At 41.7% G+C, this 144,179-nt stretch overlaps 1 protein-coding gene across 3 annotated transcripts; it reads left to right on the top strand.

Moving 5' to 3' along the window:
* Positions 1-39,105: 39,105 nt before the first annotated feature.
* Positions 39,106-117,766, top strand: LOC149436061 (semaphorin-4D-like). Of its 3 annotated transcripts, XM_089662171.1 has the most exons (19): positions 39,106-39,187; positions 55,431-55,703; positions 60,044-60,189; positions 61,600-61,662; positions 62,103-62,201; positions 62,412-62,505; positions 63,995-64,108; positions 68,386-68,537; positions 84,596-84,771; positions 86,611-86,767; positions 89,694-89,916; positions 91,014-91,129; positions 92,036-92,208; positions 94,390-94,433; positions 98,422-98,628; positions 103,251-103,273; positions 108,225-108,438; positions 115,613-115,707; positions 116,809-117,766. In XM_089662171.1, the coding sequence occupies exons 2-19, from the start codon at positions 55,610-55,612 to the stop codon at positions 116,845-116,847; spliced, it is 2,229 nt and encodes a 742-aa protein (XP_089518297.1). In that variant the 5' UTR covers positions 39,106-39,187; positions 55,431-55,609; the 3' UTR covers positions 116,848-117,766. The 3 variants fall into 3 exon arrangements, with proteins under 3 accessions (XP_089518297.1, XP_089518298.1, XP_089518296.1); XM_089662172.1 differs by lacking the exon at positions 103,251-103,273 and having other exon boundaries at positions 108,235-108,438; XM_089662170.1 differs by lacking the exons at positions 98,422-98,628; positions 103,251-103,273; positions 108,225-108,438; positions 115,613-115,707; positions 116,809-117,766 and adding an exon at positions 96,241-98,247.
* The last annotated feature ends 26,413 nt before the right edge of the window (positions 117,767-144,179 follow it).

Raw genomic sequence — 144,179 nt, 5'->3', positions numbered from 1 at the left:
CAAAAAAAAACCCAGCAAAGCGTGATCCAATTTGCTCCTGCAGAGAAAAAAATTCCTTCCTGATCCCCGAGAGGCAATGGGATATTCCCTGGATCAACTATTACCTATACAGTAAATGTTATATCCAGTTATATTCTGTGTATCTAAGAAGGAAATCTGTCGCAGCGGTCACATGATCGGAAAGCTCCCGATGGCCAGTATGAATTAGGAGCTTACCGATCCCCACTGGCTACCGTTCAAGGAGCGTGCAGGGAGCAGTAGGTTTAGACGCACGTCCAAATATATCCTAAACGCCTGTGCCAGTAGGCTTTTGTTTGTACTTCTGTCCTATGGAAATGCAAAAGCAGCTTGAAGGAAGGTAAATGCAGGTCAGATACCCCCATCAAAGAATTCTGAATGATCTCAGACATGTCTCAACTGATGTCCTTATCAAGCGCCAAAGACCCTTGACGTAGGCTCTTAATGGTCGGGCTGTGGTTGTACTAGCTAACCCAAATACAGAGGGAAATGGTACAGAGGAATCTGTGGTGCTTTTATGTTTATCAATAAAATTAAAACAAAAAAAAGTCTTTTTTTTTTGTCAGGTATATATGATTTATTCCATATTCTATGAATATTTTATATTTTCAATTTGCAGCCCACAAGCAATGTTAGTAGAATGTAATTGACCAAAATCCATTAGTTTCCCATTATATGGATTTGAGGAACTGTTTTAGTTGAAAGCATCTTCAGACATGACATCACTTTCTAGAAAATACATGACTATGCCTTTGTGTGGTCACCTGGTAATTGCACTGCAACTAGACTCAGCAACTTTGACATGTCAGCTGTGCAAAGTATCACAACATCCTGATAACCTGAAGATAGTGTGATTCATTTATTGTTCGAACTAGCATACAGAAAGGTTCTGATGAATAATCAGAGCCTGGGGGAGTCCCTCCTTATTCCAGAATGCACACCCCTCTACTGTCCATACTGGCGTCTGGTGACTGTGTGTCTGGCTGCAGTTGTTAAAGCTGCTTCCATGCAGAGATTGCTCAACTGATAGACGCTCTCCTTACAAGTAAGTCCTTCCCAGGAGCAGACTGACAACTCATGGGGCCCCTGTGTCCTTGCCCAAACGCAAAAAAGCCTATGAAAAAGGTACCAGGGGCATCTTATGGGGCCCCCTACTGACCCCGGGCCCTCGGGCAGAGCCTGAGTTTCCAAATGGTCAGTCCGCCCCTGGTCCTTCCCTAGTATAAAAGTGAGGATTGCACGATTAATTTTTGCTCTGCAACTTATAAAGGACTCATGCACACTGGGCATTAAAGACGCGGCTGTTAGAGGCGTTTGATTTTTTTTGCCTCTAAATGCCCCTCTATGTTAGCATATGTGTCCTTGTACACATAAGCATTTAAAAGCAGAAAAGAAAGCCATAATTTGTGTGTTCAGGAGAGGAGTGCGTGGGCCGAAAAAACGTCCAATGTGCCTACACTCTAGGCCAGTTTAGTACTTGCGTGTTCATTAATTTCAGTGGCCAGAATAAATAATTTTCTGGCCAATAAAATGAATAAATGTCAAACTGCTTGATGTGTCTAAACGCGTTTTGAAAAATGCGGCTTTAAGCATGTTTTAAGTGTTACTTAACCCACTACAGTAAAATCAGTCTGTATATGCAGTAAAGGATGCTTATTGAACTCACTGTGGAACCTAAGGGGTTAATCCTCATTGTGTAAAAACGCTGTTTGATCCTGACTTCTTTGATCCTCTCCCTCTTCCAGTGTCCCCCTCTTTTCTCCTGATAAGACATTATCGTATGGAGTCATTCTGCACATGCTCAGTTTGGTGTGTATTGCTAGAGAGGTTTTTTTTTTTTTTCTTGGGAGAGTGCATGCAGTCAGCACAGGGCTAATCAGCACTGTCCAGACAGAGGTAGGGAGTCCTGCATCTTCCTAGAGCAGACTGAAAACTCCTACAAGCTGTAACCAGTGCTCGGCTGGACACTGATAGAAGTCATAAGACTGCTGTAACTGCTGATGAGAAAAGGTATTTAGAAATTTATATTTACTAAAATAATTGCATTTCCATGTTGTGTGTACTGTGGGAGACCAGATATAGTGAATGCAGGAACCTGGGTTTAGTAACACTTTAATGCTCCTTGCCCTCTGCCAGGAGAAAGGCATTCAGAAGAGCTGGAAAATGCCCAGTGTGCATGAAGCCCTAACAACATGGTTAGATGAATTTTGAGTTCTTTATAAAGCCGAATTCCAGGTATGATTTTATAGCATTAGACTAATGTATATATGCATACGCCAAACCGGTGAGACACCTGTGGAAGCAGGGAATCACTGTGGTGAGCACCAGTATTACAGTGATCACCACTGTCTTCAGGATGCTGAGCAGCTGCCCTGCTTCATACTAAGAACGGGGTTACTTGCTCAGCACAGGCGTCACTCACTGAACGCCCTGCATTTTTATTATGGAGTGCAAGGTGTTCCCTGATTGGACAAGCGGGTGGTATTGTTTTGATGGGGGCAGCACAGTGGCTAAGTGGTTAGCACTTCACATCTGACAGCAGTAGGGTCATCGCTTTGAATCCCAACCACAACACTACTTGCCTGGAGTTTTCATGTTCTCTCTGTGACTTTGTGGGTTTCCTCCCACACTCCAAAGACATGCTGGTAGGTTAATTGGCTCCTGTCTAAATTGGCCCTAGTATGTGTATGTATGAATGTGAGTTAAGCACCTTAGATTGTAGCTCATTAAACGTAGAGAGTGCTGTGAATGTACAATATATATATATATATATATGTGTGTGTGCTGTAAAGTGGTGCGTAAATTAACGGCACTGTATAAGTACCTGTAATAATTAATAAATGATCGCCACTTTGTCCAAGCAGAGAATGCTTGGCACTCATTGAAAAAATGCAAAGCATTCTGTGAACAACACCCTTGCAGAGTGAACAATCCCAGTGGTTAAAATGCAGCATTCCATCTGCATGGCCCAGAACCCAAATAACAGTGAGGACCTATCTAACTAAACCAGTGTTACTAAACCAAAAGTAAAATCCATCAGTATATGCAGTAAAACATGCTTGTTATACTCACTGTGGAACCTAAAGCGGGGTTAACCATCTGCATTATGTAAAAAAGGCTGTTTGATCCTGCCTTCTCTGATCCTCTCCTTCTAATGTCACCAATGTGGTGATAGTACAGAGCTCTAGGGGTCACTCTGCACATGCTCATGCTTTAGTGTGTATTTGTTATTTTTCTTTGGGAGGGTGCATGTGATTGGCACTGTCCAGACAGAGGGTCACAGGTTATGCAGCCTTATAGGACAGATAGCGGTGAATGAAAACTCCTCCTACATTCTTTAACCAGTGCTCAGCTGGAAACTGATAAAAGTAACAAGACTGATATTTACTGCTAATGAGAAAAGATATTTAGCAGTTTACACCCTGTTCCAAATTATTATGCAAATTATATTTTTCTTATTTACCTAAATAATTGATGTAAATAACAGTCAGCATAATTCTCATGTTATCAACTATTAAGAGAACAATTCAAATTTTATTGAACAAACCTCCTAATGATAACAGTATTTGTTTTAAACATTAAATACTTCCAATGCACTGTTCCAAATTATTACGCACAGTAAGTTGCAAAACACTTTATAGGTTGTAAAGAACTGAAAATTGTCATTTGTTGTGTTTGCAGCATATTTACTTAAATCAAAAGCTATTTCAATCAAATTTTTAACAATATTTTAACTTTATAAACATTTTAACAGGCCACATTACGTTGTAACATAGGACCCCTTATTTGATAGCAGCTTCACAAGTCTTGCATCCATTGAACTTGTGAGTTTGTGGACAGTTTCTGCTCGAATTTGTTTGCAAGATGTCAGAATAGCCTCGCAGAGCTGCTGTTTGGATGTAAACTGCCTCCCACCCTCACAGATCTTTTGCTTGAGGATGCTCCAAAGGTTCTCAATAGGATTGAGGTCAGGGGAGTAAGGAGGCCACACCATGACTTTCTCTCCTTTTATCCCCATAACAGCCATTGATGCAGAGGTATTCTTTGCAGCATGAGATGGTGCATTGTCATGCATGAAGATGACTTTATTACGGAAAGCATAGTTCTTCCTTCTGTACCAGGGAAGAAAGTGGTCAGTCATAAACTCCACATACTTTGCAGAGGTCATCTTTACACCTTTACATCAGCTCTGTTCCCATGATTCCGGCCCAAAACATGACTCCACCACCGCCTTGCTGACGTCGCAGCCTTGTTGGAACAGGGTGGCCGTCCGCCAACCATCCACTACTCTATCCATCTGGACCATCCAGGGTTGCACGGCACTCATCAGTGAACAGGACTGTTTGAAAATTAGTCTTCATGTATTTTTCTGCCCAATGCAGCCGTTTCTGCTTGTGAGCATTGGTTAGTGGTGGCCAAATAGAAGGTTTATGCACAGTTGCAAGACTCTGGAGGACTCTACACCTTGATGTCCGTGGGACTCCAGAGGCACCAGCAGCTTCAAATATCTGTTTGTTGCTATGTAATGGTATTTTAGCAGCTGCTGTCTTGATCCGATGCATGGACCTGGCAGAAATCTTCCTCAATGTGCCTTTATCTGCATGAACCCGTCTGTGCTCTGAATCAGCCACAAATCTCTTAATAGTGCGATGATCACGCTTAAGTTTTCATGAAATATCTAATGTTTTCATACCTCGTCCAAGGCATTGAACTATTTCACTCTTTTCGGCAGCAGAGAGATCCTTTTTCTTCCCCATATTGCTTCAAAATAGTGCTCTGCTTAATAATGTGGAACACCCTCCTTTAGTAGTTTTTCCTTAAATTGGGCTCACCTGCCAATATAATTATCACAGGTGTCCGAGATTGTTTTCAGTGATCAAAAGAACCCTGACACACAATGCCATCCATGAGTTTAACTGAAAAACAGAATCTTTAATCTTTGTGACACTTAAATATAATTTGCATAATAATTTGGAACACAGTGTATATTTAATTCAATAACTGAGTTTCCATGTTCTGTGTACTGTGGGAGACCAGATGTAGTGAAAGTAGGGTCCTGGGTTTAGTAACACTTTAAGGCCTGATTAGCACTTTATAAATCAAGTGTTCCTTGCTTCTGTATAACTAACTGCTACAGATTGGCAATTGCTGTTGGAGCACCATAGAACTGAAACGTATTGCATTAATATCCCTTGCTTCAAATGCTGCCTGTAGCCCTCTTGCTAACTTTCTTACATGCACTAGTGAAATAAAATGCGATTGTTAACTTTGGCTGACACTTGTTTGTGTCTAGCAGATGCATTATATTGGTTCCCACATGGGGAGCTTGTGCTGGCAATTTACCCCCGTGTTGTTGTGTGCATGACAACAAAAGTGTAAATATTCTGAAAATATGAGTGCAATAATGAGGATGATCTAAAGCAATTCCTGAAATCTGAGCAGCTGATGACTGTGGCCGCTGTGTGTGGTCTGTGTAATTGTTTGTGTCATATATGGTTACACAGGTGTATAGATAGAATGAAAGTATGACATGTCAGCTCTGAATTCTCAAGTCGTCAAGGGTGTCAACAGCACTGATGAAACATTGATCACTATATACAGCCCCAATTCCAAAAAAAAGTTGGGACTCTATGTAAAATCTACATAAATACAGAATGCAATGATTTGCAAATCTCATAAATCCAAATTTTATTTAAAATAGAAAATTTCTCAAATGTTTATACTGAAAAAATGGACCATTTTAGGCATAAAATCAGGTCATTTTGAAATTGATGGCAGCAACATGTCTCCAAAAAGCTGGCAAAGTATGTGGTACTTGCAAGGAAGAGCTGGAAGAACATTTTGCAACTAATTAGGTTAATTGGCAACAGGTCAGTGACATGATTGAGTATAAAAAGAGCATCTTAGAGAGTTAGAGTGTCTCAGAAGTAAAGATGGGCAGATCCAGCGGTGGCTACAGGGAAAAGAAAAGCACGCCCGACAATGGTTGTGAAAGCCTGGAGTGGTGACATCACTCATAGGCTTCCATATCCCAGCCATTGTCTACATTCCCTCCTCTCCCCTACAGCAGCAGCAACAGCTGGCTGACACAAGGGAGACAGATCAAGTGACCGGACCAGAGCGGCCTGAAAATGGGTAAGTATACACATTTTTAACATGGGTTAATCAGCAGGTGGGAGGAGACATTTTTCAGACTAGTTGGTTAAGGCTAGAATTCTACATATTTGCGGCAGAGAAAATTCATTGGGCTGGCCGTGCTGTTCGGCAGGGCTGCGTAGGGCCTTTTCACACCTCCTTATCTACTTGATCTCTGGAAGGTTTTAGCCCTTTCATGAGCAGGCCATTTTTTGCAATTTACCACTGTGCTACTTTAACTGGTAACTGCGGTCATGCAGTGTTGTACCCAAATGAAATGTATACCATTTTTTCCAAAAATAGAGCTTTTATTTGGTGGTATTTTGATTTTTGTTATTGTATGAGCGAAAAAAGATCGGAAATTTAGAAAAAAAGTATTTTATACGTTCTGTTGTAAAACATATCCAATAAACAAAAGAATTTAGGTAAAAAAAAATATTCTGCTACATGTCTGATTAAAAACAAACCCAATACGTGTATATTGATTGGTTTATGTGAAAGTTATATCGTCTACAAACTAGGGTGTATATATAGTGGAATCTTTTTTTTTTTTCTATACCAGTAATGGCAGTGATCAGCAATTTATAGTGGGACTGTGATAATGCAGCGGGCAATCTGACACTAACTGATGATGGGTGAGAACTGACTAACTGACACTGTCATCACCAGTGACACTAGTACAGTACAGTGATCAGTGATAATACTATACACTGTCACTGTACTAATAACTAGGAAGGGGTTAATAACTTTGGGTGATAAGGGGTTAAAATGGTTCTAAAGGCTGAAGGTTTTTATTACCCTTCATGCATTCTATGCATGAAGGTAAAAAACCTTCAGTGTGCAGCTCAGCTCCCCCTAATACGTACCTGAGCCCGACCTTGGTTCAGCTGTGTGCATGGATCCCCGGGTCTCTTCCTCCTCATTGGCTGAGACTGTCACAGCCAGTAAGGAGAAAGCGGGGAGCGGGGCCAAGATACACCTTGCTGTGTCTTATGGACACAGCGAGTGGGGCTCAGGAGTGAGCATGCACCGGTGCTCTCATAGCAAGTGGCTTTCTATGGGGGCACTGCTCGGGGGAGGGGGGAGAGCCAGAAGTGCTGACGGGGGACCCAAGAAGAGAAGGATCACCATAACAAGTGTTTATGTATTATGTGCTGATTTTTACTAAAATTCTATATGATCCTTCCCCCTGTTGTGCAGAGAGAAGAAACACACAGATCTTTCCCTCTGTACAGAGATCTGTGTGTTTGTCACCACAAGGCTCTGGGCTGTGATTGGGCACAGCTGATCAGCAGGTCCTTGCCTTGAGTCATTGGTTAAAACCTGCTGACAAAATCCTGCTCTCTAATCACAACAGGAGTTGGCAGGGGATGACATACAGGTACGTTGCTGTAGGAGTGGTTAAAGAGGAGTTCCAATCTGCCCTAAAAAAAAAAATTAAAAGTCAGCAGCTAAAAATACTTTAACTGCTGACTGTTAGTATAAGGATACTTACTTGTCCAGGGGTCCAGCGCTGTCCTCGCCCGAGCTGATTTTTGAATTAGCTTTGGGTTCAGGTGCCGGCATCTTAACTAAGGGAAGCCAGCGGTGAAGCCTTCCAGCTTCATAATTGGTTTCCCACTGCGCATGTGCAAGCCGAGCTGAAGTGATCCCACCGGAAGTGGAAGCAGGTACCTGTTGAAAACAGGTAACCCCCTCAAAAGAAGAAAATGCCAGTAGTTAACCACTTACCCTCCAGAGGATTTACCCCCCTTCCCGACCAGGCCATTTTTTGCTATCAGGCGCTGTGTTACTTTAACTGACATTTGCGCAGTCATGCAATGCTGCACCGGAAATTAATTTATGTCCTTTTTCCCCACAAATAGCGCTTTCTTTCGGTGTTATTTGATCACCTCTGCAATTTCTATTTATTGCGTTATAAACAAAAAAAGACCGACAATTTTGAAAAAAAAAAACAACAATATTTTTGACTTTTTGCTATTAAACTTGTCTAGTAAAAAAATTAAATGCTACATGTTTTTGCAAAAAAACAAAAATCCCCATACATGTAAATTAATTGGTTTACGTGAAAGTTATAGCGTCTACAAATGACGGTATATATACTGGAGTTTTATTTGATTTGTTTCTTTTATACTAGTAATCTCGGCGATCAGCGACTTATAGTGGGACTGCGGCGGGCATTCTGACACTGGGGGGGGGGGAACTGTCACTGACATCCCCAGTGACACCAATACAGTGATCAGTGCTAATAAAAAGCACTGACACTGTACTAATGGCACTGGGCAGGAAGGGGTTAACATTTGGGACGATCAAAGGGTTAACTGTGTGCTGTGCGTGTTTTGCTTTACTGGGGAGGCATGCTGTTTTGTATTGCTCTGTTTACATACAGACCTCTCCCACATCAGTGATAGGTGATTGCCGGGTGCCGGCGGGGAATCTCCGGCAGGGACCTAGTGATTGACAGCTGTAGCCGCCAATGGCAGCGCAGGATTAGGGTGTGCGCGCCACCTACCCGGAAATACAAAATCACGTGTGTGTGTGTATATGTGTATATATATATAATATATACATTTATCTATATATATTTATCTATATATATGTGTGTGTGATTTTGCGCCGCCCTGCCACCCTGTAGCAGTATTTTTGCTATAGGGTGGCGGGGAAGCGGTTAAAGAGGAGGGGGGTAGGGGTGCAAACAAGTAGAACTTCCCTTTTTTGAGGTAAAGTTCTGCTTTAAATTTAGTTTTAGCCTGGGTTCACATATATGGCATGCGGTATGTCACATGTGATTCGCACAGGAATGTGATGCGATTTGTGTGCGGTGCGATTGGAGCCATACATTTTGTATGGCTGTAATCACACCGCACCCACGCCAAAAAGGTGCAGGACCCTTTTTTTGGTCCACACTAGAATCGGATCGCATGGGTTTTTACACCTATGTGATCTGATTCTGTACATCGCAATGCGTTTTGCTGACTGCTTTTGGGGTGTTGTTAACATACACACTTGCAGTGGTTTGCCTTTACGGGGTGCAATTCTGATGCGGTGCGGAATTTGCACAGAAAACGCTGCAAATTCCGCACCGCATCAGTGTGAACCAGGGCTGAAAGGGTTAGTTCACCTTTCTAATAAGATTCCTTGCATTCAAGCATCCCCAGTAGAGTAAAAAAGGAGTTTCTTTGAAATGTTATACAGTACCTGTAGTCATGAGCAGACCAGTCAAAAAAACCCCTCTAGTGTGAGCCTAGAAGATGAACGGAGATATTCCTAGATGGACAGGGAGGGTCATTGTTCCTCAGGAATCAGCTAAAATGTGTGTATGGCCAGCTTTAGTCATGTAGCGGTTAATAGGGAAGATCGGTGCATCCTGTATGTCAATGGAGAAACCTTTGTTGTTTTGTGAACAATGCCAGCCTGTTATAACAGAACAAAGACGAGGAGAAAGCTCTGTTATGCCATCTGAATTCCTTCGCTCTTCTGAGGTGCCTGTACATGACTCTGGTTGGCTGGAATTGAAGTAAAGCGAGCTGCATACATAGCATGCTACGGCAGGATTTAAAGGCAAGTGTGGGTGCTGAGAAATGCCACTGGTGCATTGTTGTGTTCGCTCACCTGTATGACTGTGTGCCAGCAAGGGGGAAAATGGGTTCCTGAAAAAGATGTGCTGTGGCTTGTCTCTTCCTGGAATCCATTATCACAGCTCTATTCAAGTCAGCCAGCCAGTGTAAAATGGTGACAAAGCATGTTCTCAGCTCACATCAGACACTGAGTCACCTGATTCAACATCCACGTACTCCACAAAAGCACATATCTGGGTTTTAAATGTGCTTGCATGGAGCTTTTCCTACTATCCACCAAACGTTTTACATTCAAAAATCATAGGAGGAAGCTTTATCACTTTCCCACTTTCCCTCCTTGATGCCGAGTGTACGCAAATATGCTTCCTCTCGGCGGCTGGGCCTTGACGCTGAGGGGCCGCATATTGGTGTACCCAATGTAAACTAAAGATACGGGCGCTCCCGGCACATTTACCGGCGCCTCACAGAAAGGTCCTGATTGCTACTTGCAGGAGCTTTCCGATCACGTGATAGCCAATCGTGGCGGTCACATGACCCTAAACCCCACATCCTGGTGTCACAAACCCCTTAAAGAGCTGGAACAGTGCCAAAAGGTTAAATACAGTTTCTCTGGGCCCGTTAGGCTGCACTCACACCTGAGCAAAGCAATTTTTTTTTTAATTTGCATTTTTGCGTGCATATATGAAAGTATTTTAAAGTGGTAGTAAACTTGTATTTTTTTTGTTTTTTATAATAAAGCTTACCTGTAGGTAAAATGAAACATGCATCGTTTAAGAGATATATCTCCTTTTTTTTTTTTTTTTTTTTTTTTTAAGCCAGCGCATCCGCTCTGAAGGAACAGCATAGCCGTGCTCTTCTTTCGGAGCATTGTGCTGTGGCCTGGGACTGGAGTGACATCATCGTGACCCGGCCTCTCAGATGGCCAGAGCCCCCTCTCGATATAGCGATGCATATTGGAGTCTCGTCTATCCCAGAACTCTCCTCATTGGCTGAGACAGAAGTCACAGCCAGTGAACCAATGAGAAGAGAGAGGGGGCAGGGCCAAGCCACGGCTCCGTGTGTGAAGGGACACGCAGAGCAGCGGGTGCCCCCACAGCAAGCTGCTTGCTGTGGGGGCACCTGACAGGCGGGAGGGGCCAGGAGCGTCGCAGGGGACCCAAAAAGAGGAGAATCTGGGCTGCTCTGTGCAAAAACCACTGAACAGAGCAGGTAAGTATAGACATGTTTGTTATTTTTTTTTTTAATAAGTCTTTAGATTACTTTAAGCTACAAACTATTATCAGCTTATTTTGTTTGGCTCCTAGAAGCTAAATAGTGTTATCCTATGTGTCCATGCACACTACTGTAGGCTATTTTCAGGTACTTCTATAGCGCCGTCAATTTACACAGCACTGTACATATATATTGTACATTCACATCAGTCCCTAACCCTCAAGGGGTGTACAATCTAAGGTCCCTAACTCACATTCATACATACACATATTATGGCCAATTTAGACAGGAGCTAATTTACCTCCCAGCATGTCTTTGGAGTGTGGGAGGAAACCATATTACCCGGAGGAAACCCACACAGGCACAGGGAGAACATGTAAACTCCAGGCAGGTGGTGCCGTGGTTGGGATTCAAACCAACAACCCTATTGCTGCCCATTATTATTATTGTTGTTAACCATATAGCCACTGTTAGCATTTTTTGAGCTTCAGAGTCTAGGAGCAGAAAAAAAATAGTTTTTTGGCGCATTTTCCTAGCAGAAAAAAATGCTAAACCATTCTAACAGCTTTTTTTTTTTTTCCTCTACATGTACCTAAAAATGCTAATGCTTCTGAATGCTACTAAAAGACACTATTACCAGCATTTTGTATTCAGCGTTTTTTGAGCTTAAAAAAATTGCTAGTGTGCATGGAGGCTAACACTTAGGCTACGTTCACACTAGCCTTGTTTGCTAGCGGCAGAAAGGCGTTTGGGAAGCGTTTTTACTGCTTCCCAAACGCCTCGGACAATTCTGCCCATTCTAACGGGAGCGGTAGCGTCGCGGCAAAACAGACGCCTCTGGTCGAGTCAGGAGGCATTGAACCCTCCTACTCTAGTCTATGATGCCGCTCCGCAAATGCCCGGCCGGCGTTTGCGGTGCGGTTGCGGGGCGTTTGCGGAGCGGTAACAACATTCAAACTTCATTATAGGCGTTTGTGGGGCATTTTTAACGCTCGGCAAACACCTAGCAACTGCCGCTTAACCGCGCATGCGGCGTTTGCCGAATGTTAAAAAACGCTCCGCAAACGCCGAACCAACGCTTGCCAAACGCTATAGGGGCATTTGGTAAGCGTTGGTAAAACAGTCAAGTGTGAACGAGCCCTTATAAACACGTGTAGGTACGTCAATTGTTTGGGTATTAATTCATTTCATTGGCCAGAATAGTAATTTATTCTGGCTATTAAAATGAATTAACACTCAAAAGATAAATGCGCCTAGCAATAACACGTACTTAGAGGCTTTTATATGCGTTTTGGCACGTCAAGCATTTGTTTTCTGCAAAAGTGCTGCCTCTAAATTCTAAATTTCTGCCTCTAAATTCCTTAAATTAAACTCCTATGTGTACATGAACACACAAACTCACATACAGGGGTGTTTAGAGGCAGGGAACCCCCCCCCCCAGATGCCCCTAGCAGTGTTAAATACATCATGTGTGCATGAGGCCTTATAGTTTGGTTAGGGACGCATAGATGATAACACCTATACAGTGTAGGCAAGACTTCCAGTGTATTTTTTTGTGTTTTTATTTATATACCGACGTAAAATAAACTAGCCATTTCTTAGAGGATATCTTTTTATAGAGGAAGCCAATGCTGTTTTTCTATCAGCTTTAGATGATTGGAAGGTATTTTCAATTTAAAGAGCAGATTAGCTGCTATCTGAAAGCTGTTAGCGAATTAGTGTCAGATCTCTGCTGTCAATGCGGATAATAACTAGTGTTATTATATCATTGTAAGACGCATCTAAGCCTTCCTTATGAAATACAGTGGCTCTTTGTGGCTCCATCTGCCTTCTTGCTTGTAAGACTTGCTTTCAGCCATGATTCACTCTCCATGTCAGAACAATCAGAAGACCAGCTCCAGGAATGAGATTAAACACTAAATCTGGCCAGATGATAATAGATTTTCAAACGCCTTATACTAGTAGATTTTTGAATGAACGCTCGTATGAACATTTGCATGAAAAGGCTCATCAGTACATTTGATGACTTGACGAATTTCATTCGAAAGTACTTACAAAACAAAGGAAATTTTAAACATTTCGTTTTTTAAAATGAATAATTTCCAGAACGAAAACCACATTCAATGTTAGAAGCTTACTCCAGAAAAATCTTGATTTGACCCCACTAATGATTAGAAAATTGAAAGAACATTTCATAAATAAAAATGTTTGAATGAAATTCTGCTAGTTTATGGCAAGCTTTAATTCTCATGCACACTGGACGTTTTTATAGCTGCTGTTTTTGGCTTCTGCCGTTTTATTCTACAGCCAGTAAACTCCCCAGCATGTTATTCTATGTGTCCATGCACACATAGACTGTAATCAGCGGTTTTTTGGCAGGGGTGTTTTTTGGCTGGAAAAAAACCCAAAACTAGTGGGCTTCTAGAGGAGTTTTTTAGCTGTAAAAACGCTTGAACGCTGAAAAACACAGTAAAGCAGCACAGTGGCTAAATGGTTAGCACTTCCACCTGGCAGTACTAGGGTTGTTGGTTCTAATCCCAGCCATGGCACCACCTGCCTGGAGTTTGCATGTTCTCCCTGTGCCTGCGTGGGTTTCCTCCGGGTACTCCAGTTTCCTCCCACACTCCAAAGACATGCTGGTAGGTTAATTGGATCCTGTCTAAATTGGCCCTAATATGTGTATGTATGAATGTAAGTTAGGGACCTTAGAGTGTACACCCCTTGAGGGTTAGGGACTGATGTGAATGTACAATATATATGTAAAGCGCTGCGTAAATTGACAGCTCTATATAAGTACCTGAAATAAATAATAAAAACGTGGCAAACCAGCGTTTTTGGATTTTTATTTTTTTTTTAGCAAAAAAAAACGCTAAAAAACTCAAACGCGGATAAACGCTAATGCAAAAACGCTGAACAAAATCACTTTTTAATGTGACTGTGACAGCTAATGTTACCAATGTTATTAAAAAGCCCAGTGTGCATGGAGCCTAGCTGGCTGTAGAATGCTGCAATAAAAAGATGAGTTTTTTTAGCTTTTTTGAATTCACTTTTTTCAGCTTTTTTTAAAGTGTTTTTCAGCATTTGCATTTTTTTAGCAAAGTTATACTCTCACAAAATCTTCAGGCTCAAAAACGCTCAAACGCCAGAGAGCCATGGTTTTTTTTAGCATTCTTCAGCTTTTAAATGCTTTTATCAGCGTTTTTCAGCTTTTATCACCCTAACATTCAGTGTGGATGAGGACTTAGGGTCCTGCCACACGGCAATCCGATCAGTTCTGACAAAACTGACAGGTAGGTGTAAACGGACTTTTGTCCATTTACACCCACCTGCCTCCAATCTGATCCAGTCCACTAAAAAAAACCTCAAAAGATGGGGATCAGTCCCCTTTCTGTCTAGGCTGATCAGAGGACAGTCGAGTGAAATGAGTGTAAACAGCAGAGTGGGCTCTGTTTATGCGGAGCGGACAAGGATGCGTTATCCACCTACTGTGCTCTGATCAGCAGGGGATCTGTGAGCAGATCCCCTATTGATTCAAACGGAATCTGCCCCGTGAGAAAGGGTGTTACTTTGGGCCAGCTTGGCTCAGACAAATTATCCAGATGCCACCTCCATGTGACCAATGATGAGGCTGTAATTCTCTGTTGTAGCCTCTGCTACATAAAGTAAGCAGTGTCCTGTCCTGGCAGGTGCTCAAGTGACTTTACTTCTGTACACTAAACATAGAAAGGTGCTCGCTCCCACAACTCCACCGTTCAGAAGAAGCCTTTTATTTTTTTTCCAGTGAATACAAGCTATTCTCTGATTGGTCTAGCAAGTGTGGAAGAGTGGATGACATTATGTTCTCCAATTCATATGACAAGTGTATTGTGCTTCACCGCTGTAAGTTACAGAATTTTGTCTTGTGAACCACAATGTATAAACCATTTTATAGGTATCTGGGCAGAAATTTAAAGTGTTACCAAACCCACAACAGTATACTCATTGTGGAACCTAAGGGGTTAATCCTCCACATTGGGTAAAAATGCTGTTTTGATCCTGTCTTCTCTGATCTTTACCCTTTTTCTGTGTTTTTTTTTTCTGTCCCCAATCCATCTGCTGATAGTACAGAGCCCTAGGAGGCACTCTGTATGTGATCGGCACAGGGCCAATCAGCACTGTCAGCGGAGGATTAAAACTCCTCCTACAAGCTTTAACCAGTGCTCTGCTGGACACTGATAGAAGTCACAAGACTGCAATCCACTGCTGATGAGAAAAGGTATTTAGCAGTATATATTTACTAAAATAATTGCATTTCCATGTTCTGTGTGCTGTGGGAGAGCAGATATAGTGAATGCAGGGTCCTGGGTTTAGTAACACTTTATGTAAGTTTGTACCACAGTAGGAGAATTTCCCATAACTTCTCTGTTCCAGTGATTGTGGTCACCAGAACAGAAGGTGTTACATCAGTGGTTCTCAACCTTTCTAATGCTGCGACCCCTTAATACAGTTCCTCATGTTGTGGTGACCCCCAACCATAAAATTATTTTCGTTGCTACTTCATAACTGTAATTTTGCAGTGGGAGGACTAGCGCCCCATCACTGATGTCAGTGGGATGAATAGTGTCCCATCGTTGGTATCAGTGGGAGGAATAGTGCCCCATTGTTGGTGTCAGTGGGAGGAATAGTGTCCCATCATTGGTGTCAGTGGGAGGAATAGTGCCCCATCATTGGTGTCAGTGGGAGGAATAGTGCTCCATCATTGGCGCCAGTGGGAGGAATAGTGCTCCATCATTGGCGTCAGTGGGAGGAATAGTGCCCAATCATTGGCGTCAGTGGGAGGAATAGTGCCCAATCATTGGCGTCAGTGGGAGGAATAGTGCCCAATCATTGGCGTCAGTGGGAGGAATAGTGCCTCATCATTAGCGTCAGTGGGAGGAATAGTGTCCCATCATTGGCGTCAGTGGGAGGAATAGTGTCCCATCATTGGCGTCAGTTGGAGGAATAGTGTCCCATCATTGGCGTCAGTGGGAGGAATAGTGTCCCATCATTGGCGTCAGTGGGGGGAGGAATAGTGTCCCATCATTGGCGTCAGTGGGAGGAATAGTGTCCCATCATTGGCGTCAGTAGGGGGAATAGTGTCCCATCATTGGTGTCAGTGGGGGGAATAGTGCCCCATCATTGGTATCAGTGGGGGGAATAGTGCCCCATCATTGGTATCAGTGGGAGGAATAGTGCCCCATCATTGGTATCAGTGGGAGGAATAGTGCCCCATCATTGGCGTCAGTTGGAGGAATAATGCCCCATCATTAGTATCAGTGGGAGGAATAGTGCCCCATCATTGGTGTCAGTGGAAGGAATAGTGCCCCATCATTGGTGTCAGTGGGAGGAATAGTGCCCCATCATTGGTATGAGTGGGAGGAATAGTGCCCCATCATTGGTATGAGTGGGAGGAATAGTGCCCCATCATTGGTGTCAGTGGAAGGAATAGTGCCCCATCGTTGGTATGAGTGGGAGGAATAGTGCCCCATCGTTGGTATGAGTGGGAGGAATAGTGCCCCATCGTTGGTATGAGTGGGAGGAATAGTGCCCCATCGTTGGTATGAGTGGGAGGAATAGTGCCCCATCGTTGGTATGAGTGGGAGGAATAGTGCCCCATCGTTGGTGTCAGTGGGAGGAATAGTGCCCCATCGTTGGTGTCAGTGGGAGGAATAGTGCCTTATCGTTGGCGTCAGTGGGGGGAGGAATAGTGCCCCATTGTTGGCGTCAGTGGGGGGAGGAATAGTGCCCCATCGTTGGCGTCAGTGGGGGGAGGAATAGTGCCCCATCGTTGGCGTCAGTGGGGGGAGGAATAGTGCCCCATCGTTGGCGTCAGTGGGGGGAGGAATAGTGCCCCATCGTTGGCGTCAGTGGGGGGAGGAATAGTGCCCCATCGTTGGCGTCAGTGGGGGGAGGAATAGTGCCCCATCGTTGGCGTCAGTGGGGGGAGGAATAGTGCCCCATCGTTGGCGTCAGTGGGGGGAGGAATAGTGCCCCATCGTTGGCGTCAGTGGGGGGAGGAATAGTGCCCCATCGTTGGCGTCAGTGGGGGGAGGAATAGTGCCCCATCGTTGGCGTCAGTGGGGGGAGGAATAGTGCCCCATCGTTGGTGTCAGTGAGGGGAGGAATAGTGCCCCATCGTTGGTGTCAGTGGGGGGAGGAATAGTGCCCCATCGTTGGTATTAGTGACACAAATGATGGGTCACTATTCCTCCCACTGACACCAATGATACTTACCTTGCTGACTCCTGCTCCAGCCTGGGCTCGCTCTCTCCCTCTCCCATCTACAGCCTGCATACCTGGCTGCAGCAGCAAAATTTGCACTTACCTGTCAGCTGTCTTCCTTCTCTGGCCTCTCTCTTCACTCGTTCCTGCAGCTCCCTCGATCTTCTTCGATCTCCGCGCGCTGCCGCTCGGCTCCTCCTCTCCAAGCTCCACCTTCTCGCCGGTGATTGGCCGCCCGTGTGCCTCTCCCGAGCTACAGTTCCGGTGGCCAATCAGCGGCGAGGAGGCGGTGACAGGGGCAGCATATCATCCCGCCCACACATCGCCGGAGACAGCAGCGGTGTCTCGGTTCCTAAGACCATCGGAAATATGTGTTTTCCGATGGTCTTAGGCGACCCCTGGGAAATGGTCGTTCGACCCCCAAAGGGGTCGCGACCCCCAGGTTGAGAACCGCTGTTCTAGAAGAAGCTTTAGAAAACCCCTGCACCTGCTCTAGCACCATCCCCCTCACTTCATGTGCTTGGTGTTTCCTCTCAGTAAAGTACACCACCACAGGTTTGTTGAGGTCAGTAAGGTCGCCTTTAGAGCTTTTGGTATAGTCTCCCTAATGCTCTTCCAATTTGTTTTTGAAATCCTCTCTTAAAGAATATTTAAACTCAATGTTTCTTATTCCTGATATGTCCCTGCTGTACCATGTTCTTGAATGCGAAAGTATCCTGTTCTTTTTGTATTGCTCCCTTTGTGTGAAATCCCTGGTGGTCCTACCAGTCCCTCTGCTTTTTTTTTAAAAACTGACCACACCAGGCAGGAGAGCACAAGGTGGTCAGTTCTCTAGCTGTGCTGAGAACTCCGCCTGCTCTCTTCCATTGATCAAACTTCTGCTGACACGCCCCCTTACACAGCCTATAACTGGGAAGATCAGTGTACTGCTGCTTCTCCTCCCACTTAGCTCTTATGTAGCTGAGAACAAAGGGAATGTGACTACTTATAAAAAAAAAAGTGGAAAAATGCATTCATGATGTTTTTATATGTATACACAAATACTTTGCCTTTCATTTCTATTTTGAACTGAATGGGTTCTTTTACAAGGTGAGGGTTTACATATTCTTTTAATCGACTGGTTGTTTTTCCAACATATATATATAGGGATATAAACCTAAAAATTGGTGTTACCATTGCAATAACTTTGTAATCTGGATCTGGTGCCGTGGTGAGGGTGCACAAAGTAATCACTGCTTATTAGTGCATTATATATATTGCAGTTGTGGCACCAGTAGCAACCCATTTTGATGTGTTTCTTTATTTTTTCATTTTATGGTTTCTGTAGCTGGAGGTAGCAGTGCTAAATTGCTGGACCTTTGTGGTGCTACCAGTTTTAATCTTCAAATCGAGCATTATGTCTAAAAATCACCCCCATATTTCTAACTACTTAAGTAATTACAGAACAGCAGACATTTTAACATATTACATACCGCACTGCTTTATATTATATTTTTACATCTCGAAAAAAAGGTGTTTCGTGATTTTCTTTGTATTTTTGTACAAATAATAGTGAGCAGCGTTCTGAACTAGTTTTGTATGTGGTGGCTGCAAAAGTAAAGGATAGGATGTTTAAATCAATTCTGAATAAAAATGCCTATAGCATATGGTTTCTTGAAAAGCACCTCCATGCTAGGCTGCACATTCCATGTAATGCAGAACTTTATTTTAGCGTTGGTAATGTATTGTAAATTAAAGAACCGTTCATGCGTACACTGCGCAGTTACTTGGGCAAGAAGGTTTTTTTTCGCTGCAGTGGAAAGCTATCCTCCTAGGCCTCTTAATGATAGATTAAGCTAACCTGATCCTACATCTGATCTCTCCTCTGGCATGTTTATTTCTCATCCTGGCAGGAAAATACCTTCTTACCTCTCTGGCAATTCCCTTTTAGATTGCTGATAATGCAATAAATTAATCTTTGAGTTAATCTTCTCTCGTTCAGAAAGCAGATCTCCTCAGGGGATTTTGCTCTTGTAGGTCTATTAGCCTGAAAATGTTCACCTAGTTAGCTTAATATGTGCAGATAATGCATGCCAACTAGAGTACAGACCTGGATGGGGAGAAGGTCAGGTCTCGCCAATTGTAGAGGTAGTCTAGAGTCTAAGGAAGGGAGCAACACTGCTCAATTACAGTATGGGCATCAGCTTGCTGTATCCTGGGGCATGGAACTGCTCATTTGCACTATGCTCTTGAGTTCTGACTTCAACTGCCTGCGCACTGGGATATTTTCATTCAGTTTTTCTGTTTTCAGAACGTTCATTCGATCTTCCAATGGTAATGGGTTCAAATGTATTATTATTTTATTACAGGTATTTATATAGCGCCGTCAATTTACGCAGCGCTTTACATATATATTGTGCGTCCACATCAGTCCCTAACCCTCAAGGAGCGTACAATCTAAGGTCCCTAACTTACATTCATACATACACATTCTAGGGCCAATTTAGACAGGATCCAATTAACCTACCAGCATGTCTTTGGAGTGTGGGAGGAAACCGGAGTACATGGAGGAAACCCACGCAGGCACAGGGAGAACATGCAAACTCCAGGCAGCTGGTGCTGTGGTTGGGATAAATCAACATTCGTTTTTGATTATAGTGATGAGAAAATTTGAACAGCTTGGAGTGCCACTCTGAGACAGCAAGGTCCCTCGTCTGGTGGTCCACACTAGTATGGGTACCAGCGTCTCAAGCACTCATTTGAAAGTGACGTATGTAAACACTGTAGAAGCCATGGGGGCAGAGCAAAATGCATCAGCAGACATGGCTTGGGAGGAACCAAGGCTGAGGCTGTTCTCCATTATTTTATAAAACCGGCTGTTTGAGGAAAATTTGAAGAAGCAGAATGGAAATTTTTTTTCTCAAACAAGTGAAATTCTAACTGTGAATGTGGTTTTCGTTCAGGAAAAATTGTACTTATTGTAATAAAACCTGTATGCTCTGTATAGGATTCCATGCAAATAGCAGATCTCAATAAAAATGTAAGCACTTTTGAATTAAATTAGTTGACTTAATGGCAGCAAATAATGTTCTTTTGAATAATTTTTTTACGAATGTTTGAATGAAAAATCTAACAGTGTTTGGCCAGCTTAAAACAGAACTTCACCCTCTTAACACTGACAATTTTGAATCCTTATGCTGCTAGCATTGGTAAATAGATAGGAAGGTATATCCTATGTACTTGTTTTAAACTTTTATATATATATACAGTGGGGATCGAAAGTTTGGGCACCCCAGCTAAAAATTTGTATTAATGTGCATAAAGAAGCCAAGGAAAGATGGAAAAATCTCCAAAAGGCATCAAATTACAGATTAGACATTCTTATATTATGTCAACAAAAGTTAGATTTTATTTCCATCATTTACACTTTCAAACAAAAAAATGGCATCTGCAAAAGTTTGGGCACCCTGCAGAATTTATAGCATGCACTGCCCCCTTTGCAAAGCTGAGACCTGCCAGTGTCATGGATTGTTCTCAATCATCGTCTGGGAAGACCAGGTGATGTCAATCTGAAAGGTTTTAAATGCCCAGACTTATCCGACCTTGCCTCAACAATCAGCACCATTGGTTCTTCTAAGCAGTTGTCTAGAACTGAAACTGAAAATAGTTGACTCACAAAGCTGGAGAAGGCTGTAAGAAGACAGCAAAGCGGTTTCAGATGTCAATATCCTCTGTTCGGAATGTAATTAAGAAATGGCAGTCATCAGGAACAGTGGAAGTTAAAGCAAGATCTGGAAGACCAAGAAAAATATCAGACAGAACAGCTCGCAGGATTGTGAGAAAAACAATTCAAAACCCACGTTTGACTGCATGATCCCTCCAGAAAGATCTGGCAGACACTGGAGTTGTGGTACACTATTCCACTATAAAGAGATACTTGTACAAATATGGTCTTCATGGAAGAGTCATCAGAAGAAATCCTCTTCTACGTCCTCACCACAAAAATCATCGTTTGAACTTTGCAAATTAACATATAGACAAGCCTGATGCATTTTGGAAACAAGTTCTGTGGACCGATGAGGTTAAAATTGAACTTTTTGGCCGGAATGAGCAAAGGTACGTTTGGAGAAGAAGGGGCACAGAATTTAATGAAAAGAACCTCTGTCCAACTGTTAAGCATGGGGTTGGATCAATCATGCTTTGGGGTTGTGTTGCAGCCAGTGGCACAGGGAACATCTCACGAGTAGAAGGAAAAATGGATTCAATAAAATTTCAGCAAATTTTGGATGGTAACTGGATGCCATCTGTGAAAAAGCTGAAGTTAAAGAGAGGATGGCTTCTACAAATGGATAATGATCCTAAACACACCTCGAAATCCACGGGGGATTACATCAAGAGGCGTAAACTGAAGGTTTTGCCATGGCCTTCACAATCTCCTGACCTCAACATAATTGAAAATCTATGGATAGACCTTAAAAGAGTAGCGCGTGACAGACAGCCCAGAAATCTCAAAGAACTGGAAGACTTTTGTAAGGAAGAATGGGCAAAGATACCTCAAACAAGAATTGAAAGACTCTTGGCTGGCTACAAAAAGCGTTTACAAGCTGTGATACTTGCCAAAGGGGGGCAGTACAAGATATTAACTCTGCAGGGTGCCCAAACTTTTGCAGACGCCATTTTTTTGTTTTCTGTTATTTTGAAAGTGTAAATGATGGAAATAAAATCTAACTTTTGTTGACATATTATAAGAATGTCTAATCTGTAATTTGATGCCTTTTGGAGATTTTTCCATCTTTCCTTGGCTTCTTTATGCACATTAATACAAATTTTTAGCTGGGGTGCCCAAACTTTCGATCCCCACTGTATATGTATGTATGTGTGTATGTATGTGTGTGTGTATATATATATATATATATATATATTTTCACTTACTTCCTGGTTTCCATGCCTAGGCAAATAATGTCATGAAAGCATACCCTCCTGCTTTCGTGCCAGATATAACGGCGGATTAATTCCAGGAAGTAAATGCTACAGGAATTTTTTGCCCTCGCTCAAGATGGCCACAGCCAGAAATGTAAGTGGGTGTTTTTCAATGTGATTTCACAGCAAATAACAGCATGGAGACATGGATGAATGGGGGAGTTTGCTTTGAATAATAAAAATGAATTAAATAGCATTTTTGGTTTGTGGTCCTCAGATGCAGTGAAATTCCACTTTAAGTCATTCTAGGGAGAATTCAAGTCCTTTCTGTACAGGAATTGTCCACAGGCATGGTGTCAACCATATAGGGGAAACACCCCATAATGATCCCCAGCAGGAGAACACGTGGTCATCTAACTCATTTTAAAAGCATCAAAGCAGAGTAGATAGTGAGTTACTTAGAGGTTGACACAGAGAGGTAAAGAAAGAGAACAGAATAGCCAGCATCCCTAGAGGAAAAAAAATACAAAAGGAGTAAAATAAAGCGAAATGGAGATGAGAAAAAGTGACATTGGCAGGAGAAGCATAAAGGAATTCAACAAGGAAAAAGCTTCTAAGCTTCTGACGACCTTATGTATATTGGATCACTTGATTTTTTTCATACAGTTGTTGAAAATGGTGATCTTTATATATGCTTGTCAAAACTTTTGTTGGATAGATTATTTTGGCATTATACTACCACTGCAGTTGTCACCATAATAACAACCTATTGTTTGTTCATCGCTGTGATCTACACTCACCAGCCACTTTATTAGGCACACCTGTTCAAATGCTTGGTAACACAAATTGCCAATCAACCAATCACATGGTAGAAACTCAATGCATTTAGGCATCGAGATGTGGTGAAGACAACTTGCTGAAGTTCAAACTGAGAATCAAAGGGGATTTAAGTGACTTTGAAGGCGCCATGGTTGTTGGTGCCAGATGGGCTGGTATGAGTATTTCAATAACTGTTGACCTACTGGGATTTTCACCCATAACCATCTCTAGGGTTTACATAGAATGGTCCAAAAAAGAGAAAATATCCAATGAGCGGCAGCTGTGTGGACAAAAATGCCTTGTTGATGTTAGAGGAGAATGGACAAACTGGTTCAAGATGATAGAAAGGCAACAGTAACTCACGTCAATATGGACCATAATCTCTGAAGAATGTTTCCAACACCTTGTTGAATCTATACCATGAAGAATTATGGAAGTACAAAAGGCAAAAGGGTCCAACCTGGTACTAGCAAGGTGTACATAATAAAGTGGCCAGTGAATGTATATATTTAGCTTGAGCTTTGGGGCTTTGGACTTGGGTTATTGACCAAGCCAATGGTAGGCCTAGGTGGTTGGTAAACATACCTGTATTGTCCAACCTCCATGCACAAGAACAGGCTGGTGGTCATTATTGACACCATTTATTCTATAAGGGTATCAAGTGAGTTTTCTAACTGCCTTATCTCCGGAGCAACAAATGGCTGGGTGAAGTCGGGTTTTTCCAGAGACATGTGATCAGCATTGCTAGAATAGGCAACTTTCATCTTATGTAAGATGCCTTGACAAAATGTCTGAAAATTGCCCAAGACTTGTATACAAGCTTGATTTTTAGCTACACAAAACCACAGGTTTTCATTGTGCAGCATTACAACCTTCTAGCTGCCGGTGTCCTGACAACCAGTAACATCATTAGTTGATAAGGAGAATGTCAGTTGCCTGCACAGCATCCTGATTTGACCCTCCCCTGCCCTTCTACGTTCGTGCTGGGGTCATATTAGCTCAGTGATGGAGAAAAACTGAGGGAGAGGAGAAACATTGGAATACTAATCAGTACCAGTATGTAAAAGTGTATTTGCTTTGGAAGTATAAATCACCTCTATAGTTGGGTGTCCTATGTGTGTGGATGTTGCTACGTTATATAAAACTATTATAATATTTTTTACATTTTAGAATGGGGTGCCTCAAGACTGTTATAATTTTAAAGGGTGCCTTGGGACTGTTCATAATTTGAGGGTGCCTTGACATTGTCCATAATTTTAATGGGTGCCTTGGGACTGTTCATAATTTGAGGGTGCCTCGGGACTGTCCATAATTTGAGGATGCCTTGACATTGTCCATAATTTTAAAGGGTGCCTCGAGACTGTCCATAATTTGAGGGTGCCTTGACATTGTCCATAATTTTAAAGGGTGCCTCGGGACTGTCCATAATTTGAGGGTGCCTTGACATTGTCCATAATTTTAAAGGGTGCCTCGGGACTGTCCATAATTTGAGGGTGCCTTGACATTGTCCATAATTTTCAAGAGTGCCTTGACTGAAAAAAGGTTGAAAGTTGGAGGTGAAAATTGTTTTTTGTTTTGTTTTAAATTGTGATGAGTATGTTCTAAAATAACACATGGTAAGATCATTGGCGCTGCACTGATGTGGTTTAAGTGAAGTATTTTGGAATAATAGGCAAAGAAAAGGAGGTGGGGTCTTACATTTTGGTGTCCTGGAAGGTTGAGCACTGCTTAAAGATGATACTGAGCAGTAGAATCATTTCCGGAGAATGAATGACCATGCTAGGAAAGCAGATGGTGTTGTCTATGGTTTGGCAATATGAATGCTAGATTTGAGACACTTTTTGTATTGCCTTTTAGGTCGCTTTGATGTGAACTACATCATTGTGTCACAATTTGCCCCACAACATTTGGTTCCATTCCTTGTTTCCACTGCCTGGATGAGACTTTTTGAAGACTTCTGAAGTGCTTACTATAGGCAGAAAGATATTGCAGAAAGGGAAGTTTGTGACATCAGGTTTAGTTGTAACCCATCCCCCATTCAGAACAGTTCCCCTTTTGCTTGAAAGCCCAACAGTATTTGGTAAAGGTTCTTAATTGCTGCAAGAGGCATAGACATACAGTTGTGACCAAAATTATTCAACCCCCAATGCTGTAAAGGGGTTTAGGGACTATAGTGTACATTTGGAATTGTATTCAGAATCAAATCCTACAAGGACGTTGTAACTACCCAAATGCAACTAAAATGACATCAATTGTTTATGTAATACAGTAGTAAATGGTTCTTATGTGGTTTCTTCATTGCCACAATTATTCAACCCCTTAAAGACTACCACTCTGAAGAACAGAGGTTCATACAGGTGCTTTCCATCAGGTATTGAAAACACCTGTGGATGTCACCGAGCAGCAATCAAGCATAATAAGCACCAATTAGGCAGCTTTAAAATGACTGTGATACTCAGCTCCTTCTAGACATTTACTGGTGTGGTTACAAACATGGTGAAGGCAAGAGAATGGTCCAGGAAGACAAGAGAAGAGGTGATTTCTCTTCACAGGAAGGGCAATGGCTATAAGAAGATTGCAAAGATGTTAAACATACCAAGAGACACCTTAGGAAGCATCATTCGCAAATTCAAGGCAAAGGGCACTGTTGAAACGCTACCTGGTCGTGGCAGAAAGAAGATGCTGACTTCGACTGCTGTGCGCTACCTGAAGCGTAGAGTGGAGAGAAGTCCCCGTGTGACTGCTGAGGAACTGAGAAAAGATTTGTCAGATGTGGGTACAGAAGTTTCAGCCCAGACAATAAGACGCACACTGCGTAATGAAGGCCTCCGTGCCAGAACTCCCAGGCGTACCCCCTTGCTGTCTCCAAAGAATAAGAAGAGTCGACTGCAGTATGCCAAAAGCCATGTGGACAAACCACAAAAGTTGTGGGATAGTGTTCTGTGGACTGATGAAACAAAATTAGAACTGTTTGGGCCCATGGATCAACGCTATGTTTGGAGGAGGAAGAACAAGGCCTATGATGAAAAGAACACCTTGCCTACTGTGAAGCATGGTGGAGGGTCAATCATGCTTTGGGGCTGTTTTGCTTCTGCAGGTACAGGGAAGCTTCAGCGTGTGCAAGGTACCATGAATTCTCTTCAGTACCAGGAGATATTGGATGGAAACGTGATGCAGTCCGTCACACACCTGAGGCTTGGGAGACGTTGGACCTTTCAACAGGACAATGATCCCAAGCATACCTCCAAGTCCACTAGAGCATGGTTGCAGAGGAAAGGCTGGAACATTTTGGAGTGGCCATCGCAGTCACCAGACTTAAATCCGATTGAGAACCTCTGGTGGGACTTAAAGAAAGCAGTTGCAGTGCGCAAGCCTAAGAATGTGACTGAACTGGAGGCCTTTGCCCATGAAGAATGGGCGAAGATACCCGTAGATCGCTGCAAGACACTTGTGTCAAGCTATGCTTCACGTTTAAAAGCTGTTATAACTGTAAAAGGATGCTGTACTAAGTACTAAGATTGAATGTCACTTGGGGGTTGAATAAAACTGATAATGCTGTGAGCACAGAAAAGACATTTGTGGTTATTTCATTATAACTGTTATGTTATATTTGTCTGACCTACAAGTGCCTCTTTAATGTAAATGTAAGCAAGATGACTGAATGATCAAAAGCAATGTCAAACTGGCCAAAACACTCAATTTCAGTGGGGGTTGAATAATTTTGGTCACAACTGTATGATGGCACTGAATGTTGAAAACTGTTGTACAAGGATTTTTTGAGATGGGCAAGAAAACAGATCCCATGACCTTGCTTCTTTGTGTCCTGCAGACATTCCCAGTGCCATTCTTCCAGTAAATGTCCAACCAGGCCAAAAGAATTACCTCTTATAGTGAATACTGCTTTAATCTCTGCAAAATCGGGGTCCCTTTGTTTTAGCTGCAATAAAAATCTGAGTTTTGTTGAGCCATTTTTATGATTCAAGTACTCCTGCCAGACAACATAGTCAGGTCCTTGTATGCATTGCAGGGTCATGAACAGCCTGCTGATTGGTTAGCAAAGTATTAAAAATACACAGCTCGTTCACTATCAACACATACTGCAGCAGCGCCTGATTGGTTCCCGGTGCTGGCAGTCCATCTCCTGGTCTGAGTGGTGCTACGAAGGATATTACAGAAGTCTTACAGCAAATTTATGCAAGTAGTATTTCAGAATACATTTTAAAGCTGAACCCCAGGGAAAGTTAAATTACTCCCTTTCAGTGGGGCTGCTGCTACACTGCAAGGTTTAAAGTGGTTGTAAAGCTTTACATATACCCATTAAAATGACTGTCTGCAAGTGATACAGAAAGATGAAACAAATCCTTCTATATAAGTTGTACCTGTTATCTGCAGTCACCTCTCATCTACATTTTGTTCAAAGTTCAGAATTTTTAAAGCTTGTCTGAGAGTTCAGGAAAAAAAGGGGTGGAGAGCTGACATTACACTCTGCAGAGTTCAGTGAAGAGAGTTCTGAGAGCTGATTGGAGCGAAAATACACACCCTCTTCATACAGCACACAGGAACTGAGCTAAGACTGTCAATCTGCTTGAGGTCCCTCCCCTGTCACCATTTGTCTCTTGGTGTCAGGAAAACATGTCAGAAGTGACTCATTTTGATAGCAGAGGAACAATGCAGCAGACAGAAATGACATTTAGTGCTCTTAATTGAGACAAATACACACTATAGAGGGCTATGCTTTGTTCATATTTCATGTCTGAGGTGTACAACCACTTTAACATCTTTTGATTTTATACAACAATGAAAGCCCCCTAGGATGGGGGTTGGAGACTTCTGAAGTGCTTACTATAGGCAGAAAGATATTGCGGAAAGGGAAGTTTGTGGCGACAGGCACACTGCAAGGTTTAAATGCTCATTTATGTCTAGAGGGATGGAAAAAACACTTTTATCTACCGCTCTTCCAGTCTCCTTCCATCCTGATTTCTCCCCTATGCTCCCCCAGTTACAGATCCTCTGACATCATCAAGACCAATGCGGAAGCCAAAGCTCTGCACTGGACATGAGGATACAGAGGAACACAATCCACTACCATAGCATCGGGGAGTAGAGGAGAGCACTGGTTGCTGAGGGAGTGCAGTTTTGAGTAGGTAAAACCTGCTTTTTGTGGCTCCCTAGAACTCAACGAGCATTTAACCCTTGCAGTACAAAGACAACCCCACTGCTTTTCCTTTCTCCAGGGATAAGCATTATTGATTAAATATAGTAAAATGGGATAAAAGACGAGCGCTTGGTCTGAAAGATTCAAGCTGCTAGCATGAAGGTAAACCTCGTATAACCTCCTCATAGACAAATAAAAACACCAAAAATGCAGCGCTTGAGCATGTAGTAAGAAGAAATTAGCGTATGCACATCCAGATTAAAAGAAATACATTAAAGGTATAACATGCACCAACTTAAACGCACAAATTAATGCAAACAATGGACGGGTAAGTATTAATGATTCATCCGACCAAAACAAAGTGCATATAGTGATAGGGATGTTAGAGTCATTAGAAGTACATCTGTGTATCAATCAAATTCATGACTTCCGTGATAGGAGAATAGCTGCAAAACGCACTAACCAGATGGCGCAGGAAAAAGCGCATTGGAGTATAATGACCTACTCTCGGTCACAGCCCAAAGACGGCATGATTGATGCAAAGGTGTTCCTGAGGTCCCTTCGCTGATGATCTTTGGGCTGTGACCGGGAGTAGGTCATTATACTCCAATGCGCTTTTTCCTGCGCCATCTGGTTAGTGCGTTTTGCGCTGCATGTTATACCTTTAATGTATTTCTTTTAATCCGGATGTGCATACGCTAATTTCTTCTTACTACATGCTCAAGCGCTGCATTTTTGGTGTTTTTATTATTGATTAAATAAGTGTGTGAAGTTCTGGACATTGTTGGTGTGGTTTTGTGCCAGGGCAAGTGTGTCTATGTTGCTTCTGCGGAGACATACTACATAGGGGGAACCTGTTACAAAAGTAAACCTGTCCAGTAGTCCTCTAATAGTGGACAGGTGTGAAAATGCTCTGGAAATGGCTGTAAAAAGTTGGATTGAAAAGAAAAAAAATGATAAAAGTGAAATAAATATAGTAATTTGCATTGACTTTTTTTTTTTTTTTTACAGACCTTTTATATTGATGTGGTTGTGTGGTGTTATCGAGTAGATTGATCGGGTTTATTCTGTACATGTGTAGTGTTCAGCTTGCTGACATGGGCTGCCAAGCACTGCTGTCACCTTGCCCCCAGATATGTCTGACTGCCTGCTAACCATATCATAGTGAGCCGTCACGTGCTGTGTGCTGAAACAGAGCTTGTCAGCTCCTTCTGCTGCATTTTTTGTTAATCACACGCTATTTATTGCTGGAGCTGGAAGGTTGAATAAGGGCTTGCATAGTTTAGCCTGTTTAACAAACTGTAAAGGTATTAGCTTTGGCAGGCTGACTGCGTACAGATTTGACCCAGTTACTCTGCAGGCATTGAAAACTTTTTCTTTTGGTGAAATGTGTCATTGCTTGTGGTAAGTCATAATGAACATCTGAGATGTTAACAGTACAGAGGACTAAAAGCAAAAGTCTTCATAGGGACTGGGCTGCTGTGGATGAATCATATTATTATTATTGAAATGACTGTCGTGTGTAGTAGTGCATCCGAAAATACAGAAAAGAATATTCTGCTGAACATACCCAAGCAGGCTCTGCTACATGCAAATCTTTATCTTGCGCTGGTATTACTGCAGCATGATTAACTGGTCATGTAGAGGGCAACATGGCAGCTTGTTGTCCAAGGTTCAAATCCCACCAGGAAATCTGTGTGCATGGAACTTATATGTTTACTTTGTCTTGGTTTCCTCCCACTCGAAAACACGCCAATAGGTTAATCGTCATCCACCCTGATGAGCGTGAGTCCGGGGCGGACTGATAACTCATGGGGCCCCCCAATACTGGATCATGGGGCTCCTGTGTCCTTGTCCAAACTCAAAAAAGCCTATGAAATAGGTACCAGGGGCATCTCATGGGGCCCCCTACTGACCCAGGCCCTCAGGCAGTGCACGAGTTTCCAAATGGTCAGTCCGCCCCTGGCGTAAGTATATTCATGACTTTTGAGGCAGAGTTAAACTCAAAAATGTAATGTATTGCAGCTTGACCACTTCAGGTCCGGACACTTTTACCCCCTTCCTGTCCAGGCCAATTTTCAGCTTTCAGTGCTATCACACTTTGAATGACAATTGCGCGGTCATGCAACACTGTACCCATATTCATTTTTTAGCATTTTTTTGAGACTGATAAAACTTTATTTTGGTGGTATTTATTCACCACTGGGATTTTTATTTTATTTTTTTGCTATATAAATGAAAAAGTCCAAAAATGTTGAAAAAAAGTGCTTTTCTTATAAAAGTTTGCAAATAAATAATCTTTATTCATAAATCTTGACCAAAATTTATTCGGTTATCTTTTTAGTAAAAAAAAAAATAACCCAAATTAGTTTATAACCAAAAATTATAATTTTTCAAAAATATTTTTATTTTATTTTTTTATATTATTTGTTTTTTTAACATACTGTCACCCTAGCAGTACAGTGTCACCATAGTGACACTGTACTACTTGTGGGGGGTGATGAAGATTTTTTTTTTTTTCAATGATTTCTTTTACACCCATAAAGGCTGTAAAAGCAATCATTTCTTCTCTCTAGCTGCATTCTTGCAGCCATTGAGAAATACTGTGAGAGCTGTGACTGGTCACAGCTTGTGACATGGTACAAGGCTGTTGTGAATAGCCTTATACCATGTGACCTCTGTGATCATTCACAGATTTCACTAGTAGATGCAGGCCATACATGGGTTGAATTCCGAATGAATTTTTAGAAAATCGGAAATTTTGTGCGTTCTGTAATCTGATGGTGCCACCATTGATTTCAAAATTCAACCAACCAAGACTTTAATTTCACTTTTATGATGCTACAGAAAAGAATTTTCATGGACAAGAATTTTCTTTCCTTTCCAAGTCGCAGCTCATGCTCATTTTCTTTTTCGATGAAATTTCTCGCACAATTCTCTCATCATTAATTAGAAATTCGTTTGTTTTTCTAAAAATTTCCAACATGCCCGATCGCTCAAGTTCAATGGTCACTCGAAAATTGTCTGTTTCTGTGACCCACTAATGGTACGAAATTCAAACAAAAATTCTTACAAAAGATTTTCGAAAGAAAATTCTTTCACAATTCGACCCGTGTATGTAGGCTTAAGTCTAGGTTCACACCTATGCAGATTGCGTTTGATCTGTTTCTGCAGTGCTTTTTGCGGGTTTTTTTTTCTCTTGTGTTTTTGCCGTGTTTTGTGTTTTTGTGGGGTGTTTTTTTTTTTTTTTTAATTTTTTAAATTTTTCTTGTTGCTAGGCAGATTTTAAACGCAAAGCACATCAAAAACGCAGTACATGCTTTTCTGCAGCATTCCCATTGAAGTCTATAGAACCAAAAACCCAACGTTTTGCGTTCAAAAAAGTCCCTGACCCTTTCCAAAAAATGCTGGGTGAAAACGCTCAGATGTGAACATGTCCCATAGGAAATCATGCTAAATGGACTGTACTGCGCAATTGAATGTGATTACAAATTACCTTTCTGTTTTGCAGCGCTGTAATTTTCTGTAAAATGCAATGCAATATAGCTACCTGGAGGTGTTCTATACACAGAATCTGTACAGAATGCCCCTCAGAAACATTATGTGATTGGCTCACTGATTTTCCCAGAAGTCTGCACTAATGCAGGCCATAGACGGTTCGTTTATCGGCCAATTTTTTGTCCGAAAACCGAAACATTGTTTGTTCTGTAAACCGATGTTGCCACCAATGATTGCGAAAATCGTGCGCTTTTCACAAATTTTCCAGCATGACCGATAAACGAAATGAGGAGGAACCGCGAAAATCGGCCGATAAACTAATCGTCTATGGCCTGCATAAGATGTCAGATTTCAAGCATCCCCTGCAACAAAAATGTCATTTTTGGTGTGATACTCCCAATAGGAAATAACATCTCAGGGGATGCACACCCTGCAAGTTTCCTCATTTGAGCCCTGCAGGTGCAGCAGCTGATTGATAATTATAAAATCGCTCCCATACAGATTCACTCTGCACATGGACACAAACTACCATATTTTAGTGGATTTAAAGTACTACCAAACCCACAACCGTAAAATCAGTTTGTATATGTAGTAAAGCATGCTTGCCTGTGGAACCTAAGGGGTTAATCCTCTGCATTGTGTAAAAAGGCCATTTGATCCTGACTTCTCTAGTTTTTTGTGTTTTTTTTTTTTTTTTTTATGCATTCTTGTTAATTTTTTTTCCTCTTTTTCTGCAACTTGAATAGGTACATGTGTGCTGGTGCGTTTTTGGCACATCTACTTTTCTACTTTTTTTTTTTTCTGCAACTGGAATTCACTGGAAATGACCGAACAGGTGTTAACTATGCCATTGGAAACCACGTAACCTACTATCAATACGTTTTTGATGCAGAAAAAAATGCACTCGACTGCGTGTGGTGTGAACTAGCCCTTAGGGTCCTTTCACATGGGCGTTCCGTATCTCCATTTTTTCATCTGTCCATTTCCAGATGAAAAACATACACCCATGTATTTCTATGGACTAGCGGATGTAAACGGATGATCATCTGTTTACATCCGTTAATGTCCACATCTGCTAACATCTGTTTTTTGTTTGTTTTTGAACGGAAGAAAATACTATTTTTCTTCCCTTAAAAAAAAAAAATGGAATGGACGAAAAACGGATGTGAATGGATATACGGTCTGTTTTTGCATTGGTAAAGGATGTAAAAACTGACGAGAAACTGATGTAAACTGATCCGTTTTTTCATCAGTTCAGCCACATTTTTTTTCAAAGAAAAAATGGACCACCTGTGTGAAGGACCCTTCGAGTGTGTGCATGTCACTGTTCACCGTGTCAGGAGCTGATGTGTAAATGCTCCATGTATGTATGAGTAATCTATAAAATGCTGTCAGATGATCCCAGCATAACGATCTGTGTGCTAGTTGGATTTTCCTATCAGATGACTGACATATTCCAGTATCTAGATTACTGTATGTTTTCCTTTTATTTTCTTCTGCTGTCAGATTTATCACATGCCATTAAAAGATAGTTCTGAAATGACATTACTGAATTTTCTAGAGGGAAACAGTTGAGTAAATAACAAATTGGGCACGTGACATGTGGATTGTGCAAGTCAGACAGGACGGCGTGGTAACCCTAGAGAAGCTCTCATTAGCCATGACAGCTCTGGCATACGGGTCTATGTTATCCATGGCTGGATCACTTCTACTCCATTACACATTGCCTGTAATATATGTAGGATCATCACCTCTCTAGTGCATTGGATGTCATGTCATCTGTTTTACCCATCATGCATTGTACACGCACCAGTCAATACCTCCGACCGGCTGGTTGCTAGGAGACCTCTGTTTTACCCTGTGCAGTGTCTCTGCTGATCGATAAATTGCTCCTTTGCCAGCCACGTAGATCATGTGCTTTTTTCATGCTCTGTGACCTAATTGTCTGTAGTTTTGCTTTCAATGCATTTACATTTTCTATTTAAAGAGCTCATTCACATCATATGCAATGGGAGGAATTGTGCCCCATCATTGATGTCATTGGACCCTATCAATTGTGTCACTGGGAGGAATTTTGCCCCATCGCTGGTGTCATTGGAAGGAGTTTTGCCCCCTCCATTGGTGTACGTGGGGGGAATTATACCCAATTGTTGGTATCAGTAGATGAGGGCCAGATAAAAGCAAGCAAAGGGCCGCATCTGGCCCCCGGGCCGCAACTTGGAGACCTCTGGCCTAGCGCAAAATGAAAACTCCTCCTACATGCTTTGACCAGTGCTCGGCTGGACACTGATAGTAGTAGTAGTTTATATTTACTAAAATAATCTTGTCTTCTCTGATCTTTCCCTTTTTTTGACTAGCCTAGCAAGAGTGAAGAGTGGATGACATTATGTTCTCCAATTCATATGACAAGTGTATTGTGTTTGGCCACTGTAAGTTACAGAATTTTGTCTTGTGAACCACAATGTATAAACCATTTTATAGGTATCTGGGCAGAACTTTAAATTGTTACCAAACCCACAACAGTAAAATCGGTCTGTATACTCCTTGGTGATCCTAAGGAGTTAATCCTCTGCATTGGGTAAAAATGCTGTTTTGATCCCGAATTCTCTGATCGTTCCCCTTTTTTTTTTTTTTTCTTTCTTTTTTTTTTTTTTTTTTTACTGTCCCCAATCCATCTGCTGATAGTACAGAGCCCTAGGAGGCACTCTGTATGTGATCGGCACAGGGCTAGTCAGCACTGTCAGAGAAGAATGAAAATTCCTCCTACAAGCTTTAACCAATGCTCTGCTGGACACTGATAGAAGTCACAAAACTGCAATATACTGCTGATGAGAAAAAGTTTTTAGCAGTTTAGATTTACTAAAATAATTTCTTTTCCATGTTCTGTATACTGTGGGAGAGCAGATATAGTGAATGCAGGGGCCTGGGTTTAGTAACACTTTAACTTCTTGAACCCTGTAGCACACCACTACTGAGTCCATTGTAGGGTGCTTCCACAGCGGCCTTGATTAACCTCTTGGCACCAGCCGCACGCAAATGTGCGGCCTCCCAGTGTCTGGGCCTTAACGTCGAGCGGCTGCACATTTGCGTGCATTTAAGAAAAACATATATGCTGAGAACATGCTCCCTGCACACATGTCCAATACTCACGGAAAGGTCCTCTTGCGATCGGGATCTTTCCTGATCATGAGACTGCCGTGATGGCGAATCACGGCGGTCACATGACCCTAAAACCCCTCCCCGCCTCCCGGCTTTTGAAACCCTTAAAGGGCTGGGAGGCATCGGCGCCAAGGGGTTAAAGAGTTGCATTTGGAGGGAGCTACATGTGCTGAAAGCAACAACATTTCTGCTGCGGCTGTGAAGCAAAGCACTGTGGCTGCAGCATGTGTGCACCGCTGACTCTGCAACTAAAGGGGTAGTGGTTGGGGGTGGTAAAAGTGTATCTTAATCATGGGGGTTTACCTCCCCTCAACTGCTAGTGTGAACAAGCCCTAAAGTGTATCTGTTGCTAAAACTTTTCTTAATTGGTGTTAGACACAGGGTCTAATCCTTCCCTACTCCAGCAAGTTTTTGGTGTACCTGCTAGTTAGATTCACTCTTTATTTGTCCTGGTGGCCATACAGAAATTCAGGGGAAATGCAAATTTCTGAAGCCACCAGAACAAGAGGTAAGGGGAATTTTCCATCGGCCACACCTGTTTCAGTGATATCTGTCCAATAGGGGAAATCCTGTCCCTTTATGGTGGCTATACACACTTTGATACAGGATCCATTTCTTTTCTAAACTATCTCTTCTGATTCTTCCAAGCGATCTATAGATGACTACCCATTCAATTGGTATGTCACACACAGGGAAGTGCGTTTTGATTAATAGTTAAAGTGTTACTAACCCCACAACAGTAAAATCAGTCTGTATATGCAGTAAAGCATGCTTGTTCTACTCATTGTGGAGCCTAAGGGGTTAATCCTCCGCATTGTGTAAAAGGGATGTTTCATCCGATCTTCTCTGATCCTCCCATTTTTCCACAATCCCCAATCCTACTGCTGATAGTACAGAGCTTCTGGGATCACTCTGCACATGATCAGTTTGGTGTGTAATGCTCTTGAAAGAGTGCAAGTGATCAGCACAGGGCCAATCAGCACTGTCCAATCAATGCAAGGCAATCAATAATTGTCTGCCCTGTCTGCTTGAAGCTAGGTTCACACCTATGCAGTTTGCATTTGATCTGTTTTTGCTGTGCGTTTTTTGCACATGCATTTTTGATGCGTTTCTTTTTTTTTTTTTCAAACTTGTTGCTGGGCAGGTTAAAACACATAAAAAAACCACTACATGCTTATCTGCTGCGTCTCCATTGAAGTCTATAGAACCAAAAACACAACATTTTGCATTTAAAAAGTCCCTGACCCTTTCCAAAAAACACACCTGGTGAAAACGCAGAGATGTGAACCTGTCCCATAGGAAATCATGTTAAATGGACTGCTGTGCGTTTTCTGCAAAACGCAGTGGAAAATGGTGTGAACCATTACATTTCTGAAGATGCCATGAAAAAAATAGCTGCAAATACACTGAACGTTAAAATATATATAATTTTTTTTTTCTCATTTACATGTTGTCTTTTAGTATACAACCCTTTGTTATGCAGGCCATAGATGATTCTATTTTCTTTCTGCAACCACAGGTGGGAGGAAAGAAAATTGCTTGATTCCCACATCAGTCAGTGTTGATGGGGGAATCTCTCCTGCTAAGCTTCCCGGTCGGCAGAACACAATGATTACTGCTAGCTGCTATAGCCTCTGGCAGCAATCACATGTAGAAATTCTTATAGGCAGGTTGTACCCAAGTCAATTGGTGGATCGACTTTGGTACAACCAGCCTGCCCATAGATGGATCGAATCTCAGCCTGTCCGTGCTGACCTTGTCAATATTCGGTCCATCTACGGCCAGCTTTGGTGTCCAGGGAAGGATCTTTATTTGGTTTATTCTGTAATATCTGGTCACCTTTCTGTCTGGTTTAAGTGATGTGTATTGTAGGGTAGTTGTCTTTCCTTAAGCTGTGGGTAATTGTTTGCAAAACTGAGGATAATTGAGAATGTTCTGTGCTCTGCGCTGAACCTTTCACCTATTAAGCTTTCGTGCAGACACTACAGTGAATGTGGTTTTGCATATCAGCATGTGTTTTGTTCTGAAATGCCCAGTTTTCTGTAATAGTGTCTGCCAGCAATAAAGGTATCATGACCTGGAGTAACATGTTTCAGACAGGTAGTAGTATTTCCTCACTAAAGCTGCAAAAGCACAATGTACAATATATGTTTATGTATGGAACCTGCAGCACTCTCCAGCAACTGCTGTTGTCTTTCATGTGCAGACACATATAGAAAACTTTCCAACAAATCCCATACACACAAAGATGTCATTTTCAGAATAGGGGTGTCTAAAGCTTGGTTCACATCTGTGTGGGTAGTGCCGCTGCAGATCCGCATGAAAATCCGTGCAGTCGCACCACCCACACAGAGGACTGCGGACCTGCAGGTGGGTGCCATTAGTTCTAATGGCACTCCGTCTGCACTGGAAACCGCAACCGTACTGTGAACCGAGGTTCCCATGCGGGCTGCGTTTTCAGAAGGAGTGCAGGGACTTCTTCCCTGCATGTCACGGGGCACGGGAGTCCATTCAAATGAATGGCCTCTTGTGCCCGCACAAAACGCGTCCCGCGCGGCCTCATATATGTGAACCAGGCTGAGATTAGAGACTAGACTTATTTATTTATTTTATTTATTACAGGTACTCACGCTTTAACCCAAAACGTTGAGTAAATGTATATTTAAAAAAGTTATAAATACTTGTTTCCCTTTTTTTTTTTTTTTTTTTTTTAAAAAAGTGATGACATGTTCTTTGCTGCATAATGGGTTTAGAGAGCTGGGGGTGGAGACTGCAGGGGATATGTCAGCAGAAGGCAGAGAAACAGCAGTACACTCATCTTGCTAGTAAAGGGCTGTGCAGTGGGAGTGTCAGCAGGATACAGAGAAACAGCAGGATACTGATTTTCCCAGTACAGAGCTGTGCAGGGAGTGTGCCAGCAGGAGGAAGAGAAACAGCAGTACACTAATCTTCTACTAAAGGGCTGCACAGGGGGGCATGTCAGCAGGATATAGAGAAACAACAGGATACTGATCTTGCCAGTACAGAGCTGTGCAGGGGGCGTGTTAGCAGGAGGAAGAGAAACAGCAGCACACTGATCTTCCCACTAAAGAGCTGAACAGGGGGGCATGTCAGCAGGAGGCAGAGAAACAGTAGTACACTGACCTTCCCAGTAAAGAGCTGTGCAGGGGGGCGTGTTAGGAGGAAGAGAAACAGCAGGACACTGATCTTCCCACTAAAGAGCTGCACAGGGGGGCATGTCAGCAGGAGGCAGAGAAACAGTAGTACACTGACCTTCCCAGTAAAGAGCTGTGCAGGGGGACATGTCAGCAGATGTCTAATCAGTGGAGTACAGGTAAGCTGTGCGCCCAAGTAGAATTTGAAGAAGAAAACTAACCAAGCTGGGAAAGGTGTGGTCAGTATGAAATCGGGATACTGGGTATTTCACACAAAGGAAGCACTACAAAGAGCACAGGATATTTTTTCTATACAAGTACATGGTACAGCAGACACACAGCAGTGTGTTTGCATACTCTTTGCCTTGTGCATATATATATATATATATATATATATATATATATATATATATATATATATATATTATCGTTTTTTAATTTAATATTTTAATTTTTTATTATTATTATTGATAATTGAGCAGTTGAACCGTTCTTGCATTTTTAACCTTCATCTTGTGCCTTTGACTCACTTAAAATGACTGGCTCAAAGCACTTTAGGTCCCATGTCACACAGGTGCTTCTGCTGGTGACTGGTTGCATTTAGGTGAGTGGAAGCTGCTACCACAGTCATTGTGGTAGAAGCTTCCACTCACCTAAATGCAATCAGTCCCTCTCTGACCTGAGAAGCCCAAATCTCACTACAATCTGGGACAAGGCAGTGACCTTTTGCCAGTCCAGCTAAGTAAGCAATTTCTCTCCTGTGACGGGATCACTTGTGTGACATTGTTCCATGGGTCATTCTATTCCTTACAAATAGTAAGAGCTAAGCAGACCATTTTACAGTCTTAGAAATTCTGGATTTATTCTTGATGAATTTGCGGTGTGTTGATGCTGTCATACAATAATCCATGAACTTATTGAGCTTCATTCTCTTAAACACAAATGTTTCATAGAAGGATGAAGAACAACAAGTGGTTAAGAGTAGCAGCTATTTTGAAGGCCCTTTAGGTATTTAATGCATCCATTCCTCTCTGAACTCTCCAGCTACCAGCAAAGATTATCTTGTGGCATGCTCCCAAGACATGTAGCAGGGCAATGCCATTTCTGTCTGATGATTAGCAAATATGTTACTAAACAGTAAAATACTGCTGTTTATCTGTATGCTGTTGTGATTTATCTGCCAAGTTTGCCCTAGGCTAATTAAATCCCTGGCTTGACGGCGTTGTTTTTCTTCCTCTTGCAGGTCAACAGTGAATCGTTAAGAAGTGAAAGAGCGCTGATCTTTATATCATAAATAAAACGCACAGTCTAATAAACAGGTCTGTTGATTTTTTTTGTTTATTTTTTACTTTACTGATTGGTCAAACCTCCTGTCACATACTTGTCACATTACCCAGAGTTTGTACAGAATGTTGTCTGCAGACTGCAACATGATCAGGATCCCATCAGCCTGAAAGGTCTACTATAGGGCAGTCAGAAGTTTTCTCTAAATAAAGTGCTGTACATGCAGGTTTACAGTTAACTCATTGCTTTATTCTGGCTCATTTTAAAGGAGAAATACAGGAAAATTTTTGTTTGTTTTCCTTTAGTTTCAGGCAGATTGCCCATTCAAATAATAATGTATACATTTAAAAAAGGTTAGGTTGGCAAAGTTTAAAGTGATAGCAAAATCTTATTTATTTATTTTATTAACAAACATGTCATACTTACCTGCTCTGTGCAAGGGTTTTGCACAGAGCAGCCCCAATCTTGCTACTCTCGGGTACCCCATCGGCGCTCTGGGCTCCCACCTCTGAGTGCCCCCATAGCAAACTGCTTGCTATGGGGGCACTCGTGCATGCTTGCTCCCGTGTCTAGTTCTATGTATCCATAAGCTCGGCCCCACCCCCGCTCCCTCTTCACTGGCTGTGAAGCCAATATCTCCCGCTGCTGCCTCTAAGCCAATAAGGAGGTGGAGAGCCAGGACAGCAGCCGCTCTCGTGCACATCACGGGATTGGGCTCAGGTAAGTTCAAGGGGTGCTGCAGGGGGAACTGCATAATGAGAACCTTCAGGCTTTACGATTACATTAAGTGTAACATCACCTACCTAATATATATAAATTAATACAGTTTTGATATGTTGTGAGTTAAAGTGTTACTATATGCATGACCCTGCATTAACTATATCTGGTCTCCCCCAGTACACACTACGTGGAAATGCAATTATTGTAGTGAATATAAACTGCTAAATATTTTTTCTCATCAGCAGTATATAGCACTCTTGTGACTATATCAGTGTCCAGCTGAGCACTGGTTAAAGCTTGGAGAAGGAGTTTTCAATCTCCTCTGACTGTCCTATGAGGCTGCATAACCATTGGACAATGCTGGTTGGCCCTGTGCTGATCACATGCACCATCCCAAAAAAAAAAAAACACTCTAGCAATACACACAAAACTGAGCATGCGCAGAGTGACTCTTAGAGCTCTGTACTATCAGCAGATGAATTGGGGACAGTAGAAGAGGAGGATTGGACAAGACAGGCTCAAACAGCCTTTTTACACAATGTGGAGGATTAACCCCTTAGGTTCCACAGTGAGTATAAGGAGCATGCTTTACTGCATATACAGACTGATTTTACTATTGTGGGCATCGTAACACTTTAAAGTAGTTCCTAGGAGTGAAGTTCTGCGTTAAATTGTGTTGAATACTTTGTGTGAAGAAATTTATCAGCAAGGTCAAAAGAAAGTAATTTGTCAAAGGTGGACTTACGCAAATAAAGGTTTCTGTAGCAATATCTGCAGGATGAGCCTTCATACATTTACAAAATGTGCACCGCTTGCGTCTCCAGAGGTGACCATTCCTAGTAAAACAAATCCTGCCTCTAGTGCACAGATATCTCCCCCACGCATAAGTAAAGCTGGGAATACATAGTTCCGTTTTTTTTTTTTTTGTTTTTTTTTTCATTCAGCTGAATGAAAAAACTGAACCGATTCCCCCATCCACACATTCACGATTCCTCCCTGCTGTGTCATTGCAGTCTGACTGCCCTGTGTTGGAATACGTTGATTAGCACTGTAGCACTGATAGAATTAAACTTTTCCAACAGGCCTGTCATGAGAGATCAGTTGTTGGATTGACTTCTTATGAACGACAACAGCCTTAAATGGATCTAAATTCATCTGGTCCCTGTTGAATCAGCCAAATTTCAATCCATCTATGGCCGGCTCTACAGTCCACTCCACAGCAAGTTCCCTTACTCAGCACACCAAATCCAGCTCCCATGCACAGCAAGCCAACTCTTGGCTCTCCCACATAGCCACCCCTGTGCTGCTGCTTCTAGGCTCTTTGCTGTAAACATTTCAGGCTCTGAAGAGATGGACCCTGACATGTGAACGGCAACAAGTATCTTGGGAAGTAAGATAACCCTAATATTTATGTATATGAATGGGTGCTGCATATTATGAAATTAATTCCTTGCTGTAAGCTGACTCTTATACACAGTGCTGGATTCTTGCTCCCTCTGTGTATTACTGCCAGATCTGTGCAGTAATTCAGTATGAAACTTTGGCTTCCTATAATGAAGACCGGTCACTGCTGCTCTGTTTTCTTGTACAGGGTGATTGGTCTGGTCTCCACCCCCTCCTGTAGTTTTCTCAGGTAGTCTTTAGTAGGAGGGCCCCTCCCACATTTTGGGTTACGTGCAACACCGTTATGGTGCCACCTCTACTTTTACAAGGTGATATCTGGGTTTGTAGTGGCATTGGGTGCCAGTGAGTGAATATTGAGGAATATGTTTATATGAAAGTTTTTGTGTTTAAAGCTCAGCTTTAAATACGTCAATTTAAGAGATGATATTTTCAGTCAAATTTTGCTATGATGGAAGATAAATCCAGACATTTTATTTTATGTTAATATTCATGTACCGTATTTGCAGATGTATGAGTTTTTTGCAGGCTTGAAATAGTCTCTATCATTGTACATAATCTCCTGTATTCTATATAAATATGTTCATGGTTTGGTACCGTCCCCTAAAGCAGTATTTGATGTGTGAATTGCATACATGTATTTTCTAATTTGCATGCACTTATTTGTCCATCCACTTTCACTGCTTGCAGTTTAATAAATGATGAGCATCAACAAGCTGCTTAAGAGTTGAAAGGTTTCCTAGCAACAATCTGTACGAGAGATGGCAGCCCAGATTTAGTCAGCCTTTGTTTCCTCGTGCTTGTTGGTATCGGAGTACAATTGTTCAGTAAAGAGAATGATAAATGTCCTGCCAAATGGATGCTGGAGAAATGTGAGACGTTGACCTGCATAGAAATTCAGGACAAAGACCAGCTCAGCCAGCTAGTGCTTAATATGCATGTACCAGATTTCAGTCTCGCTGTTACACGGCAGACTTTGACACATTCCCTTCTCGTTTAGAGGAACAAAAGTAAAATTAAATTGTACTAGATCATTCAGTAGCAATTACTCTGCCCTAGAAACGGTTTAGTCTAAATTAGTCTTGCCACTATTGAGTCTTGAGTCTTTCCTAAATTGTTGGTAGATTAGGGAGGTTTTAAACTTGCCATATGGGGGTTCTTGGTTGTTGGGAAATGATCCAGAGAGTGACAGGTCCCTCATTTAATCAGAACAGTTGTACGCTGCTAATAAAATATAAAGTGATGTAGCGCTGCTAGTGAATAAACAGCAATCTATCATAATAAACAACCAAAGTGAATACACTGTGCTCCTAATAATGAGATTCATATGTTCCCAAATGTCACACAATGCCACACCATAAATGCAAATCCGTGATGAATGTGAATTTCGCTCTCAAAACTGTCACCTCCAACGCATGTAAAAACTGCGTGTTTTTAATGAGACATCTCCACAGATTCAGCTCTCTCACTTTCTCCTTTAGCCACTAGGGGTTGTCCACTCCTCCTCCCATGCAATGGTTATTTAAGGTAGTCTTAAAGATCCTCCGTTCCTCCGGATACCAGTGGCCTCACCCAAAAGAAAGTACGCCTATCAACTAGTAAGTTGATAAAAGACTCAATATTTATTAAAAATGCACTTACATTAAGTTAAAATAAGATTGCTTTACAGATAGGAAATCAAGCCTTTTGCTTCCTTAAACTGTCTCCGCCCACGCCCGACGCGTTGCGTCACCGTCACGTGACTTCATCAGTCAGAATCTTATTTTACGAAGTGTCACGAAATGGCACCTATTAATGCATAAAATTCATATTCATCGCAGATTTGCATTTACGGTGTGGGATCATGTGACATTTGGAAACATATGAACCTTTACACATATTTATTTGAAGCACTTCAGCATCAATTATATTTTTTTTTAGTTTTTGTATGATATTTATATTTATTTACTTCATTATTACAAGCACAGTGTGTTCACTTTGGTTGTTTATTATGATAGATTGATGTTTATTCACTAGCAGCGCTACTTCACTTTATATTTTATTTGTCTGTATTGTGGGAACACAATTGATGTTAGCAGCAGCATTGACGACCATCTGTTATTTTGCATTATTTAGTAGGTGCAGAAGTTCACTTCACTTAATAGGTGTATGCTGCAGTTTGCAATTGTATTGAAAGTTTAAAGTAGAACCAAAGACAACTTTTTTTTTTCATTTTGGATACAGTAAGGGAGGGTTATAACTTGTCTGTCTTTTTTTTTATTTTTTTTTATTTGCCATCTATTCCCTTTGGGGAGATTTCCCTTTTACTTCTTGTCCCATAGTCAAAACAAGAAATGAGAAGAAATCCCTTCTAAGTAAGGGAATCTTTGGTTGTCACCAGAACTGCTTAGCCCACTGGAAGATTTCCCCTCTATTCCTGTATGGGTGACAACTCAAAATTTAGGATTTTCTTTCACTTGGGTGATAACCAGGGCTTTTTTTTCTCAGAGAATGGGTACAAGAACTCTCGGTTTCCAAGTCATCCCTTGTCTCCACCCATTCCGACTTCGGAGCACTGTCCCTTGGTTTCCACCCCTACCAACTTCCCAGTACAACCCTTTTAGAGAATACAGAATACAGAACCAAGTAATATTTTATGGTGCTAAGTAATTTGTAAGCAATTTGTTCATGATAATAAGAAAAGCAGTAAAGCCAGCATCAATAGATCCTATAGAACCCCTTGCCATCATATACATTCACTGCTGGAGGTGCCTGAACTGTCTTCCCCCACGTTCCCACTGAAAAAAAAGCCCTAGTGATGACCATAAACAGAACAAATAGAGAGGGTGAATCTCCCCATCAGAACAGGCTTTGAGTGAGCAAGGATTAGAACCTCCATCTTAATTTACTGCTATTCAGGGCTCCGTTAGAAAGATTACCCCTCACTTTCTGTTAAGGTGGCAATGACTTTGCCAGAAAGAAAATCTGTTATGGTGACAGAATTAAAAGCTGATTGTAGTTCTACCCTGTCCGTGCTCTACTGAAAGTGTTACTAAACCCGCAACAGTAAAATCAGTCTGTATATGCAGTAAAGCATGCTTGTTATACTCACTGTGGAACCTAAGGGGTTAATCCTCCGCATTGTGTAAAAAGGCGGTTTGATCCTGTCTTCTCTTATCCTCCCCTGTCCCCAATCCATCTGCTGATGAACAGAGCCTTGGGGGCAAGCTGCACTTGCTCAGTTTGTTGTGTATTGCTAGAGGTTTTATTTTTTCTTCAGAGAATGCATGTGATCAGCACAGGGCCAACCAGACACAGGGTCAGGGATCCTGCAGTCTCATAGGACAATCAGGGGAGAGGGAAAACTCCTCCTACAAGCTTTAACCAGTGCTCTGCTGGACACTGATAGAAGTCACAAGACTGCTATATACTGCTGATGAGTAGTAGGGTATTCAGCAGTTTATATTTACTAATATAATTGCATTTCAATGCTCTGTGTACTGTGAGAGACCAAATATAGTGAATGCAGGGTCCTGGATCTAGTAACACTTTAATGCCTTTTATTTCTGTCTGTGATGAAGTGTGGGTAAATCTCCGACAGCCTCTCTGCTAAAATTGTCACCAGAACAGGAAGTGAACAGAAATCTCTCTAATTCAGAAGGAGATCTAATCCTTCCAAACTCTAATTAAAAAATGGTTTTGGCTAAACATACACTTTAACCGCTTGAGGACCTTTTGATGTAGAAGATATAACCCTAAAGAAATTCAAGAAAGTTTCCAGGGTGTATTTTCTATGCCCAGCATCTCTCTCCCTACCACTGCTCCCCCTCTGCTTTAACAAGCAATTCCTGGGTCTTCAAATGACAGCCAAGACCTTTTACATAGCGCATAGCATTTCTGTTGAAATGCACCTGCTCTTGTGTGAAAGGATATTTGATGGCAGTCTGATGTGTCATTTAGCAGTAAATACAATGCATTCTCATCAGCACTTCACTGATTACCTTTAAAGAGAAACTATAAGGGTTTTTGGCAAATATTCTTTTCTTTTGTAAACTAATGCTTTATAGAATATTTCATCACAAGTCTTTATTTTAAAGGTAAAGCGAGCCCTTTCTTTGAACTTCTAACTCTGAATGGTGTGTTTTGCTGTAACTATATTTGCCTCCAAGACTCCTTGGATTGAAGCTTTAACTTTAGGGGTGCTCAGCTTTTGAAGAGCGAGGGCCATTTAAGTGATTTGGTAACTGGTTGTGGGCCACAATGAAATAAAATGGTTCAGAATTTAGAATTTTTTATTTTCAATAGTATAATGAATATTTTCCTCCTGCGCCACTGAATGCAGGCGGGAGGGAAAGGAGGAAAAGCTGTCGTTCAGTGGTTGCAGGAGGAAAATGGAGACAATTTGTTATGTTGCCCCCACTGCCCTCCCTGACCAAGTGTAAAACAGAATGTGACAGGAAGCCACACAGGTCCCCTGGAGCAGGGCTTCAAACAGCTGCTTGCCCGCTCGCCAAATGCGAGGAGAAATTCCTCTCTAGCGAGCACAGATGAAGCATGGAGCGACTGCACCTGCGCTCCAAGCCTCACTGTGAAGCCGAATTCCAGTTTACAACTTCCGGTTTCCAGATTCTGCGGCACCGCTGCTAAGGGGAGAGGTGCAGGAGAGGTCCGCTCTCATCTGCTGAGAGGAGACACTCTCTCCACCTCCGCGGGGGACTCGGAGGGACTAGGAGTAAGTACTGTATACAACATGTCCTATCACTATAATGGAGTACAGGGGATCTGGGATATACATTACTGAGTAATGTATATCCCAGCTCCCCTGTACTCCATTATAGTGATATGACATGTATACAGTAATGTATATCCCAGCTCCCCTGTACTCCATTATAGTGATATGACATGTATACAGTAATGTATATCCCAGCTCCCCTGTACTCCATTATAGTGATAAGACATGTATACAGTAATGTATATCCCAGCTCCCCTGTACTCCATTATAGTGATATGACATGTATACAGTAATGTATATCCCAGCTCCCCTGTACTCCATTATAGTGATGTGACATGTACACAGTAATGTATATCCCAGCTCCCCTGTACTCCATTATAGTGATAAGACATGTATACAGTAATGTATATCCCAGCTCCCCTGTACTCCATTATAGTGATATGACGTATACAGTAATGTATATCCCAGCTCCCCTGTACTCCATTATATTGATGACATGTATACAGTAATGTATATCCCAGCTCCCCTGTACTCCATTATAGTGATGACATGTATACAGTAATGTATATCCCAGCTCCCCTGTACTCCATTATAGTGATAAGACATGTATACAGTAATGTATATCCCAGCTCCCCTGTACTCCATTATAGTGATATGACATGTGTACAGTAATGTATATCCCAGTTCCCCTGTACTCCATTATATTGATGACATGTATACAGTAATGTAATTTGTATATGTATATGTAATTTCACAAGCTTTAAGGGGGCACGGTTGGGGGTGGGCCAGGGGTGGGGTTGGGGGCGGACCTGGGCAAGGTTGGGTGGGGCAACTGGTGGAGATTAAGTTTTGTGACTGGCTAGTAGGTCTGGACTCAAAATTTTAACCCCTGCCCTAGAGCATGGGACGGGGTCGCCATTGTAATTGCTGACGCTACACCAGTGATTGGATGGGGGGGTTGTAATAAAAACAAGTTTCAACTATACCCCTAAACTGCAAATGTAAACATGTCCTTACTATCCTGAGTCCCCCATAAGGCTGCTTTCACATTAATGCACTATGGTTTACCTGTAATGCGGGTTCAGCACAGTGCACCTGGTGCTTCCTCCTGCATTCAGGAGTTTTGTTGCGCTTTCATAAAGCATACCAAACCTGCAGGATATAATAAATGTATCTGGCTCGGTACAGCTAACCCACAGGAAAGACGCAGATGCACTATGCTGCACCCACGGATCAGTGTGAAAGCAGCCTAATAGTTGTTAACCCTTATATTAGTGAAAATATGCCCATTGCAATGCGCAGTGTATGTGTTGTTTATTACACTGACCTTTTTTTCCTCTTCCAGCTTCTGCTGGCAGGCTCCTCCAGGCTGCTAGAAAAGTCCTAGGCGAAGTGCACTAGGTATCACTTCACCTGGGACAGGAGCCAGCACTACAAAGGAAGCATCAGCGTATGCAGCACCTGCTCTCTGCTCAGCCTCCTGCTTTATCCCTTGCCATTGCTGGCTTGATGCACTTTGATGCTCTGGGATGGCAGGTCGGCAAACCTAGATCGCAATCAACGGGTTGCTGACCCCGGGCATGCACTTCCCTGGTTTGAGGTTGAGGGCCGTATCAGAGGGCTCCGAGAGCCACAGGTTGTGCACCCGTGCTTTAAATAGACCATCATTGGCTGCATGCTTTTTGGCAGCCAGTGGATACTGACCTGTTAAGGGTGGGAGGGAGCTTGTCCATCTTTGATTTATTCATGGCTACTGTTAGAAAACTTGTTATATTTCTGTGCCTCTTCTTATGTCTACCTAAAGTTTGTTGGTGTTGGCAGCAAATGGTAGATATGAAATATATATATTTCACATGGGGCAGACCCATCAATGGATCTGCTTGCTCAGCAGGGGATCTCTCTGCTGATCCCCTGCTGTAGAGCAGACACAGCCCTCTGTCCTCTATGGGTAGTCCATTTTCATCCAACAGACAGAAGGAGAACGATCCCCATCCGTCTCTTTTTGGAAGAACAGATTGGATGTCGGCAGGTGTCTGTTTACACCTGCCGCTCCATAGAGGAGAAAAAAGGTTATTTATTTATGTATTATTACAGGTTCTTATATAGCGCCGTCAATTTACGCAGTGCTTTACATATATATTGTACATCCACATCAGTCCTTAATCCTCAAGGAGCTACAATCTACTGTAAAGTTCCGATCGGGTCCACCTGAAAAATGGGCAGGCAGGCCCAATCAGAACGTCTGTGTGAAAGGGTCCAAAGGGGCCTTAAAGTAAAACTATAGGCAAAGGTTTTTTGCCATCTGTGTCCCATTGTGGAGATTTCCCTTCACTTCCTGTTTCTTAGCCAAAACAGGAAGTGAGAGGAAAGCCCTGCAAATCGCGGGAATTCCTCGGGGATCTCCAGATCTAGTATCCCCATGGGAAGACTTCCCCTCTATTACTTTTCTGGAGACAACCCAAAATTTGGGATTTTTTTTTACTTATCTTTCAATGATAATGGCAAACAGGACAATAATGACTCTCACTAATGGGGACACAAACCGCAATAAAAACTGCCAGGTGTTCTAATCCCTAAAATTTAAAAACTGTTTTCCCTTTAAGTCCACAATGGGTGAAAACCTTGACATCTGCCATAGATAAAGTAAGCGTCACCACCTTAGTACAGTCCAACGTGTGATAACTATTTGGGTTGGAAATTGACGGACTTAGTCATTACAGTTCTCTTTCATTTTCTTGGGATTTGTCTCCACTAGACCACTAAGTAGTTAACAGAAGCTGAATAAATCAACCCAGTGGAATTAATTTTCTAAACCAGCATTTCAGGTCCCACTTAAGTGCCCCTTTCATGTGGCCTCTATGCATCTGTAGAGCATCCCAGAGCAACCCTAATGCAATTACAGACCAAACCTCATTGTTGCCACCTCCACCTCTCCCGCCTCATATGCTTGCTATTGGCACATTGATGGCCGACCCTACTAACAATTTTCTAGACATTTAGGTTGGAGGGACAGGGCTAGTGACCAGTAATTGGATTACAGGAAGTTTTAGGGTAGAGGTGGAATGCAATCACCTGGATGTGCCCACTGTTTACAGCAAGTACCAAGGAGTAGAAGGAACCTCTATTTAGTGCACACAGGTTAAAAAACAGAGTTGCCTGTAGTATTTTATTTCTTGTATTCTTTGTACACCTGCTGAAATCGAAGGTCAGACTGACTGTAGACATGACTGTTGAGGCAACTAAGATGAAAAAGTGTTGCAGCAGTGCCAGGCTGAGTAACTTAAATCACACATTAGTGTATGGAGGCTGGTTATATGGCCTGTGAGCTGACACTCAGGAGGCTGAGTTACGATTTGCAGAAGAGTGGCTATGGCATGATTGAGGACTGGCTTCTACACAGCCATTTAACAGAGAGAATGGTCAGACCCTCCAGTTCTTTCTTATAGCCCAGCCCTCTCCTTGTACTTGACTTTTACCTTTTCTTATTGGTATAGTTTGCTTCAGCTGCAAGCTATAAAGACTGGAAAACTGCAGCGTAGTCAGAAACGACCTGCGCTCAGCTAGCTAAATATATGCAAAGAATCTGCCATGCCATATGGAACATCTACTGAATGTCCAGTATACAGGTCTCAGCCTTCATTTTCATGTCATAGGTTGACACATGACTACTTTTTTTTCCATACCATACTGTGTTACCATTGCCTAGCAGCCGTGCCATGACTCTTCTATTAATGGACATTGCAAACCACAAGTGTTCTTCGTGAAATTGAGCAGTAGAGTATTAGATAATCATCAGAAGTTGGTGGAATGGTCACGGAAGCCTTACTTATCTTGTCATTCACAACTGTGCTAAAAATATTTGGAGAATGGTCCAATAATTCAGCTGGTGAAAGTCTTGTTACCAGAAGCAGCTTGTTGATTTCAGAGGATGAGATGGGTGACAGAACTCAATGGATTAGAATTGCTGTCTTCCAGACCATAGCTGAACAGTGCTATGTGGAATGTGCATTTTCTGTAACTGATCACCTGCAGTGTATACACCATACCTGACCATCCTTGATTTCATGTGCTGAGTACATGTATATCCCCATAAAGCTATGGAAAAATGTACCTGTTGTATACTATAAACATTTCTAAAGGTGCGACGAGCAGATATTACTATGTGCTCTTCATTATATTCTGGACCCTTGCACACACAGCAACCCAATATTGGTATGTGCTCTTCATTATATTCTGGACTGTTGCGCACATACAGCAGCACAATATTAGTATGTGCTCTTCGTTTTATTCTGGACTGTTGCGCACACTCAGCGACCCAATATTGGTATGTGCTCTTCTTTATAGTCTTTACTGATGCGCACATGCAGCGGCCCAATATTGCTATGTGCTCTTCATTATATCCTGGACGGCTGCTCACAGCGGCCCAGTATTGGTATGTGCTCTTTAATATATTCTGGACTGTTGCGCACACACAGCGACCCAATATTGCTATGTGCTCTTCATTATATTCTGTACTGTTGCACGCACACAGCATGGCCCAAATTTACTATGTGCTCTTTATTATGTTCTGTACTGTTGCGCACACAGAGCGGCCCAATATTACTATGTGCCCTTTATTATATTCTGGACTGTTGCGCACACACAGTGGCCCAATATTGCTATGTTCTCTTCTTTTTTCTCTGTACTGTTGCGCACACACAACGGTCCAATATTACTATGTGCTCTTCATTTTATTCTGTATTGTTGCGCACACACAACAGCCCAATATTGCTACGTGCTCTTCATTAGTGCTCACAGACCAGAGGAATTAATGAGAGCCCCTTGTGGACAGAGAGTATTGGAGGATCCATAGAGTGAAGGAACCTGCATAAATAAACTCTTAGGTGCATTCAAGTATATTGAAGGTGAGAGTTCTGTGAGCACTGAGGTGGCATTGTTTGACCCTAGGAGCACTAAGAGTATCGGTTTCTAGGAGCATGCAAGAATTTTCAATGGAATTTTGAGTGAAATTTGGCACATAAATTTTGTGTTTATTCTATGGTATAAACCGTATGGACTTGTTAAGATAGACACAGCATTTACACATTGTTGTATACACTTTATTATTTACCTTTGTATTTTGGTTTAGTAGGTATTCCATTGTTTAGGGTTTGTAGGCACTTATTTAGGATAATAGTCCTTTGCACATTTCACTTAGCAGCAGGGCAGCATTTCTTGTATTGCTTTAATTCACGGTGAGAGTGTGGGAACACAATGTTGATGCTGGCAGCTGCTCACATCATATTGTATTACAATATTTGTGATTGAGATATTGAAGGTAGCACAGGAGTAATATTCCACTAGCTTCACAGTACAACACATTGTAGAAAGTGCAATGGGTCATTTACTACGCATCAGCAGCACTCCTTTCAAAGGTCACACCAGAAGTATAATGTGGCCGCTGGTGTGAAGAGCACATAAAGGGTAAGTTCACCTTTTTCACGAAAAATGAAATGTGAATGAAATGAAATCCAAAAATCCTGGCCACCCCTCCCAACGCCCTGCACATAGTAAGCACAATGTCCTGTCCTGATGGTATAACAGTCTGTACAGCGCATTACACAGCCCTGGGGTGAGTGTCCATCGTAATGCTCACAATGTGTGACTGCCTTGTATATTTTAGAGCAATACTTAATGTGTTCCTGCATGTTAGCCATCTATCGGGTTAGTTAATATGAACATTTGAGTAAATATGTCTGAAGATCAGCAATAAAGGCTTTCTGTGCGTCTGGAAAAGATCTCTGGCACAGCAGCAATGTCCCAAGATGCACTACACAACGCCTGTTGCCTATCAGGGGTCGTGCGTAGTTTGGGTGTCACATACCTTGGCTCTGTGCCATTTTCTAATTGGATTAATATGGGCATTCTTTTACTGTTTAATTGCTGATAGGCAGGTACGATGTGTGTTTTATTTAGTCGTAGTTAGATTTAGGAGGTTTTCCAGTTTTCTCTTTTTCCTTTTTTTGGGGGGGGGGGGCTGATGTCAGTAGTGTCAGATACATGAATACATCAATAGACATTACTCACCAGATAAAAGTACAAAGTGAAAGTAGAAGAGTTCTGCCTGTAGTTTGCTATAGAGCCATTATGTATGCTTCCTTTGAGTACCAGCCTGTAATACCCCTTCATTACAGTGCTGTGATAGTTTGACTGACAGTTTCTTTGTCACTCCACACTATACCCAAAATAATTTTATAGCATTTTTTGAGACCGAGCTTTCTCTTTGTGATATTTTAATCAATGTTTTTTTTTTGGGGGGGGGGGGGGATTCAATCATTTTTTTTTTTTTTTTTTTACTATAGAAAACCCCCAAAACAAGAATAAAAAAAAGCTGTTTTTACTTTTTATTAAAAATACAAGAACAGAAACCCTGAAAATGACCCCTTTTTGGAAAGTGGACACCCCAATGTGATCTCAAATTTTTGGAAGTTAAGAGACATGCTGATATTGAGAGGGTTAACCATGGATCTTGGGAATGCTGCACTAGGAACATTAAATGTACAGGTCATTCGAAGGGGGAGGAGGAAGTAGAGGGGTTAATGTACAGGTCACATACAGTGGGAGGATAGAATTGAAGTTAATTTTCACATGTGCAGGATAATGAGGTGAAAGGATCAATAAAGACAGCATGTAGATAATGTTTGTAGGAGAGTAGGGAGAGATGAAAGGGTTTAAAAGACCCCAATCCCCTGTGTCAGTCAAACAGAATTTGCAGCTGCTGATCCATTCATTCTTTCACCATTGACAGGTACTCAATCCCATCGTAGGGGGGAGGGGGGGGGAATCAATGCTGAGTGTAAACAATATGTGATTGCAGTGATGACCACTCACAGCGGTCACATGGTACCCAGTTCTTTGGATTGGCTCAGTACAGTGTTTCTGTGTACTGAGACATTTAATGATGACTTGGTACACAGCGATTATTGGGTATAGCAGTTGTGTGACAACTATTTATCCAGTGCCATTTATAAACAGAACCGGTAAGTAAAGAGCTGCTGATCAGCTGTTTAAAGATGTATCCTGGTAGAAAAGGGTTTTTTTTGTTTTTATTTTTTTAAGTGCATCTGTACACAATAACAAAAATTTAATATATTTTAGCTTTGTAATTTTTAGACCTTGTTCATTTGGATGGCAGAGTGGCAGTGAAAACAGATTTTTATGGGGTTTTTTTGCATGGTGGAAAATTTACATTGCCAGTAGATATGTCTGTAATAATACACATTTAAAGCATGTTGCTTTTGTCAGGTGGTAGCGTCATCGATTGTGCCCCATTCAAATAAATGATGCAGCCATTTCTGATTACATATGGTTGTGCGCAATACTGTGCCCCCCGCCCCCCCCCCAAAAAAAAGGCATCCGAGAGATCGCTAATTTTCTATCATCTGTCTGTCAACCAGCTCTGAAATGTGATTAACCATATGAATGAGGCCTTGCTTCTCTTCTTTTTTTTTTTTTTTTTTTTTTGTCTTTTTTTTTCTATATTTTCACCAGGTGATCCTGCTACTAACACACTTCCTGTCCTAGGGTGACAATGCTCCTTCACTACTACTGTACTGTGTCTGGGGAGGAACAGAGTTGTCAATCTAGGACAGGACTACAGGACATCTCCACCCCTTCTCTGCTGCATTGCAGGGGCTCTGTAGTCCTCTGAGATAGCTGGAAACCACATATGTTTAGTTCTGTGCCATGTGTGTTAAAGGTTTAGTATGTTGTTATTTATAGTTGACTTGTACATGGCATTACAGGCTTGTAGAATTTGCAGCATGGTATTACTGCACTAATAATAATCAGCAAAAACGTTTTTCCTACTGTGTAAATAAAAATGTAATGATTGAATTTCATATTATGGAGGAGATTTACTAAAACTGGAGAATGCAAAATCTGGTGCAGCTGTGCATGATAGCCAAACCGCTTTAAAGGGCTCTTTCACACAGGAGGATCCCAATCGGGTTCACCTGTCCATTTTTCAGGTGGACCTGATCTAACCATCCATTATTCTGTATGGAGAGGCCGATGTAAATGGACATGTGTCTGTTTACACCTGCCTGCATCCAATCCGCTAAAAAAGCCGGACTGGTTTGGATGACAGCCGGATGTAAACAGTCAGGCAGTCTGTTTACATCCACCCCATAGAGAACAGCGGGCTGTGCAGAGCGGACACAGATCTCTCTCCCATCTGCTCAGTGGGGATCAGCATACAGTTTCTCCGCTGAGCAGGCGGCAGATTATTGTCAAGCTTTGACAATAAAACCTGAGTTATACAAGGTACTGCAGTATACAGTGCCTTGAAAAAGTATTCATACCCCTTAAAAGTTTCCAAATGTTGTCATGTTACAACCAAAAACATAAATGTATTTTATTGAAATTTGTGGTGGTGGGGGGGGTTGAATACAAATGCACACCACACTTTTCACAGATTTATTTGTAAAAAATGTTGAAAACCGTTTATCATTTTCCCTCCACTTCACAATTATGTGCCACTTTGTGCTGGTCTATCACATAAAATCCCAATAAAATACATTTATGTTTTTGGTTTTAACATGACAAAATGTGGAAAATTTCAAGGGGTATGAATACTTTCAAGGAACTGTAGTACCCTGAAAAAAAGATTTGCTGTCTCCCTGATTATTACAGTCATTAGTGCTAATTGTGGTGCACACAGTTTTTGTTCTAAAGAATGAAGATCTAAAAACATTTGGTTAAGTAAAAAAAAAATGTGAAAATGAGTGAGCTAATATTTATTCCTGTATTTATTACATTTGGTTAATGATTGTTACATAGTTGAGCTGACACAGAGCCGCCAGTACTTTGATCATGTATAATCTAGTCCAGCCATCTAAACCTTTTCATTGCATCCTTTTCAAGAAAATCTGCTGTATGCAGAGTTTCTAGTTATTTATAGCTTATTAAATGACTACATTTCCTAATGCCTCGTACACACGATGAGAATATCGGACGAATGATCTTTTTTTTTTTTTTGCAAGACCTGTACCGATTAAAGGAAAATTATATCTTTTATCTCTATTATGATCTGGTATCGTATGTGAAAAAATGTGTTTTTCCCTTCGGATGATTTCAGATGAACGTCTGTCAATAGCTGTATACAAATGATCGGCCAATCGCTCCAAAAGCGGTATTTTTCGTATGATTTTCTGATTATGTGTATGGGGCTTAAGGCAGTCGTGAGCAAAAGGTCACCCCATAGTTATTGAACTCAAAAACACTTTTTTTCAGCCCTGAAATGATTAGATATCACTTAAATGTAGCTGTTTTTATGCTTTCTATTTACTGTAGTGACAGATAACTGTTGCAGATAGCTGTAGATTGTAAAGCTTTTTCCTCTTTGTAGTGCAGTATCAGTGTATGTAGGAAGTGTGTCTAACCAGAACTTCCTATTTTTTTTCCAGATGATTCATAAAGACAGAAAACTCTTGCTCAGAGTCACATTTTGTGGAGCTGACCTGACGATGTTATCTGGTCTGAAGTAACGGTCCATACATGCTTCTCATCAGTTTGCTCCCGCCTTGGCACAGCTGTTAGATCACATCCTTTGGCATCTGAATCGTTGGATCTGCTTCCACCTAGCATGGCATTTGTACACCGTCTGTATACGCTCCTGTGTTTTGTCCTGCCAGCTGCGACATTATTTCCAGAGCCCAGGATCACGTGGCAACAAACAGGTAGAAAATGATTTCTATCAGAATTCAATTATAGCCTTTTTTTCTACTTTCAAGCTGTTCTCATCTCACATTTCCCATATTGGTTTTACCATCATTGCTATATTCCTGATCTTACAATTTATTTTACTTCATAAATATAATTTTGTTTTGACCAGTTTGACTTCCTTGTATATACTGTTTAATGCTCAGTTCACACTACTGCGATGCGATTTTTGCAGAGATTATGTAGTGCAACTTGGCTGTGTTTTTGCATATTTTATGGGGCTGAGTTGCACAGTAAATCACACCAAAGTAGCACTGGAGCCTTTTCCAAAATCCGTGTTGAGTCGCATTGATTTGAACGAGCAACAATAAATATAATGTGATTTCTCTTGTAATGTAGTTCTGTGCGACTCAAGTTGCAACTGAAGTAGCACTAGCATGAGCCAGCACTTTTTTCAACTTTTTTATTGTGAATACTATACTTAATGTGGTTTATTCTGCAAAGCTTACACACCTACCTTCTTATATCAGTTTGAAGAATATTGTAAAAATCAGGTTCTGTCAAGTGCCATGGCACCTTTTTTGAGTGGCTTTTTTTTAAAATAATATGTATGTACAATAGGCATGTATGAATTTGACTACTATTTTCACAGTTGGCATTATTTAGTTAACCCGGCTTATAGGTTATCTACTAAAACAGCCATGTGAAAGGTGGTCAGACATAGTTCCCTTTTTAGCAAAGTTTCTGTGTTGTGTAAGACATTTTAGTGGAAGAATTTTCTCTTTTTGTAAAAACTCCTTGTCACCCAAGTGTTACCAAAGTGTTACCTTTAGTCTACGTTCACACTAGCCTTGTGTGCAGGCGGCAGAGAGGCGTTTGGGAAGCGTTTTTACCGCTTCCCAAACGCCTCTGCCAATTCTGCACATTACAGCACATGGTGCTGTTCTAACGGGAGCGTTTGCGTTGCGTCGCGGCAAAACGGACGCCTCTGGACGAGTCAGGAGGCTTTGAAGCCTCCTATTCTCGTCTATGGTGCTGCTCCGCAAACGCCCGGCCGGCGTTTGCGGTGCGGTTGCGACGCGGTTGCGGGGCGTTTGCGGAGCGGTAACACCACTCAAACTGCATTATAGGCGTTTGTGGGGCGTTATTAACGCTCGGCAAACGCCTAGCAACCGCCGCTAAACCGCGCATGCGGCGTTTGTGGAGCGTTTGCCGAGCGTTAAAAAACGCTCCGCAAACGCCGGACCAACGCTTGCCAAACGCTATAGGGGCGTTTGGCAAGCGTTGGCAAAACAGCCTAGTGTGAACGAGCCCTTACACCTACTGAAGAAACCCCATATGGTCTGATTTACATCTGATGAGACTGATTTCAGTTCAAAACAGTCATAGCTCAAAGTAACAGTTGGGGGATCCAGCGATGTTCTGTTCTGATTCAGCAAAGTGAAGTTTGTGCATATCGAAAAAAAATGCATGTAGTGTTATCTGATGAATAGTTAGACCATTACATGTGCATCTTTTAGTTGCCAGATCCAGAAATTTGGCACCCATACATGCCACAGTGTGGCAATACACCGATTTGGGAACTGCATAGCTGGACTTCAATTCAAATTACTTCTATTACCTGATATCTTACTACTACTGTCTAAGGGCTTGTTCACACATTCTTTGATCTCTGAAGAGTGATTGCTCTTTACAGAAAAAGTGACAGGTGGTAAGGAGGAGTTTTGTCGCCTCCTCAAGGCCTGCTTTAACCCCTTGAACCTCACACTAGCATGCCACATTTCTGCTCTAGCATGTGTGCATCCCCAGTCACTGCCTCTGCAGCTAAAGGGGGAGCAGTTGGGGGGATAGTAAAAATGTCTCTCAACTGCTAGTGGAAATGAGCCCGCAAGGTGTATACCACTGATTTGTTTTTTTTTATACCTTTTTCCAGTTCATTTTTAGGATTTAATTAATACTTAAAAAATTAAACGCAAAAAGCATGTATGACTGTATAAAAATGTCTCTGTCATTCTAGATTTTAATGTTTTTTCCATTAGAGAAGTTCTTGACTTCTTATACACTTACAACAAAGAAATAATGAAATATGGGTTGCTAAAAAAACATTGCAAATGTTAGCTCCTTGTTGTAGGGAAAGAATGACTACAGACAAACCTGTTAGCGAAGTACTAATTCATCCAAGGAAGTGGTGTAGTCGTGTTCAAGTCAGAAATTCCACTCAAGCATATCGCTTGAAAAGGGCCCTAACAGACAAAAATGAATTTGAGTAAGGAAGGGCTTTAACTAAAGCTGGCCATAGATGGGTCAAACCTCAGCCGGCTCAGCAGGGACCTATGTGATCCATCTATGGGCAGGCTGATTGTACTGAAGTTGATCCATCTATCCACTTCAGTACAACCAGCCTTTTTTTTTTTTTGTTTTTTTGTGAAGTTCGTGCATATCGAAAAAAAAATGCATGTAGTGTTATCTGATGAATAGTTAGACCATTATATGTGCATCTTTTAGTTGCCAGATCCAGAAATTTGGCACCCATTTTCATGCGATTACTGCCGGTGGCTATAGCTGCCAGTAGTGTATCATTGTGAGACATCTCACTGGTAGCATACATACTGGGGGAATCAAGCAGTCGATTTTCATCAAGCAATTTCTTGCAATCTATGGCTTGCCTTGACAATATTTCTTTTGCTGTGTGTGCCTTCTGTCCCATTGACAACAACTCCCACCTTTTCTTGTCGTCGTAACACAAGAAAAAGAAGGTAGGAAACTCTTGGATGGAGTAAGGGGGCACAGACAGAAATAGTAACCAGATGTCTGATCTCCAACTTTACTGAAATCAAAAGAATATCCCTACATATTTTGGGATGGTGTAATTTTCTCTGTCGGCTATTGTGAGCAGGTGGTGGCGACAAGGCCACCCACAGCTAGAATTTTGGCTGGTTCATCAGGAATCTGCCACAATTCAAGCCATGCAGCATCAGCCTTAGCCCATCACGGTATGTTTATAAATGTCCATGTGTTTATGGGGTTAAAACAAGCTCATGGCTGCTGGCTTTACTGTAAAATTGATCCAGGCGGCTGTAGAGCCAGTACAGTGAAGAGCTACCCTATTCCTTAATCTCTGCTGCGTTTAATGAACTGGGTATCTCTTGAGTATTTACAGGTTGAGAGTTTTCAAAATCCCAGCTAAAATGCCCGGTAAACAGTCTTGTGCTTGATCAGTTTAAGTGAGTTAAGAGAATCTGTCACCTGTCAATTCTATGATATAGGGGGCTTGTTATCCCCCTTATGATAGCAAAAGTTAAATTAAAAAATAGTGTTAAAATATTTAAAATTATAATAAAATAAATGTAAAAAAGTAAAAAAATGTACATAATAAATTAAATAAAAATGTAAATATCTTTAAGAGCAACCTGTAATCCCATGCACACACTCAAATGCAAACGTACAAGTAGGGCGTGCACTTACATGTAAACAGTGATTGTACCACACAAGTTAGGTATCACCGTGAATGGTGGAGCGAGAGCGATAATTCTGTGGTCATCAGTCACTGTTTACTCTAAACTGACAACCTGTAAAGTCTTTTGAAATTTAGCATTTTGGATACTGTAGTCTTCACCATTTCCCGGTCATGCACAGTTTTAAGCCTTGATATGTGTGGTATCTATTTACTGGATGCAACCCCATCTTTTATATGTCACAAAAAAATGGGTAATGTGTTTGTGTGCACTAAAATTCATTTTAGTGTATCTTTTCCTGAAAATATAAACATAGAAAACTTAATTTCTTGCAAAAATCTGCAATTTTGTGTGTGAAAAATGAAATGTTGCCCTGGTAGGAAAGTGCTTAATGCATTGCAGACTATTATGTGTCAAGTACAATAGTCTGTAGCATCTATTAGGATTTCTGTTTACTAAACTTAGATCAATAAGAAATCCAATTCCTCTAATCCCTTGATTCTTTGTTGCATACACCTCCCTACATGCTACTATGAGGCATGTTTGTGTTTGAAGAAAATTACTGGATTATAAATATACCAAAGTCATTTTCATATTTTTTCTGTATGCTTGCAAAATCTAGATGAATGTATGATATGGTATGGTATGGTTAGGATCAGGGGCGGACTGACTATTCGGGCACTTGGGCACTGCCCGAGGGCCTGGGGTCAGTAGGGGGCTCCATGAGATGCCCCTGGTACCTTTCATAGGCTTTTTTGGGTGTGGTTTGAGTGTGGGAGAGGACACAGGGGCCCCATGATCCCCTATTGCCCGGGGGGCCCCATGAGTTGTCAGTCCGCCCCTGGTTAGGATACAGAAGATATGTAGAGCACCAGCTTACTTTTTTATTTTTCTTTTTGCAGAAATTCGTTTAACTCATTTCAAGGAACAAGAAGTTTATAATTATTCAACATTATTACTAAGTGAAGACAAGAATGTTTTATATATTGGAGCACGGGAAGTCATTTTTGCAGTAAATTCACTGAATATTTCAGAGAAGAAACATGAGGTGGGTAATTATTTTGCACCGACAGATACTTCAGTTCAAGTTCTCTTACGGAGTACATTTCTGGTGGGTTTTGTTTGTGTAGTAGAATGTATTGATGGTATTTGTAATAAAAAAAGTCTCCCTCTGAATGCTAATCCCTGTATAGAAAAAAAGTATGCTTTCATTTAATGTGTTAACTTTGCTGAAAGGAAACATACACGTACTGTTGCTGGTTTTACAAAATACTATCAAAAAGGATAACCAGATAATGAAACATTTTACATCAATAATTTAGCCATGTTCTGAGCACATCTGTATAATTTATGGGTTATTGTACAGTACACCGCTCCATTCCCTTGGCATACATGCAAATGAATGGCCTTGTCAGAAGGTACCTGTACCATGTAGTGTAGTAGAGCTTGCTGGGATCGTGCTTTGGAGGGGGTTACAGAAAGGTATATAAAGATAGATTAGGATATTGGATTAAACAAGATCTTTATTAATGTCAAATTCTGGACTAGCAATAAACTATAATAATAACCTTGGATTAAAATATTTTTAAACAGCATATCACTATCAGCGTTCACTGGATGTAATTGTTATAAATAACACTTTATATTAACACTCCATTGGTTAAATGCTCCCAGCAGATCACATGACCTGTTGGTGCGACCTAAGGAGAGCTGAGAAACTGTCCCATAAAATGAGATTTGGACACTTAAAGGCAAAATTCACCCTTTGCAAAACAAGTAATAAATCTACCCATATCTGCAGGAAAAAAAACCTGTGCATTTATTATTATTATTATTATTATTATTAATATTATTATAATTATCGTCATTATATATTATTTTTTTTGGCATAGACGCCTGCAGTTGCATTGTATCCACTATCGGTGGATCACAGGTGCATTGCAAGGATTCATGCAGACTTTCTGGAGCTGCTTGTCCTCTGATCACCACACTGCCACAGTGCAAGATGGGACTTGTAGTTCATTCAGAGAACTCTGTGAATGAATGATGTGGCTGTGCAGGACCAGCCATATACAACTATGCAAAATTAAAAAAGGGACAGGATCCCCGGGGAGAAGAACTTTGCAACCTACCAGAAGAGGATGGGGGAGGGGGCAGGTTGGCACCATTTTACACCCTAAATATATCCATATTTATGTAATTTGGTAAAAGAGCAGGAGTTAGCCTATAACAAACACCTAGCCCATGACTTCATAGTCCATATTTATAGAACATGCTACATTGTAAGAAAGCAGACGTTAGCTTTTAACACCTAATCAGTGACTGCAGCAGGTTAAAGGATTTTTGACATCTATAATATTGGGTTTAAATGTATATATTCATAGGCTTGATATGGTTCTTGCAGCTTCCACTAGTTTGCAAAAGTTAATTATAAATAATATTAACCTTTTGATTCCAGGCTTACTGGAAAGCCTCAGAAGAGAAGAGCAAAGAGTGCGTACGGAAAGGCAAATCCAGACAGGTACTTAAGCGTTTGACTTTGATGCATAATTAGCTATGAGTGTTTGTAGTATTTACAATTTCCATGACCCTCTTAAGATGTTATTTTCTAGGGTTACTAGAATGAACATGTGTACAGCCTTTGCTTCTAGGGTTTGTCTCTATATTTAACATTCAGTGGTCAGGTATTTTTCATTTTTGTTTTTGCATGCAAGTCAGGAAAGTTGGAGCCAAGTCAGAAACCTTAAATGTGAACTCTGGAAATTAGGCAGAATGTATCCTTTTATTTGAAATTGTATGTCTATAAATACGTTCTTTGTATTCGTGTTTCATATATTTTATTTGTATACCCCAGTGTAGGCTCCCATGCAGTTGTTTCTTGTAATGCCAATTTCTGTGCATATTGGCTTAAACTTTTCACTTATTGCATTAATAACATGTTACATGTTTCTTTTATTACAGACAGAATGTCTGAACTACATTAGAGTGCTGCAGCCACTCAATGAAAACACTCTATATGTGTGTGGAACCAATGCATTTCATCCCTCCTGTGATTTTCTGGTAAGTTCTGCTATGATGCTTTTTTAATATGACTTCCAGTTTCCCTGTTAGTGAGTATGATGTGCAAACTGGGTTAGGGAAGAAGAGACCCTGCTAGTTTTATTCTAAGTATTTTGTAATGAATCACAATGCCCAGTATTGCTATCAAACTATAGAGAGTTAAGTTGTTAACTTACAGGTATGTCACAGCAGGAATCTTTGTTTTTGCAGGAACTTAGTAGTTTTCGGCTGTTAGGCAAAAATGAAGACGGTAAAGGACGCTGTCCTTTTGATCCTGCACAGAGTTACACTTCAGTGATGGTTGGTAAGTCATTTATTATCAGAACAAAACAGCAGAATAAGTAAAGCTGAGAAAGGTAATGTGTGCCAGAGGTTGCAGTGTCAAATTCTAAAGGAGAGGTTATCAGACAAAACATTATCTAAAGTACACTAATCAACTGTTATGACATCAGAATGCTTACCAGAGCTGTATTTCAATTAAGTGGCCTGCAGGTTATATTTACTGCATCATAACTCACCACTGAATTTAGCAGCCGTAGTTCATTCATCATTCATTTTCAGAAGAGTAGTCTATGTGTAGTGAAATGTAAATGAGTTATTAATTCACCTCTACAGGAAGTAAACTTAGATCAGAGGTTTATTTGTAGCATGGTATTCAGAAAGGGCAGCCTGAGATTAAGTGCATACGTTAGTGCAAGAAAAAAGTTAGACCATCCTGACGCAGGACGTAGGAGATTGTAGCGGCATCTTATTGAGTGCATAAGATGAATATTTAATTCTTTCAATAATTCTGAAATGTGTTTTCATTTTTACCAACCACCAGATTACACTTCTTAAAAAAAAAAAAAAAACCTGTTTATCCATGTACCTGCCTTTCATTGGCTGGAGTAGCAATTCCCTTGTGTGTATACATTATTTTTTTCTGGAATTTTTTTGGTAAGCTGTGACCAGTGTTGTATCGATCGTTTCCTGGGTTATCCTGTTTTAGCGTAAGAGTGAGATATACAGACTTTCTGGTGACCTGTACATGTTATTGTTTAAGGGCCAGTTCACACAATGCTCACATCTAAATCGCACATGAACACACTGTGTGTTCTATGCAATTCACATGTGGTTCTGCGCAGTGCAATTTCAGCCCATTCATTTAAAATGGGCTAAAACTGCACCGCACTGCACCAGAAGTAGCGCTTGTACTACTTTTTAAAATGCACTGCAACCAGATCACATGGTACAAAAGTTTTTACCTACATTTGGGGTGTCGTTAACTTTTTATTGACATCTGTTGCAGATGGCAAATGTAGAGCATTTTGCATGCGGTTGGAATTCAGATGTGGGCATGATGTGAACCAGCCCTTAGTTAAATAAAGCCTAAGGCTACATTAACACTAGCAATTAGGGCTGGTACGAATTGTGGCACGAATCTGAGATTACTGCCTTGGCTCTCAGTGGTCATCTGCGGCCACTGGCAGCATGCACTATATTGACATGTCACTGGCGGCCTCAGCTATTTACGACTCTCTGCATAACCAGCGATTACCTGTGGTGATCACTGCTGGACAGATTATGTGTGCATCCAGCAGCGATCACCACAGGTAATGGCTGGCTGAGCTGTCATTATAGCAAACAAGGCTGGGGGCCGCACCTAGCCACTGTGAACCACAGCAGGAATCTCTGATTCCTACCGTTACAGTTCACACCGGTCCTAATCGCCAGTGTGAGTGTAGTCTAAATAAGTCTGTAGTGCTCATATGTTTTTAAAGATACATATGTCTTTTTTTTTTTTTTTCCAAAAGATGGGGAATTATATTCTGGCACCTCTTTTACCTTTCTGGGCAGTGAACCAATCATATGCAGACACTCCCAACAAGGTCTACTTAGAACAGAGTATGCTGTACCTTGGCTTAATGGTAAGTTACTGAGATGCTCTGTTACTGTTTAAGTTATTTGTTAAAATCTTGCTAATTTCAAGTGATTAGCTCACATACTTTAGGTATTTTTAATAATGGCATACCTTTACTGCTGTCACATCACTAGTTATGCAGTTTTTTCAGAGAACAGCACTTCCAGAACTGGTGACCACCTCTGTCCCCTGCAGTACTCAGTGGTTTGGTCTGTTGACCTCCACATCACTACTGTATCCTTTAGTGAGTGGAAGTCAGTGGCAGGAACCACTGAGCGCTGCTGCTGTTCTGATAATTCTTTTAGTTACCTATAGTGCTCTGGGGATTTAATCAACAGACAGCATGGATTTATGAAAGACAGAAGTTGTTAAACAAATTTGATTTCTTTTTATGAGGAGGTGAGCAAAACCTTGAACAGAGGGGTGGTGGTGGACATGGTAGATTGTAGGCTCGAAAGAGCAGGGCCCTCGAACCCCTTGTGTATTGTTTTGTTACTGTATTGTCTCATGTACTGTCCCCCACTATAATGTACAGCGCTGAGCAAACCTTTTGGCGCTATATAAATGCTGTATAAACGTTTGACAGAGTTCCCCACACACAGCTAATGTGCAAGGTAAAGTCTACAGGCTTGGAAAAATCTGTATGTAAATGGATAGAAAACTGGCTTAAAGATCGTATTCAGAGAGTAGTGGTTAATGATTCATACTCTGAATGGTCTAGGGTTGTCAGTGGTGTACCCCAAGATTCAGTGTCGGGACCCTTACTTTTTAATATATTTATAAACAATATAGAGTCTGGGATTATAAATACCATTTCAGTATTTGCAGATGACACCGAGCTGTGCAGTGGAATAACATCCTTACAGGATGTCTCCAACTTACAAGCTGACCTCAATGCACTGTTTAATTGGGCAACTGTGTGGCAAATGAGGTTAATGTTGATAAATGTGAGGTTATGCACTTGGGGGCAAAGAATATGCATGCATCATACATACTGGGGGGGGGTACAACTGGGGGAATCAATGGTGGAGAAGGATCTGGGAGTTCTGGTAGATCACAAGCTAAATAATGGCATGCAATGCAAAACTGTGGTTTCTAAAAGAAGTATAGACTCCAGAGAGAGATATCATATTACCCCTGTACAAATCATTAGTAACACCTCATCTGGAATATGCAGTTCAGTTTTGGGCACCAATTCACAAAAAGAACATTGGGGAACTGGAGAAAGTACAGAGAAGGGCAACCAAACTGATAAGAGGCATGGAGGAGCTCAGCTCTGAGGAAATATTAGAAGAGATTAAGGGGGGATATGATCAACATGTATAAATATATCAGTGGTTCATACAGTGAACTCGGTGTAGAGTTATTCACCCTGAGGTCATCACAGAGGACAAGAGGGCACTCTTTATGTCTGAAGGAAAAGAAATGTAATCTCCAAAAACGGAAAGGTTTCTTCACAGTGAGAGCTGTGAAAATGTGGAATAGACTCCCTCAATTATTATTTTATTATTATTTTATTTCAGGTACTTATATAGATATATATAGACTCCCTCAAGAGTTTATTCTGGCCAGCTCAGTGCATTGCTTTAAAAAAGGCCTGGATTATTTCTTGGATACACAGAATATACTGGTTACTAACATTTATAGGTAAAGTTGATCCAGGGGATCGGGAAGGAATTTTTTTCCCTGCAGGAGCAAATTGCATCATGCTTTGCTGGGTTTTTTTGCCTTCCTCTGGATGAACTGTGGGTATAGTATTTTAACTTTTTTTTTTTTATGGTTAAACTAGATGGACTTTTTGTCTTTTTTCAGCCAGACTAACTATGTAACTATGATTCTTTGTCACATAAATGTTTGTTTGCAGTAAACATTAAATGCATGCCATAGGTCTCTAAGTAGTTACAACGGGATATCTTCGTTTAGAGACTCAACATTGTCTTGTATTCTTGAGTTTGTGTGAGTAATTTTTACAATGTGGCAGTTGACAGCTGACCTGACTGGGTCAGATTTTAGGCATGTCTGGTTTGCTGGTCTGTGGGGTGAATAGGAATAGCTTTGAAAGAAGGCAAGAGCTTCTGGCACACATCTGTGTGCCTGATTTCAACTACGTTCTTTCATGCCAGGTTTAACTGAAATTATTCCCACAACAAAAACAGCAGGGAAATGTTTGAGTAAGACCACATGCAGGTGCACTGTTCATGCCAATTCATATGAATATGGATAATATGAATCAAACAGTTGGGTTAGCCATAGTACCCTTATTACTAACTTAAAGATGTTTCATGGCAGAAGATGAAAAGTATGTTTATGGTCTGTGTGCAGATTTTTGTAAAATGTTTATATATATATATATATATATATATATATATATATATAGTGAGGGATTAGCCCAGTAGTGGGTTGTGCTTAACCCCCTGGATGAGTCAGAACACGGTGAAAGAGGCTCAGCACGACAGCAGGATCTTGGTGAATAAGGTTGTGCTTTATTTACAGGTCTGGTGAACACAAGGTGCATATATCCAAAAACAGCAAAACAAGTACAAACAGAAAATAAAGCCTTGCCACACTGGGCATCTAACTGCAGACACAGGTTTCTATCTGCCTGTCTGGATATAGCCTATAGCTGCTCAGACACAAGGTGTTCACACGGAGCGTCTCACAGTCCAAGATCACACAGATTTACTCTCACCACAGTAATGTTTGGTTGCTTCCCAGTCTGTCCTGCACAGCAAACTGGTTCCAGGTTGGTGCATCCTCTCTAAGCAACCTGGGAGTTTTATAGAGCCCAGAGCCCTTAACCTACTACAGCTGAGCTCGTGACATCATCAGTGAGTCAAAAAGGCTCACCACACAGCACCAAAGGAGAAACAGTCAGTGTAAAGCATGAACCTGGGACAAACATACTTCCCATCCTGGACACATCCCTTAGCTCTTCTTGACCTCCTGTCACAATACACACACACACTTACTTTTTTTGTTAGTTGTGGAGTAGGAAAGGGTTAGATTCTTTGTCAAGTTTTTATTGCTTTCTGGGATTCACACCGCTTTTTGTCCAGTGACCACTGAGACCCAGACAGAGAGTAATGGAAAGTCCAGAATTTTGGTTTTCTTTAGAAAGTGAGAAAACATCTGTAAATGGGGACACTTGTTCCAGTTACGACCCTTTAATAGGAATCTTGTTCATTGTGGAGAGATTTCCTCTAGTTTCCTCTTGCGTCTTTAGGACCGGAAGTGAGCGAAAATCTCCTCAACAGGAGCTCCGTGTTAGACCTACACAGAGACTTTGAGGTTCTGTTCAAGCATCAATTGCAAACGGAATGAGGAAAGACAAAACAGAGGGCGCACAGGCCTAGTGCATTACCATAAAAAATGTTTAATAAAAAATAAAGTATGTGTTGTACTCACAAACGACAATATAGTCAAGGCACATCATAAAGACCCCCAGGGCTCTGAGGAAGAGGCAAGTCCTCGAAACGCGTCAGGCTTTTGGATGTCTAAACTCCCTATTGCGGACTGTTACTCAGCGCGGTGTTGACCCAGCTGTTCTTTATGATGTGCCTTGACTATATTGTCGTTTGTGAGTACAACACCTACTTTATTTTTTATTAAACATTTTTTATGGTAATGCACTAGGCCTGTGCGCCTCTGTTTTGTCTTTCCTCATTCAGTATATTTGGATTTCCCCGGTCCATTTGAGGGCAGCAAGGTGTGCATGTTCCAGGACATTCTTAATGTGGTTGTAGCCTGCATCGAGTCCATCCCCAAGCGCAGGAGCATTTGTGTTTGCTGATCAATTGCAAACACCTGATGATCTCTTCTTTTACATTGCCAACAGACATAGAGCATATGACTTATCTGCCCATTTTCAGTTTTCTGTAATGATCCTGCTGAGCACCCACAACTGACAATAACCTATAATTTCCAAACAGACACACACTGAAATACATTGTGTTCCTGCGAGTCTCAGCAGTCTGATTTTACAGTAAACTAAGCAGAATTCACACACTGTTCATCATTTTAATCTAAATTTTATGTTCAATACATTATTTAGTGCACCAACATTCAAACACCATTTTCACAACCCCTGCATTGGATTCCCTCCAAGTCAGCCATGGAGTTTTCATTTAAAAGCTTTTTTATGTAGTGTGTACAAGTTCTGCAATTCTTGGGGTAGTGTACTTCTATTTTGGAACATTTTCGTCTTTCATGAAACCATTTTTTAACAAACCGAAAAAGTGATCTGAATCGGTGAAGTAATGAGTGTATTTCCTTCCTTGTTTTTAGAGCCTAAGTTTGTGTATTCAGATGTGATCAGAGCACCTCCGAATAACCCAGATGGAGATGATGACAAAGTCTATTTCTTCTTCACTGAAGTGTCTGTGGAATATGAATTTTTTAACAAGCTTCTAATTCCCAGGATAGCCAGAGTGTGCAAGGTAGTTCAACAATCATTCTGCTTTATAAATTGCTTCAGTGATTTATCTTTTCTCTTCTGTTTAATTATCTTTGTTGTGTCTTCATATTAGCTACATTCTTTATCAATAAACATTTTGTTGAGTTTCTGATAAAAAAAATACGACTTATTATACAAAAGGTTCAGGCTAGGTTCACACCTCTGGGATACCATTTTGAATTGATTTTCAGTGTGACTACGGTATGTAGTGCAACTTGGATAAGGTTTGTATACTATATAAGGCCAAAATCACACTGGAATTGCAGCAAAGTAGTACCGGAACCTTTTCCAAAATCGCTGCTTACTGAGTCACATTGATGTGAACAGACACCGTTGAAAACAATGTGATTCACCTTGTGTGATTTCTGTGTGACTCATCTGAAATTGCACTAGTGTGAACCAGGCTTCAGCCCTCTTCCGCTGGTTTGAAAGGACAGGAGATTGTAAACTGCCTATCCACACCATCAGTGATTTTTGTCCTGCCCCAAGGACCTGCTGGTGAAACTTCCTCCCTTGTTTTTTCTCATATATAAATCTATATTTTCACTGATTGGGCAACATCTTTTTGATGACTGCCTGGAGAATGTGGGGGACAGTTGGAAACAGCATCCCATTTGGTGATATGTGTTTATAGCTATAAAGATATAGATATAAAAGACCCATATTTACACAAATTATGCATTCATTAAGTACCTTTAAATGATTACCTCTGTTTTGCACTAGCCACTAATCTTTTGCACATTAACATCAGTGCAGGGAGCAGGACTGTATGCCAGTGTGGCATTACTAAATTGCACAGTGCATCCAAAGCTAACAAATTTAGCTTACTAATTAGAAGATTAAGCAAAGATTAAGCAAAGTGACTTCATCAGTGAGTTGCTGCTCATTCTCTATCCAATTACAGTCTCAACTAAGCTGTATTGCTTTGACTGTTAGGAAGAAAAAATGTTCAGGATCTTTATTTGTGTCTGGTAGGGATGCCACACCATAGCAGACTATAAGCAAGTTTGTTTTCTTATACTGGGCAAAATCCTTTCTTTCTCACCCATTGAAGGACACAGCTTTATGGTTAATAAGCAACCAAGAGGTATATTACTGCCTACAGGAGAAATGGACACCAGGCAAATAGAAACTTGTCTGCTCACTACAGGCTATAACACCCCTACCTTGGAAGAATTGGTAGATTTTTTTACTATCCACAACTGTCGGTAGATTCTTGCCATAAAATCATATAAGTCTTTAGTCAATGAGCAGAGAATTTTCCAGTTCATATTTAATATACTGTTACTCTCACTGCTCAGCCCTGCGGTCGTCTCTGACACCTATGTGTTCCAGATGGCACAAGACCCAGATACTTAAGCCAGACCAGTATATCTGGGTATTCCTTGCTGAGTGTCAGAACCAGAGCTTCAGCAGTTCATATGTTCTCATCTCTGAAGACTCTGTTGACTGTGATCAACTAGCTTTCTAATGGTTACTGTATGTGACATGGTTGTAGAAACTGTTGTATCCGGAGAGCAGTTTGACGGAAAGTTTTTTTTTTTTGTCGTGGACTTTTCTATTTATTTATATAGGAGTGCATGCTAGTATTATAATTTGCTATTTTGCACTGACACAGTACGTTGCGTCCCACCTTTTTGTTAGGACTGCTGTGGAGGGTTTAGGCTGAACTGTAATTTGAATTTCTCTACCTGTTTCCTTTGCTTAGTTGCCTTTCTTTCGGCTGATGTGCAGACCTGTTCCCCTTACTCATTATCTGCTCTATATACAAAGCTTGGAGTGGGGCTGTCTGGTAACGGCACACTGCAACGCCACCATAGCAGTACAGTTCAGCCACTTTGCCTGCATTGCTAATGCTCCGACCAGGTCACGTGACATATATGAACAGCACCACTGGCAACAGGTTAAGCAGTGGTGGCCTGGTGAGTCTATGGGCAACTGATATCATAGTAAAAGCTCCACTGTGTGTATATATATATATATATATATATATATATATATTTATATGTGTGTGGGTGGAGTGCAGGTGCAGTAGAACTCCAGAAGCTTTATGACTTCTGCCTTGATCTGTTCTAGCTGCCCAACTCGGTGGTTTTCTCATGGGTGTTTCTCCACCTTCCTTTGTGTACATCAGGACACTCAGCTCTTTGCAAAAAGGGACAGTGCATGAAGCTGCATATATTAATGTGGATTATCCCAATCCACTCCGCATCTTCCCATTTTGTGATATTTTTTCTCTCTACATTTCATCTTTTCCATCATCAAGAGGCAGAAAAATTGAAAAGGATAACGTGATAATTAGAATTTGATTTCTTGCTATGTTTTTCCTGCTTAATGTGAGATTAAAGTCGTGTTTTTCATAAAACAGATAATATAACTTGCATGTATTTGCTGTTTAAAAAAAAAAAAATATTCCTCTGTTTACTTTTGAAAGTGTCCTCCAGCAATGCTGACACACTCCCTGTTCTATATGTTATGGCGTTACATAGGTGCCTGTGCCGCCGGGACCTATGTAACTCCATAGGAGCCCCCTCTATGCTTTCCAAACTCCATACACACAGGCAGCGCAAGAGGGACACATAGAGCAATAGTTCCCTTTGTTGCTCCCTCTGTCTGTGCAACGGCAAGACGAATGCAGGGGAGGGAGCATGTAAGGCTCTGCATTCCTCTTGCCATTGCTTGCCTTGGGAAAGTAAGGCTCTGCATTCCTGTTGCCCGTGTCTTTTCTTGGGAAAGTATACACAGCTGAGACAAACTGCAGCTAAGAATGAGCTGTTGTCGGTTTGGCTGCAGCAGAACTGAAGGGGGGCTGGTACGGTACTTACCGTATTTGCCGGCGTATAAGACGACTTTTTAACCCATGAAAATCTTCTGAAAAGTTGGGGGTCGTCTTATACGCCGGTATACGGCGAGCCGGTGTCAGGGCGGCACTTTTTCGCGGGGTGGCGCGGTGGCGGAAGGGACACTAAGTACAGGGGCGGGCAGGGGACTGCTGTAGCTTACCTGGCTCCGGTCCCGGTCCCACGATGATCCGGTCCAGGAAGCGCGGCTGCTCCTTCTTTCAGTTTGGTCGCGCGGCTGCTCGGCTCCACCTCCTCACCGGTGATTGGGCGCCAGCACTGGAAAGGCACACAGGCGACCAATCACCGGCGAGGAGGCGGAGCCGAGCGGCCCCTCGAAAATCGAGTGAGGGAGCGGCCAGTAAGTGTGCAGCAGCACCATGCTGTGACACTCTTGGCACTATTCCTCTCCCCCACTGACACTAACAATGGGGCACTGTTCCTCCCCCACTGACACCAACGATGAGGCACTGTTCCTCCCCCATTGACACCAACGATGGGGCACTATTCCTCCCCCACTGACACCAACGATGAGGCACTGTTCCTCCCCCACTGACACCAACGATGAGGCACTGTTCCTCCCCCACTGACACCAACGATGGGGCACTATTCCTCCCCCACTGACACCAACGATGGGGCACTATTCCTCCCCCCCAATGACACCAACGATGGGGCACTATTCCTCCCCCACTCACACCAACGATGAGGCACTATTCCTCCCCCCACTGACACCAACGATGAGGCACTATTCCTCCTCCACACTGACACAAACGATGAGGCACTGTTCCTCCCCCACTGACACCAACGATGGGGCACTATTCCTCCCACTGACACTATTGATGGGGCACTATTCCTCCCACTGACACTAATGATGGGACACTATTCCTCACACACTGACACTAATGATGGGGCACCATCATTGGTGTCAGTGGGAGGAATAGTGTCCCATCATTGGTATCAGTGGGAGGAATAGTGCCCCATCATTGGTATCAGTGGGAGGAATAGTGCCCTATCATTGGTGTCAGTGGGAGGAGTAGTGCCTCATCATTGGTATCAGTGGGAGGAATAGTGCCCCATCATTGGTGTCAGAGCGAGGAATCGTGCCCCATCGTTGGTGTCAGTGGGAGGAATAGCACCCATCATTGGAATACCATACTGAAATAGCATACCATATTGAAATCAAATCTGATGTTTTTTCATTTTTATTTGGTGTGCGTTGGAAGAGGGGTAGTCTTATACGGCGAGTATAGCCCATACCCTATATTTTAACAGGAAAAGTAGGGGGTCGTCTTATACGCCCAGTCGTCTTATACGCCGGTAAATACGGTATAACTAGGGTTAGAAAGCACTTTGAAACATGGGACAAAGTACTGCATGTACTTTGTCCCATAGGAGACAGAAATGTAAAATTTCTAATGATAAATCTTCTTTAACGAGAAGAAACTGAGTTTGAGTTTGCGACACTCCATCCAAAAATTGCTTCGAAATGCTGGCAGTCCATCATGAGGCCTTCTCCTGAGAAAAAAACTAAACAAATATTATTATAATTATTATTTTTAGGTATGTGGGGTTTTCAAATTTGACTGCAAAAGTGAAAATACACTTTAAACACTGCCTATCACTTGTATCCTTGCAACCAGGATCACCTTTAAAATAAATGGGTGTCAGTTTCCTGATTGGAGACAAAAAACAAAAAATTTTTTCACATATTCTGAGATCCAATGATTGTCATACTAATTATGAGGTGGTGTCAGTCATATTCCGTATGGAAAGCTTCAAGTGCAGATTGTAGTAACTAAGCTGCAGTTATTTTTCAGTGTGTGAATTTACTGTTATTTTGTTGCTCTGGATATATTTGCCTATCATCATTGTTCAGTGAGACCACTGATTTGCATTGTGAAAAGAAACAGTAAGGCGCAACCATTGTGTAGCATTGCAAATCAGGAAGCAGAGCCAGCATAACACTGTAAAATAATCTATACATTCCTTTTAACAGCCCAAAAGGTACTGTACTTGCTGGTTATATAGTTAGTATTTGGATTTTCTCTGGGTTTTTATTTATTTATTTTTTAATGTGTGCATGTTTGATTTCAATTTATCTTTTTAACTCAACCATGTACAAGCCTTTGCAGCTCAGCTACTGTACTTGTAATAACAGAGCTATTTGTGTCAGAGTTATTTATATGCCCCTGGCAAGGCCAAAGCTAAGTGTTTAAGAAGGATTAAGGAAGATATCCACACTAAAACCCATTTCACGAATGTTTTATGATTAAAGATAATGAAGTTTATTTTCATAAATCTGGTTTTTTTTTTTTGTTTTTTTTTACTATGTATCTCTCAGGTTGCCAGTGCTGATAACCAATTGCTTGCACATTTTTGTAGTTCCTAAGATGTTTTCCACCCCACACACAAATGATTAATTTGACACGGAAGCAATGTTTCTGTAACTTTACTGTCCTGTTTATAGCATTGAGTTTTTATTGGAATTCCAGTCGAATTAGGAAAAAAATACCTGTTCTACTTTTCAGGTTTTATAAATTCAGGATGCAATTGGTTAATATCTGTGACCTTCTATTTCCAGCCTAGGATCATTTAATAAGGTTTCCCAGGGTAATTACAAGTTAATTTATGCTTCTGAGCCCCTTATAAAGTAACATTAAAATATCTTTGCTGCCCCATTTCACCTGTAGCAATTTCAGATTTGATCTTTATTACACTTTTTTTTTTTTTTTACACGTTTTAAAGATATAATGTTACCTTACAACTGCACAGATATGGCTTAGGTGTAGGGATGAACTTGAGTATGTTTGGAACTGGGTTCAAGTCCAAACCCAGAGGTCTGCTATTATTCCCCATCCAATAAGCTGCAGAAGTGGGGTTTCACTCCCTGTAGCTGACTTATACAAAGGGTGAGGATACTCATGACATCATTAACATAATATGGCAGCTCATCAGACCAGGAATGACAGCTGACTTCTGGGGTGGAAAGAATAGTCTATTTATAGCGAGCACATATTTAAAGTTATTGCATTGTTAGCATACATTTGGCTTCCATATTTTTGGTAATGTATAGAGATTTGAGTATCAATCACCAGTGGAAGCTCTGTATTTGACACCATCGAACTCAGCAAATTGAGTGGCATTGCTTTTCTTCTATTTTATCCTTTAGATCAGGGGTGCTCAACCTCTAAAAAGAGCGAGAGCCACTTATGTGGTTTGGTAACCAGTCACGGGCCACAATGAAATGGTTCAGAATTTCTAATTTTTTATTTTGAAAAAACCTAATTAACATATCCCCCTGCAGCTTCTGAATGCCAGCAGGAGAAACTGACTTCAGGGGTTGCAGGAGGAAAATGGAGAGGATCGGTACCTGTATATGCCGTCCCCTCCATTCCAAGTGTAAAAATGTGATAATGAGGCTGCACAGGCCCCCTGGAGCATGGGGCGTGGTTGCCACTGCGACCCCCTGACACCACACCAGTGGTTGGGGAGTTGTGGTAAAAACACTAGAAATTCTGAAGGACCCTCTGCACACTGGTATATACCCTCTCCAGCAGCCTAAGAAGAATAGGAATATTTGCTTCACACATATTGCAATACATGTGTAAGCTGGCCAACTGGGTCAAAGTAATCCCTCTATGGCCAGTCCAACTCTGCTCTGCCTACGCAAATGCTACTGTGGACACAATCCCAATATAGGGGAAAGACAAGATAAATGATAGATAAATGCATGTACTAGCTATTGGGATTTGAGCACAGGTATATCTTGTTTGTGGTAAAAACACGTCTCAACTATGAGGTTCCCCCCCTCAAACCGCAAATGTAAACGGGCCCTTTCCTGAGGCTGCTTTTCACACTGATGCACTGCGGTTTGCCCACACTGCGGGTGCAGCACAGTACATCTGCTGCTTTCTTGGTTTCCTGCAGGTTACCTGCGCTTTGCCATAGACTTCTATTAAATTTTTCCGGGTGTGGTGCACTTTCTGAAAGCACACCAAAACTCATGCTTTCAGGAGTTTGCTGACCTTTCAGAAAGAGCATCAAACCCACAGGATAAAATAGAAGTCTATGGTACAACTATATAATGGATAAAATAGGTGCAGCGCTAAAAACACGAAGTAATCATGTTCATGAGTATGCCAATAAAGTGATAGTCTGTGCAGAACTAGGTGCAAAATAGTTGTAGAATCCGCAATTAGTGCTCCAAAACGTGTGGTAAAATTTTGGTGCTTGTCAGGAGCTCATGGGTAGGAATAAGGTCCAGCTGGCCAGAGATCCCTTTAAGGTGGAGGTCAGAGGAAGGAACCAGCTGAAGGTGCGGCGGACGAGCCCCCCATGATCCTGCCAACATAGTATCCAGAGAAGGGAGTCCCTTAAAGCAGGCTTCTTCACCCGTCCATCCCTTAAAGGGATCTCTGGCCAGCTGGACCTTATTCCTACCCATGAGCTCCTGACAAGCACCCCCATACCCAGGAAGAGGATTGGCCTGGACTAGGACCCTACCCAACCTCTAGAGGAGACCCCTGGAGTGATTTTTAATGTGTATTTACTTTATGCATCTGGTGAGTGCGTAATTTTGCCACATGTTTTGGAGCACTAATTGCGGATTCTACAACTATTTTGCACCTAGATCTGCACAGACTATCACTTTATTGGCATACTCATGAACATTATTACTTTGTGTTTTTAGCGCTGCACCTATTTTATCCATTATATGTTTTTGAAGGTTTTATTACTGGTTGCCTTTGGTGTTCTAGCTGCTAAGTTGAGAGCACTCGCTTTGTTTCACTACTGTTTATTATGGTACAGCTAACCCGAAAGAGCTAACCCAATCAGTGTGAAAACAGCATAATAGTTAACCCTTTCATAGGTGTTAATATGACCATTGCAAAAGCGCAGTGCATGTGTTGTTTAATATACTTACCTCCTTTTCCTCTTCCATTTTCTGCTACCATTGCTCTCCAGGCTGCTAAACAGATCCCAGGCAAAGGGCACTTAGTATCACTCTGCCTGAGACAAGGGCCGGCGGTACAGAGAAAGCATCGGCTTATACGACTCCTGCTCCCTCCACAGCCCCTTGCTTTCTCTGCTGTTGGCTCCAGCTCGATGCACTCTGATGCTCTGGGATGGTGGGTCGGCAAGTCCAGATCATGATTAACAGAATGCTGACCCCAGACATGCACTTTCCTGGTTTTAGGTCAAGGACCACATCAGAGGGCTCTGAGGGTCACAGGTTGAGCACCCCTTCTTTAGATGTGTTTTGTCCCTTTCTAAATATCTTTTTAAATCAGATGCAAAATTTCATGCAGTAAACTACTTTTGATACTTAACGCTACCTAAGCTTTTCTCATATTTTCATTCTCTCTGCATGTGAGTGACAAGAAGACATAAGGCACAAGTTCTCACACTTGTGAACTATTCTTCATCCTACAGAGTCTCACGTGAATAATTGTTCAGCAAACAAAAAATGATCTGCTTTATTAAAAAAAAAATTGTATACTGGCAAAAGCAAGCCTTTAGGGAACAGGAAATGTGCATGTGTTTTTGTGTTATCTTAAAATAACAAGACAACCATGCAATTCATTTTTTCATGCTGTAGAAAAAAATCAGATTCAACACAATTTCTTTTTCGATGGACCAACAACTTATATCATTTCTTAAGTCTTGTTTTATGTCTATGGGTTTTCTTAGATTGGCTCATAAATGGCACAGACCTATAAGAGTGATCATCCCTGGGAACCCCGCTTATATTTCCTCAACTTATACATTACCAAGTCTTAGCTTTGGTACTTTTGTATTGACTGAAAACATTATGGTGTAAGCTAAAATTCATCCATAAAGTGAAGATGTAATATGGTGCTGCTTTAAACCTCTCTGGTGCACATTTTGTACCTTTTTTATAGAGCTTGCTAACTCATCTTAAGCTCCAGGGACACCCTAGAGATTGCCTGCATTTACTGCCTTTGAAAGTAATGTTTGCATAGGGATAGGCCCCCTATGTGATGGTGGTAGGGTGTTGCTATAGTCTTCTCAGGCATTGAGCACTGCATTTTGGAAGGGGGAAGGAGTGTGCTGGTCTGGCATATACCAATATTTGAGTTTTTAAGGGGGGCTGCAGGGGCACATTAGGTAAAGATATGTGGATGATGTGCCTGTTTAACTTTCTGTGCCATAACTTTGCTTTACAGCATGATGTTACAGATTTATTTAATTGTAGAGTAGAACGCAATATTGTATTGTGGATTCTCTTAATGTTTAAAACATGAGGATCTACTGAAAAACATGTTTTCTCACATAAAAAGGTTCTGTTAATTAAATATTCCATTGTACTTCTGGAAGCTATTATAGTAGAATAAAGGTGTGTTCATTGTAAAGGCCTGTATTATTGTAATCTTGAATAAGGAAAATTTATAAAAAGGTGTATAATTCACATTGTTAACCTAATGTAACCAGCAATCATCAGGTTTAGGTGCCTGTGTGCTGATGATGATATACTTCATCGAGCTTAGAGTTATCAGCTAACCAAAAATAATGATTATACTGCTGCAGATGTCTCTGACACCCCATAAACATTAATTTGCAATTTGGGAATCAGGCTATGTTGAAAATGTATTTGAGCACCCCTTGGCATATTTTCTGTAAGTGTTATGGGATGCCTCTGACAGGCTGTGTTTTGTCTTAACTGGTGATGACAGGTGGAAATTCATACTAAGCTGTCATCACTCACACTAAAAAATGAGCCCAGCTGCCGACTTCTATCATATGCTGCTAGAAAGGCTGCACTGCTTTGTCAGTGACAGCATCCATTGTGTACAGTGATGTGTTTTATAGGTCTTCCAGAGCCTCTTCAACAATTGTTAGAATGCTGAGATCTTGCCTTAATTACAGTGATTAAATTCACATTGCATCACTCCACCCGTGGCGACATTCTGAGAAATGTTAATGGCTGTTATTAACAGGGATACAGGAACACTCAAAGTATCGAAATATATTTACTTTGTGTCTTCCACTTGCATATATAATGAATACAAAGTTAGCATCGCTTGTTATGGGTAAGATGTTTCTAACATTGTAAAAAATAATTGTGTAATTTTGCATTATAATTTAAGATCTGCATTTAAAAATATTTAGAAAATTAGATTTAACACTATGGTAACGCCATATAAATAATGTATATGTCATTGTTCTGATGCCAGTAAAAGGGAAAGGAAGTAGGCTTCCCAATGGATTGATGGGCTAAACCTGGCATAATATGGCTTAAATTTTGGTTGATTCCTGAGAATCGGCTGAAATGTGAGCTGTGGGTGCCCTTCCAACACCACGTGACTGGACAGATTTCAATTGGGAAATGGAAGGAGTTTGGTGGATAAAAGTTGGCCAAATAGGGACTGTTTGGCCCTCAGGTGCTGGCTGTCAGAATACAATAGCCCACAGGGGAAATCCTCCATCAATGCTAATTAGGAGGTAATATTTGGATTTCTTTTTTGCGTGGACGGACTTGGAACAGGTATGTAAATCAGGAGTTTTCCCTTTACTGTGACTCTCCTGATAAACATACAAGTTTCAGAAGCCAGAATAGCCAGGAACCTAGAGTTTTCAGTAGGAGTTCAGGAAAGCATCCTTCGTATTTCTATCAGTAAAGGTGTATTATAAGTCTTGACTGCTATGTGTGACTCCACAAGGAATATTTTCCCCACTTTAAAGTCTTCCTTAACTTCTGGGGCCTCTCCCTATATTCCTGTAAGTATAAGCCACCAGGATGCATCATAATGCTGGTAAGAACCAGAAACAGCAGTCACATAGCAGTGTGAAGGTGGACCACCGTGGGGGACCAAGCATCTGGCATACCCTGAAATATATTGAATGCTGAAGATTCTTTAGCTACCATAGTTTTCCAAGAGAGCAGAGGTCAGAGTTGCGGTCTGCCAGACTGGAAAGTATTAATTGTCTTCTTTTGAAGGTACTTTTTTTTACTTTTTTTTTTTTCTGGAGACATTGGGGTTTATTCACGAAAGGTAGATAAACTGTCATTTTGAATTCTATCTTTGTGAATAAGGTGAAGCTCTGCTGACAACCATCATCAAATCATGTACAAGCAAAAATAGTGTTTTTTCTTTTATTTTCCTTGTACAAGATCGGGTATTCTTAGCCTATTTGCCTTTAGTAAATTAACCCCATGACTCTTTATTAGAAAAAAATAGGTAGAGTTTAGTTTTAGAATGCTCATTACACATTATTGCACAGCCCAGTTCCAACAGTTTAGTTTTGGGTGGAAGATGATTAGGAAACCACTCATGCAGAGTTTACCTAACGGTTGATTTATTTCTTGCTGCACCTGGTAGAATGACATGTCAACTCACTTGTTTTCTGTTGGAAACACCTGAGCCACTTGCATCAGTTTCTATTTCGGAGTGAAATAGAAACTAGCAAAGGTCTGCCCGTAATTACAGGAAAGAATGGTTTGACCTGCCATATGGGATGTGAGCTGTCAGCGGACAGCTCACATTCCTCCCTCTGATGATTACACTACACGAGCAGAGCCTACATAGTTAACAGACATCCTCCTCCTTCTAGCACTGAGCTGAGCAGAGAGTGGGGACAGACAAAGAGATCGGAGCATGTAGGTTTAGCATTTTCTGGTTTTCTGTGCTGCCCATCAGATACAGCAAAACAGAAAACCGATTGCAATTAACAAAGGGGCTTGCGTCCCTTTTGTTAATTAGGAGCCACATCTGCTCCATTGTTTATGTTTAGAAGAGCTGCACAAGCATAGTGCTTGCATCGTTCTTTGTTAATTTTTTGTGATATGATCCAGTGGCATGAACTGGAGGAAATTGGAAAGCGAGTTTTGGTAGCTTTCTACCAAAAGCTAATCACTAGGCTTGTTCCTTTTCATTATGTGGGGTCCCAGAAAGCAACACTGGTATATTCAGCATAGATAGACATACTGTGTGTATGTGTGCGCTCGTGTGTATGTATGTATGTGTGTATATGTGTGTGTGTGTGTGTGTATGTATGTACATATATATATATATATATATATATATGTATAGTACACTATATTGCCAAACGTATTGGGATGCCCCTCCAAATCATTGGATTCAGGTGTTCCAATCACCTCCATGGCCACAGGTGTATAACATCAAGCACCTAGACATGCAGACTGCTTCTACAAACATTTGTGAAAGAATGGCTCACTCTCAGGAGCTCAGTTAATTCAAGCATGGTACTGTGATAGTTTGCCACCTGTACAATAAGTCCATCCGTGAACTTTCCTTGCTACTAAATATTCCATGGTCAACTGTTATTGGTGTTGTATCAAAGTGGAAGCAACTGGGAATAACAGCAACTCAGTCATGAAATGGTAGGCCTTGTAAAATAACAGAGCGGGGTCAGCGCATGCTGAAGTACGCAAAAGTCGCCAACTGTCTGCAAAGTCAATAGCTAAAGACCTCCAAACTTTGTGTGGCCTTCGGGTTTGCACAACTACAGTGCGTAGAGAGCTTCATGGAATGGGTTTCCATGGCTGGGCAGCTGCATCCAAGCCTTACATCACCAAGTGTAATGCAAAGTGTCGGATGCAGTGCTGTAAAGCATGCCGCCACTGGACTCTAGAGCAGTGGAGATGTGTTCTCTGTCTAGCAATCTGATGGATGTGTCTGGGTTTGACGGTTGCCAGTAGAACAGTACTTGACTGACTGCATTGTGCCAAGTGTAAAGTTTGGTGGAGGAGGGATTATGGTGTGGGGTTAATTTTCAGGGGGTTGGGTTTGGCCCCTTAGTTCTAGTGAAGGAAACTCTTAAGGTGTCAGCATACCAAGACATTTTGGACAATTTTATGCTCCCAACATTGTGGGAGCAGTTTGGGGATGGCCCATTCTTGTTCCAACATGACTGCGCACCAGTGCACAAAGCAAGGTCCATAAAGACATGGATGAGCAAGTTTGGGGTGGAGGAACTTGAATTGCCTGCACAGAGTCCTGACCTCAACCCAATAGAACACCTTTGGGATGAACTAGAGCAGAGACTGCAAGCCAAGCCTTCTCGTCCGACATCAGTGCTTGACCTCCCAAATGTACTTCTGGAAGAATGCTCAAACATTCCCATAGACACACTCCTAAACCTTGTGGGCAGCCTTCCCAGAAGAGTTGAAGCTGTTATAGCTGCAAAGGGTGGGCCAACTCAAGATTGAACCCTACGGACTAAGACTGGGGTGCCATTAAAGTTCATGCGCGTGTAAAGGCAGGCGTCCCAATACTTTTGGCAATATAGTGTGTGTGTCTGTGTGTCTGTGTGTGTGTGTGTGTGTATATATATATATATATATATATATATATATATATATATATATATATGTGTGTGTGTGTGTGTGTGTATAAAAAGGACTTTTTTTTACATTGAAGATAAGTGAGTACTTTATTGAAATAAGGGAATTGCACAGGAGGAAGCCAAACACCATTGATATGCACATAGATGACGGCCCAAAAAAGAACTATAAGCCACATGAAGTACGATCAGAACATACAAAGACTGAAAGTGGCATCAGTCAACAAGGTACAAATAAGATGAAGTAGAAATAATAATAGGATGGTAGTGCCTACATATAGCCAGTGAGAAATACTATAAATAGAACCAGTTAAATTATACCTAAAGTAAGTATTCAATAAGACAACTTGACCCCGTTTCATATGTATGTATCAGAATGTTGCAACCAGTGGTCCCACATTTTGTTATATTTAGAGGTGTTGCCCCTGTGGATATAAAATTGTTTGTTATATGGAAGAGGGTTATCAATATCTGCTATCCAGGATTGCAGCATGGGAGGAAGGGCTTGTGTCCAGTTGTGCTCTATCACTTCACTTGCTAAAATAAGACCTTTTTGATTCTATATTCAGTGTTCTTACATAGTGTGTTAAGAATTTTGAACGTCCTGTACACCAAACCTTCACTGCAATCTCTTCAGATATCTATTAGGTTTGATCCAAATTTTTTGTTCATCTTCCCTGTTATAAGCAGACCATTTAAGCACGTTGCTGCTGTTTGGTTAAAATCTTCTATTAAAAATGCTGGGGCTCTGCAGATAAAAGTGCTGAACCTAATCTTGGGGGTTTCCAAGGCAACCGGAAGCCCGTGGAGACATCTAGCTTAAGACAACAAGTACAGATTTTCATTACCTCCTGACTAAGCCTTTTGCGTTTGGAAGAAAAGTGCAGAGTGCAGTGTTTAAATACTAATATTTTATTTATATGTGGACGAGGCTTACCTTAAGAGGGGCATGACAATTAAAGGGTCCTGCTACATACAGCACACCCTCACTTTCTGTTTGCTCTCTTTATGAACTGGCACAGTGAAGGCAGTTTAATGACAGCACCTATCATCTGCTTAGCAAAAGTCTGCTAGGACATTCTAGTCTGTATTGTCGAAGCCTCTCCTGAGGTCTGTCACTTGGTTTGTTCACAGACAAAGCCAAATGAATGAAAATCTTTTGAATGGGTGCCGATTATATTTGCAGGACATGTAACACTGATGATGGCAGTTTTATATAGTTGAATAGGTGAGTGTATAAAGGTATTATAGCAGTAAAAAAGCAAGCTTTTATTTATGATTTTTGTATAGTATATTTGTAAATATTTTTTTCTTTTATGATGTTCATGAGTAAAGTTCAGCATTTTAGAACTGTTCATATATTACATGTGAAAATTTCATATGTAACAGTGAAGCAATAACTGGATGTCGTCAGTTGTTTACAGTTTTATTAAGTTATTTGCCTATTATGCCGTGAATAGTCTGTGAATGATCTCATGCTGTTCAGCATTTTTGCACCTCCTTCATGTCTCTTGGGCAGATGTAGATGTGTAGGGTCCTCACAGTGAGACAGTCTAAAAGTGAGCAGAAAGCCAGCAATGGCTTTCTTTTTTATAAGGTGAAGAGTATTGGTTTATATTTTTACTTTAATTTTCTTGTATAGTTTAGAAAATAATTATCTGGTTCTTCCACTTTTTTGCTTTTGTAAAATCTGGACTAAGTGGAGTAGAAAAAAATTTGCATGCACATCATGGGCAAATTCTGAATGTAGGCATTAAGGCCTGGTTCACACCTATGTGTTTTTTGGTGCTTTTTGCAGAAACGCACTTCAGTCCATTTAACATGATTCCTATGGGACACATTCACATCTATGCGTTTTTTAAAACAATTCGTCTTTGTAAAGGGTCAGTGACTTTTTTAAAAGCAAAGTTTTTTCCATTTTTGGTTCAATAGACTTCAATGGAGATGCTACAGAATCCACATGTGGTGCATTTTGACATGTTTTTGATGTGTCTTGCGTTTTTAGTGTACCCAGCGCCAAGTTAAAAAAGCATAAAAGCAAAATGCATTAAAAAGTGTCAAAATCAAATGTGCAAAAACATGAAAAAGCACTGCAGAAAACTACAAAACACAAACTGCATTGGTTGAACCAGGCCTAAGAGCAGCTCCAAGTTAGTCCATGAAGTATTGAAACTATACAACTTGAATGTTTGTAGCCGATTTAAACTAAGGGTTCAATTGGTCTGTAAGCTGATTTATTTATTGATTTTTATTTTTTTTTAATTTAACCAATAGAACTCAGATATTTAAGTTGCTTCTTTATGTTTTCCAATATGATGTGTAGTAAATTCAGCTGCTGTGGACAAAGAAAGGGCTGTCCTTAATCTGTGAAATGATTCTCGCTAAAACAAAAATGCCATTAGAAAAACATAATCTATTTTTTTTGCAAGGAGGGTACCTACATCTGACAGGTACTCTCCCATTTCCCATTTCTGCTGTGCTCGCCCCAAGCGTACAGAGCCTGAAGTTCAGCCCTCCTGCCCGCAACCTCCTGGGTCTCGACAACAGGTTCCAGGAATCTGCGGGACTATTCAGAAAGTGCAGCGCATCTCTTGTATGCACAGTGAGGAACCAATAGGAAGTCACAGCCGGCTTCCCACACTTAAGATGGTTGCGCCAGGGACCTGAAAACTGGTGAAGAACCAGCCCAGGTTATGACCATGCTGAATTCCTGGGCTGCTGAGTACCTGTTTATTAAAAGTCAGCAGCTAAAGTATTTGTACTGACTTTTATTTTTTCTACAAACGACTGCTGTTCCTGTTCAACATTGGGACTATTTCTTATGTGAGGTCATATTATACAATGTAAATCATATATTACTTTACTCTATTTTTAGGGTGACCAAGGTGGTCTCAGAACATTGCAGAAAAAGTGGACAACCTTTCTTAAAGCCAGACTGATATGTCACTCATCAGAGAATAATATGATTTTTAATGTCATCAATGATGTTTTTATCCTGAAATCACCAGATTTGCAAGAACCAATTATCTTCGGAGTATTTACATCCCATTTGTAAGTAGGATTCAATATCTATAAATGTTATACAATTTCAAAACATCTGTGCTTTTTAAAGTGGTTCTAAAGCCAAAACACTTTTTCACCTTAATATATTCCCTGCATTAAGGTAAATAAACGTCTTCACACATAGACTTGGGCAGCAGCAGGAGCCATTGGCTTCTGCTGCTATCAATCAAATGCTGTGAGGAAGAGGTGGAGGGCAGGGCTTAGCAGCTCTATGTGTGTCTATGGAGCGTGACTCCTTAGATGCACACAGCTTAGGAGCAAGAAAGCACCTTGCTAGGGGGCACACAAAGAGGAGAAGGAGATGAGATCTCCGACGGGAGACCCCAGAAAAGGAGGTTGAGGGCCGCTCTGTGCAATACCATTGCACAGAGCAGGTGAGTAAAATATGTTTTTATTTTAATTTTTAAAAAATTGCCTTTAGTAACACTTTATGTGAAGTCGATATCTCAACTGTTCATGAATATGCTTGTCCGTATATTTTCACTCAATCGGCTGCAGCGCTGACCAGTATATTCTGATGGCGGGGCATCCCACAACGGGCAGGATTTCTGCATCCACCTCAAATGTGCTGATGAGGAAACCGGGTCAGCCAGCTGGCAGAATGAAAAAACTAAGCCATGTATGGCTAGCTTTAATGATTTGGGTTTAAATCTACATTAATATTTTTAGGTATTACTTCATTTCATTCTGCATCTGCTCTAATCTAGAAGTGTCAAACACTCGGATGTAGCTTCCTTGTAAGGTGGTAACCTGGAGGAGTATAGAATGCCCCCAGAAATCCTGTTTCCTGATTGTGTGATTTTGCTTTTTAAGATTTTTGTACTGAGAAGTCAATTGTTCGACTTCCCATGCAAAAGGAAGTTCATTATCGGTTCAATACTCTGCAAGGCTGGGGTGGGCGACCTCAGGACTCCAGTTGTTCTTGAATTTCAATTCTGATTAGGCACTCCAGAACTGACAGTCATAGGCATGACTCCCAGAAAAAGAGGCATAATGAGATTTGTAGTTTCAGCCTGAGTGCCAAGGTTGCCCAAAACGTCTCTACGGATGTCCACTTCTAAAGGGATGCTCTTCTATGTGGGCAGGTGTGTAGGCTTGCTCCTGAGCTGAGCTGTGTGTGTCCGTAGACACACACAGCCTGGCTCGGCCCAATTTCCCACTCTCTGCTCACAGGGTTTGATTGACAGCAGAAGGAGCCAATGGCTCCCGCTGCTATCAGCAAAGCCTTTGAGATCAGAGCGGAGAGAAGACCTGCAGCCGGGCACAGCACTGATCTCTAAAAGACTCAGATAAGTATTAGGGAGGGGGAGGAGGGGGGGGGGGGTAACAGGCAGTGCAAGGTTTTTTTTTTTTTTATCTTAATGCATAGAATGTGTTTACAACCAATTTAACGACAAGTACTGTATGTATTATGAGGACTTCCTCGATTGGATGCAAACTGAAACTGACTATTTAGGCATTCATGGTGCACAGCCTTCGTAAAGCTAAAGTAGGTGGCACAGTTAGATTGTAGCATGTATGGCCATTTTGAACAGATGTCAGATGAATTTAGTGATTGTTCCACGAATTGTGTTCCACAGGCAGTCAGAGGTGCTTTTTTTGTTTTTTTTTAAATCTGGCAGATTTTGCAAATACTCTTATGCAGTCACAAATCTGGTATGAGAACGCTTTGAGAGTTAGGTAGAAGTTATATTCTGTATGAAGAGATTTATTACCTAAAGATCTGGTATCACTTAAAGATTGTAAACTTCTTTAACCAGAAAGAAAACATATTGGCAACTGAATTTCAATGATTATAATAACTCTAATGCATTCCTTTCCTTACAGAAACAATGTTGGCATGTCAGCAGTGTGTGCATACAAAGTATCTAGTGTGGAAGAAGTGTTTTCAAGGGGCAAATACATGCAGAGTGCCACTGTGGAACAGGCACATACTAAATGGGTGCAGTTTAATGGAGAGGTGCCCAAGCCTCGTCCGGGAGCTGTAAGTTTTTTGTTTTGGTTTTATTTTTATTTTTCTTTTGCAACATTGTCATATATATTTATATTATGTATATTGTTTTTGTTAATGGATAGAATAGTTAGCTTTAAAACACACTCACCGACCTGTTTATTAGGAACACTTGTTCAATTGCTTTGTAACACAAATTGCTAATCAGCCAATCACATTGCAGCAACTCAATGCCTTTAGGCATCTAGGCGTGGTGAAGATGACTTGCTGAAGTTCAAACCGAGCATCAGAATGGGGAAGAAAGGGGATTTAACTGACTTTGAACGTGCCATGGTTGTTGGTGCTAGACGGGCTGGTCTAAGTAATTCAAAAACTGATGATCTATTGAGATTTTCATGCACAACCATCATTAAGGTTTACAGAGAATGGCCTGAAAATATCCAGTGATCAGCAGTTGTGTGGATAAAAATACCTTGTTGATGTCAGAGGAAAATGGGTAGACTGCTTCGAGATGATCGAATGGCAACAGTAACTCACATAACAACTCGTTACAACCAGGGTATACAGAATACAATCTCTGAATGCACAACACGTCGAACCTTGAAGCAGATGGGCTACAGAAGCAGAAGACCACACCGGGTGCCACTCCTATCAGTTAACAACAGGAAAGAGAGACTACAATTCACACAGGCTCGCCAAAATTGGCCAATTGAAAATTGGAAAACCGTTGCCTGGTCTGATGAATTTTGATTCTAGCTGAGACATTCAGATGTTAATAAACAACATAAAAAGCATGGATCCATACTGCCTTGCATCATCGGTTCAGGCTGGTGGTGGTGGTGGTGTAATGGTGTAATGGTGTGGAGGGTATTTTTTGGGCACACTTTAGTACCCCGTAGTACCAATTGAGCATCGTTTATATGCCACAGCCTACCTGAGTATTGTTGCTGACAATGTCCATCCCTTTATGACTACAGTGTACCCATCTTTTGATGGCTACTTCCAGCAGGATAATGCACCATGTCACAAAGCTCAGATCATCTCAAACTGGTTTCTTGAACATGACAATGAGTTCACTGTACTCCAAGAGCCTCCACAGTCACCAGATCTCACTCCAATAGAGCACCTTTGGGATTTGGTGGAATGGGAGATTTGCATCATGGATGTGCAGCCGACAAATCTGCAGCAACTGCCGGGATGCTATCATGTCAATATGGACCAAAATTTCTGAGGAATGTTTCCAACACCTTGTTAAATCTATACCATGAAGAATTAAGGCAGTCCTGAAGGCAAAAGGGGGTCCAACCCAGTACTGGCAAGGTGTATCTAATAAAGTGGCCGGTGAGTGTATTTGATTGTGGTCATTCCTTCAACTGGAGATCTATGCCTGTGGTCACACTCTGTGGTTAAGACTAAGATTTTTTTTTTTTTTTTGGAATGTTCAATTTTTTTCTGCGGTCCAGAACACATGGATATTTTAGTACAATTCAGTTTGCTTACAATCCATCAAAATAGATAATTTTGAAAGTGACAGCACAGAGAACAGTCTTGATATTAATATTCTGAGTGTAGAACTGTTGATCTGAAATTAGTAATATGTAACTGATAAAATGGCTTGTCTAGCATTGAAAAACAAAAAAATGCTCCATGGACTATTTTTTTTTTATTTACTGTGAAAAATAATAAAAAAAAATAAATAGAAATTAGAGTTTTAAGTAGCACACACTTAAATTCGTTGTATGGTCACCACATACACTTTATTTCTATATCATTAGTATTATAATAGCAATACAAATAAGTTATTTTTTACAATTCAGTATAAGCATAGTTGAAAAATCTCCTTTCATGTTGAACTCTGCCTGTCTGCTGACCATCTGGGTTCCTTGCATGCTTTGCAGCTTCTCCTGCTGTTTACTTTCACATTCTAAGGACTACATATCCCATGGTACATTGCTGCGTGCAAGCAGTGTCTCCTGTACTAACTCCGCCTCCTGAAGCTCCTCCTCTCAACACATTTGTAGTTCAGAAGTCAGGCTCTGTGAAATGTGTGGCACAGCAGTACCTATCAACTAGGCATAATGAATATGTGTCACAGAATTCAAAGAAGTAAAGGTGTGGGGATCATCACAAAGTATGTTTACAAGCTTCAAGATCGTTCAGATTAATATGGGGTTGGCTAGAAATAACTGTATTTTAATGTGGAAACGAATATATGATTTTACATTTTGATCACAGATATGCTTTAAGAAACCATTAATTAAAGTGGTTGTAAAGCCTTACATGTGTAAGCCTTAAGTGATACACAGAAATTAGAAAAATACTCCTACCTAAGTTGTACCTGTTTATTTGCAGCCCTCCCTTCTCTACATGCTCATAAAACACACAGATCAAAGGCTATTTCTCAGCAGTGAGGGCAGGGGAGGGGATCTCATGTCTCACTCTATGCAGCTACAGCACAAAGCTCAGTGAAACCTGAGTGGAGGGAAATGACACCCCCACACACCTTACATAGAATCATAGGGAAATATATGCAAGCTGAGAGCGAGCTGTCCATCAGCTGTTATGTGCTGGAGACGGAGTAAGCCAGATGCTGTGGGGTCAGGTTGGACAATAATCAGTGACCCGTGGAGAAAGAAGAGGGAAGAGACAGCAGAGAGAAATGACACTTGGTACTTTGGATTGAGGAAAATACACACTGGAAGGATATGCTATGCTCATTTTTAAGTTGGAGGTTTACAACCACTTTCAACAAGAAATCTGCAAATTGTCTGGTTTAGTTTTAAAAACCTAGTGGTGCAAACTTCTCACTGCTGACATCCATGCTTCTAAATGTCCCAAGAACGTGTTGATTGATCTGTACTCCTCTGTTTGCAAATCACATTTGTTTAGTACGTCTTTCAAATTTGCAGAACATTGTGCTGTTTATTCTAAAAAACCTTTTTTTTAACTTGTGATTTAGTGCATCAATAATGAGGCTAAAGCCATGAACTACACCAGCTCATTGAACCTGCCGGACAAAACGTTACAGTTTGTTAAAGATCACCCTCTAATGGATGAGTCTGTGACCCCCATAGGAAAAAAGCCTAGACTAGTGCTTCAGAATGTGACGTACACTCAGATTGTCGTGGATCAGGTCAAAGCACTGGATGGCAATAGCTACGATGTCATGTTTTTAAGTACAGGTGAGAGGAAAGTCTTAGCACTGCACAAGTGCATGTTACCTACCTTTCTTGTCTGTAACATGAAAGGTAGGTGATAGTAGTAAAAGTAGTCTGTGACTATTTGCAGAGGGAAACCCAATAAATGTTTCTCTACTTTTGAATTTTCTGTATGGGAAAACGGTGGTTATGATTTGAATTAGTAGTTCTATTAAGAACAAAAACTATGTTTTATAGAAATTGTAATGGGCATTTACCTGTAAACCTTCCTTTTTTTAAGTCTGTGCCCCACATTCCAGCAAAACACAGTAAAAAATTTATTAAACACCACCTGAACTGTTTTCTGAAAGCTCCTTCAGAACTAAATGGTAGGATCCTAATAAATAAATATATATATGTATAATTTTTTTTATTTTTATAGAAATTATCAAAAATTGTTATCACATACAAACACAGAATACTGCTACGCAACTGGGCAGTGTTAATAAATAAGACACAGATCCAAAACTCAAATGCTTTGTGCTTGTAAAATACCTATAATGAAGATGTGTGTATCTTTAAATATGCAGTATATAACTTTGCTATTTTAACGATCTAGTGTTGCAATAAAAGCATGCAACGAACGTTTATTTATTCTGAAACCCCAAATGTGTACAGCGTTTCCTTATATGTAGTTTTATGTATACCTGCAGGTCCAAAGTTTGTGATAATGATAATGTTCTCTGTTTTTGTATTTGTGTGCTTTACTTTTATGACATCTTGCTGTAAGCAGACATTCCCTCTGTGTGACACTTTGTATGGGCTGTCTGTGGTGAGTCTTCTAGACCTACAAGGGTGTAGATGTGCATGCGCAACCTGACTGCCTTCAGAAAAAGTGATTGTGTGATGCTGGGACAACCATGGCATCTTGTTTATTAATATGGAGAGAACAGGAGGAGTGATAGGGGCTGGTTTTCTAATTGCTCTGCTTGATATTTGTGATTATGCTTACTGTGCTTACTGTTTAGATAATAATATGATGGTTGGAAGTTGACTTTTAAAACAAACTTTGATTTTTTTTTCTAATATTACATTTTATTGGGATTGTGTGCATTTTTTATATTTGTTTTTTCCCTGCTTAGATAAAGGTATGCTGCACAAAGCAATAAGTAATGACACTGAAATGCGTATTATTGAGGAGATAGTGTTGTTCCCTGATCACCAAGCAATCCAGACATTACTACTTTCCAATAAGCAGGTAAACCTTTTGTTTTTAGTTGCAAAATTTCAAAGTAACTGCAGTCAATATGCATTTCCATGAGTTTGTGTTCTTTAACACACAACACTTATGTAACAATTTAGTCCCTTTTTATAAATATATATATACACACAAAAACACACTCCCAACAGCTTACTTTTACTAAAATGCAGAGCTAAACTGCATTCACAGTACAGTCAGCAGAGAGCTAATGGACTTTGTCACCAGAAAAGACTTTTTACCGAATGGATGACTGCCCATGAATGCAGCTTGTCCTTTTTATAATGGACTCCCACTAGGTAAAATATCCTTGGGCATGCACATTCCACTTAACTCTTCCTTTACTTTGGTGTGAGTTAAGCATGGCAGCTGCAGCAGCAGTGACCTGGCTGAAATATCCAGAATGCCAGACAAGATTGAGCAGTCTAAGCAAAACCTGGTATCATAGAACAAAGCTAATATATGAGGATTATTGCACTGATTCTTTTTTTTTTTTTTTTTTTGTTTAATGAAATACTGGCTGTGCTCACAATAACTGTACTGCTTGCCACAGGTGCCAGCAGCTGTTTATTTTCCATCATCCGTGAATATATTTCCCTTTCATTACTCCCAACTGGCATGATAAGTGAAATTGCAGCGGAAAATGTATATGCTTGAAAGCACAAGCCTTCTGATTTCATTTTCCATCATGATACTGTAATTTCACAGTTGCTTTAATAATTTTCTCGTTAACATGACATTGCTTTTGGTGCCAGTTACTGCACAGTATCTGTTCAGCTGCCATATATTGTGGTGTCTAGGGCAGTACATGGCTAGGTATTGCCAGCAGGATTACTGTATATGCATTGACTGTTCACTCATTTCTGCTTTATCTACATCTTCCTTTATGAAATTCTTTTTTTGCAGAACAAAAGATACATCTATGCTGGCTCCAGTGTTGAAGTGATTCAGTCTCCTGTTGCTTTCTGCGAGAAGTTCACGTCCTGTGCTGAGTGTGTGCTGACCAGGGATCCCTATTGTGCTTGGCACCCTGTCAAAAATTCCTGTGTTGAAATCCTTCTGGAGGCTGACACTGACAGGTACATAATTCATCCTTCTCTTTTCTTCTTTAGTAAATCATTTACACTACACCAGCCTGGTTTGGGGATGGTTACACAGTTGTAGTAGCTAAATGTGTGTTAGTGTAGATTGACCTGCAAAATCTTAACCCAATGTATATTTGTGTGTAAAATGTTTGGGAAACCATTAAAAGCTAAAATGTATGTACAATTTTATATACCAGGAGTATATTTACAGATGTAGAAAGGTCTCAGAAGGTACTTTTAGCAAGAAGAGAATCTGGATGATAATTTTATTGGAGGTCAGGCTCTGGAGCTGGGCATACAGTTCTTAAAGTGGTTGTAAACCTTAGTCATGAAAGCTGAACAAAGTACACATATCTATAGCATTTACTTGCCTCTATCTGAAGCACTAAGTGTAAATTATCTTTGCTGTGTCCTTCATCTGTCATCTGCATGAGTCACTTCTGACAAGTTTTCCTGACACCAAGCGATAAAAAGGTGATGTAGCCTGTGATTGACAGCCTCAGCTCTTTTCCTGTGTGCTGTGTGAAGGAAGGTGTGTCCCATTCCACCAATTGACTCTCAGAGCTCTTGTCTAGTGTGTAACTGCAGCTTCCTGCTTCCTGGTTTGAGTCTGTGAACCATCTTTTTCATCTGAGTTTTACAAGGTTGTACAGGACAAATGCTACAGATAAACAGGTACAGCTTTTGTAGGAGGATTTTTTTCACTTCTTTGTATCACCTGAGGCCAGTCACTTCACTGAGTATAGGTAAGAGGTTTTACAACCACTTTAGGTCTATGTATAGAGCCTGATCATAGATGGCTGTTTCTGTACCTAAAATGGTACAATGCAATGAGCTGTAAATGTAGCACTAGATTCTACTTCTTTCACAGCACAAAGCAAGGAAGAATAGCCAAGAAACTTTCTTCCAGATTTGCATTTATAAAGCATATAATCACGATTAAAGAGGAGCTCCACCCAAAAGGGGAAGTTCCACTTTAATGCATTATCCCCCGCTCCCCATTAAGGATTGGCACCTTTGGGGAGCGGGTACTCGAATTTGACAGGTACCCGCTCCCACTTCTGCTGCAATCGCCTAGGTGATCAGAAGCGGAAGTTGTCGTTGTCCCCCTCCCCGTAGTCTTCTAGGAAACGTCACAGTTCGCAGTGGGCACCCTGCTGTAAAGCCACAAGCTGTCACAGCCGGGTGCCCACACTGACGATGCCGGCGCCAGGGAGAGAAGACGGCTGGTGAAACCAGCGGTGGTGAGGACACAGCTGGACCGAGGGATAGGTAAGTGTCTTTATAAGTCAGCAGCTACAGTTTTTGTAGCTGCTGACTTTTTTTTTTTTGTCAGCTGGAACTCCTGCTTTAACCATTCAGTCCCACTTTCTGTTCTGTGTTAAATATCATCCCAATATTGGGTGTGTTGGCTAGCTTGGGCTATCATTCTAGTCAGAAGGGCAGTGAAGTTCATTCCTCGGTTCTCTTTCAAATGATTGAAAATACATGAATGTAGAGTTTATTCGTGCTTCTATTTATCTATATAAAGAATCTAGCATGTCATTGACCTTTGCTGAAGGATTACTAAAGTGGAAATATGAAAAATGGTAGTAGTCACAACAAAGTTTGAAACGTGCATTTAAACCCAAAACCAAAAATGTGATATATCGCAGATTACGGTCTCTGGTGTGGTTGCTGCATTTGTTTTCTTTTTTTTTTTTCAAGCTTCTGCTGCTTTATTTTCATCTAATAATCCTTTAAATAACGCACTTCCTGTTCTTGGGTGGCTACATCACTCCTCCACCTTATCTATGAAAGGAACGTTTGTGAATGAATGGTTGTCACCATAGGCAGCTCTTCTGATATAGACTCCAAGCATGTCCATATCTCCCATCTCCATTACATAGAGGGCAGGACAACTGGTAGATTACAAAAGATAGCTAGGAAAGAAGATTATCTTCAGTGCGACTTAAAGGATTTGACAAGGAAGGATGTAGTAACCACATCTAAGGACTATAAGCTGCAATATATTTTTGTTCTTTGTATTTAGTTATCCTATAAGTATTTAAGGATCATAAAACCATATTAAGAGTATTGTAGGATAAGAAATTCTGGCATGGCTGAATGATAATTTTGACGAGAATCTGGCATTGTGAACTCAACTCATATATAAATTGTCTTGTTTAACCACAGGCCCTTGATTCAGTCTCTAAATGGTGATTCTTCTCAATGTCCAGGTAAGTTTTGTCACCTGTTATTTAGCTTAAATGAGAATCCTTACAGATTTGTAAAGTCATGATGGCTCGTCTTAATAATTCAACCTGACATACACTCAATGGTCTGCTCATGAAAAAAGCCCACTTCTAGCAACATACTGTATACTGCAGGGATGCACCGATGCCCTTTTTTGATCAGCGAGTATAAGTACCAATACTTTCAGTCACCAAGCACTGATACTTTTGCTGTGCAATTTGCATCAACAAAAAATGTATGGCTGCATATTGCACTCCAAGAATAGCATGCAATTTGAACAGGAATGCAGTGTGATTTCTGCCAAATTGCATGCAGTTTCCCCACTGTTCATGTGTGAACCCAAGCCTGAGTTCACACAGGAACAGTGCAGGAAACCTCTCTACACCAAACCCATGCTGTCACAGCAGGAAAAGCTGGGGATTTGAAATCCCCATGACTTTCTCTCCTCTTAGTGCAGGGATAACAGTACGTCTTTTGGTTGGCCAGCACCGTCATTATGCTGACCAGTCAGAAGCCATCTAGCCCATACTGTCATCCTTGCAAGGAGAGGAGAGAAAACCGCTTCACAGGTCTGGGGATTTGAAATCTCTGCGTGATGGTGTTGACCAATCAAAAGCCGTACTGTCATCTTTGCACTGAGAGGAGAGAAAACTGCAGGGATTTCAAATCCCCAGCTTTTTTTTATGCGACCTCTCTTTTGCAATAAAATGTAGCCTCCTCCCTCCAGCACCCTTCCATATCTGTACCTTGTTGGAGAAGGGGCCAGCTGCCATGTTCCCCGCACTCCACAGACACCTCACTCCCAGGCAGCAACTTGTTGCAGGGGAGCTACCATAGCAACCCAGCCATAAGTGCAATAGCTGGGAGAAGTGCCACGTCCGTACTTGTCCGCACACTGAGCCCCAGGCACGCATCATGCTCCACTCTCCACTCTGTGCCTTAGAGAAAAGTGTAGAACCTACACTGCAGAGCTATGGAGGAATCCATACCCTACAGGAGAAAGTGTAGAGGACCAGTCATAAGATAGGCTTAGGAATCGCCACCACTGCTGAGCTCTGGTGGGATTTGGGACCACCACTGTCACTTCACAGGTCTGGAGATTTGAAATCCCCACAGCTTCATCTCCTCTCCTTGCAGGGATGACAGTACCGGCTAGATATCTTCTGATTGGTTAGCACCATGACGATGCTGACCAAACAAAAGCCATGCTGTCATCCCTGCAATGAGAGGAGAGAAAGCCGCGGGGATTTCAGATCCTCAGCTTTTCCTTCTGTGACAGCAATGGGTTTGGTGCAGTGAGGTATCCTACACCGCTCATGTGACAAGCCTGGGTTCACAAAGGAACAGTGGGGAAACCACGTGTGATTTGGACAAGAATCGCACCGTCTTCCTGTTCAATTGCATGCTATTATTTGCTTTGCAATTTGCGTTCATACATTTTGTATTGACTCAAATCGCACCGCAAAGTATCGGTTCCAGGTATTGGGAGCATTTTCACGAGTACGAGAACTCAAGAAAATACTCAGTATCTGCACTGATACCGGTTTCGATGCATCCCTAATATACTGTATATAGCAGAGTTAAGCCTTAGCACAATATAACTTTATGCAAACTCAGTCAAAAGTGCTGTGTTAATCTATATTATACAGTGCACCAGCTACATTATGCAGAATATGCAGGAATAAATGCAAGACTTGCATTTGTACAATTAGTTTAACTATTTGTTTTAATTGATTTTAGCTGTAGAGTAATATAAGAGAATCACTGTTGATGTATGCCCCACTTTTTTAGATTCTGCTGATAAAGGGATCCAGGAAAGTAAGCAGTATACTGTCAAGGCAGGAAGCACAATAGAGATGAAATGTTCTTACAAGTCTAATCTGGCTTCAGTGGTGTGGACATTCAATAATGAAAGCGTTAGCATGGCCCCTCCCAAATATATTGTGAACAGTGCTCTAATCATATTCAATGTGACGGAGTCTGATGCAGGCATTTACCAGTGCTGGTCACAAGAGCTTGTGATGAAAAAAGTATTCTCCCAGTTGGTGATCAAACATGTTCTAAAGATCGAGAAGACACCACCTCCCATGACCAGCACAACTGCATCACCATCAACACGAATGGAAGGAATGATGGAAACCACTCGATTGTATAAAGTGAAAAAAGAGAAAACCACCAAAATGTCCACATCAGCATCAACTACTCCAATAGTAACTACATCTGTTGGAGGTATGACATATCTAAATAACAAAATGACAACACCAACAGTCTTTGTGTCAGAAGAGGTATTCAGCTCCCTTCCTAATGTGGAAAAGGCCTTGTACTTGACCAACAACAATGACTGCTCTCTTCTCATAATACTGGTTATAGTATTCTTTTTACTTTTCTTCATCTTGTTGATATACAATTGCTACAAAGGGTTCCTTCCTGACGCTTGTCTGAAATACCGCTCTGCTATGCTGTCTAGCAAAAAGAAGAGTCCTCCAAGCTTGAAAGATTGTGAGCAGGGTTTGAAGGAAACCTTAGTGGAAAAAGGGTGTACTGAGAAGCAGAGTAGTGGGACAGGTAAAGCACCTCCTGACACTGGCTATGAGACGGATGCAGAATGTGGTAATGGCAATATCACTCATAAAGAAGATGAAACAACCGAGGAAAAGGAAACGGACCAACCGTTTGATGTCAAATGTGAAATAAAATACGCCGACTCCGACGGTGATTGAAACCGATGCTTTCATTTCAAGTAATATAACTGAGCCAGATGTAATAGGGCTACTTGGCAGCCAGCTGTTCAGCTTCACTCCATTTCATAAAAGGATATATGGTTATTGTTTATAGTTTTAACCTAAATGAATTGTTTGTATATCGTTTCCATTTTTTTTTTCTTACATTCCTCTTTAGTTTGTTTCTTTCTTTGCACAAGACTGTCCAAGTGCTTTCACATTATAAATTTAATTCCAAATTGGAAGTTATTTTTTTTTTATCAAATTGGTAAGTATCTGGTACTTTGCCCACATAGGGGTACAGCTATTCTCATTAGTACTTGAAGATGAAACTTCCAGAACAAAATTTGTAATACTGTATATATAATCTATGTTACTTTGCTTGCAAGCTTTGCTATGGATCTGTTTAGTTTTTTTTAATTCGAATTGCTTTCTCAGGGAACACAACCTTTACTGTCCTACTTTTTCATAATGTTAAACAAAACTGTTATCCTTGTAACCTTTGGGTATTAGAGCGATGGAGTGAGGAAAAGGGCAGTGAGCGGTCTGAGCTGTTTTTACTTGTTATGCGTCACAATAGGAACTGGAATGTGGACTTAACTACTGACACTGGGAAAGATGCAAATAATTCCAGTACACAGTAAAACAGATTGTGTATAGTGGAACAACATGTATTTTAAGCATTTCCAAAATCCCTGAATTAGTTATGCGCTGGTTGTACTTAAATGGAAGCACCAGCTGACATTTCTATGGACTATAAGGGAAAAATAAGACTTTTCAACAGTGACTTTTGGTCCTACCTGTGAAAACACTGGAAGGAAACTGCAGACTAAGAGACTGAGACTAATTGCCTGCAGAATCCACATGCTATGCGGACTGGAAAGCATGCTAGTTAAACTCATTGAAGGGCATTCTTTCAGTGTATTATATTGTTTAGCTGTAAACAAAGGACAAAACCACACTGTGATTCTTGCTGTTTATACTTTGAAAATAAGTTTATTTTTCTATAACAGTTCTGTATAAATGTAAATTCATGATGCCCTAATATTAAAGTATAATTTTATTCTAAGAAATGTAAGTTAGTGTTTTTGTCATTCTTTGGCCCATGTACACGTTCCTGTTATCATTCTAATTTCAAACTTTTGTTCAATGCATGAACTTTCTTTTTAGTAGTGTTTTGCATCCTTTTTTACTTTCTTTGATCTTTCTTAGTTCCCTCTTTCTTTCTCTTGTGTCCTTGTCTGCCACACAGCCTCATCTCCCATACCTTTTCCTTCTTCTGCCACCTCCTTTGTGTCCTCTATGGCCTCCGAATTACATCCTTCACTATCCAGCATGCAGCCTGAAGTCCTGTCTAGTGCTGACACAGATGTTCTCAAATTGCTTCCTCCTTTCCTAAGTGATCAGGGCCAGATTGTTCATGTCCATGGAACACTTCACCTGTTCTGTCATGCCACTGGTAAGTAGACCCTGTGTCCTCTATGCAGAAGACCTGGTATAGAAGAATGTATCTATTTTTAATGTGAACACGTTCAATAAAATCTTGCCATTCAGTATAATATTAACTCTGTATAGATGCTTTTGCAAGCTCTTTATTATTTTCTTTCTCCTGTCACTGCTCTCTAGTAATCCCTAGACAGCAGCTGTGAAAATTCAGACTAGACATAAGATGAAGGTAGTTGGATTCTTACATAATCTATAGATACAATGATCTCATCGCTTTTTTTCTGATTGGCTGAGACTTTTTTTTTTCTTTTGGCTGGGGTCAGACCAATGAAAACTATAATTTCAGCCAATGGGGCAAGATGGAGTTTCACAGCTGCTATCTAGGGATTGCTAGAGAACTGTGACATGAGAGAGGAAGCCGGAAAGAGCATACAACAGCCTATGTCAAAAAGTGACCCTCAGCTTTAAAGAGTGAAGCCTTAATCACAATGGCACTGTCAAATCTGCATTCACATGCATTTAGAGGATATTTCTAAACACATATAAATGCATGTAATGATTTTTCAAGGGTGCCATTTAGTCTGAGTATTTACCTGAATTTAGGTGTGATAAGTTTAAGTATATTTAAAGCAAATAACCAATCCCATGTGCAGGGTAATCCGAATTCCAGGACATCCGTATTGCCATGGTTGCAAACAAGATAAACTGTCATTTTGTGGCAGTATTTTAGGTTTCATTCAGACAAGCATTGACACCCGTTCTACATGCAGGCTGCATTTGTTATTGCATCTGCATCCACACCAAGCTACATGCAGGCAGTCTATAGAGATGGATGCAGATGTAGTGGCTTCACAGACGCAGCCGGACACATCCAAATGCAAAAATTTGTCATGCATGCAGGAGTGGGTGCATGGATTCATTTGGATCCATACCCATGCTTCTGCATACATGTCCGATTTTGACATGCGGCTGTGTCCATGCAGCTGCTGTGTCTGTTACCACCTCTATAGACTGCCTGCTTTCAGCTCGGGGTGAATGCAGGTGCAATAACAAATGCGTCCTGCACACAGAATGGGTGTCCACGTCCGTCTGAATGGAGCCTTAGAATTAGAATTTATTGTAAGGCCAGTTGCAAATGGGTGTAATTATTCACTAATGTTTATACTCAGGATTGTGTTGAGAAAAAGATCCCAAGTAAAATGTTCCATAAAAACCATGTGTTAATAGGTGCTATAGGAGGGTAAATGTGTGTAGTGTACGAGTAGAATTTTTGTTCATTGCCAGTGCTGTAATATATTCATTTATACCCACGTAAACATACTTAGACACGTAAATTACTGCACTCAAAAGCAAAATTGTCTATTTTTGGTTTTATGGCTTTGTACTCAAAGATGTCTTACTGATCTTTGCTCAGCTGTGTGCATTGTTCCATAGAAAACAATGCATCTCATTTCAAATCAGTAAAGACACAGCATTTTTTACTCCCATGTGCAAGAGGCCTAACATTGATTGGCTTGTGTACATGGGCATCAGATTCGGAAGAAACGCAAATGCAGCCCCATAGTGAGGCTGATTTACTAAAACTGGAGAGTGCATAATCTGGTGCAGCTCTGCATACAAACCAATCAGCTTCCAGGTTTTCTCTCTAAGCTTATTTGAACAAGCTGAAGTTAGAAGCTGATTGGCTACCATGCACAAATGCAAAATATTTTTCACTCTCCAGTTTTAGTAAATCAACCCCAATGTGTTTTTATGCTTTTCAGATTCATCCACAATACAGTACACTTACCATTTATTTACCTTGATTTTGCTTTTCCTTCTAAGGGGGACTAGAAACATTTTAAACGAAGCAAAAAAAGGATATGTTGTGTATACAAAAATGTGCCATGAATGCAATAGCAACATAAATTATAGCTGAATTCCAGACTAAACACAAATAGTGTAAATACACGGGCCTTGTGTATTCTTACTTGGATCTTTTTGTTGTTCTTTGTGTATATCTTCCAAAACTGTGCAGTAATCCAGTATAAAACACCTACACCAACATCTCCCTGTGCAGGAGTGTCCTGGAATACAGACCGGTCACTGCTGTTCTCTCTCCTTGTATAGGTGACTGGTCTCGTATCCGCCCCCTTTTGTAGTTTTCTGCAAGCAGCCTGTAGTGGGTTGACCTAGGCCCCTCCCACAGCTGTGACCTCTGCACACTCAATGTACAGCATAGGGATGATGTCAGTGCTACCTTTACAAAGAACAAACAGACAACGGGTGCACTGAGCTCCTGTATTAGGAACACACACAATGTGCTTAAAAAAAAAGAGTCAGTACTGCACTTCCAATGTGCTGGATGCAATATTGTCTTGGAATAGCCTTTTGACCCTGGTGACAATGACACATCACAGGCAGGACATCAGATGTACACAAAGGTACCCGAAACTGAAAACAGGTGATCGATGCACAGTCCAGTATGTAGCAAGGACTCAGAAATGTTTTTCAAATGCTTTCTATACAAGAATACACTACAGTGAAACAGGGGTCAACAACACTGCGCCACTGGTGCATAAAAAAATGACAATACTTTTAAAGTGATATTAAAACTTTGCTTTTTTTTTTTTTTAATTAAAATAACAAACATGTCTATACGTACCTGCTCTATGCAGTGCTTTTGCACAGAGCAGCCCCAATCCTCCTCTTCTGGGGTCCCCCTCCAACTGCATGGTGCCCCCAAGGAAAGCCACTTTCCATGGGGGCACCCATACGGGCCTGCTCCTGAGCCACCCTGTCTGCGTTCATTGACAGAGAGAGATAAGCTCCTCCCCCTCGAGCAGTGCCCCCAGGGAAGGTCGCTCACCCTGGGGCTACCGCTGCGTGCTTGTCCCCGAGCTGCTGCTCTATATGTCCATATAAATTGTAATGTTATTAATGCTCTGCAACTGCACTGCAAATGCCCTGCAGACGCCTACCAGTGCATTTGAGGAGCGTCACCATAGACTTGAATGGGAGGCATTGAAAGGCTACAAACTCCTCCTGACTTGACATGAGGCTTCAATTTTGAAGCAACACGATGTTAATGCTTTGTTTTGATAATGTGAACAGCATTGTGTGCTGCCCATAGTATCATTTGCATTGGCATTTGAGGAGCATTATAAACGCCCCTCAAACGCCTGCTTTCAATGCCAGTGTGAACTAGGCATAAGACACATAGGGCCACAGCTCGGCCCCACCCCCTGCTTTCTCAGCCAATGAGGAAGAAGAGTTCCCAGACAGCAAAGGCTGTTGAGAACGTCGCAGGATCAGAGGGGGCTCAGGTAAGGACTTGGGAGGGCCTCTGAACACAGAGTTTTTTTATCTTCATACATAGAATACATGAAGGTAAAAAACCTTCAGCATTTAGAACCACTTTAATGTGAAAAAGCATTCATTTACACACAACCACTTGCATGATAAAATGTCCAGGGCAATGCTTGACTTTCCCTTCCTGAGACCAGTATTAAAGTATAACTAAAAGCAAAACTTTTTTTTTAGTGTTGGACAGAGAGGAGATGGATTAGAAAACCTGTTACTTTCTATTGCTGTCTGTGTCTCCGGTAGGGAGATTTTCCCTCTGTTTGTCCTGTTTACCATTATTATTGAAAGTGAAAGTAAAAGAAAATCCCAACTGTGGGGTTGTCCCCAGAAAAGTAATAGAGGGAAAATCTTCCAATGGGGACACTCATTCTGGTGACCTGGGGGTCCCCAAGAAATTCCCTTAATTTGCCGGGATTTCCTCTCAATTCCTGTTTGGCTATGGGACAGGAAGTGAAGGGAAATCTCCGCAATGGGACACAGATGGCAAAAAACAAATCTACCAGTTTTATCCCTCACTTGCTCTACCCAAAATAATATAAAAAATGTTGCCTATAGTTAACGCGCTGCGATTGAGGCAAAAACGCCCTGTGTTTTCATGTGCCCTTGAAATCAATGGCACCTGAAAACGCGATTACGTGTTTTCACTTTTACAGTGCATTTTCAAATCGCGGGCAGAATTGAGAAATCCTGGTGTGAATGGAGCCTAGGGGCAGTTTCTGGATGTTTGCAAGCGGAAAGTCGTTCTAACCTTGTGAATGGCAGCAGTGACCTGTCAGAGAAGGCAGCAGCATCCACTCCCAAATGTTATTGTGTTGCTAGCCAAAGCGTTTCCAGGATAGCCTCCTTTTTCTTAAGCTTCCTTCTTGCACTAGTGGTGTGGTGTTCCCAATCCCTGTCCCACTTCAGAGTATTCTTGTGCATAAAGAACTGGGAATCTGTATATTAATCACCTGTTTCCACCTGATTGACAGTCACTGCTCTCAAAACAGCAGGGAGACCTGAGTGATTAACAGTGTCTGATTGCTCAGTTCTCATCCTTAGAGCCGGAGGGGGACAGATGCAGCATCGGATCGATGCTGTATCCACCTATGTAAGTATGATTTAAAAAAAACAAACAACATACTTATCGTTTAAAATCTGTTGACGTAGAACATGCTGCATGGCCAAGACATCTAAAAACAAAAAAATAAAATGTACATTGCTTCATGTAGTTCCATTGACAGTTCCAACCCTACATTTAAGACTGCATAACTTGTTAAACTGATCTTTTCCCCATTCTTTAATCTTAAGCATCCAAAAATGGAGCGTCACATGTAAGTAATGTATTTATGTTACAGAAGTGCCATTCTTTCACTTGCTGTTGAAAATGTCTTCAAGGGAGTTGTGTGCTTTGAGCAAACAGAGATTTTCTCAAGGTGTCATGTCGCTAAAATGCATTGTACACATGCACAGAACTTTTCAGTCTCATGCTAAATCTGTCAACAGTCTGGCTTGTCCAGATTACTTTGTACAGGTAAATAGGTTGCCTTGAGCTATACTTAATCACTGAATGGAAACAGTCAGGAGCATTACATTGTCTTCCATGACTACAGCATTAGCTTGCTTTTGTATGTGCAACCTGCAGTGGACAGCACTATAACATGGAGAGCTAGCTCTGAAGGGCTTTTTTTTAAGCAAAGGGCAAAAGAAAAGGTCATCAGCTGTGTCCCATGACCTTTTAAATTGCCCCACATAGGTAAAGTCTTGTTAAAGGAGATCTGTGTAACAAGAGTAAAGGACGTTATGGCAATTCTCACATTGAACTGTACAAATCTTAAATCTTTTTTACCTTGCACTTCCAGGTTTCACTGGCTGGGGCACCAGGAGCCATTGGCTCTCCCTGCTATCAATCAAAGCCAGTGACAAGGGAGCTGGGGGTGAGATCAAGTCCCGCTGTCAATGGACGCAGCAGCTGTGCTTGGGGGTGAGCACCCACAAGTGCCCTCATGGGAAGCGGCTTCCCATGTGGGCATCGGACAGAGAGGAGAAGCCAGGAGAACCGGTGGGGGACCCGAGAAGAGGAGGTTCAGGGCTGCTCTGTGCAATGGAAGGGAACTATGGACATGTTTTTTTTACTATGGCTTTGAGGCCACACTGCTAAAAACAGCAAAGCCATTGGTCCAAAACTTAATAGTCCTCAATCTTAAGGAATAACTAAAGGAAAAACTTTAGTTTTGAATAGAGTGAAGCGGGATTCACATCCCTGCATGCTTGTTTTGCTGTCTATGTCCCCAAAAGAGATATTCACCTTCTGTATTTGTCTTAGTGGCCACTATCAAGGAACATAAAAAAGAGTTGTCACCATAACAGAAATAGAATGGAAATCTTCCAGTGGGCTCACTAGTTCTGTTGACCCTGCTGATATCCATGGATTTCCCTCACTTTGGAGGGATTTCCTCTCACTTCCTGTTGTAGTTATGGGACAGAAAGTGAAAACTGGCTGGTGTTAAAACCCTCCCTTACTCCAAAAAAAAATAAAAAAAAGTTTTGACTTTAGTTTACTTTAAATTTATGTTAATTTAAAACAATAGATCTATACATCTTTTGAAAATTTGAATACAGGTAGCTCAGGTTCTGTACACAGGTTGGTATTTTGTTGGTCAAGTTAGTATTTCCAGAAGACGTTTAATTCTACTAAACTAGCTAAAATTCTTTATGGAAGCTGTTTTTTTTCATCTGTTGGCTAGCAACTGCAGCAAAATAGAAAGTGCATTGTTCCTGATCATTCAGAATTATTCAATACACTTGTTGACAGCAAGGAACAATAAAGCTATCCATAGATATGAAAAAGTTAGTCCATGCGGATCTATTAAGCTAGTGGCACTTGGGGGAACCATCAGTCAGCCAGGCAACAAAGCCTGTCTCAAAAGTTATTATTCCTGCCTGTGCTTACCATGTCCATCATGTATTACAGGTACTTGTATAGCGCTGTCAATTTACGCAGCGCTTTACATATATATTGTACATTCACATCAGTCCCTAACCCTCAAGGGGTGCACAATCTAAGGTCCCTAACTCAGATTCATACATACACATACTAGGGACAATTTAGACAGGATCCAATTAACCTACCAGCATGTCTTTGGAGTGTGGGAGGAAACCCACCCAGGCACAGGGAGAACATGCAAATTCCAGGCAGATGATGCCATGGTTGGGATTCAAACCAATGACCCTAGTACTGCCAGGCGGAAGTGCTAACCATTTAGCCACTGTGCTGCCCACCATTGTTTGCCAGCACCTTTCCCCTCCAGCCCTCTCCCCAGAAACCGCATTGTTGTAGTAATGCACCAAGTAGTCAAGTGCATGCATGTGCTATGTCCTTCTGAAGTCTTCTGGGCACCTCATAGGGATATCTCCCTATGAACAACCAGCACGTACTGTAGATATCTGCCTATCTTCCAATATGTTTTCTCAAGTTTCATCTTCTCGTCACACAGTTACAGCAGCATGCGCATGTGCCTTGTTCCTCTCTACATAGAAGAGTAATGGACAATGCCCATTTGTAGGCAGATTTTTGAAGAAGTAGTCTCCCTGGTACAATTATAAATGGCATGTATCTCCAGGAAGGTCACTACTTATCACAAGCTATCCTAGAAACTAGGATCATTGCTTGTACCTATGGGGTTCTTTATGACCACCCAAATTCAGCCAAGCAGAGCCATATGTAACAAACTAGAGCGTTGCCCCATGTACAGATGCAATAAAGACATAAACACACAATGTAACATTTATATAATAGTCATCACTTTCCCATATATATATATATATATATATATACAGTGGGGATCGAAAGTTTGGGCACCCCAGCTAAAAATTTGTATTAATGTGCATAAAGAAGCCAAGGAAAGATGGAAAAATCTCCAAAAGGCATCAAATTACAGATTAGACATTCTTATAATATGTTAACAAAAGTTAGATTTTATTTCCATCATTTACACTTTCAAAATAACAGAAAACAAAAAAATGGCGTCTGCAAAAGTTTGGGCACCCTGCAGAGTTAATATCTTGTACTGCCCCCTTTGGCAAGTATCACAGCTTGTAAACGCTTTTTGTAACCAGCCAAGAGTCTTTCAATTCTTGTGTGAGGTATCTTTGCCCATTCTTCCTTACAAAAGTCTTCCAGTTCTTTGAGATTTCTGGGCTGTCTGTCACGCACTGCTCTTCTAAGGTCTATCCATAGATTTTCAATTATGTTGAGGTCAGGAGATTGTGAAGGCCATGGCAAAACCTTCAGTTTACGCCTCTTGATGTAATCCCCCGTGGATTTCGAGGTGTGTTTAGGATCATTATCCATTTGTAGAAGCCATCCTCTCTTTAACTTCAGCTTTTTCACAGATGGCATCAAGTTACCATCCAACATTTGCTGAAATTTTATTGAATCCATTTTTCCTTCTACTCGTGAGATGTTCCCTGTGCCACTGGCTGCAACACAACCCCAAAGCATGATTGATCCAACCCCATGCTTAACAGTTGGACAGAGGTTCTTTTCATTAAATTCTGTGCCCCTTCTTCTCCAAACGTACCTTTGCTCATTCCGGCCAAAAAGTTCAATTTTAACCTCATCGTTCCACAGAACTTGTTTCCAAAATGCATCAGGCTTGTCTATATGTTAATTTGCAAAGTTCAAACGATAATTATTGTGGTGAGGACGTAGAAGAGGATTTCTTCTGATGACTCTTCCATGAAGACCATATTTGTACAAGTATCTCTTTATAGTGGAATAGTGTACCACAACTCCAGTGTCTGCCAGATCTTTCTGGAGGGATCGTGCAGTCAAACGTGGGTTTTGAATTGTTTTTCTCACAATCCTGCGAGCTGTTCTGTCTGATATTTTTCTTGGTCTTCCAGATCTTGCTTTAACTTTCACTGTTGCTGATGACTGCCATTTCTTAATTACATTCCGAACAGAGGATATTGACATCTGAAAACGCTTTGCTATCTTCTTATAGCCTTCTCCAGCTTTGTGAGCGTCAACTATTTTCAGTTTCAGTTTTCTAGACAACTGCTTAGAAGAACCCATGGTGCTGATTGTTGGGGCAAGGTCAGATGAGTCTGGGCATTTAAAACCTTTGAGATTGACATAACCTGGTCTTCCCAGACGATGATTGAGAACAATCCATGACACTGGCAGGTCTCAGCTTTGCAAAGGGGGCAGTGCATGCTATAAATTCTGCAGGGTGCCCAAACTTTTGCAGACGCCATTTTTTTGTTTTCTGTTATTTTGAAAGTGTAAATGATGGAAATAAAATCTAACTTTTGTTGACATATTATAAGAATGTCTAATCTGTAATTTGATGCCTTTTGGAGATTTTTCCATCTTTCCTTGGCTTCTTTATGCACATTAATACAAATTTTTAGTTGGGGTGCCCAAAATTTCGATCCCCACTGTGTGTATATATATGGGCAGCACAGTGGTTAAATGGTTAGCACTTCCGCCTGGCAGTACTAGGGCCGTTGGTTCGAATCCCAGCCATGGCACCTCCTGCCTGCAGTTTGCATGTTCTCCCTGTGCCTTCGTGGGTTTCCTCTGGGTACTCTGGTTTCCTCCTACACTCCAAAGACATGCTGGTAGGTTAATTGGATCCTGTCTAAATTGGCCCTTGTATATGAATGTGAGTTAGGGACCTTAGATTGTACACCCCTTGAGGGTTAGGGACTGTTGTGAATGTACAATATATATGTAAAGCGCTGCGTAAATTGATGCCGCTATACAAGTACCTGAAATAAATAAATATATATAATATTAAATTATATGGATTATAGTTCCAAATCTTTCAATCTGCTATGATCAATGTGTTGCCAAAGGATCTTTCTTTCTTACAATACAGAGAATGCAACAGCCTTTGTAATGGCTAAGGGCAGACCTAGTACTGGAGTCTTAAGATTAAATAAGTCAGAGGGCGATTCCATTTTATGCTGCCACCCATCGCAGAAATACAAATGAATTTGGTATCCAAAATGAACATACTGTAAGTGATCACTGTTGATATGATCCTATACCTACTAGTAAACTGGTAGACATTTTCTTCCAAACAATGGAGGGGGAAATGTCTGCCAGTTATCAAATGAGTAATTGATGAGCTGGGCTCCCCTCATAATGCTCCATTAGTGACAGTGATGCTCCTGCAGCTTTTTGACTCTTTGCTTTCTTCAGGAAAGTTTGAATTTTCAAGTTGACTATCTGTTTGTGCATGCTTTTTTCTCTTGCTCATAATACAGCTGTAGTTCCCTTCAGGTCCAAAAGACATACATTTTACATGGGAGAAAGAGGATGTGAAAATGGAGAGTTGTGCGAAGGAGGCATTGCTTCCGCTACCTGATGGGAACGTGCACATACTTAGCTGGGTGAGAGACGTTGCCATTAAGGATGCAGAGTATCGCTGTACCATTCAATCAACAGCCGGACTAAAGTCTTCAAAAGTGTTCATTAGAGTTACAGGTAATTACCCAAATCTATGTATCTGAATGACACTGGCCATCATAACAACAGAAAGTATACGCTTTGGACAATTGTGTCTTTATCTTACCAGTTTAATTGATGCATTATAATGTGTTTATTAGTAGAAAATATTAATTTTACAAATAAATATTACAGGGTGTGTCTATGATACAATTTGCAGATGATTCTAGGCTTTTTAATAAGAAAGTCCACAACGGTCTACTTGTCTTTTGTTGGGTTTTTTTGTTGCCTTAAAAAGCTGATGAGTAAGATGTTAAAATCCCTACTGGAAGAGAGGTAGCATTGTGTATTCCTTGTGTGGGTAATTCAACTTTGTGTGTGCCGTTTGATACACTGCAATTCAGGTCTGTTCCCAACGCAGGCTATTCATAGCATTACAGTAAATTGGCTAAAATTATTTCTAAAAAAAGTTTTCTTTTCTTCCTTTATTTTCAGCCAGTAAGTCTGTTTTTTCAACTTCCTTTAAAAGCCATGCTGTCTATACAAAGTAGCAATTAGAGTTGAGAAAAGCAAGTTAAAGTGTTACTAAACTCCCAACAGTAAAATCAGTCTGTATATGCAGTAAAGAATGCTTGTTATACTCACTGTGGAACCTAAGGGGTTAATCCTCTGCATTGTGTAAAAAGGATGTTTGATCCTGACTTCTCTGATCCTCCCCTTCTTCCAGTGTCCCTCTCTTATCTCCTGATAAGACATATCCTGTGGAGTCACTCTGCACATGCTCAGTTTGGTGTGTATTGCTAGAGAGGTTTTTTTTTTTTTGCTTTTTTTTTTGCTCTTGGGAGAGTGCATGTGATCAGCACAGGGCCAATCGGCACTGTCCAGACAGAGGTCAGGTGTTCTGTATCCTCCTAGAGCAGGGGTCTACAAATTATGGCCCTCCAGCTGTTGAAGTACTACAACTTCCATCATGCCTCTGCCTCTGGGAGTCTTGCCTGTGGCTGTCAGAGTCTTGCAATGCCTCATGGGACTTGCAGTTCCTCAACACCTGGAGGGCCATAGTTTGGAGACCCCTGTACCTAGCGCAAAATGAAAATTACAAGCGTTAACGTGCTCTGTCGGACACTGATAGAAGTCACAAGACTGCTCTAACTGCTGATGAGAAAAAGTATTTAGCAGTTTATATTTACTAAAATAATTGCATTTCCATGTTGTGTGTACTGTGGGAGACCAGATATAGTGAATGCAGGAACCTGGGTTTAGTATCACTTTAAGGCCTCTTGCACACGGTACTGTTGTTTGAGCATCTGCTTTGTTTAGTGTAATTTCAGGCACTTGTTTTGCGCATAGTTGCGCCTATTTGCGTGCATATGCTCGTTCACACATTTGCACGTACACTATATTCTTAGGGAAAATTCATCAATATCCCTGCTCATATGTGTGTATTTATGCACATTTGCATGTGTTAGCGTGCATTTGCCTGTATTATCGTGCAGGTTGGCATAAATTACTGACCAAAAATGCAGATTTTCCTTTTTTTTTTTTTTAACTGAGGAATACACGGTGCTTATTTATGCACCTGTGTGCAAAGGCGCATTGTAAATAATGGCCTACGTTTTACTTCATTAAAAAAAAACAAAAACCGCTGTACTGCGCTTTTTCAAGCTTCAGTGTGCAAGAGGCCTTATACTGACACAGGTGCTCACAATGAGCAGCTTTTATTCCTTTATTTAAAACCTTTATCTCAAAAGGGAAAAAATCTTCCTGTAACTGCTTAAAAGATGTTTGCTGGAGGTCAGCTTCAATTTGTTAGTCAAGTCCATCTAAACCTACTAATCTAACACTACCCTAACCCCAGACTGACAATGCTGCTGTCCTAAGGTGTCAGATGTACTGCTTCATCCAGAATGTAGTCACACTAAGACCGGAAGTGTGTTACCCGATAGATCACCTGGTGTAATATAGGGGAAAAAAGCCTTAAAAAAAGAAAACAAATGCAGCCACCACATCTGAGGATTGGTATACTGCAATATATTACATCTATATTTTTAGCTCTAATGAGCAGGGCTCTCTGTTTCCTCTTGTAATTGTATTGTAACTGTATTGTCTCCCTTCATTTTGTAAAGCGCTGCGCATACTGTTGGCGCCATATAAATCCTATATATTAATAATATTTTTAATAGTGTATTTACACTTGTTATGCAGCCATGTATAAGCACTGTACTACCTATCACCATATACAGAACTGTAGACACCTCTGCTCAAATGAAATAAGTTGTAATATGTTTTAATTTTTTTTATAATATTTATATAAAATCTTTGTTTTTTATATATTTTTTTAAAGTGGACCTATGAGTAGCTTGTGTCTGCATAAATGACCTATCACAATGTACAGAAACTTATCAAAGCAGCACATAGAGGAGTGATTTTTTTTTTTTTTCGCCGTTCAACCAACGGGCTGAATGGAAAAAACTTGATTCCCTCATCTACACACTCCATGTGGATGGAGGCAGGGGCGGACTGACAACTCATGGGGCCCCCGGGCAATAGGGGATCATGGGGCCCCTGTGTCCTTGCCCAAACTCAAAAAAGCCTATGAAAAAGGTACCAGGGCCATCTCATGGGGCCCCCTACTGACCCCGGGCCCTCGGGCAGCACCCGAGTTTCCAAATGGTCAGTCCGCCCCTGGATGGAGGAAACCACCCCACTGAGTTATTGTCTTCTGACAGCAAAGAGACTTTTTTACTGTCAGAATACAGTGATGAGTGCTGCCAGCTATAACTGATGGCACTGATTGATTAGGGAAAATCCAACAGGTTGGATGTACAGAAGTCGATGAGTAGTGCAACCTCCTTTCCCGTACATAGACTGAAATGTGTCCGGTCCCTGAATTTTGATCCATGTATGGCCAGCTTTAGTCTTTTTAGTTTTGAATAGAGTATAAAAGGCTAAGAACTCCTATCAAAGGGCGAAAAAAGAAATGGGAAATCCAAAATTTTACAGTTGTCACCAGAACAAGAGGTGAAGGAAAATCTTCCAATGGGAGAACACGTTCATCCTAAACAACGGAGGTCTTACTGTAGGTGTAACGAGTACACTGCAATGGAGGTACTGTAGATTTCAAGTTTTATAGATGCCAGCTCACTAATAGCAAGTCGGGAAAAAGAGGCTCTTTTACTTGTCACATATCTGCCATCTTACAGCAGGCCTCAGTGACACCAAATCGTTATCTGCTATGTCCAAATAAAAGACCCTCTTTTTTGCTGACCTGCTACTTGTCTTCGGATACCTATACTACTTAAATCTTCCAATGAGCATAACTGTTCAAGAGGAGAATTCCCCTCATTATGTATAGACTTCTCTCACATCTGCTGCCACCTGAACAGGAAGTGAAGGTAAAACTCCTTCATGGAACAGAACAGCAAAAATATAAACGGACAAAAACGTATAAAAGTTTTGATTTTATTTAGCATGGTAAAAAGACCACCGAGCATGCATACTACTGGTGACAGGATTGCAAGAGATGGTCAAATAGTCATATCACTTTACTAGAAACACTGGAGTTAGCATGATTTTACTTGGAATTTTACTTCGGTTTAGCCTTTCTGCTTCTGTCAGCAATTTTGCTTCATCACTTTCTGCCTTGGGCTATACTGTAACATAACCACTCAATAATGTAATTAGTCAAGCCACACCAAAATTAATAGCTAGGAGTTAACTACATCTCTCCTATGTACTTAAATGTGTCATACCTGCATTACTCAGACTAGTAACAGCAGTGGTGGTGGTGATGAATAAGTGTGCAACGGTTTATAGCAAATGAAATATCTGCCTGTCCCTCCCAATTCTAAATATCTCTATATATCAATCAAACCACCTGATCTGCTAACTAAATTACTCAAGAAAAAAGACTTTTTCTAAAAACCCAAACTTTTTTGGATAGAGTTGTGGATGGTTAAAAACCCTTTTTTTTCCTTTCCTCTCTGTCTGTGTCCCAATTGGGGAATTTTAGGTACAGTTGTTTTTTAGGTATATTAACCACTTGCCCTCCAGAGGATTTACCCCCCTTCCTGACCAGGCCATTTTTTGTGATACAGCACTGCGTTACTGTAACTGACAATTGCACGGTCATGCAACGCTGCACCCAAATGAAATGTACGTACTTTTTTCCCCACAAATAGAGCTTTCCTTCGGTGGTATTTGGTCACCTGTGTGGTTTTTATTTTTTTGCGCTATAAACAAAAAAATTAAACGACAGTTTTGGGGGAAAAAAACTATATTTTTGACTTTTTGTTATTAAACATATCCAGTAAAGAAATATAAAAATCTAATTTCATCATAAATTTAGGCCAAAATGTATTCTGCTACGTCTTTGCTAAAAAAAATCCCAATACATGTAAATTAATTGGTTTACGTGAAAGTTATCGCGTTTACAATTGGTATATATACTGGAATTATTATTTTTTCCTAGTAATGGCACCGATCAGCGACTTATAGCGGGACTGTGGCAGGCATTCTGACACTGGGGGGGAACTGACTTGGTGCCACTGACATCCCCAGTGACACCAATACAGTGATCAGTGCTAATAAAAAGCACTGACACTGTACTAATGGCACCGGGCAGGAACGGGTTAACATGTGGGGTGATCAAAGGGTTAACTGTGTGCTGTTTTACTATGTGGGCTGTGTGTGTGTTTCTCTGTATGCAGAGCCATACAAAGCAGTGTGCAGGAGCTGACGGAAGAGATCTGTATTGTTTACATACAGGTCTCTTCACCGCCAGAAATCCTCGGAGATTACCGGGTGCTGGCGGGGAATCACCGGCCAGGACCCAGTGATTGACAGCCGAGGCCGCAAATGGCAGCACGGGTAGGGCGCGTGCGTGTCCCCTACCCCAGAACTGCAAAATCATGTGTATATATATGTGATTTTGCACACCTGTGACACCCTGTAGCAGTATTTCTGCTATAGGGTGGCGCAGAAGTGGTTAATAGCTGGCCATAGGTGGGTCGAAATTTTGATTCAACAGGGATTGGCCGAATTTCAATCCATCTATGACCGTTCCTGTTTGTGAGAAGTTGATCTAATGAAAACGTCTTCAATCAGCACTGTAGCCGCTAATCCATGTATTCTGACAGCAGAGGAGTCCCCACTGTCAGGCTTCATGCACACTGGGCATTTTTACAGCTGTTGTTTTTGGCTTCTGGTGTTTTTTCTCTACAGCCAACAAGCTTTATGATTATTATTCTGTCCCATTACTTTTGGTCCCTTCACAAGTGGGAGGCACATATGCAAACTGTTGTAATTCCTACACCGTTGACCTGATTTGGATGTAAATACCCTCAAATTAAAGCTGACAGTCTGCAGTTAAAGCACACCGTGTTTGTTTCATTTCAAATCCATTGTGGTGGTGTATAGAGCCAAAAATGTTAGAATTGTGTTGATGTCCCAATATTTATGGACCTGACTGTATGTGCCCATGCATACTACAGGCATTTTCAGGAGTGTAGTGGCAGGGAAGTTTACAGGCAGACCCCCCCCCCCCCCCCCCATCATCACTTGTAGGGATGCACCGAAATTCCGGTGGCCAAAACGTTTCGGCCGAAAACACCCCTTTCGGCTGTCGGCCGATATTAGAAAAGCACCGATACAGGTGCCGAAAAAACCCCGCCCCCTCAAAGCCGCCTGCCCTCCGCTTGGTAGTTCAGTCTTACCTAAGAAACCATTGATCCCAGCGCTAGGCATAGAGGTGAGAGAAGGAAAGATGGCCGCCACACATCTCTATGCCCTTGGAGGACCGGAGCGATGTAACGTCCGGTTCCTGACATTTGTTTTTTGTTTTTTTTTTTTAAGCACTAGATCAAGGTAAAGCATTAGATAAAAAAAAAAAGCAGTGCAGAGGAGAGATGTGAGGTCTTATGACTCCATATCTGTCCATGAAGAGGACCTGTCACTAATTATTTCTATCACAAGGAATGTATGCATTTCTTGTGATAAGAATAAAAGTGATTAAACTTTTTTTTAAAAATGTATTTAATATTTTTTTTATTTTTGCACTGTTCCTTTTAAAAAATTTGTAAAGTGTTCCTGTCCTCCTGTGCTCACACGTAGTGGTGAATGCATACGTAGGCCATGCCCACATATGTTAATGGTGTTCAAACTTTATAAATAATTCTCGCACTAGACCTCGTCTATAACGTTACACTACTAACCTGTAGACATTTTAAAGGATCACCCATAGAGATTTTTAAGTACAACAGTTTCACGCCATTCCACGAGCGTGTGCAATTTTAAAGCGTGACATGTTGGGTATCTATTTACTCGCGGTAACATCCACTTACATATTTTACAAAACAATTGGGGTATATTTTGTTTTTTTTTTTCAAAGTGTATTTTTTTCCCAAAAATATATATTCATTTTTAAAAACTGCGCATTTCAGTTTCGGTTTTCGGCCAAGTGCATTTTGAATTTTTGGTTTCAGTTTCGGCACCCAAATTTTTATTTTGGTGCACCACGAATCACTAGTGTGTTCAGGAGAGGCTAAAACACGCTCCAAAAGTGAAAAAACGTGTACATGCACATGTTAATGCATTCTAAAGGCCAGAATTCTGTCCAATAGAATGCATTAATGCCAGATGTGGGAATGCACATGCAAACATTTTAGCTTTTTACTGCGTTTTTGATTCTGAAAACTCCTGTAGCTCAAAAGATGTTTTTGGAGCTTCTCCGTGTGCATGAGGTCTAATACTCCTCCCCCCTCCCAAGATTAATAATGCTGCTGCCCAAAGGTGTCCCTGTGCCCCTTCATCCAGAGTGGGGGCACTCTAACACAGGAGGTGTGTTACTGGCTAGATCACCAGGTGAAAAAAGCCTAAAAGAAAAATAATGCAGCCACTGCATCTAATGATTGGTAAGCTGAATGTATTATTTTTGATTTTGGGTTTAATACTGCTTTAATTGAACAGTTCTGCCTGGTAGCAGAAGTCTTGACAATCGATCTTCATCAGTAGGACTGGCTCCCTTATTAGGTGATGCCACCTAGTGGTTACTGTAGTACTGAACATCAGGCATCAGATACTACTTAGTAGGATTGGTGGTGGCCAGGGCATATTTTTTTTTTATTTGAAATAACGGCCTAATACTGCAACTAGTGGGCTGGCAGATGAAACATGAAAGGTTTGGCTAAGCAGATCTTTGTCTTCTGTTTTACAGGCTCATTAAACCCTGGCTGGTCAAATGAACTTGCAAGCTGGAAGAGTGCTGTTAATGATCACAACAACATCATGGAGGTCTGGAAGAAGACATGGGTAAAGTATTGCAGTTGTGTCATGACATTTTCTTCATGTCCAAAGGATGCACTGCCTTTCCATAGCTTAGAGGGAACTTTTCAAAATAGAAATGTGCCAGTGCCACTAAAGACTGTGGAGCCTCTATCCAGATCCTAAATCCACCACCTGCTGAATAACTGCCCTACTGCAGCGTGTGTATACATACAGTACTTCTTCCCATCAGAGACTTGCCAAATACTGAGAAAAAGAGCCTGTACCTTCAGAACAAGGCAGCAGCGGCCCTTCCATTTATAACTGTAATACAGGAACACCTAGCATGTCACTGCTGTAATGCAGGATCATCTATAGATCATAGCTAGAGCTCGCAATTGTAATACAGGACAGATACAGCTCACAATTGTAATACAAGACGGATAGAGCTCACAATTGTAATACAGGACAGATACAGCTCACAATTGTAATACAAGACAGATACAGCTCACAATTGTAATACAAGACGGATACAGCTCACAATTGTAATACAGGACAGATACAGCTCACAATTGTAATACAAGACAGATACAGCTCACAATTGTAATACAAGACAGATACAGCTCACAATTGTAATACAAGACGGATACAGCTCACAATTGTAACACAGGAACAGATAGAGCTCACAATTGTGACACAGGAACAGATAGAGTTCACAATTGTGATACAGGACGGATAGAGCTCACAATTGTGATACAGGAACGGATAGAGCTCACAATTGTGATACAGGAACGGATAGAGCTCACAATTGTGATACAGGAACGGATAGAGCTCACAATTGTGATACAGGAACGGATAGAGCTCACAATTGTGATACAGGAACGGATAGAGCTCACAATTGTGATACAGGAACGGATAGAGCTCACAATTGTGATACAGGAACGGATAGAGCTCACAATCATGATTATAAAGGAGACTTTAGAGATCTCAGCCACAAAGTGGTCTTGACTAGTCATATTATGCGTATTCACTGATTTGTTTTCCCTTGACTGAAATATTCATACATAATCTAGCCACTTCAGCATAGCCATTAATCCGGCAGGACCAGACTGTCCAGAAATATGCTGAAATTGTTTTCCATTATTTTAGGAGAGCTGCAACAAAAAAGATGTTGATTCAGCAAAATGAAGAAACTGCATAAAGCTAAATTATGAGAGTGAGCGTCTTCTATGAACAGTGCTGTATTATGAGGACTGAGTATGGCTTCCAAAGGACCCCATCCACAGAGAAGAGCACAGAATACACAAAACACTGTTGTATGGCTTTGTGTATTGAGTAGATCCTGTAAGAGCTGTCTAGAATGTAATTTAACTATGCAACACGTGTACCACATACATGGAAACAGTCTATATATTTTGTTGAGAAGGGTGCATGATTTAAAACCTTTAGTTTGTGATTGTGTTACCATGCTACTTAAAGTTAATGGGTTTGCCTTCTTTTTATTCTTTTTTTTTCCTTCCAAAATGTGAAAGTGTTGATCTGCACATAAAGTATAACAACGGATAAGGTTTGATTTATATCATTTTTGGGGTTCACACTGTTTGCTATTTGTGCCAGACAAGGGTCCTTTTTTTAATCAGATGTGCAATGTACAACAATTTGGTTCCTATGGGTTACAGCACTTTATTATTTGCACTGAAATAAAACCTCATGGCCTAATAAATGAAAACACAAGCAACAACAATAAATTGTAGAAACATCCAGGACTTTCTCACAGCACATTTTTTCCAGTAAAATGGTCCTCATATCCAGCAGCTCAACTTTTCCAGTTTTTATTCATCTGGCCATGTTTCATCCTTGGACAGCTGAAGAACACATGCCCCCTACCATGAGGGACCTGTTATCAGTGGGTATGAGAATTTGTGATTAAAATCAGAGATCTGCAAATAGGTTTGCAGATATGTTTACACCAAGCTTTGAGCTAACAATTGTTTGCATTTTTACTGAATCTTTTTGAGGAATACAATACACCATGTACACCTAAAGCAAAGTTTACTGAAAAAGTAATGCATTTTGATCATTCCCAATAAAACATTTATATATTGTAGCACTGCAGTCTGTGGTGTCTTGATCTGCACAATGCTTTGTCGCTGTATTATTTTGTAAAATATCTTAGTTACTCTATATAGGACGTGTTAATTCTGTATAGAAACCTCTACTTCTAGAGTACATAGTGTTGAAAGTACAGGCAGATGTCTTGTCAGTCTAAGTTAAGTAGCCAATAGACATTTTTCTGCCTGAGAATTAATACGAATGAGTAGGTGCTGAAGCACTGGAGTTGTTCTTTATTTCAGTCTTCACTTATCTTATTGAGGGGTACCACTTTAATGATTGGTTGTGTGTATTGAGCCATTCAAGGCTAATGTGTCTTTGCTGCCTTTGCCACTAGGGGGGGTTGCAGCATGGCACAGAAACCTATGCTACTTCCCCCGTCCCCTTTTGGTTGTGTACAGGGCCATAACTACCTCTATGTAAATATATATATAAAAGGTCAGGTTCGAGCATATAGGCCAGGGGTCGGCAACCCGTCAATCGTGGTCTACCTGTCGACTGCTCAGGATGAAGGATGGGAGGAGAAGCTGGCCAAATTAACTTTTCATATTAACCCGCAGGTGATTGGGTTCTAGGACTGACCTAGCAACCAATTACCAGCTTGCTAATATGAAAAGTTAATTCAGCCAGCTTCTCCTCCCGCCCTCCATCCTGAGCCATGCTGTGTTCAACTGTGCACTTACAATGGCAGCAGCGGAGGAGGCTGGGGGAAAGGGGGGGGAGAAGACATTGCTGGGGGGGGCAGAGATCACTGCTATTGGGGAAAGAAGGGACCGGGGACACTACTCCTCTACCGCCCTTCATATCACCCCCCCAGTAGTGTCCTCTGCCCCCCCTTCCCCCATAGCAGTGACCTCTGGCCCCCTCCCCCCCTGCGATGTCCTCTGCCCCCTTTTCCCTCATAGCAGTGACCTCTATCCCCCCTTCTCCCCCCCCCCCTCCCATGGACAGGTATTTTAAAAATCTGAACTCTAAGCAATTGGCTGGGGATCAGGATTTTCCTGCTCCCCCCCCCCCACCCTGGTGCTCTAAAGCAGCTGCCTAAGCAGCCGCATGTTTACGCCCAGCATACGGCTTCTTAGGCAGCTGATTTAGGGCACCAGGGTAGCTTAGGGGGGCGGGCAGAAAAATCCCCAGCCAACTGCTGGGAGTTCAGATACCTGCCTTCTGACGATCCCCTTTATTGTCCTCCTGGAGCAGCTGAAAGCTAGCATCTCCTCCCTGCCCTCCCACCAGAATACAGCCGCTGCAGGAGGAAAATCCAGAGGATCAGTTCTAGTAAATGCCCTCCACTGCCCCTTCCACCCTTGCTCCGCCTTTTTTTCTGCTGCTTACCCCTTCCCCCAAGTGCTCCCCATTCAACAGGGCTCCTAAAGAAATTGTTGAAAATATTAATAAATAAAAATGTAAAAGTACAAACTACTGACACCATCCACTGCCCTACTGACACCAACCTCTGCCCTACTGACACTGTCCACTGCCCTGCTGACTGACCCCATCCACTGCTCTACTAACATCATCCACTGCCCTACTGACACCATCCACTGCCCTGTTGACTGATATCCACTGCTCTACTGACTGACACCAACCTCTGCCCTACAGACACTGTCCACTACTCTACCGACACCATCCACTGCTCTACTGACTGACCCACTGACACCATCCACTGCTCGACTGACACCAACCTCTGCCCTACTGACACTGTCCACTGCTCTACTGACACCATCCACTGCATTAACGATTGACACCAACCTCTGCCCTACTGACACTGTCCACTGCTCTACTGACACCATCCACTGCATTAACGACTGACACCAACCTCTGCCCTACTGACACCGTCCACTGCCCTGCTGACTGACTCCATCCACTGCTCTATTGACTGACAACAACCGCTGCCCTACTGACCCCATCCACTGCTCTGACTGACAACCACCTCTGCCCTACTGACACCTTCCACTGCCCTACTGACTGACACTGTCCATTTGTACGTTAGGCTAAGTTTGTATTTTAGAGTAGCATTTGTTTTATTATATTTTTCTACATTTTCCTTGCTATTTAGTTGGGCCTTGCTAGTTAATGTTGTTGTTTTTTTTAAGTGACACTGAACCCCAGTGATCTTTGATCTCTTTCATGTTGCTCAGGTAGATCTCCACCTCTGAAAGGTTGCCTACCCCTGATGTAGGCCCTTTACAAAATAATCTAGAGTAGGTGACTGGTGACAAAGAGAAGCTCCAGATGATCCACATTGGCTGACAACTGATATGATCCAGAAATATTTGGACAGAATAAAGGTGAATAAAGCACCTGGACTGGATGGCATACACCCATAAAGAAATGAGCTGTCATTTCAAAGCCATTGTTTCTCATTTTTAAGGATTCTTTAATGACTGGCATAGTACCACTGGATTGGCATAAGGCCAATGTGGTGCCAATATTTAAAAATGGATCAAAATCTTTACCAAGTGCCTACAGACCTGTTAGTTTAACATCTACACTTGGGAATATACTGGAGAGTTAAATAAAAGACCACATCATGACACAGATGAGTTCTTGCTGGAAAAAAATATTTTAAGCAACAGACAGCGGGGATTCATGAAAGATCAATCTAATTTCTTTTTATGAGGAGGTGAGCAAAACCTTGGACAGACGAGTGGAGGTGGACGTGGTATACTTGGATTTTGCAAAAGCGTTTGACAGAGTTCCCCACACATGGCTAATGTGTAAGGTAAAGTCTACAGGCTTGGGAAATTCGTATGTAACTGGATAGAAAACTGACTAAAAGATCGTATTCAGAGAGTAGTGGTTAATGATTCATACTCTGAATGGTCTAGGGTTGTCAGTGGTGTACCCAGAGGCGGACTGACAACTCATGGGGCCCCCGGGCAATAGGGGATCATGGGGCCCCTGTGTTCTTGCCCAAACTTAAAAAAGCCTATGAAAAAGGTACCAGGGGCATCTCATGGGGCCCCCTACTGACTCCAGGCCCTCGGGCAGTGCCCGAGTTTCCAAATGGTCAGTCCGCCCCTGGATGTACCCCAAGATTCAGTGTTGGGACCCTTACTTTTTAATATATTTATAAACTATATAGGGTCTGGGATTAAAAATACCTTTTCAGTCTTGGCAGATGACACCAGGCTTTGTGGAAGAAGGATCTGGGCGTTCTGGTAGATCACAAGCTTAATAATGGCATGCAATGCCAAGCTGCGGTTTCTAAAGCGAGCAAAATCCTCTCTTGTACTAAAAGAGGTATAGACTCCAGAGATACAGATACCATTTTACCCCTGTACAAATCATTAGTAAGACCTCATCTGGAATACGCAGTTCAGTTTTGGGCACCAATTCACAAAAAGAACATTGGGGAACTGGAGAAAGTGCAGTGAAGGGCAACCAAACTGATAAGACGCATGGAGGAAATCAGCTATGAGGAAAGATTAGAGGAACTGAATTTATTCTCTCTTGAGAAGAGGAGATTTAGGGGGATATGATCAACATGTATCAGTGGTTCATATAGTGAACTCGGTGTAGAGCTATGCACCCTGAGGTCATTACAGAGGACAAGGGGACACTCCTTGCGTCTCGAGGAAAAGAAATGTAATGTCCAAACATGGGAAAGAGATGTGGAAAAGACTCCCTCAAGAGTTGGTTCTGGCCAGCACCATAGATTGCTTTAAAAAAAAAAGGCCTGGATTCTTTCCTAGATACACGCAATATAACTTGATACTAACATTTATAGGTAAAGTTGATCCAAGGAATATTCAATTGCCTCTCGGGGAATCAGGAAGGAATTTTTTCCCCTTCAGGGAGCAAATTGGATCATGCTTTGCTGGGTTTTCTGCCTTCCTCTGGATCAACTGTGGATATAGGATAACTTTTTTTTTTTTTATGGTTAAACTAGATGGACTTTTGCCTTTTTTTTTTTTTTTCTTTTTTCCAGCCAGACTAACTATGTCACTGTGATTGACAGATTGACGCTTAAAGTGGTTCTAAAGGCAGAAGATTTTTTTTTCCCATAATGCATTCTATGAAAAGAGCAAGAACAGGGTTACTCTGTGCAAAACCATTACACAGAGCAGTTAGGTATGACATGTTTTCAAAAATCTGAACCATTAGTTTCACTTGAAGTCATTATACTCACCTGAGCCTGATGTCGATCCAGCGATGTGCACAAGTGCAGAGGCTTTCTCGGCTCAATCCCTACTCATTGGCTCAGACACAGCAGTGAAAGCCATTGGCTCCCTCTGCTGTCAATCACAGCCAGTGAGGAAGGAGCAGGGGGCGGGGCCAAGCCCCACGCCGGCTCGGGAGCGAGCACATACGATTACCCCTGTAGTAAGCGGCTTGCTATGGAGGCAGGTGGAAGGGGGGAGGACCCCAGAAGAGGAGGATCAGGGCTGCTCTGTGCAAAACCATTGCACAGAGCAAGTACGTATGACATGTTTATTTTCTTTTTTAAATTTGAATGTTTACAATCACTGGAACTCCGGTATAAAAAAATATTGTCTAAATGGAAAACTCCTGTATTCGTATTTGAATCTTGGTGTTCTCTGTGTAGGAGCAGAGTAACTGAATCAAATGTCCTTTATGCCTTTCACCACTCCTGGCTTGCTCACAAGGATAGGGAGTCTTCCCTCGCTGCCAGATTCAGACAAATGGGTAAACACAAAGCTGGCCATAGATGGATAGATATAATATAATAGTCCCCCCGCGCTTAGATGTACCCGAGAAATGACCTGTTGGAATGAATATGAAGCCGCTAGACACCTAATCCTATACCTGTAGGTCGAAATGAATAATATATAAAAAAAAGTGGTGTAGCGCTACAAAATCACAGACCAAAATATATAGGTGACACGGGGTGCTCAAACATACACAAGGTCTGAATGACCTATTACGTGACCTGTAAATGTGGTGAACCCAATCCCAATAAGGGATACAAACCAAGTGACCTTTGGTACCCACAACTGGGACTCAAAACTAAATGCAAGTGAATCCCTATGGAAGGATAAAGACACACAAAGTGCTCAAAATGACATTGACCATATAAACAGCAATAATAAAGTCCATCAAATGTGAACACAATAGCGGTGCTCCAATCTTCTTGGTCATGCAAAACGCACACTGTGAACGCACAACACACCTGTTAGTGCTCCCAAGAATAGCTGCAATGGCCTCTCACCTCCTCTTAGCGACCCCCTAGGGGCCACAGAGCCTTGCAGATCTCTCCTGGATCCTTCCTGTATAAATACTCCTGGTGATCTGACACCCGGGATACAAAAGGACCCTCTGATGTACTGTGTCTTCACTAGGAAACCTCTCTGGATCAATGGGCAGGCAGGCAGGCAGGTGGATACCCCTCAGATGCTTAGTTCAGTGGCCCATACAACAGAAGAACACATCCTCCATAGTGTAAAACCGCTTTTAAAATGAATGCACTCCCATTTTGGCAGACTCTAGCAGGCATTACCCATGTGTATGGGTCGTCACCACACTGTGCTGTCGACGCGTTGCGGCACGCTATCACGTGACTTCATGAGTCCTGATAATGTCCCGTGATAGCGTGACACAACGTGTCGATGGCACAGCGTGGGGACGCAACTTCCGGCGTGACGTACTTGCGGCGCCATGTTTGTACACCTTGTTTCATCTCATACACCCATACACATGGCTAATGCCTGCTAGAGTCTGCCAAAATGTGAGTGCATTCATTTTAGTTCATTTTAATACCTAATAAAAGCGGTTTTACACTATGGAGGATGTGTTCTTCTGTTGTATGGGCCACTGAACTAAGCATCTGAGGAGTATCCACCTGCCTGCCTGCCCATTGATCCAGAGGGGTTTCCTAGTGAAGACACGGTACATCAGAGGGTCCTTTTGTATCCCGGGTGTCAGATCACCAGGAGTATTTATACAGGAAGGATCCAGGAGAGATCTGCAAGGCTCTGTGGCCCCTAGGAGTCACTAAGAGGAGGTGAGAGGCCATTGCAGCTATTCTTGGGAGCACTAACAGGTGTGTTGTGCGTTCACAGTGTGCGTTTTGCATGACCAAGAAGATTGGAGCACCGCTATTGTGTTCACATTTGATGGACTTTATTATTGCTGTTTATATGGGCAATGTCATTTTGAGCACTTTGTGTGTCTTTATCCTTCCATAGGGATTCACTTACATTTAGTTTTGAGTCCCAGTTGTGGGTACCAAAGGTCACTTGGTTTGTATCCCTTATTGGGATTGGGTTCACCACATTTACAGGTCACGTAATAGGTCATTCAGACCTTGTGTATGTTTGAGCACCCCGTGTCACCTATATATTTTGGTCTGTGATTTTGTAGCGCTACACCACTTTTTTATATATTATTCATAGATGGATAGAATTTCAAACAAAAATTCTTAGGAAAAGTTTTAGGAAAATTTGTATGAAAATTCTCAAACATTCTCATCAAATGTTAGAAGCTAATGAAATCTTTTGAACTACATTTGATTTTGAAATGAATGGAATTTACCAAACGAAAACCACATACACTGTTAGAAATTTGTTAATTTGAGAAATATTCTCCATCCTGCTCCTTCAAATTTTCTCGTCACTGCAATTGGAAACGTACATAGTTTTGAACCAAAATTATTAGAAAAATGTACAAACTTCCTTAGAACGCTCTTTTCTTTAAAATTTTGGTTGATAATTCTACGCATCTATGGCCGGTTTAAGGCTTCATTCACATCCTACAGAGAAGCAGCCAGTGGAATTCATAAAGAAAGTTGTAGACTAAATGCAAATTACATACTTTTCACTGTGAAAACATGATTAACATACCTGATTCCAACAGAGGACTGACCAACAAGATAGAAACGTTACGTTAGATTTTCCCCCATGCATCAGTAGCTGGATTTTTTGCTAAATGTGCATCACAAAAGAAATAGGCAGATGTGAACTTCTGACATTCCTCAACATTACTTGTCCTAGATAGTGACTTGGAAAGAAACCAGAGGACAGCAGAGGAACCAAGTAATTAGACGGTCAACCTAGGCAGCCCCTTTATCCTTCTCATGAGAGGTTTACGGGACTTCGATGATAATTCTCACCCTTAGGCTGGCAATAGATTGATCTTTTTTTTTTCATTCAGCCCTCTGTGCAAGAAAAAACAAAGGTTCCTTCATCCACAGACATAATTTGTTAGTTTGACCTTTGTTGAGTGGGAGCAGCCACACATGGATCAAGATGGGTCCTTGCTGAAGCAGTCAAACTTCCATCAATGTGTGGCCAGCTTTAGAGCTGAAGTCCATCCCACTATCTAATGAGAGCACCTAAACAGCTAACTACTTATGTCTCATTTGTTAAACAACTGATAATCTGCACAAAAAATGGCCACTGCCCCAGTCTATAACTGGCTTACACAGCAAGGAACACATGGAAGGGTGACGCATGTCAAACAACAAAAGAGAAAAGTTCCCAGCTCAACTTGCCAGCCAGCTTACAAACAAACTGAATTAACCTAACAGTATGAGTTAAAAACAGGGATTTAGTTAGCACACATTTACAAATACGTAAGTTACAGAGCCACGTCACGGCACCCCGATATTCTGTAGTCCTAACGCTACAAATTTCAAGAGCCCCCATAGTAGAGGCACATGTATTTAATGGATAGACCAAGGGCAGGTGAACCTGAGGGAGCCCACCCCTCCTTAAACTAGGGGTTACAACAGACTTTTTATTCAATTTAACTAAGACATGCTCTAATTTTGCTACAGAACATTTGGAGCAAATTAAGAGGTTTAAAGAGTTGCTCTCCAGCCACCCTGTTCACTTGCCAGAAGCCTCTCCAGAATCCCTGTGTAACTTTTTGTCAACTTTGGGTCCCAATTTACCCAAGCTCAATGTAATCCTAGTGAATACATGGGTTAATTTACAAATAAGACTGTAAAAGTGAGATGCGGTGGCCAGCAAGCTTCAGGTACTATAATATATATACACACTGTATATAGTTAATGTTAGATGAAAATTGCATTTATAAAAAATGTGCATTTTCCAGCATATAATAATAACATAACAGACAAAACAACGTGATTTGATTTTCTTCACTTGATTCCCGAATCACCACAGTTAGAGTTGATGGGGGAATCCTTCCCGCAGCAATATTGTGTTCTGCTGGCAAGAACACAATGATTACTGCTAGCGGCTAAAGCTGCCGGCAGTAATTGCATGTAAAAAAAAATTAAAATCTGACAGGCTGGTTGTACCCAAGTCGATCCAACCAGCCTGCTCATAGATGGATCGAATCTCATCTGGTCCTGCTGAACCATTCAAGATTCGATCTATCTGCCAGCTTAAGTTGTCACCAAAATAAGTTCCCCCTTGAAAGATTTCCACACTGTGTCAGTGACCATTGTGCCATTTTGGTTTTTATCATTTCTTGTCCTATTCACAATGGTCACCTGGGCAAACAGGCTTAAAGTCTTACTAAAGGTTAATTTTATTTAAATTAAAATAACAAACATGTTAGTAACAATTTGACACTTCCGCGCTATATTAAGTAAATGTCACATCAAAATTAATAACAAAAAAAAGCAGCCAACACAGTATTGCAGGCAACAACACATAGACATATAGAAAACGAGTGCGGCGCTACAGATAAATTAATAAAAATCCAACAATGTCAGGCATAAATAAAAATAAATGCCTCTATAATAAAATATATGGATATCAAACAAATTCCAAAAAGAAACTCTATGACAAGAAATGTGTTATTATCTGGATCACCAAGTGAAATTAAAGGAAAAAGACATAAAAAAGAAAACTAATGCAGCCACAGAATTTGGATTGAAGAAAGAAAGATAAAACGGTCTACCCAGTCAATGTTCCACAACAATGCCTCAATTCATTTTCACAGGTTTACCTCTGGCATAATACTTAGATTATCAGTTGGGAGTCTTTTGAAAGTGATCCAAAAGGCTTTTTCCTTCATTCAACACCTGGGAGTCAGCTTATCCCTTCAGAGCCGAAAGTGTCTGGGTTCGTTATTCATATTTGGAATCTGTACTGCGCTTTTTTGACCCGTACTTAATTGAAGGGTCATTTCGGTCTGGTAAGAGGCAGCATTTTCTGAGGTATTGGTGATGGTCAACAAACATGTTATACTAACCTGCTCTGTGCAATACCATTGCACAGAGCAGCCCCGATCCTTCTCTTCTTGGGTCATCAGCTAGCGATCTTGGCTTCTCCTCTTCTTTGTGTGTCCCTGTAGTAAGTCGCTTGCTATGGAGGCACAGAGTACGTGCTTGCTTGTGAGCTGTGTGTATCTATAGAGCAGACTCCATAGACAGGCAGACAGGCTTAGTCCTGCCCCAAAATTCCTCCCCAATGGCTCCTGCTGCTGCTCAGGTCCCTGTGTAGAAAGGGGAGACGAGATGCAGCCATGCACAGTGCTGATCTCTGCTCCTCTCTCTTCCTCTTCACACAGGTAAGGGAAAGGACAGAAAAATATAAAACTTAATGTAAGGAATGCATTAAAGTAAAAAGCATTTTTAGCTTCAGAATCACTTTAGAATGTCTAGTGGAGACACAAACAACAATCCAACCTGTCTCTACTGTATCCAAAAACAAAACAATTTGGCCAGTAAAAGCATAGAACAATCAAGAACTTTAAAGACCTACTTGCAGAGTTTTGCCTTTCATAAATTTTGATGGACCTGTGACTAGGCTGTATTGACTAATGTGCCTTTAAACTTGCTAATTGAGTACTCCTTGCATGTTCTAGCTCTCTCCTCCTCTGGGATTGTCTAATTATTGTCTGTGCTGGTCCAGAACATACTCCCCTTTCTTTGCTTTTTATGTGGATGCAAGAGTTTGGGAGGAGGGAGTACTATAGATAGTGATTTGTGTCAGCTCCAAGTCTGTAGCTACTGCCACCCATTTCCAAGACGTCTGAGGGCCTTTGTCTTCATAAGGGATATTACCATATTACTGTTAATATGCATAAAATGCATTACATGCACATGAAATCTTAGGTCATTCATTTAAAAAATGAACTTCTGACAACAGGGTCTCTTCAAGCCTTCAGTGGAAATTGTAAACACTTCATCACTCTACAACAGGGGTTCTCAACTTGTGGCCTGCAGAGCCCTCTAATGTGGATCCTCCACCTCAAACTGAATGTAAGAACACAAAAAACTTTCAGAAAGTGCACAACACCCGTAAAATATAATAGAAGTCTGTGACAAAGAGCAGCTAACCTGAAGGAAAGCCGCAGGTATATTGTGCTGCATTCACAGTGCGGGTAAACCAAAGTTCATCAGTGTGAAAGCAGCCTTATAGGGGGCCCAGGACCGTAAAGGCTTGTTTACATTTGTGGTTTAGGGGCAGTACAACCCCATAGTTAGAATGTGTTTTTACCACAACCCTCCAACCACAGGTGTAGCATCAGGGGTCCTCTCCTTGTGCTCCAGGGGGCCCGTGCGGCCTCCCTGTCACATTCTGGTTTACACTTGGACGGGGTGGGGAGGTGACATATACAGGAACCAAACCCTTCCACTTTCTTTTGTAATTGCTAAAAGTCAGATTCTCCTCTTCTCCTTTCTACCGGCATTCAGCGGCTGCAGGAGGAAAATGTCCATTAAAGTGTCACTAAACCCACAACAGTAAAATCAGTCTGTATATGAAGTAAAGCATGCTTGTTATACTCACTGTGGAACCTAAGGGGTTAATACTCTGCATTGTGTAAAAATGCTGTTTGATCTCTTCTTCCCTGTTCCTCCACTTTTTTAAGCGACCACCTGTTATCTCCTGATAAGACAGACTGAACCATAGGCATTTGCACATGCACAGTTTGGTGTGTATTGCTATATAGGTTTTTATTTTTTTCTTGGGAGAGTGCATGTGATCAGCACAGGGCCAATTCGTACTGGTCAGACAGAGGTCAGGGGTTTTGCAACCTTCTAGAGCAGAAAGAAAACTCCTCCTGCAAGCTTAGCTAGTGCTTGGCTGGACACTGATAGAAGTCACAAGACTGCTCTAACTTCTGATGAGAAAAGGTATTTAGCAGTTTATATTTACTAATATAATTGCATTTCCATGTTGTGTGTACTGTGGGAGACCAGATAGAGTGCATGCAGGGTCCTGGGTTTAGTAACACTTTAAAGCGGAGTTCCTGCTGGGAAAAAAAAAAAGTCAGCAGCTACAAAAACTGTAGCTGCTGACTTTTAAAATACAGACACTTACCTGTTCCTCGGTCCAGCAGTGTCCTCACCACCGCTGGTTTCACCAGCCATCTTCTCTCCCTGGTGCCAGCATCTTTAGTGTGGGCACCTGGCTGTGCATGTGCGAGAAGCGCTGCGCTTTGTGAATGGCCCCGTAGTCTTCTGGGACCTGTCATGTGTCCCAGAAGACTACAGGGAAGGAGGACAACTTCCGCTTTCGATCGCCTAGGCGATCGCAGTGGAAATGGGAACGGGTACCTGTCAAATTCGGGTACCCGCTCCCCAAAGGTGCCAATCCTTAATGGGGAGCTGGGGACAAAGCATTAAAGCGGAACTTCCCCTTTTGGGTGGAACTTTGCTTTAAGCTATACAAAGTAAAAAAAAAAAAATCAAAATTCTGAACCATTTTATTTCATTGTGGCCTGCAACTGGTTACCAAATCACTTAAGTGGCCCTCACTCTTCAAAAGGTTGAGCACCCATGCTCTACAGCATGTTAAGCATGTAGTCTTGTAGGATACATTTGTGGATCAAATGGCTTTTGATGGAAGCTGACCAGCCAATTCCATAACACGGCATATGGCCTGATTCTCAACCAGTACTGGAAACTTAGCCACTTATTCATGTACAGGTGAAACTAGAAAAATTAGAATATCGTGCAAAAGTTCATTTATTTCAGTAATGCAACTTAAAAGGTGAAACTAATATATGAGATAGACTCATTACATGCAAAGCAAAATAGTTCAAGCCACAAGCCAGATTTGTCATAATTGTGATGATTATGGCTTACAGCTCATGAAAACCCCAAATCCACAATCTCAGAAAATTAGAATATTGTGAAAAGGTGCAATATTCTAGGCTCAAAGTGTCCCACTCTAATCAGCTAATTAAGCCATACCACCTGCAAAGGGTTCCTGGGCCTTTAAATGGTCTCTCAGTCTGGTTCAGTAAGAATCACAATCATGGGAAAGACTGCTGACCTGACAGTTGTGCAGAAAACCATCATTGACACCCTCCATAAGGAGGGAAAGCCTCAAAAAGGTAATTGCAAAAGAAATTGGATGTTCCCAAAGTGCTGTATCAAAGCACATTATTAGAAAGTTATGTGGAAGGGAAAAGTGTGGAAGAAAAAGGTGCACAAGCAGCAGGGATGACCGCAGCCTGGAGAGGATTGTCAGGAAAAGGCCATTCAAAAGTGTTGGGGACTTTCACAAGGAGTGGACTGAGGCTGGAGTCAGTGCATCAAGAGCCACCACACACAGACAGATCCTGGACATGGGCTTCAAATGTCGTATTCCTCTTGTCAAGCCGTTCCTGAACAACAAACAACGTCAGAAGCGTCTTACCTGGGCTAAAGAAAAACAGACCTGGTCTGTTGCTCAGTGGTCTAAAGTCCTCTTTTCTGATGAGAGCAACTTTTGCATCTCATTTGGAAACCAAGGACTCAGAGTATGGAGGAAGAATGGAGAGGCACACACTGCAAGATGCTTGAAGTCCAGTGTGAAGTTTCCACAGTCTGTGTTGATTTGGGGAGCCATGTCATCTGCTGGTGTTGGTCCACTGTGCTTCATTAAGTCCAGGGTCAATGCAGCCGTCTACCAGGAGATTTTGAAGCACTTCATGCTTCCTTCCGCAGACGAGCTTTATGGGGATGCTGACTTCATTTTCCAGCAGGACTTGGCACCTGCCCACACTGCCAAAAGCACCAAAACCTGGTTCAATGACCGTGGGATTACTGTGCTTGATTGGCCAGCAAACTCGCCTGACCTGAACCCCACAGAGAATCTATGGGGCATTGCCAAGAGAAAGATGAGAGACATGAGACCAAACAATGCAGAAGAGCTGAAGGCCGCTATTGAAGCATCCTGGTCTTCCATAACACCTCAGCAGTGCCACAGGCTGATAGCTTCCATGCCATGCCGCATTGAGGCAGTAATTGCTGCAAAAAGGGCCCAAACCAAGTACTGAGTACATATGCATGCTTATACTTTTCAGAGGTCCGATATTGTTCTATGTACAATCCTTGTTTTATTGATTTCATGTACTATTCTAATTTTCTGAGATTGTGTATTTGGGGGTTTCATGAGCTGAACTTGAACTATGAACTATCTTGCTTTGCATGTAACGAGTCTATTTCATATATTAGTTTCAACTTTTAAGTTGCATTACTGAATAAATGAACTTTTACACGATATTCAAATTTTTCGAATTTCACCTGTACAGGGAAGAACTTTTCTATTCAAACAAAACAATTTTACTGGCTATTTAAGGTCAGAGTCAGAAGACAAATACATTGAGAAGATGCTTCCTCAATACAGATGTAAACTGGCTTTTATGAAGGTCCTAATAACTGGCCGGAAGAAACATAATATAATTTTAATGTGGCCCATTATAATAGCAGAGGCCATCTCTGCAAACTGTAACATCAAGAGAAATTAGGGAGATACAGCAGAAAAGTGCTTTAGTGCTGAATGTTCTACAGGAAATGAAACGTGCTTTGCTGATTTCCACATTCAGAATGCTCTGGGCATGTTCTGTCTGCTAATTCCTGAGTGGATATTCAGCCAACTTTAACCCATGAAGGGTTATAAAATATCCACAGTAAAAGGCAACTATATGCATACAATGGCCCTGTTAATGCACATAACTCAAAAGCCCTCTGTAACAATAGATCTGTCTTCTTAAAGAGACCTAGCACATCTAGATCAAAGGTCAGCCATAAGCCTCTATCTGGAACAATGGTGCTACCAAATTCATAAGAGAAACTAATAAATAAATTTATTGTTCATTCCTCTGGGACACATTTAGCTTTCGACATTCATACCTTTTATGACAGTATGTGATATGGAGCAAAAATGTCCATCTGAGATTAGGCTAAAGATTAAATCCACCCAAATTTAAGAATTTTCGATTAGATGCCAGAGAGTTCATCCAGCTATGTATAACTCCTGCGCCCTGTCTGGACAAGGTATTAATTCTCTACAGTTGGCAGTACAGCCAGCCAGGTTTTTAACTGAGCAATTGCAAGTGTCTGGAGACTACAACAGTTTCAGTGTTTGTACAGAACGCACATGGAATAAGAAACTAAAATCAAACGAATGTAGTGCAGCTAAAACTTTTACATGTTAAAACATAAATACATACAGTCATTTCCTGACATATCTGAAGATTTCGTTCCTTTCTGACATGATACTGCAACAAAGTAAACATAAATTAAAAATGGGATCTTTTATCATTAAGAAGCCATAGTTGTAGACCTTCAGCTGCCTTTGTGCTGCACTTCTTATGTGTCTATGCGCCATTAAAGAGGAACTGGTTATTTCTAGGCATACCTGGCCTTAGGGCTGGTTCACATCTAACTGCATACATTCAGCCCATTGAATAGGCTGAACACGCACCAGATCGACCCAAATGTAGTGCATGTACTACTTTTAAAAACGCACTACATCCGGATTGCGTGGTACTGCAGTACCACGCAATCCGGTGCAGGGGAACACACTGAATCTGCGTTTGGAGTGTCATTAGGAAAGTATTGACATTTGCAGCAAATCACATACCCAGTGCACACCACATTCTGGTGTGAATTAGCCCTTAAAGTGGTTGTAAAGGCTCAAGGCATTCTATGCATGAAGGTAAGAAAACTTTCTCTGTTCAGCAGCTCCCCCAGCCCCCCTAATTCTCAATCCCGGGACTCCCTCAACTCATTGGCTGAGACAGCAGGGCAGCCATTGGCTCCCGCTGTTGTCAATCACAGCAAGTAAACCAATGAGAAGAGATAGGGGACACACGGAGCAGCGGGTGCCCCCATAGCAAGCTGCTTGCTGTGGGGGCACCCAATAGGAGGGAGAGGCCAGGAGCATCGGTGGGGGACCCTAGAAGAGGAGGATCTGGGCTGCTCTGTGGAAAACCACTGCACACAGCAGGTAAGTATAATGTGTTTGTTATTTTTTTAAAAATTAAGCCTTTAATATCACTTTAACTCCTTGATGCCGACATCACACAAATATGCGGCCTCATGGAATTGGGCTTTTTTCCTGGGGCCGCATATTTGCGTACCTGTCTCTGTGTTGGGAGCGTGCCGCACAGCGCGCTCCCAGCACAAAGACTGGGGTGTCACAGAGAGCCCCGGGTTCCGTTCTAACAATTATGACCCAGGACTCCCGATTCCACGTCACATAATCGCTGTCAGGGTCAAAGATCACAAAATTTTTTTTTTAATTGGTGTCAGTGTGTTTTAGGTAAAAAAAAAACCCAAAATGCTCACTATTGTTTCTGGGCTGTACTACGGGTACAAACAACAATTAACATCCTGATCCTTAGCCAATTGCTGGGAATACCCATCCATGGGAGGAAAGGGGGGGGGAGAGGACACCGCTGGTGGGGTGAAAAAGGGGCTAGAGGTTGAAAGGGGGGGCAGAGGACACTACTGTGGGGAGGGATGTGATATGAAAGGTGGTAGAGGACACTGCTATGGGGGTGGCCCTGTTCATAACATTTTCCTCTGCACATCACCCCCAGTAGTGTCCTCTGCCCCCTTAGCAGTGACCTCTGGCCCCTTCCCCCCCAGCAATGTCTTCTTTCCCCCAGCCTCCTCCTCTGCTGCTGTCATCCTCAGTGCACAGCGGAGAGCGGAAGACAGCACAGCTCAGGACGGAGGGCGGGAGGAGGAGCTGGCCAAATTAACTTTTCATATTAACCCGCAAGTGATTGGTTGCTAGGTCAGCCCTACCTACCAATTACCAGCTTGTTAATATGAAAAGTTAATTTGGCCAGCTCCTCCTCCCGCCCTCCGTCCTGAGCTGTGCTGTCTTCCGCTCTCCGCTGTGCACTGAGGATGACAGCAGCAGAGGAGGAGGCTGGGGGAAAGAAGACATTGCTCGGGGGGAAGGGGGCCAGAGGTCACTGCAGCAGAGGAGGAGGCTGGGGGAAAGGGGGGAGAGGGACCTGTTCACGGTCTATCTGTCACCTGCCCACAGTCGACAGGTAGACTGCGATCGACGGGTTGCCAGCATAGACGTTTTGCATGTGTTATTCTAAAAAGATGGCATAAAGGAAAAGTAGTGATAAACCAAAAACACTTGTTGGTTTAACCAATAATTTTCTGTATAGAAATTGTGAACTTTTTGCCATTTGTGTCCGATTGGGGAGATTTCCCTTCACTTCCCATAGCTAAATCATCGTGTCCTATCGGGGCTCTCCAAACATACTTAATGGTCATGTATACACTTTTCATTAATGTCCCCCATTGTTTTATTTTATCATGACGTTTAAGATGCCAGTTTACAATACACTTATTTTAATTTCATTTCTATTTCAGTTTTCAATTCTACTCAGTTTTATTTTTATCCTTATTTTGATTTGCATCATTATTTTGTAATAATACTTGTAAGTATCATCAAATTTTATATACGAGGGGTGTTCAAGTCAAATTGGGACTTCTGAGTTTATATAATAAAAAGAACAGATTTCAAGAAGCAGAAACTGCATTTATTTTTCAACATACTCCCCTACTACATTTATACACTTATCCCAGCGTTTAACTAATGCCTGGAAAGCTTCAGCATAGAAAGATTTGTCAGTACGCCCGAATCATCTGAGGACAGCCTGCTTCACTTCTTCATTGTGTTCACTGTTCCCACAGAAAGATTTGTCTCTTGTGCAATGTCACAACAGGTTATGTGTTGATTATCCAGGATCAGATGTTCCTCCGTGCTGAAAGTCCACAGGAATGACTGCTGTGGGCTGGGAACCACCACGGCTGGGATCGTCACTGATGGACATACGACAATCTTTGAAACATTTACACCATTCAAATGACTTATTGCAGCTGAGCGTCTCATCACCATACTGTGCTTGAAGTCTTCTGTAGATATCCACAGGTTTTACGCCTTCATTCACAAGAAACTTCATCAACACATGCTGTTCCATGCACGCACTAACACTGTGGTCTGCCATCCTGATTAACTGCCTCTGGCCTGGCCCTCAACATGTGCTCCGCCTATCAGTAATAGGACACACTTGCCAACTTACTATTGCGTATAGTACCACCACGCTAGCATCCCTTTTTATACCTGTAAAATTAAAAGTCCCTGTTTGACTTAGACACCCCTTTTATATTATATATACAGGTTAATAGCATTTATTTCACATGATCTTTTATATAATGCTTGTTTCACATAATTATATGATCTTTTTAGCTGCCATTTTTATATTTCCACATATTTATATATCTATTTTTGTACAACTTTGTGTTTGTTTGATAGCCCAGAAGAAGGGGGAATCCCCGTTCCCCCAAAACGCGTAGGGTCAATGTACTTGTTGCTATTTTCAATAAACGCCTTCTAACACATCTTACAGCTTATATCTTATTGGACACCAGGCACTCCTCTTCACTCGCCTTTCAAATTCATAGCCAAAACAGGAAGTGAGAGGAAATCCCTCCAAAGTGAGGGAATGCCTGGTTGTCACCAGAACTAGTGTCCTCATTCCTATTCTGATGACAAGTCAAAATTTGGAATTTTCTTTCATGTTCAGTAATAATGGTAAACAGGGCAAATAGAGAGGTGGAATCTCTCTAACCTGGGTACAGACAGCAATAAGAACAATTAAACAGGGGTTCTAATCCGTCTCCACTTTCTCCAAAGCTAAAAAAAACACGTTTTGGCTTTACTTATGCACTACTCACTACAAGCTATACATTGATCTGGATAAAAGGGAGGCTTTAGGCAACAATATTAAAATTTACACATTTTTTTAAATTCTTCAATGAATCTCCGAAGCGTCTCAAATTGCAGTGGACTCTAAAAATTCTGAATGAGCCCTCTGCTCACTGTTATACACACTTACATTTTTCTAGCAAAATTTGCATGAAAACAGGGATTTTTGGTTCACATGCCTTCCAATGCATGTTTAAACTGGCTAACTACATCAAAGTAATCCCTTTCTGGCCAGTTCCTACTCTACAAAATGCAAATAACGTATGCTCACATGTGTTGTGATTGGCTGAGGTAGTCTGACAATATGTAGGCCATATCTATGTCTAGAAATAGATGTGCTGTTTATTTGGGCATTTCATAAGTATTTTGTTTTATTTTAGAAGCGGGAGCCACCTGTGAGTTTAGGTATTCTCTAATAGTCATCTAACATTCGCAATAATGTTTCTTGTTCCTCAATATTCTCTGAACCCAGCCTGAGCTTCAGGTAGCTCTTGCTCAATGTATTTATTTATTACAGGCACTTCTATAGCACCATCAGTTACGCAGAGCTTCTGCTATATATTGTACATTCACATCAGCCCCTGAACTCAAGGAGCTTACTATCTAAGCTCATTGATACATATACTAAGGCCAATTAGACAGGAACCAATTAACCTACCAGCATATATTTGAAGTGTGGGAGAAAACCAGAGTACCCAGAATAAACCCACGCAGGCACAGGGAGAACATACAAACTCCATGCAGGAAGTGCCATGGTTGGGACGCAAACCAATGGACCTAACACTTCTCAGCAGAAGTGCTAGCCACTTAGCCACTGTGCTACCCATAATGTATGATCATATTCTTTGTTCATCTTTTTTATAGTATTCCCTGGTTTGTTCAGTATCAATCCATTACAGTCTTTAAGCATCTCCAATCTAGGTTGGAATTTCTGCCACAATCTCTTAAATGTCCTGAAAAACTAATCTGGTTTTTCCTTTTATGTGCTCAGCTTAAATTTTCTTGCAAATATCCTTGAGATATCGCTCTTTATCTTTCCGAACTTGGCATTGAAACATTTACTATTGCCAGAAATGTTAGCTTGTCTTCTTTGTTCTGCCATTTTCTAATTTCTTCTGAAATCCAAGAGGACTTCTTGGCTTTTTCTCTCTTCTGTAATATTCTTTAAGCTTCTTCACTAATTATGATTTTGATGTCATTCCATAACTCTTCGGGCTTTTGTCTCCTGTACCCAGAACTGCAAATCTGTTGTTTAATTTAATCTAGTAATCTTGTGGTATATTTTCATTGTCATATATTGGAGGGCCTCTAATGATCTTCTTCTTGCAAGCTTTGCCTTGATCTTGCACGTCAAAAGCTCCTGGTCACTGCCACAATCAGCTCCAGGTTTAGTCTTTGTTGTCAGATTTCCACCTCTATCCTATTCAGAAGTAATCAATTTGATTATGATGCATGCCCTTTGGAGAGGTCCATGCGTATAGCCGACGCTTGTGGTGCTGCAATCATGTATACGTGAAGGACGGTTGGTTAGTTTTGCAAAACTGTGCGAAATTATCACTGGCTTAATTTAGTCTTCATTTGCATTGAAGTCCTCCATGATGTTCAATAGATCTTGATTTGCTGCTTCATCTGTTGCATTTTGAAGTTGTTCTTAAAACAACTCTACATCCTCATCTTCAGCGTTTTCTGTTGGGGTGACATTGATTGGCCTTCCCTATAGAAGGATTGAGATGCCTCTATCACCAATAGTATTGTACTTTAGTAGCGCCTTTGAGAGCTTACTGTTAAGGATAAATGCCACACCATTTTCTGATTACTTATGCTTTGTTACTCCACCAATATGTTGGCTGCATCTGCTATGGGGAGAAGAGAAGGAGGGTGGAGGGTAAGAAGGAGGTGAAGGAGTTGAGGGAAGAATGAAGTAAGATTGAAGATTGGGTGGGGAGACTATGGGAGGGTGAGAAGGGAGAAGCTGAGTGGTAGGAAGAAGAAGAAGGTGGACGTGAAGTGGAAGGGGAGGAGAAGAGACTTTCAGGGGGGAGAAGATAAAGATGGGATGGAAACAGAGGGAATAGAAGAAAGAGAGCCTGGACATGAATTGCAAGGGGAGGTGAGGAGACTTTCGGGGGGGGGGGGGGGGGGGGAGAAGATAGAAGATGGGATGGAAACAAAGGGGATAGAAGAAGGAGAGGCTGGACGTTAATTGCAAGGGGATGAGGAGACTTTCAGGGGAGAAGATAGAAGATGGGATGGAAACAGAAAAGAACGAAGGAGAGGCTGGAGATTAATTGCAAGGGGAGGAGAAGATAGAGGATGGGATGGAAGCAGAGGGGATAGAAGAAACAGAAGAAGGAGAGGCTGAATGTGAATTGCAAGGGGAGGTGAAGAGACTTTCGGAGGGGGGGAGAAGATAGAAGATAGGATGGAAACAGAGGGGATAGAAGGAGAGGCTGGACGTGAATTGCAATACTGAAATCGATCACTTTGATCATTTTATCACGTTGATGGGCAGTTGCTATGGAAAACGACACACTATTGTCATTTGGGGGGGAAAGACATCTGGTTGCTATGTGCACTATTTGCATTATGGGATGTCGTGTTGATGCGCGTATATTTGTATTTAGTATTACTTTTAGTGCTGTGAGACCCATGGGGTTTATTGATCTGGAGATATGGCGTGTGCAGTATTTTAGGTTTAAATAACACAGTGCAGAGTTGTTCTGGGGGTTGCTATTGGCAACAGTAATAGTAAATACTGTATTTTTGTGTAAACACTGGTGGTAGTGTATTTAAAAAGACTGGAACAGCTGTGCATAGCAGCCAATCAGCTTTCAATATCAAAGCCTAAAGTGATATTAAACCCTATTTTTACACTGAGAGGATATGATGATTTTTTTTTTCCTGTGCAGTCAATTACCAAGCCACTAACCACCGTCCCTTAACAACCTAGCTGTATCCATGGAAACACACACAGGGCCTAGCAAGCCCTGCCCCTCCTCCCAGAGGAAGCAGAGCCTGTGGTACTCGACCCCAAAAACTGGAAGATCAGGAAGCAGCAGGGAACAGTGGTGACCACTGATGGTGACAACAGACCATAGCTAAGTTTTTGGGGGCGGGATGCACAGCACTGTACTTTTCTTAACACAGAGCACGCATTAAGATTTTAAAAAAATGATGTGCGTTTAGATTGGTTAATATGTACAGTAATTCCAGATTCTGCTTGCCAGGCTTATTAAATCCCCCCCAAGATGTTTGTTATTTCCTATGTTTAAATAACACAGCTCAAGCCGGTACTAGCCATGTCCATGTTACTATGGTTATGGGTTCTGTTTACAGGGCTTCTCTAATGGTAATGGGGATGATTTGGACCGACATTGAAACTGCAGATTGTCTCGTTTACTGTGAATTGATGATTGCTATGGACAACAGCTATTGAACAAGATGGTATTCCTGTTAGAACACTGGATATCTGATTGTTATTAGTATGATCTCTATAAACAGAGGTCGAATCTCGGCTAGCTAAGCAGGAACTAGCCAAGATTCGATCCATCTAAGGGCAAGCTGATTATGTTGAAGTCGTCCCATCGATCAACTTCAGTACAACCAGCCTGTCGGATTTATTTTCATGTGACCACTGCCAGTGGCTATAGCGCCAGCATTTATCTCCATCTCCAAGAGTGATAAATAGGCTAACTTTCTAATGTCCACCCAACAGCCATTATTGAATACAGCCAAATGGAGTGTAAATTGTAAAAAGGGGTATAGTTATAATGTGACATTCACCAAACAAACATCCTTGATCATGTGTTTTAAATTAAAGTGATTCATCTACAGTAAATGTTTATTTAATGTTACATTCACACCTTGATAAATGTGCCCGTTACTTGTCCAGTGAAGACCACTCTTGCCCTAGTTAATGATCCCCATTGCCAGGGATAGTTCAGAGATCTAAAAAAAAAAAAAAAACGCAGTTATTTACCTGTTAACTGTATTTCCAGGAATCTTCTAGGACAGCTCACTTGAGAGAGATAGGCTCCTCCCAGGAAACACCCGCTCCACGTTTTTCCTCTATAAGTAGCCTCTCTCCCAGGGGACCCTCAGTATAAGAATATGACCGAAGGCCTAGGAGAAAGCATAAAAATGGTAGTAGAGACACAATGACGATTTCAAGCATGACGAAACCCTAGTACATAATCACACAGCAATCGGGAGGGAGTTACGCTGTCCTAGAAGATTCCTGGAAATACAGTTAACAGGTAAATAACTGCGTTTTCCCGAGTCATCTTCTAGGACAGCTCACTTGAGAGGAGTAGAATAGAAATACATGCTCTAGGGTGGGCCCTTTGTTCGTAGGACCTTCCTGCCGAACACCTGGTCCTTGCTGCCGATTAGGTCAAATCTGGAGTGTCTAGCGAAGGTGGCGAAACTGGACCATGTTGCGGCATTGCAGATCTGTCCAGGGGAGGCCCCCGCCTTTTCCGCCCAGGTGGCTGCGGTGGCCCTGGTCGAATGCGCCTTTAGGCTGGCCGGTGGTGACAGACGCAGCTCTATAACCTTCAGAAATGGCCTCTCCTACCCATCTTGTGATGGTGCCTTTGGAGGCACTGTCCCCCTTCCTTGGATCATCAATTCTGCTGTAGTCTCCCTCCAGGGATGGTATTATTTCTTCCTGCGACTTATGAGAATGTGACGCAACCGTAGATAGAAACGCCGGATCCGTGCGGAGGATGGTTCTGTCCCGCAGGCTAGTGCAGTATGGTTCTATTACCAACAGATCTTGCAGTTCGCTGACTCTGCGGGCAGACGTAATTGCTACAAGCAGGATGGTTTTAGGAGTCAAAAAGTCTAAAGGAGCACACCTCCAAAGGCTCAAAAAGGTTCTTGCTGAAAAAACTCGTCAGAACTGTGCCCAGGTCCCATGTAGGGTGCTTCGGCGTGGGCAGGACTCGGCGCCTAGAGATAGCTCTCAGGGACCTGATTACTAATGGGTCTGCCGCCAATCCTAATTCCAGAAAGTTTGATAGTGCTGCTACCTGCACCTTAAGGGAATTTGCAGCCAGGTTCTTATCTACCCCGGCTTGGAGAAATTCCCATGCTGTATGTAAGATGGGAGCCCCCGGCGACCCATTCCTATCTTTCCAGGCGGAGAACTTCTTCCAAGTTAATCATATACGGTGTTTGTCGATTTCTTCCTTCTGTCTAAGATGGTGGCGACCACTTTCTCTGACAGGCCTTTCCTGGCTAGCCTGTCCCACTCAGAAGCCACGCTGCTAGGGAGAGTTCTCCTGGGTGAGGGTGTAGCACCTCCCCTTGCCCCCCGTAAATCGTGTGAGGGCGGTATCATCCATGGGTCCGTTGAGCTTACTTCCTTCAGCTGGGCAAACCATGGCCCTTTGGGCCAAAACGGTACAATCAGGATGACTTTGGCTTGGGATGACTGAATCTTCTGCATCACTTCCGGCAACAGTCTGAACGGAGGAAACCCATAGAGAAGGTCTCCCTCCCAATGCGGGGCTAATGCATCTCTCCCTGCACTCCTAGGGTCCTTCTGCAGGCTGCAGTACCTCCCCAGTTTTGTATTTTGGCTGTTGGTGAAGAGATCCGCGGAGGGAGTGCCCCATCTGGCGCAGGTTTGATTGAATGCTGTACGGCTGAGGCACCACTCTGTCTGAGTGACCTCTCTCCGGCTCATTTGGTCCGCCAACTGTTTGAGATATCCTTTCAGATGCGCTGCTATGATGGACTCTAGGTTTGTCTCTGCCCAGCTCAGGAGGGTTTCTGCCAGATCCATCAGTCTCGGGGCTCTCGTGCCCCCCCTATCTGTTTAAGTACGTGACAACCGTTGCGTTGTCGGATAAGATCTGAACTTCCTTCCCCTCTCGTACCCTGGAAAGCCAACAATTCCTTGTAGTTTGATGATCTGTCCGAGATTTCCGCGTCCCACCTGCCCTGGGCCAGGCGGTCTTCCATGTGAGCACCCCACTCAGACATACTCACATCTGTGGTGATTCTTTCCGGGCTGACCTGCAGCCATTTTCTCCCAGCCTCTAAGGTGTGGATGTTCTCCCCCCCCCCCCTTAGCGAATTCCTCATGCGTGTGAGGCGGATCCTGGAATCTAAGGCTGCTTGGCTGCCATCCCAGTGGGAGAGGACATGGTCCTGCAGTATTCTGGAGTGAAACTGTGCCCATTGCACTCCGGGTATGGCAGCTGTCATGCGCCCCACTAACCTCATTGCAGCACTGGCATACTAGGGCCAATTAACCTACCAGCATGTCTTCGGAGTGTGGGAGGAAACCCACGCAGTCACAGGGAGAACATGCAAACTCCAGGCAGGTGGTGCTGTGCCTGGGATTTGAACCAACGACCCGAGTACTGTCAGGCGGAAGTGCTAACCATTTAGCCACTGTGCTGCCCATCCGTGCAGGTCGCCATCCCCCGTTAGGTATAAGCAGGTATTCTTGGAATCCAGGGCATACCTCAGATATGTGATCCTTCTGGGAGGTATTAGCTGGGATATTCCCCCCCCCTATTGATTAGCCATCCCAAGTACTCTGGGAAGGAATTTGTGCACCGTACGTGGGATTCCACACCCCTCTCTGTATTTGCAAATAAAAGTAGCGGTTCTGCTCGGACATTGGTGAATATCCTTGGAGCCGATGACAGACCGGAGGGGAGTGCATGAAAATGGGAGTACCCAGAGGAAACCCCAGCAAGCGCGGGCGAACACTCAAACTCCATGCAGGGGGCGCCACGGTCGGGGACCGAACCCACAACCCATACACCGCAAGGCAGACGCGCCAACCACTATGGCTCAGGAGAGACCAGAACTCCTGGACTCAAACAGTCTGAGAGTCTCTGCCACCAAAGGAGCTGGGATTACAGATGCACGCCCCTGCATGCTGCCTCCGTTGAACTGAAATAGAATTGTTGCCCCTGCGCCTTCCAGCGCAACCCTGAGAAACTTCTCTGATTCCTCCCTTATCGGGACCTGCAGATATGTGTCCTTCAAATCCATCTAAGCCATCAATACGCCCTGGTGGCAGTAGTTCTGTTCACTGTGTGTATGGTCTCCTTGCAAAACTTTTTTTTTTTTTTTTTTTTTTTTTTTTTTGTTTTTGGTCCCACGAACTCGTTCCCCTTTTTCAGGTTGAGTATCATTCCGCAGGTTCCCAACGCCTTCCTTCTAAGGAAGAAATGGGAGTAGAAAACCACTCCCCCTCTCTTCCTCCTCCAGCTGGCAAATTACATTCTGCCCGAGCATCCCATCCAGGAGGTCTACTAACATGTCCGCTTTTCCCCTGTCCCTTGGCAGGGGTGTTGCGAAGAACCTTTGAGGGGGGGGGGGGTCTTGAGAACTCTATTCTGTAGCCATTCGGAATGCATCTAAGATAAAGTGTTCCGAGTGATTTTTAGCCACTGTATGTGGAAGTGTCCCAGCCTTCCTCCCACTTGGCTCCTCCGGTCACTTGGACCGGTTCCTGGATCTATCCTGGTTGGGGTTGAAGAGGAAGTCTTCCATTCCCCTTGACTAATCCTTGATCCCCAGCCTGTGCCTAGTCTCCTTTTGTCGTATTTAGAGGCAAGATCCCCCTGCCAAGATTCTAACCAGATAGCTCTTCTGGCGGAATTTACAAGCGCAGTAGACTTTTGCTTGTAAATCAAATAGCTTCCATCGATGCGTCTGCAGTGAAAGCCACAGTTTCCCCTAAGACCGGCAGCGACTCCTGGATCTCTCCCGCCAAGGCGCTTTGTTCTAGAAAGAGGAGCATCTGGCCTTGGGCAAGTTAAGAGTAGATTTTGTGCCTGAGCCTGGGTTTGAACCTGGGCCTTTTTGCAGTGATAGACTAAAGTTGCTTCTCTCTGAGCCACACGGAATGCTGTCCCCACGGTGCAGCATCTTCTTCCTTGAATGGGAATCTCCACTTGAGGTATTTGGGAAAGAGCCTCCTTTTCCGGCTCTTCCCATTCCCTTCTGATGGAGGACCATAAAGTAGAATACGCATGGACTGCGTGGCCGCTCTTCCCTTTTTTTTTTTTTTTTCAGACCTGCATACAGCTGGTCATGGAGGGAGAGATCCGGTTGTTCCTCCTCCAGGTCATCTCCCTGAGGTGCCTGGTTGGGGCTTTGTCCTGGGCGGGACCTGGACTCTTAGAAATCAATGCATGTACAGGGAGAGCATGCAAACCATGCAAAGCATGCAGGAGGTGTCATAGTCGGGAATCAAACCCACAACCCATTCACTGCAAGGCAGACATGCTAACCACCAAGCCTCTGTGCCACCCCCCTGTGGGCCCACCTGGGGATGAGGAACATAGGGCGCCCATCCACCGTGCAGCCCCCTTGGGGCCCCTACGTGGCCCCCCAGCACCCAGAAAGCCCCTAGGTAGTGTAGGGAAGAAGGGCAGGGGGGAATGAGAGGGCGGGCGGGGTGGTTGTGGCAGCCAAAAAGGCCCTTACCTGCTGCCGGCCTCCCCCAGCCTTGACGGATCTGCCTCCATCCTTGCC

Source organism: Staurois parvus, unplaced genomic scaffold (genome assembly GCF_062004578.1).
Source record: "Staurois parvus isolate SC_StPar_1 unplaced genomic scaffold, SC_StPar_1.0 ptg001432l, whole genome shotgun sequence".
NCBI classification, from domain to species: Eukaryota; Metazoa; Chordata; class Amphibia; order Anura; family Ranidae; genus Staurois; species Staurois parvus.
The sequence above is the reverse complement of the archived record's forward strand: the minus strand, read 5'-3'. Positions and strand labels throughout refer to the sequence as shown.

Excerpts from the sequence above, each read along its gene's own strand:
- LOC149436061 (XM_089662170.1), top strand. The coding sequence starts at position 55,610 with ATGGCATTTGTACACCGTCTGTATACGCTCCTGTGTTTTGTCCTGCCA. Across the intron at positions 62,506-63,994 it reads TTACACTTCAGTGATGGTTG|ATGGGGAATTATATTCTGGC; the intron begins GTAAGTCATTTA and ends TTTTTCCAAAAG. Across the intron at positions 92,209-94,389 it reads CTGGAGGCTGACACTGACAG|GCCCTTGATTCAGTCTCTAA; the intron begins GTACATAATTCA and ends GTTTAACCACAG.